Source organism: Anastrepha obliqua, chromosome 1 (genome assembly GCF_027943255.1).
Source record: "Anastrepha obliqua isolate idAnaObli1 chromosome 1, idAnaObli1_1.0, whole genome shotgun sequence".
Taxonomy (NCBI): Eukaryota; Metazoa; Arthropoda; class Insecta; order Diptera; family Tephritidae; genus Anastrepha; species Anastrepha obliqua.
The window spans coordinates 76882139-77003967 of NC_072892.1; the positions used below are offsets into that span (position 1 = coordinate 76882139).

At 36.2% G+C, this 121829-nt stretch overlaps 6 protein-coding genes and 1 long non-coding RNA gene across 12 annotated transcripts in view; 5 read left to right on the top strand and 2 right to left on the bottom strand.

Annotated features, from left to right (window-relative positions):
* The window catches only part of LOC129242047 (uncharacterized), a 23865-nt gene extending 17053 nt beyond the window's left edge, over positions 1-6812 (top strand). The window contains exon 3 of the long non-coding RNA XR_008582167.1: positions 6755-6812. This is a non-coding gene — a long non-coding RNA (uncharacterized LOC129242047). The remainder of the gene's footprint in view (positions 1-6754) is intronic.
* Positions 6813-17397: 10585 nt separating this feature from the next.
* On the top strand, positions 17398-18654 carry LOC129242024 (probable histone-lysine N-methyltransferase set-23). Its single transcript, XM_054878587.1, has 3 exons — positions 17398-17590; positions 17677-18405; positions 18466-18654. The coding sequence occupies exons 2-3, from the start codon at positions 17712-17714 to the stop codon at positions 18630-18632; spliced, it is 861 nt and encodes a 286-aa protein (XP_054734562.1). The 5' UTR covers positions 17398-17590; positions 17677-17711; the 3' UTR covers positions 18633-18654.
* A 6232-nt stretch (positions 18655-24886) lies between these two features.
* LOC129242033 (lysophospholipase-like protein 1) lies at positions 24887-36331 on the bottom strand. 2 transcript variants are annotated; one of them, XM_054878601.1, is made up of 4 exons: positions 36299-36331; positions 35985-36240; positions 25731-25820; positions 24887-25677 (listed from the first exon to the last, which is right to left on the bottom strand). In XM_054878601.1, exons 3-4 carry the CDS (start codon positions 25804-25806, stop codon positions 25040-25042), a joined length of 714 nt encoding a protein of 237 aa, XP_054734576.1. In that variant the 5' UTR covers positions 25807-25820; positions 35985-36240; positions 36299-36331; the 3' UTR covers positions 24887-25039. The 2 variants fall into 2 exon arrangements, with proteins under 2 accessions (XP_054734576.1, XP_054734569.1); XM_054878594.1 differs by lacking the exons at positions 35985-36240; positions 36299-36331 and adding an exon at positions 25909-25982.
* LOC129242011 (kelch-like ECH-associated protein 1B) lies at positions 32640-52367 on the top strand. 2 transcript variants are annotated; one of them, XR_008582166.1, is made up of 7 exons: positions 32640-32818; positions 39314-39651; positions 39720-39977; positions 43723-44405; positions 44477-44682; positions 49627-52245; positions 52315-52367. XR_008582166.1 is itself a non-coding variant. In XM_054878575.1 (6 exons), the coding sequence occupies exons 2-6, from the start codon at positions 39322-39324 to the stop codon at positions 50421-50423; spliced, it is 2274 nt and encodes a 757-aa protein (XP_054734550.1). In that variant the 5' UTR covers positions 32640-32818; positions 39314-39321; the 3' UTR covers positions 50424-52338. The 2 variants fall into 2 exon arrangements, 1 of the variants encoding a protein (XP_054734550.1); XM_054878575.1 differs by having other exon boundaries at positions 49627-52338.
* A 3995-nt stretch (positions 52368-56362) lies between these two features.
* On the bottom strand, positions 56363-59093 carry LOC129242055 (30S ribosomal protein S11). Its single transcript, XM_054878618.1, has 4 exons — positions 58819-59093; positions 56754-56985; positions 56628-56693; positions 56363-56571 (listed from the first exon to the last, which is right to left on the bottom strand). The coding sequence occupies exons 1-4, from the start codon at positions 59010-59012 to the stop codon at positions 56464-56466; spliced, it is 600 nt and encodes a 199-aa protein (XP_054734593.1). The 5' UTR covers positions 59013-59093; the 3' UTR covers positions 56363-56463.
* Positions 59094-65288: 6195 nt separating this feature from the next.
* LOC129245748 (guanine nucleotide-binding protein-like 3 homolog) lies at positions 65289-76947 on the top strand. The gene is made up of 6 exons (XM_054884114.1): positions 65289-65389; positions 65448-65791; positions 69333-69868; positions 69928-70184; positions 72260-72661; positions 75448-76947. The coding sequence occupies exons 1-6, from the start codon at positions 65368-65370 to the stop codon at positions 75615-75617; spliced, it is 1731 nt and encodes a 576-aa protein (XP_054740089.1). The 5' UTR covers positions 65289-65367; the 3' UTR covers positions 75618-76947.
* A 3-nt stretch (positions 76948-76950) lies between these two features.
* Positions 76951-106441, top strand: LOC129245730 (protein sneaky). Of its 4 annotated transcripts, none has more exons than XM_054884075.1 (10): positions 76951-77188; positions 77260-77379; positions 77441-78065; positions 94535-94656; positions 94722-94852; positions 94913-95131; positions 103064-103191; positions 103260-103503; positions 103563-103653; positions 106210-106441. In XM_054884075.1, the coding sequence occupies exons 1-10, from the start codon at positions 76957-76959 to the stop codon at positions 106371-106373; spliced, it is 2076 nt and encodes a 691-aa protein (XP_054740050.1). In that variant the 5' UTR covers positions 76951-76956; the 3' UTR covers positions 106374-106441. The 4 variants fall into 4 exon arrangements, with proteins under 4 accessions (XP_054740050.1, XP_054740076.1, XP_054740059.1 ...); XM_054884101.1 differs by having other exon boundaries at positions 94913-94975; XM_054884084.1 differs by having other exon boundaries at positions 94538-94656.
* The last annotated feature ends 15388 nt before the right edge of the window (positions 106442-121829 follow it).

Sequence of the window (121829 nt, forward strand, 5' to 3'; positions counted from 1 at the left end):
AGTTTAATGTCGCATATAATGCTTTCGATGGTGTGGTTGACATCGTGCCAGTTATGAGAACAGATGCTAGTCTCTGAACCTTGTCAAGTTTTTTGATGCTCACCCCCTTCTCAAGGGCATTCCACCATATTACAATACCATAGTAGAGAATAGACCTAACCACTGCTGTGTATAGCCAGTGTATCATTCTGAGTTCCAATCCCCATTTCTTTCCAATTAGCCCTCATCGTCATCATAGATTTGCGTACTCTATCTGCGGCCGTGAGCCCCCAATTTAGCTTCCTATCCAGTACAAGTCCCAGATATTTCGCCTTTTCTGTTACTCTTAGTGGTTTCCCTCTTAGGAATATGTGTTTAAGCAAGTGTTTTATGTTTTCTGCTAAATAGTATCAGATCCATTTTTTCCGGATTTACTTCAAGTCCCCGACTTTTACACCAAAGTGATAGTCTGTTAAGGGATCTTTGTTGAAGATCGCATAATGTCGGAAGGTGTTTCCCCGAGATTGCTTTAACAATATCATCGGCATATGAAATTATCTTATCCATTGGCTAAACCATGTGGTCCGCTGCTGCCAACGTTGCTGTGGGTGTTTCTCCTCCCGGAGTTCCCGTGTCACCTGAAGTGACAGGGACAGCAAGATCCGCTTGTCTTTTGACAGTGCAGATCTTGCTTCCCGAGTTAAGCCCAAACAAACATTAAAATTTTGAGGTGTGAAAATACGTTTGCCTCGAAGAAATTTAAATAAATAATGGACTGTTGCGTGTTTGGCGGAGCTCCTCCTCCTGTTTGTGGTGTTCGTCTTCATGTTGTTCTACAATTGGAGGGGCATACAGTTTTAAGGCGACTACGAACGGCAAATGGTGTTTTATGAGGGCAGAAATACACTCGGAAGTTTGCCATTGCCTGCCGAGGGGCGACCGTATTAGAAAAAACTTTTCTTCTATGTAATTTTGATGTCTCATGCACGAAGAACCGAACGTACGCAACAACCCATTCGGCTACAGCGGCCGCAGAAGTTAGAAAAGTAAAACAAATGTCAATCCTTATGCCAGGATTTTAACTCTAATTCCAGCATAAATAAATAAATCATTGGCTATGGTATATCTCTAACTTTGACCTGTCTTTCTTCGCGCAGTTTGTTAAGCGTAGGGGGAATGTGCCCCTTATATTGGGTGAGGTCGTGTTTAATAATAAAGTGGCGAGACTTAACGTGGCCCTGTAAATGGTAGAATCTATAGCTTTATGCCCTCTACGAATGATAGATGAAATTTTATGAAAAGCTTTTTCATGGCAGAAATCCACCCGTTTCTAACATTTTATTTACACGTTCGGCTTCGGCTAATCGGGCTAATGGAGTATAAGTTGCATGTTTTTCAATCATAGATTTTTAAACTCATGAAATTACTTCGTATGAACGGTTTTTTGATTGCAATTTACACATCATCGTTTGCTTAAAAACCCTAATTATCGGGAGCAATGGCTTTAAAGACATGTTTAGGCAGTCATCTCAGCATGCTTGTCTCGATTTATCTGTTCAAATTATCACATTTTTCCAGCAAACGTGCAACTTGTACTTATGTATGTATATAGATGAAAAATTGTAATGAAATATTTAAATCTCCCTTGAAAAGCCATGGAAATACAGTCGAACTTCGATAAGTCGAACTATGACATGCCACAAAAAAAAATCGAGCTATCAAGATTTCGAGTTATCAAATATAATATACATATGTACATACACACATAAAAATCCATAAACAAAATAAAACCTGATGGAAAAATAAAACAATCCATAAAACTCAAGAGTTAGCAAACAATTTTATTGATAAAACAGTACATGCTTAAAATTATGTATAGTTGCTATATAATATTGCAGGTGTATATTTTAAAATTACATATACATAATTAAGAACATTGTATGAATAGATGTATAGCTTTCATTCGTTTAAAGTAAAAAAGTCAGTTATTTGGGATTGACGAGAGGATTTTTTATTATGATCCTCAAAAAAAGCTTGAATATTATTTAAACCATTGTACAGAGAATCGGTTGTATGCTCATTGGTTTTTAAATATGACCGCAAAATCTTGAACGAATTTGCAACTAGCTCGTTTGAAACTGGTTGCAGCATATCATCTTGCAAATCATCTTCTATATCACTTTCGCTATCATGCTCAGATTCGGATTTAGATCCCAATAGCTCCACAATATCTTAATCTGTGGGAAACTCTGAAGTAACAATATCGTCATCCATAAAATCTGTACCTTTAATATTATGCCAAGCTTCATATTCATTCTGCAGTTGAATTTCTTCCTTACTCCTTTCTTTTATGCGTTCGCTTATGAAAACCAAAGGAATGTCATCTTCTTCCTCCCATTCAGAATATTAACCGAAGCCGGCTTTTCTAAAACAATTAGAGATGATTTCAGACTTAACATCGATTATTTATTAGTTATTAGTTAGTTATTTCATCAACACAGTCCATTAATGTAATGTTAAGATTTTTGTTTACTTCAAAGCATTTTATAGTATTTTTTAAAATTCTGCGACGATAATGACATTTTAAATTTTGTATGACACCTTGATCGAGTGGTTGTAATTTTGATGTCATATTCAGGGGGAAAAATGCAAGTTTTATAAACTTTAATCTCTGTTGGATGTCTTTAGGATGGGCTGGGCAGTTGTCAATAAAAAGTAGAATATTTCTTCCGGCTTTTCCAAATTGTTTGTCTAAGTTAAGAAGCCATTCTTCAAAAAAGGCTCCTGTCATCCACGCCTTTGAATTTGCGTAGAGAGGTAACCATTTAACACCTCTAAAACAGCGGGGTTGATTACTTTTACCTATCAAGAGTAATTTCAATTTTTCTGACCCATCCATGTTTGCGGCAATCATCAACGTAACTCTCTGTTTACTGTGCTTTCCTCCATGGCATTTCTGGTTTTTAAAAGTCAAGGTGTCATCTGAAAGACATTTAAAGAATAAGCCCGTCTCGTCTGCATTGAATACGTCCCGTGCTTGATAACCTTCTAATAAATGAGGTAAAACATCACGTTGCCATTTCATACAGTCTTCTTTGCTTACATCATTACTCTCACCATACGCCTTTTTATGACATGTAATATACCAGATCTTAGAAAAAAAATAACTTTATGCGCCAGCTTGCACATTTATTTTATGAATGTACATACCTTCGTTTCCAATTATCGAGCCAACCAGTGCTTGCCTTGAAATTCGGTTGTTCTAATTTTTGACTAAGTTCCAATGCTTTTTCTTTAAGTAATCCTCCGGATATAGGCAAATTCCGTGTTCTTGCCGATTTAAACCATTCTAAAACTGCTTTGTCCACATTTACGTATGTTGGCTTTTTTAGGCTCTTTGAACTCCCACTTGCACCACCACTTTCGATTGCAGTAATAACCGTTTGTTTATTTTTTAAAATAGTTGACACTGTATTTGCCGGAATAGCATACTTTACAGCTACATCTTTTTTTCGCGCACCCATTTCTACTTCCTTTATTAGTTTAAATTTGTCATCAATAGATAAAGTTTTTAAACAACGTTTTGATGACATGTCAACAGAGTTTATTTTCGCGTAAGAACTACAAATAAAATACCTGTGGACTTAAACAGTGCAGCGATCAAACTGCTGACATCTGTTTGCTATAAAATAAGCAACACGTGATAAGGGGTTTCCCCCGGAAATTCGACTTATCAAATCTGGCGCCAAATATTCTGTTCGAGTTATCAAGATATTCGAGTAATAGAAGTTCGAGTTATCAATTAAAAATTACACACAATTCTCACTCTAAACGCCATTGCCAAGCAATTTGATTCGAGATATCAAATATTCGAGATATCGAAGTTCGACTTATTGAGGTTCGACTGTATTTACCTTTTTACCATCAACTCGCTTTCTTGTTTATCTGAGATTTCAGTAGAAATTTTCGGTTGCTTTTAAGCAACTTACCGATGAGATAGAAAATTTCGAATAATGCTCAAACCCCAGCTAACGAATTACGAGGAAAGCAACTGCACAAAATATACTTGAGTTGAGCTGCTGGAAAGAAAAGACGGTAACTTTTTTTATGTCATGCAAACAGATGCACAATATTACACCATAGAACACCGCGTTATTGAGACTTATTATGGACAATCTTTAAGACCAACACATCTCGAAATTCGTGGCTTTTTGTTTTTCAGTGGGTTTTACTTGTAGACGTGCTCATGGAGAGCATTTCAATTGTGTAGTATTTTACATATAATAGTCATTTTAAATATTTTTAATAAAAATTGTGAAACCTGAAAATATCTAAATGTTTAAATGTTTTATTTTAAAACAAAATCTAGGCGCGTCATTTGAAATACTCTTTACTTCAGAAACTCCACTTAAATATCAAACGGGGTTCGCATGCAGTAGTATTTAAGTAGCATATAATTCATTAAAAACTCCATTAGATGTAACTGACAACAATTTCACCAACTATGATTTGAATTCTTTTATTCAAGATTCAAGCCATATAACGCGGCATACAACTGTGGAAGAACATAAGACGCACACCACAATTATAAGGAGGAGCTCGGCCAAACATCTATCAAAGGGTGTAAGCGCCAATTACATATGTATATAATATATCTATGGACATATTTGTATAAGTACAGTGGCTCACAGCTTATTTCGTGTGCCCGTTTATCAAAATAAAAAAGTTTAATATTTTTGTATAAACTTTATTTAGAAAAAAAACTTAAACGTACATTCAAAGATAAATTATTTCTTGTTACAAACATACATAAATAAACTTAAATTCTTTCTTCTTAAGTAATATATTTACAGCGTAATCAAAATTATAAGTAAATCCACGTCACACCTTATTTCGTGTGCTTAACCAAACTAGAAAAAACATGATTTTTTTTTTTTAATTTATTAAGTTTTTACTAATCTAATATTTTGTAGGGTAGCCTTTTTGTTAATACAGCTTTTAAGCGGGATTGCATGGAGCTAACAAGTTTTCCAGTGTATTCAGGAGATATTTTCTCCCACTCCACTTGCAATGCCGTTTTTAGATCTTGTTTGTTGCTTATGTTATGTTTTCTAATTTTTTGATCCAGAATATTCCATAAATTCTCAATTACATTGAGATCAGGTGATTGTGCTGGCGTTTTTACCACATGAGGGCAATTCCATATAATCCACCGTTGCACTAATTCCGACTTATGCTTCGGATCATTGTCCTGATAGAACCTGAACCTGTCCCGAATGCCTAATTTTTCAGCACTTTGGAGTAAATTATTTTTTAATAAATTCAAATAAACTGTTTTATCCATAATTTCGTCGATAAAAACCAAGTTTTCGACACCAGCTGTTGACATGCAGCCCCAAACCATTACATGGCCCTCACGCAGATTCTTCGGGTCCAGCTCCGTGTTGTGCTTACGCCAAACGAAAGACTTTCCATCGGAACCAAAGAGGTTGAATTTGCTTTCGTCGGCGAAAATAACGTCATTCCAAAATGTTTGATCTTTATTAACATGGTTTTCGGCAAACTCCACCCTTAATCTTCTGTTACGCTCATTAACAAACGGTTTGTTTCGAGGTGTATGACCATGGAAATCAGCTTTGCTCAGAATTCTTCTTATTGTTTCAGGATTACATGACTTACCAAGTACTTTCTCAACCTCTTTTGTCAAAGCTGGCGCACTAATCCGTGGGTCTTTTTTAATTTTTCTATTCCCGCCTTGCCCACATATGTTCATTTATACCAGTTGATTCATCGATTCGCCGCTTGCTAACGCTTGGTGAAAAGAAGACGCCTTATTTATCACATGTGCCACACGTTTTTCATTTTAAATGTTTGTTTATAATGAATATTGTAAAAAATTTTAAATCAAAACTTCTTAAGGGGGTCTTCTGGTCTCGAGGCCCTGAAATGAAAGGTTTTTTTGGGGATTGATTGTGACAAATCCTGTGAATATTTAAAAAAAAATTTTTTTTATTTTAAAGGTACATGTCTTGGCTTTTAAAAAATGGTTTTGACTTTGAAAAAAATTAACACCCGCGACCTGGAAATGGCGCTGAAGACGTCCACCTCCAAACGAAACACGTCTCCATTTTGGTCACGGTTTTTCCACCTGGGTAATCAGAAAGCAAAAATTAGATATGCGTTGTCTTCAGAGTTGCCCTGGTTAAGTTTTCCCGTGACAGATTTTTTTTTTTTTTAATTTTTTTCAAAAGTTATGCAACAATTTGCAAAAAAAATTTTTTTTGCTCATTTTTTGAACTTTAAAAGGTTATAAAAATGGAATGAAAAAAAATTTCAAAAATCGTACACGGGGAAACTTAGCGGTAAGTTTTCCGAACCTTTTAAGACCAAAACCATTGAAATCGGAGTATAACTACTATGAAAAGTGTGACCAAAATGCTTAAAAAACACGATTTTCGGGGAAAAGCGTTTAAAGATAAAGTTTATGATAAAACGGCCGGAGGAGGGTACACTTCGGTGCCCAGAAAAATGTGAAAAAATGCGATTTTCAAAAAATCCTTTCTGTGGCGTATTCTCGCATACACATACAACAAAATTATGCAAAAAAAAAAATCGATTTTTTTTTCGCTGGAGACCAGAAGACCCCCTTAAGTCTAATCCTATAAGTCTAGGAAAAATTAGACTTTTTTAGTCCGTTTATAAAGACGTGTTATTTTGCCTATACATAATATTAATATAATATGTTTTATAAAACTTTTTTTCTTTCTAATTTTAGGACTACTGTGCCATGCCAGGCATAAAAATGCCCAACACTATTTTAAAATGAATCTTGTAAGCAACGCTCATAAATCAAAAAGATTAAATTGATGGCCTAATTATAATTAAATATTCTAAACAAATACAAATCTATATGTAGGTACAAATATACTCTGAATTAGTATACATAGACCAGGTCTCATATGTAACATTTAATATGTCATATTCTAAAAAAAGAAAAGAAGCTGTCCTTGCTCGACTTCGTTAATTTTCAGGAATGCACTTTTTTACAGTATTATTTATTATGTATTGAAATTGATATCAAATACGAATGTATGTTTCTATAAGCCTTTTGTTTTAATTTAAAACTCTCAATGCAACTGCAATAAAAACAGTTCATTTAATTGATTGTATGCATTGTACCATAGCGTAAAAGAAATTAAAATAATTATGTTTCCCCAGCAAGTATGCAAATATTAACAACGGAACAATACGAACATATGCCAATGTAAAGTCCAAAATTATTCCGCATTTGTACACTTGTGATCAACACTTCTGGATTTTACTATAACTCACTTTTATTTCTGCACCAGGACATGAATTCGTAAGAGTAAAATTTGTACAACAACAATAATACATTTTCTATAAACAGTGATTTTTATGAAGATTATGCTTCCTATAATAAATAATTTTTATTCATATACAACACAATTTCAGGCATACTAATATATATTAAATATTTGTTGTAAGGGAATAATCAATTACACGGACATCATTTTTACATCAAACGCATTCGAATGTTTTTATGCAAACAAATATGAGTAATAAACGATGAGCTTTGTAAATGAAAGTTATGTGAAACAATAAATGTGCATTTATATATGTACTATCTATATTCAGTTTTAAGCAAAATTTTGTTATTTAATAGTGTACAATTTCGAGATAATATTCCTTTTTACAATAAACTTTATACTTACTGGTAAAATAAAATGTAATGTATTATATTTCATATGCTTGGAGCAGATCGATACAAATTTCTTTAGATGTTTTCCTCGTATTTTTGCTGAAATCATAGTGTGATAAAATATGATGTACAGTGGAATTCGGATGATACGTAAACGTACGGGGTCAACAAGATTTCAATTTAGCGAAGCCAAAACAAAAACATTACAAAATAAAAGGAATTTTTCTATAATGTTTTTTTAAATATTTATTTTTTAATAACACGAATTCATAATAAAATGATAAGTTCATATTTATGAGCACGGAAAAAAACGAATAAACTTAGCTGAAGGCATTACCAAAAGTTTAATTTCAAGAAAGGCTGTATTTTGCTTTGCTTCAAGCTCGTTTCGCATATTTTACCCAGAGTTTTCAAAAATAATCAAGAGCTTGATAAGTTTTCATTAACAACATTATTTTTAGTGGTGGAAATGAAAATAAATGTAGAATGCGTAACTCTAAATCTCCACAAACAAAAACAATATTGACTATATACATGATTTAATAATAAAAGGTTCTGTATTCAGTGGCAACTAAAAACTGGCACTCCTTAATTTATTGCTGGATTTGAGTTGAGAGAAAGGGGAAGAACGAAGCGTTTCGAGGCGGTATTTTTATGCACGCATTCGAAAGAGCCGAAATTATCTTAATATACGCCGCGGCTGAAAAAATGATTAAAAAATGAAAAAAGTTTTTTGTAATGTGGAGTCAACGGTATAAAGTGTACAAAAGTGTTGATGACTTTTCCGAGTGCGGTTTGAAGCGAGTGACGACAAAAAAGCAGGATAAAGTGATCGTCCAACTTTTTAAGCGGGACTCTTCTTTGCGACTACGCCAAGTACGCACAATTCTTGCTAAAAAGGGAGTATCAACACCATCGAACGACGATTGAGGAGCGTACATATCCTACCGTCCTACATCATCAAAGCCACTGGACTAAAAAAACAAAACACATTGAGAAACAACAAAACAAGAGTATGGCTTCACAGTAATGGATTGGCCTTCCCAGTCCCCAGACGCCAACCCCATTCAAAATGTGTGGGGAATTATGAAAACGCATCTTGCCGGAAAGCCAGTCCACGATTTAAAGCAACTCGTGTGTGAAATTCGCAAAATTTGGTCCCCTTTGTCGACGAGCTACGCAGAAAAGTTCAAAGCATGCCGAGAAAATGCCAGGCTATACTCGACAACGATGGAGACTACACGGCTTATTGAGTAATTGCGACTTGTGGTTTTCTACATACCTTCATGTAAAAAAATTTAAATGTATGAATAATCGCGGCCCTGACTTTTCTGACTTAAACTATATGGTATATGTAGTTATAATAATAATAATTAAAATTTTGTTTGTATTTTATTAGAATAAATTTTTTTGGTCAGACCTGTACTGAGTAGACAAATACAAATACACTGAGGTGGTGGGTGGACCGCTTAGTAACTTGAACCTTTTCGAAATGTTGAATACGGTTACGGTGGGGTTGCACCCGGAAGTTGCGCCTAAGTTCTACAGGAGCTTTCTTAGATGTAAACTACAATATTGCAGAACAACCACTACTCAGGCCAATGAAACCACTGTTAAAAAAAGGACAACATTTCAGAACACCTTCCTGCGCACGTGTCGTTGGGTTCCTCCCTCGACCCCAGAGTCTCTCCTTTATGCGGTGGCACATGAGCTTCCGCCTGATAAGAGATCTTGGTGGTTCACAGCGAAAGAAATTCTAAAGCTTAAACACACTATCGAGGAGTTGTTCAGTTCAATTGAGTGCAACACTAGCCTTAAAACAAGCTATAACTTTGTTTTTAAAAAAATTTCAGATGGGTGCAAGGAAGAAAGTATTGCAATCTTTCTTGCCGCTTGCAAAATTTTAGCAGAAGATAACTCTAATAACTATGTCGCCGGACTACTCTGGTATAAAAATAAATTAAACAGCTGATTTTGGTCTCTTCTTTTCGCCAAGCGTTAGCAAGTGGCGAATAGATGAACCAACTGCTATAAATGAACATATCTTGGTAACGCAGGAATAAAGCTGCCTAAAATTACATGTGTTTGTGAAATAATGTTATATCAGTTTTATTAAATATAACCATACTTGCTAGTAATAAATCTTGCTCGGTAACTTTGTTGTCGCTTCCATATGCAAATTTTCGTTTCTGTATAAGTAGATGTGACGTCATTACCATGGCAGCCAGTTCTACGTTACCGAAATGCCTCGGGTTTTTTCCGACCAAGGGCTGCCGCCCCAGTAAACTAGCCCTGCCTAGTATACCGTACCTCACCCCCAATCTATCGTCACAGGAGCAATGCTATGCAGCAAGTCTGCTCCAAATATTTCTCTTCAGGGCTGGTATCGAACCCAACCCTGGGCCCGAACTCCACCTTGATTAGGTGTAACAAGTGCAACGGGTGGTGCCTTAAGGCACGTAGGAGGGACTCACACGGTATGTGGCGTGTTGTTCCCGCCATCAGGCGGCATCTACCTCAATGGCTTTAGCGTCAAATGTGCCGGCACTGCAAACTGCCGTCCCAAATCAAACCTTAACGATTAGGAGCCCGTTGGCGCAACCCAACTCCCTCAACTCAGACCCACAACCCTCTTGCCTCAACCCTAGTGTGGGGATAAACCAGCAGCTCTTGAACCCCGCACAGTCTGCTCCGTGTGTCAGACCAGGGTTCCTCGGTCAAGGGCAATTATTGCAATGGCTGGTTTCACTTTAGGAGATACCCTGGCCTGCACAACGCCCGTGAGTGGACAATTGACTACGTTGCCCCCTGCTGCAGTGCCCTGCACCGCAACCGCATAACAACATCACCGCTCTCCTTATCCCCACAGATGTGCGCGTAGGCGAAAGGGCACTCCGCAAGGTGCTCACAGCTGCTGCGGCTCGCTTCATTCCTAGTGGAAGGATTCGGGACATACGCCAGGCTGATACCGGGGATCCCCGCCTCAAGGATATCAATTTGGAGATTCGGCAACTGGTCGCCCAAACTAAACGGACTAAATGGGAAGATCATTTGAAGACTTGCAACTTCACCTCTGGTGCGAGTAAAGTCCTGTTAGGGCAGGCACCTTGACGCGGTGCCGGGGCTTAATCGAATTTCAAAACGGATCCAAACACCAGGAGGAATTCTCGTGCAAAGGATAACTCACCCTAATGTCGGGCTCCGCTTATGAATGATGACCAAGAACTGCCACCTCCTAATCCAGGGTGTTATGCGTCACCGTTCCCATTGGATGATTTGCAGTCAGGAGGAAATTTCGGCTGTACAACACCGGGCGGAATTAAGGAGTAACTGTGGTCTTACCGCGGTAAGGGGCGCTGACACGGCGGACCTTTGAGATCGCCATATACTTTGAAGACTGCTGAGCTTGCCTTGTTAAGCAGGCGGTCGTATAAACAAGGTGAACATAAATAAAAATAAAAGCAATACCAGTAACAAAAACAAAAACGGCAGGAAGAAGCTGGTCAAATATCTCCTCGCGAGGCTGTCACAGGCGGAACTGCTGCTCTTTGAGGAATACGCCCGTGAGGGTGATGAATCATCCACCAGCTGTGGTGTGCTCCACGAACCAGTTCTAGATGCTGAGAAAACGAGTGCGTTAGTCACCACAGTCTATAACAGCAAAGCGAGGAGACCCTCGAAGAGAAACAACTGTTTATGCTAATCAACCAAGACCGTCGCCGTTGCTGCCTACTACAAGGCCGGATATCGGCCAAGCTAGTAACCGACCGGATGTGTCCCAGCAGCGAGATCGGGAGCCATCTCCAGCAATCAGAAGCCAAAAAGCTCTTCTCCACTCGGAGTACGGGGAGTCGTCTGACTCAAGCAGGAGAAAGGGTAAGCGAAGGAGGGGCATACACCCGACTCTCCCGCCACCTGACAAGCCCGGCGTGTTGTCCGACCCCTACAGGACAGGGTTGAGTGGTGCGGGGATGAAATGTTACCTGCGCTACCTGGAGGAGGGCAAAACCCCAGATGCAGCTCGCGAACTTGTGGAGCGACGGCCCAAGAGTGTGCCCGACCTGCCCCATGGGGCACCGATAGCCAAGCGGGACCAATACTGCTTCAGGGCAGGCAGGAAAAGAACGACACCTGCACCCGCCCCAGAACCGGGAGCGGGAAACAAATAGCCGACCCCGTACTCGCTGAAAAGCGGGGCGCAGGCACCTGGTGCTAAAAGGCTCTCAGATGAGGACGAGCCAGAGGAAACCCGAAAAGAATGACCGCGAAAATCTTGACAGTAGCCCAGATCAATCTCCATCGTGCGGTAGCGGCATCAGCCGTCATGGCACGATGGTCTGCCTCGGAAGATCTGGGCATAATACTGGCTCAAAAGCCGTGGGCCTACAGATGCCAGGTTAATCTGGTATGCTACTGCAACAAGAGAAAGCTACCACTCCTGTTGGGATGCGATGCCAATGCACACAACGAGGCATGGCGCGGCACCGACTGCAACAGAACAGGTGAGTCCCTACTTGAATTTATAGTAAGCAATTCGGCGGCCGCCGTAGCCGAATGGGTTGGTGCGTGACTACCATTCGGAAATCACAGATAGAACGCAGGTTCGAATCTCGGTGAAACACCAAAATTAAGAAAAACATTTTTCTAATAGCGGTCGCCCCTCGGCAAGCAATGGCAAACCTCCGAGTGTATTTCTGCCATGAAAAAGCTCCTCATAAAATTATCTGCAGTTCAGAGTCGGCTTAAAACTGTAGGTCACCCCATTTGTGAAACAACATCAAGACGCACACCACAAATAGGAGGAGGAGCTCGGTCAAACACCCAAAAAGGGTGTACGCGCCAATTATATATATATATATAATGATTTGTATATACAAAATGTTGGGTGTATATCAACTTTTGTAACAAGAAACAGACAAGAGGTCCTTGATGGGGCCCTATATAACGGACTGGCTAAAAAACTTAGTGTAGGGTGGGAAAGTTTCCTCCGAGCCTTCCTTATCTGACCACAGGATTCTTCAGTTTAACTGGAAATAGAAGTCAGAAACCCCAGGAACACAGACTGGGACAAGTTTAGAAATGTGTTAGGTACAAACTTACCCAGCATGAGTAAGCGGTCAGGTACTAACTATATAATGCTAGAAGCAAAGGTAGAGAGTCTTACCGACTCCATTACTACTGCTTTTGAATGTAGCTGTCATGGGACCAAATCAAAAGATAAAACAGCACGTCATGGTGGTCGAATGAACTCTCAGCCCTTTGGAAGGCGGTGCGAAAGCAATTTAATAAAGCTAAACGTACTGGGTACTGGGATGAATACGCTACCCTTCTAACCGCATATAAGGAAAATAGAAAGGCAAAGAGGGATAGTTTCAGAAAATTCTGCAAGGAAATAACCTCAATCCCCGTTGGAGCTAGGCCCATAAAGCTATGGCTGAGGAGAGTGTGGATATCAAACTAGGTAGAAAGAGCAACCGTCTATCTCAGATTTCGCAGTTCTATCCGACGTTGTCGAGGCGGACCCAATCGGACTGGAAACTGGCTAAACAAATGTTTACCCAGCAGTAGATGGAATGCACCCCGTAGTATTACAGGAAGTACCACACCTTGTTGGGATAATGCGAAACAGTTTTGCACTGGCATATATCCAACAGTGTGGAGAAGAGCACAAGCGGTTTTCATACCGAAAGTAGGAAAAAAGGACTATTCACTGGTTAAGTCCTTCAGAACAATCAGTCTCACCTCATTTGTATTAAAAGCAATGGTGCCGATCATCGATATTGAAATCAGATCAAACACTCTGCGCATACCACCTCTCTATCAAAACCAACACAGGTACAGGACAAGAAGGTCTACGGACATCGCGCTGTATGTATCAGCTATGTACGGAGATCCAAAGTGCTTTTGACTGTAAGAAAACAGTTCTCTGTGCCTTCCTCGATATCGAAGGAGCTTTTGACAATTCCTGTCACTTATGTCAGGGTATGTCAGGCACTAGAAAACAGAAAGGTGCAGGGACCCATCTGCAGATGGATAAAGTCCCTACTACAGACAAGGGTAGACGAAACTGCAAGAGCGGACAATACTATCCAGTCACAAACAAGTAAGGGGTGTCCACAGGGGGAGCCTTAGACGACCTGCATCACTTGCTGACAAACAACGGAATCCGCTGCCAGGGATACACGGATGACGTTGTAATTATACCGAGAGGCAAGTTCGAAAACACTCTTTGCGATAGACTGCAAAGAACTTTAAAAGATGGTGTGCCGGGATTAGTCTAGACATAAACCCGTCCAAAACAGTCATCATCCCTTTTACCAGGAATGAAAGAGATCGGGTGAACGGGGTAGCTATTGAATTGGTCAGCGAAGTTAAGTATCTTGGCCTTATCCTGGATGCCAAGCTTAACTAGAAAAACCATGGTGACGCAACCCTGTCCAAGCCACAAAGGCTCTCATGATCTGCAAATGTCTAGCAAGAAAATCTTGGGGCTGTAACCCAAGAATCCTGAGATTGATGTACATCATGATAATAAAACCAATAGTGACATATGGAGCGGTTGCTTTAGCATCGACAGTCACTCCCTCGACAGTGCGGGCAGCGCTAACTAAGCTTCAGCGCTTAGCGTGCGTGTGCATCACGGGAGCGATGTGGACCTGTCCTACAGCTGCGATAGAGTTGATGCTCGAGCTCACACTGCTCCATATAGTCATTCAGTAATCCGTCAAGCGCACCCTGCAGAAAATTACCAGGGAAGGCTTCTGCAAAGAAAAAGTGATGTCATCTAAAACATGGAAGTGCTCAAGCTGCAGCTCCCACTCACACAGCTACCCAGAGATGATATCACTAAAGTGATCAAATTCGAAAAGAAGTTCAGAATTGAACTGAACAATAAGTTGAATTCGAGTAGACCTGCATTTTAAAAGAAATTCCAGGAGTGTACCCTGCACTGGTACACAGATGGATCGAAGGCACTGGAATTTACGGCCCCGGAACCAAACAATCTGTGCCGATGGGTTGCTTTCCAAGCATCTTCCAAGCGGAGATGTATGCCATCTGTCTATGTGCAGGGATAAACTTAGACAGGAATATCCGGAATGAGCGAATTGCCATTCTGAATGACAGTCAGGTGGCACTCATGGCTCTATCGTCACTGATACTTGAGTGTATCGAGAAACTAACCTACTAGGAATGCACAACTGCATCCGGCTAATTTGAGTCCCAAGACACAGGGGTATAACTGGGAACGAAGTAGCGGACGCATTGGCAAGAGAGGCTGCCACTGGACAACACACCATCAAGGAGAAGCTCAGGAGTGAAGAGCTAGGGCTAAGGAAGGTTTGCCGGCACCAAACTCAGGGGCTACGCTAGGGGAAATCCTTACTGGGAGGGTACAACCAAAAGAGGTTTAAGCAACTCATAACCCTCCTCAAGGAAAATCTGGGAATGCTCACGAGCATCCTAACAGGGATTCGGTCTACAGACTCTTGCCGTTTCTGCGACCAATCCCAGAAGACTCCAATGTACCTTATCCTGGAATGCAGCGCTATAGCACGGAGAAGGTTGAGACATCTTGACCAACTGCAGCCAGAGGAAAGGCACATACGCTCAATCCAACCCAGCTGTATCCTGAGCTTAATAAGGGAACTGGGGTTGGATGAGGTACTATGATGAGTAGAGGGCACAAAAGGCCATTATTTCGAAGTGCATGCCTTATTCATTCAAACCCTGGTCCACCGTAAAGTTCCTGTCGGGTCCGACGAAATGCAACCAGTGAAGGTGATCTCCATCTTCTCGAAGAGATGTGCGAGCTACTTTAGCCGTCAATTCATATTGCTTCCTCCGACCGACAGATCCAAGCGCCGTGCCATCAGACGGCTGCGCAAACATCCGAACAGCAGTGCGCCACTTGCTTTCTCCAGTGAGGATTTGCAGTGGGCCATCAAAAAAATGAAATCATTAAAAGCCATTTGATGCTGAAAAATCAGGATCCATTGGGAGTAGAGTACCTCACAAGGGTTTTCAATGTGTCCATAGCCACTCTCGCAATTTCTGACAAGTGGAAATCAGGAAGAGTGGTCCCACAACTGAAACCTGGGAAGCCCGCCAACTAAGGGGCCGATAACTCTCCTTTCCCCAGTAGTAAAGACTCTTGAAGCCCTCCTACTCCTGCTCTACAGGAAACTTCTGACCCCAGCCCCACATCAGCATGACTTCCGAAGAGTGCACTGTACCACTACAGCGCTCCCCGTCATAAACACCTGGGTAAACCACGGGCTTAACTAAAAACGCCCTTGCGAAAGGACTGTCCTAGTAGCGTTGGAACTGAAGAACGCTTTCGACACCGTCAGCTACTAGATGACATTTTACACTCGATACTCCCGCCAAGGATGAAGAGGTAGTCCACGAATTATCTGAGTGGTCGACACCCGTCGGTAATATTTCGAGACCAAATCTCTAAACAGAGGAAAATAAAGCAAGGAGTTCCACAGGGTGGTGTCCTTTCACTCTAGCTTTTCAACATATACATCTCGAAGCTCCCCCAGCAACCAGAGGCAGTCTCTCTGGTTTCCTACGCCGACGACTGTACGATAATGGCATCGGGCAATGAGATTGATGGGCTGCGCCAAAGTAAATGACTAGCTTTGACAGTTTGCTCTCCTTCTCTGCGCACACAACTGCTATGCTACTAAAGTTCAAAATCGCAACAAGGTCCTTAAATCGCTTGCCGGCAGAACGACGAAGAATTGTTGCTATCGACATTTAAGGCAATTGGTCGGCTGGTTCTGAACTATGCCGCGCCAGTCTGGTCGCCTGGAACCAGTGACACGCAGTGGATAAAGTTTCAGACATGCTAAAATACTGTCATTCGGACAGTGAACGGTTGCCTCCTGATGCCCCCCATTTAACACCTTCACATTGAGGCACAGATGCTCCCTGTAATGGAGCACAACAAACTGCTCAGCAAGCAATTACTGTAAGGGTGCTACCGGAGGTTTCACCCTTGCAGACACCTGCTTGAGCCAGAGCAGCCTCCTAGGCACGTCAGGAGAAACCTTTTAAACTACGCCGACTGGACGAGACAGTGTTAAGACAGTCATTAAACGACAAGCTCCCGTCCACTGAATGCCGTAATCGGAATCCAACCACCACCTATAGCAGATGAAAAGGTCCAGCTTCCCCGTGAGACACGTGTAACACTGGCTCATTTACGTTCTGGATACTGTAGCAGGTTAAACTCCTACTTATCCAGAATCGACCCCGACATACTAAACATATGCCCAGCATGTGAAGGCACCCCGCACGACACTAACCACCTTTTCACATGCCCCCTAAAACCGACTCATCTAACACCCCTCTCCCTGTGGACACAACCCGTCGAAACAGCATGTTTCCTGGGCCTACCTTTAGATGAGCTAGACGAAGACGACCGGTGATACGCCCTACACTGACGGGGCTTCTATTACTGTTAAACAAACAGAACAGTTAAAGCGGAACAACAATTATAATTATGTGTCAAAAGTAGTCAATATAGGACCATTTGACATTGAAATAATTGCAAAATATTTGCTGAATTGCAGTAATAGGGAATTTGTAGAATTAGTATTTAGTGATACAAAAAATCGCCTGAAATGAATAATTTTGTTAATAACTTTAATTTGTTAAAAACTATTGACTATTTCCGATAAGTTTTGGCTGTAGAAGAGATATATAATAACCAATAACTATCTAAATTGTTCCTATGTACTGCATTACCAGCACTTTCCAGTGATTTTGGTTATTTCTCTATTCTTTCACCTGATTACCTGCATTAGGAGCTCAAGTAAACAAACTACTCAGTACTTTAACAAAGTATCGAGTATATGTATACTCATATCGGAACGGCACTATGTATGCATGAATATGTATGTAAATTCATCTTGGTGCTTCAAATTATTTATTTGTGAATTATTAACTAAGCATTGTTTTATTTCAAGTTAGTTCGCAGGAATTTCTACGTATTCCTAAATGAATGGAGATCGAGCTAAATGCTTTTGATATTTGTGATGATTACGAACACATTGATCCGAGTTTGTGTTATGTTCTAGAAAATGTTCTTAGTACGCAGGTTGATGCCGATCATTGTGAGGAATACCAGAAGCTCAAGCAAAGCTTTAATTCAATTCTCTTAAATGGATGTGAATGCATTCAGGAACCACATAATTGTAGTGTCTGTTCCCATGGGGGGAACTACAAATGGAATGCACAATTTAGAGAGCTTGTCTTGGATTCTGAAAGGTCTAAAGAATTAATTTACGAATGTAGTTCCGTTTGCAGATGTGATCCTTACAAGTGTCTAAACAGACTTGTACAAAAAGGACCAAGAAGAGGTCTAAATATTATTAACTCTAAGTTATATGGCTCCAAAGGTCTCATAACAACCGAAGACATTCCTGGTGGTGGATATATTTGTGAATACGCCGGAGAGATACTAACGCGCACCGAAGCTATTCGACGCCAGAAGACAAACGAACAAAGTTCTCTTATGAATTATATTCTGTTTTTAAATGAACACAATATAGCAAAGCACACCACGGCATCTAACGTGCTAACGACAATAATTGACCCTAGTAAGAGAGGCAATATTGGGCGGTACTTAAATCATAGCTGTGACCCGAATTGTGAAATGCGTAGTGTCCGTGTTGACTGTCCCATTCCGAAAATTTGTAAGTTAAAAAGCAATAAATAAATATGCATTCACTAATATTTTTGTACGGCCTTTACAGGCATATTCTCAAAACGATTCGTAAATGCTGGAGAAGAACTTTGTTTCCATTATAATGAAGGCTGCACAGAAATTGTAAAGGCAAAATACCCTGTGAAATTTAAAGGGACGGTTTGCTTATGTGGATCTCCAAATTGTTCTAGATATTTGCCAACAGCTAATATTTGAATATACGCAATTTTGAATTCTATTCCTCAATGTCTTTTTAAGCGCTTGACCGGGGCATTGCAGATGGCTAAGAAATATTTCTCAGTGTCAGATTAGCGAACGTCTAACAGTTAACTTCGGATAAAATTTATCGGAAGTGAACTTCCTTCCAGTTACTAACAAAAACTGACAGCTAGTAACAAAATTCACCGGTAGCTAAAAGATAATAAATACAATACACAAGATTACAGGAAATTTGAAAGATTTGATTATAATAACGCGTTGTTATTGTAGCATATTCCCTATACATGTACGGGGAGTGCTGCTGGAATGACAGTCCTTGGCCGAGTATGTAGTGAATTCGGGTGGTTCCGGTAACGTAGAACCGACTGTCGGAGAAAAGTATAATAGCGCGTATGCGTGCATGATTCAATAATAAAGGCAAAGCGAATCTATTTCAGGTGATAGAATTCAAGCAGCAACATTTTTTAAATGGTAATGTCAAGGGAAAGAAAATATAATGGAATGAATGACAAATATGTAGATAAAATTAGTTTGCCACGCATTCACAACAAAATACAGTGAATCAGAAAAGTATTGGCACACACAAAAAATCAAGGTTCTCAGTACTATAACTTTTATTCTAATGAAGGTATAAAAAAATAGAAAATAGTATTTTCTAAATGTATTTATTTCTTAGGTTCTGAACAAAAAAAATACCAGTCTAACGGTTAGACGCGATAGAAGTGAAACCTTCCGTAAAACAAACTGAGAGAGAATGCGACGAAAGCAGCATTAGGAGCGGGATAATTATAGGTTCATTATAATATTGCTATAAAGTTCATATTTTATTTTCTTCATTTTATTATTATTCATCCTCAATGTTTTCAATTTCAACAAATGATACGAGTGGCTTATCATAGCTAAAATATGATACAAATGCTTTGGTTTCGATGTTGTCAGCATATATTTAAAATACCGCGTCAATTGTTGTTTTTGATCGTGTTGTCGATTCAGTGCGATTGTTACACATTTTTAAATTGAATGTTGTATTGAGAAAGTCAATTGAAGGAACCGCTGTGTCCAATGCAAAATTTACGTTAAAATCGCCATTTCAAATCATTGGAACTTTATCGTAATCTTTTCTAAGTATCCGCGATACTTCTGGTGTATACTTTACTAAATGTTCGTGAATGAATTCCGTGATGCTATTTATTGATTGATTCGGTGAAATATAAATTGCCACAATTAAAACTGTTTTTCCATTGCTCAATCTGGTTTCGCATGCACATATTTCTCCCACTTTAGAGAGCTGAACAGACAGTGATTCTAGTTGCTGTGCATTCAGATCTACATATCTGTGGAGTTACAATACGAGCACCGTCATTTTGATTGTGGTATATTGCAACACCGCCTGCAATTGCGGTAAATATTTAAAAATGAAAATATTTACGAATATAAAAATACGGACGCAATACAGCACACGCGGTTGCTATTATGAACGTCGTAAAGCGTATATTACACTGACGTACTAACATACACACAAACATTCGTAGGACGCTTGGTCTAAGCAAGTATTAAGTAGTGTAGTATAGGTATACATAATGCCTTCTCGCTCACCGTGGCTCACCGTGCGCAGGCGCGCACACATACGTACTAGCATACATACAAACATACATACGTATGACGCTTGAACTAAACACCAAAGCAAGTAATAGGCAGTGTAGTATACATACTACAATACTCACTATACTAGCGTGGCTCAGTAGTACGCAGCCACAAACATATACGTATATCAACATATAACACTTCGTAGTGTCGCTTTTTCGTTTCATCGAGTCTCAAATCACTCCCAACGATTCTAAAGAAGTTTTCACGTCAAAAAGCATAAAAGACAAACCACGAAGCAGACGTCACTTAAATCGTACTGGTTAAGCGATGCTAATAGGTATGCACCACTCGCTGATATCGAACATATAGAACGAACTGTATCAGTTTGTGACAGTGGGACAAATCAAAAGGCAGCACAATCAAAAATAAACGCAACGAATATATCGAAACCACCACCAATATATGTTCAAAACATCGAAAATATTACTGCACTAAACTAATACTACTGCACTTACTGCACTCCCAAATAACAAATATGTGCTTAAAGTTTTGTGCAATAACGAAATAAAAATACAAGCAAAAGAACCGACTAACTATTCCTCAATCATAAAGTTACTAAAGAACAAAAATACGCAATACTATACCTTCAAACCAAAGGAACAAAGAAGTTTCAAAGTTATTTTATGAAACATGCATCATTCAACAAACACCGACGAAATCATACAAGAACTTAAGGAACTCGGGCACGAAGTGACACACATACTCAACATTTTACAGTCAGGTACCAAAAACCACTACCATTGTTTTCAATTGAGCTAAACCTAAACCAAAATAATAGAGATATATTATATATTCCGTAACATCTTTGCTTCATTGTAAAATAAATTTTGAACCCTCTCATCAAAACAGGACGATACCACAGTGCACAAATTGCCAAAAATATGGCCATACACAACATTTTTGCACTAAGATACCAGTCTGCGCTGGATAACCCAAAACAAGTGACTGCAAACTAAGTATGGACAACAACAACATTAAATGTGCCCTATGTGGAGGAAATCACACTGCAACTACAAAGGATATATGGTGTACAAAACACTATTCAACAGAATGCAATGCTTTCCAGCGCTACGACCAAAAACTTTGACCACAAACTATATAGAGGACAACATTCAACCATCCACACAATCCACAAAAGACAAGCCATCGCAACCATCAACCGTGACACCTAACTTAACATTGGCCCAAGCAGCAGCTTTAAACGCCACACCATACCTGAACTCACAACAAAAAATAACGAAATCCACGTAATTAAAGATATGATGAAACAACTAATAGCACAAATGTCGAACATTATGTCCATAATCACACTCCTTGTTACAAAACCAAATGAACAGACAAACTAAATTAAAAATCGCAATATGGAAGGCGCATGGTGGCACAGCCGTAATTATCCGAGAAACCATCAAATGCATCGAAATGGACGCCTACAAAAGAGACAACATTCAAGCAACGACGAATCAAATTGGATTGTTGACAATATCCAGCACCCACTGCCCGCCGAAGTACAACAACACGTCTACCCAATATCTCGACTACCTGAAAACTCTTGGTAGCCGGTTTATTGCCAGAGGCGACTACAATGCAAAAAACACACCATGGAGATCAAGGCTGACAAATAAAAAAGGCAACGAATTTCTCGACGCGATTAAGACAAACAAAAGCGATCATATAAGCACTGGTGTGCCACCTACTGGCCCACTGACATGAAAAAGAAGTCAGACCTGATTGACTTCTATATCTATAAAAACGTAAACCGATACTACTAAACAATAGAATCAAACTATGATCTATCATCCGACCACTCACCAATATTCCTGACATCTCACCACACCTGACATAGAAATAAACTACAGAAAACCATATATAATAATAAAAACACCGACTGGAATGCTTTCCGCGAAATACCACGACATGCTCTTAACCATAGACGATTATGGACGATCTCATGCTTGGTTCAAGACCTGGTCTGGCATACAGCGTAGGATTTCTATCCAGATTCCTGGAGAACCCCTCCTCTGAAGATAGCATCCGTGTCAAGAGAATTTTTCGATACATAGCAGGGACTTTAGATTTATCAACGAAACAAGAAAAAAGGTATTCTGGAGGTTTACAGCGATGCAGATTTTGGAGGATGTTTGAGAACAGGTCGCTCAACTTCTGGAGTCATCGTCAAATACGCAGGAAGAGCAATTTCCAGGCTAAGTCAACGGCAGACAGGGGCAGCAAGCTCCACGACGGAAGCAGAAATTATAGCAGCAAACAAGGCAGCCAAAGAAGCCATTTGATTAAGTAGACTTTTTCGTGCAATCGTAAAACTAAAACATGTCCCTATTGTTCAAGTTGACAACAATGCAGCGATGAGACTTGCATAGAATCCAGAGTTCCACCGCAGAACGAAGCATATAGCAATGAAACACTTTTTCATCCGGGATAAAATTTCCAAAGGACGATTGGGAATTGAACAAGTTTCCACGGATCAAAACACAGCGTATATTATGCCGAAGCCGCTCCCAAGAACACGTTTGAAGATTCTTTGTATAAAAATGGGACTATCATAGATATACATACATATGTGCAGTAGGGTGGTCCAAAAATGCATGGGAAAAAATTTATATTAAAATTTTTATGCTGCCGCCCCCCATAATGGTAAAGAATGAAAAATAAAAAGACCCGTATTTTTTTTTTTTAATCAGACCATATTTAATGGTGCCGCCGGGGCTTTGAAATATCCCATGTATTTTGCATGGGAAAAAAATACTTTTTCGTAGATTTCATGTAAAAACCTGGAAAATGAATATATTTTAACCGGATAACTCAGTTTCTCTTCATAATTGGTCAGGGAATAACAACCAATTATGAAATAATTAATTTTTTTGTATTAACTATTTTTTATAGAACCCCAAAAAGCCCCCATAAAACGAAAATCTAAGAAAAAATCGAAAAACAATATATCTATAAAAAATAGTTAATACAAAAAAAATTAATTATTTCATAATTGGTTGTTATTCCCTGACCAATTATGAAGAGAAACTGAGTTATCCGGTTAAAATATATTCATTTTCCAGGTTTTTACATGAAATCTACGAAAAAGTATTTTTTTCCCATGCAAAATACATGGGATATTTCAAAGCCCCGGCGGCACCATTAAATATGGTCTGATTAAAAAAAAAAAAATACGGGTCTTTTTATTTTTCATTCTTTACTATTTTGGGGGGCGGCAGCATACAAATTTTTTTTTTGGACCACCCTAATGTGCAGCACTATTTTAAGTGCTTTTTTTTGCTGCTTTCATTATTGATATTATTTTATGACTTGAGGTTCAACTTTAATTAACAAGGGCAAGTGTTAAAGTGATAAGTTGCAATAATGTTAGAATTCAAGTTGATTCAGAGATAATCGCATAGATGGCACGTCGATGTCGATTCAAGCAATTCAAGACCGCTGGTCACTCTGCCTCATGCGATATATATACATATATAGTTACACTCGAAGCGAACAGAGAAACAGGAAGTATTGCCATTTTATTTTTACAGAAGAATTTTGTAACGCTATTAAATAAACAAGACGTTTGTAAACCTAAAAACTTTTATTAATTACTCAAAAACACAATAATCGGCATCCCCATGACAGATGTTGAAGAGATGATGCACAAATTATTTCTCAGGAAAGCGCAGAAAGGTTTAAGCTCAATTTCTTCATGTGCTATTTCGAAAACCCTTTGGCCCAATACGATATGCGAGGGACTCAGAAAGTCCTTTGGATTCCTCGACATTCAATTTCCAAACTCGTAGCTGTGTTTACCGGTCAGTGGATTATCGGCACACATGCGGAAAAGCTAGGGTTACCATTTAACCTCCATTGTAGAAGGTGGGAATTTTTCAGAAAAGAAGACTGTTGAGCACTTTCTTTATAAATGTCCGTGTTTGACAGCTAGGCGATTAAGGTCACTAGGCCCTTTCTTCGACAGCCTTGGACAGTGCGCTAAACTAAATCCCATCAATATGTTCCATTGCATCAACAGTTCTGGCTGGCTGTAGATATCTGCCTGTTGAAGGTCTCATAATGGTACCAAAACGACGCTTTAGTGCTACTTGAGGAGTGCCAGACCGGCACTTCAACCATTTCCCCTACCTACCTGTTGTTTGGCTTTTTACAAATATATGTACATACAGTACAAACTTATAGTTCGCGATTGCTTTCAAAGTGATGTTCGAAACAATATTACGGCAGCTAATGTTTGAAACAATGTTCAGTGCTGAGTGCAAAGTTTATGTGTATGTGTGTATGTATAAAGATGTATATATTTATGTATATGCGTTCGCCTCTTTGCACGCGTACGACGTATGGAAATTATTCGATAGACAGAAATGCAGAACACACCCTATTTTGATGGCCTTCTTTACGCAGATAAACTAAAATCAACTATCTTCACTTTTTGTAGTAGGTACAAAACACTACATTTTGACTTGGTCAGACTGCAACAATTTGATAAAATATGCAGTCCTTATTAATATGATAAGAAAAGCAGACGAAAAAATACGTATCCCTGGGGCTGAACAGAATGAATCCGACATTACTACGTGAAAAGAAAATACCGTAGATAAGCATCATCTTTTTACCATTTTATTTATCGGCATCTCATAATAGTTGATTATATACAAAATAACAGTAATTAATTCCAGACAATAATTTATCAATTCCCATTTTTGGAAACATACATATGTATGTACATCATTCAAATAATATTAATCTTTTCATAGTTTATTTCTTGACTCACTTTCGAGAGGTAATTTTTTTAATATCCACTCTTGAATATCTAAGAGTTGTCGTTTCTTGAGCTCATGTAAAGTATTATCGAGAGGTATAAAATTTCCTTTCGCACCAAGCTGTATTAGCTTTTCATATGTTCCCTTACCCCACTCTAAAGGTACGAGTGTATCTCTATCGCCATGGTACATTCGCATCTCCGGTAGTAGGAACTCGGTTCCCAACTTCTGACTCAATGACTCGTATACAATTGAATCTGAATTTAAGAATGATGAACAAGCAAATACTCCAGCTAAATCCGTGTTTAAATGAAAGCCCGTATGTAAAGCAAGTGCTCCGCCCATAGAAAACCCTCCAACAATAATTCTGTTTGGTGATATGCCAAGTTCCTGTTCGTTCTTAATAAGATCACAGACTTTTTCATAAATCCGGGATATACTTTTTCGATCTTCTAAAGCATCTATAGAAATAGAACGACGATCAAACCAAACGTTTGAAGATTCCCCGCCTAATGGAGTATATGCTTGGAAAGGTGCCGTGGGGTATATCACTTTGATGTGTGCAAACTCCATATCTCGCCCTAGTAAGAAGCGTATCCATTCTAGTAAATTTGAGCCGGTGTCACCTATTGTAAACAAAATTTAATGAATAGCTGTTTAACTAATAATTAAAATATACCCGAGCCATGAAAAAAAATCACTGTTGCGCTATGTGACCGAGTTGTTGGATGTGTGTTCCTCAAAACAAGATTCATTTCTCTAGCTGAAACTAAATAGAAAAAAAGTTCAAAGCAAAGAACACCTCAAAATATAATATATGAACACAGAATAGAATGCTAAATACGTGAATTAATTACATTGTTCTACACAAATCCATCTCATTAGTACGTGTAGTATATAAGTAAAACTCTGTTTACATGGTTCAACCAAAGCTAATTTATTACAGGTGACAGCAACCACATATAAGTAAAAACATACATACATATATTTGTTTTTGCCTTTGGTGTAGGCATCACGTCAAATTCGCGTTTAAATTGCTTAGTACTTCCGATTAATTCATTGATCTGTGGCCCTGAGCAAATTGCTTTGAAGATGCCAGCATATGCGATGCGGTGATGTGTATGCAGGTAAGCAAAGAGAATACCTACCGATACTTGCATTTAAATAATATTTCTTCCTAGGCGCAGCGTCGGCTAGGAGGATTCGATAGAATTACAATGGGCGCAAGGCGAACTTATTATAGGTGACAGCAACCACATATAAGTAAAACCCTACATGTATTTGTTGTTGCCTTTGGTACAAGCATCAAGCCAAAATACAATACAATACGAATGTAAACATACCAAACATACAAAAAAGACATATCTATGGCGAAAAATTCAGCTGGGTGAATTCTGTCACCTATAATAAATCCACCTTGAATGGGCGTTAGAAACGCAGAGAACGTTAATGAATAGAGAAGTCTTAATGACTGGAAAGTGTTCATTTTCGAGGGGTACTCGTCTCGCGAAGACAATTCACCATAGACAGATTTTTCAACAAAAATTAACAGTGAGGGGCTGAATTATGTAAATTTAGCAGCAGTCGATAAGAATTTGTTGGTGATTAGAAGCAAAGAATGTTAGGTAGCTTTTTAATATGACCTATATATTTGAATTTCTCCAAATCATCCAAATTATGTACATATGTTATGTCTGTCTGTCTGGTGTCTGTAAAACTTTGTTGATTGAATCCCTTCAACTGAATTAAAATCCTCTATAGAAAACGCTTCATTACCAGGCGCACAGGAAGATGGCATATGCAAATGTAAATTTGTGAATTTATATACATTTGCGCATATGTATATGCTGTGTGTATGTATGCTCACCAGCCACAGCTCAAGATAAAACGGTAAAAGTTCTCAACAAATCCAGCGCGCATTCATAGGCGCAGCGCACATTCATTGGCACAGCATTGTACATATACACATATTTACATACATATATTGATGCATACATATGTACGATGCCGCGGGCACTCGACTTGACAAAAATTGAAGATTTATCAAATATTGGCAAATAATTCTACGCGAAATATTCCAATATTGACTATTTTCGAATTGTCGAGAAAATTGGCATATGGGCGGCTCGTTTTATGAATGAAAGTTCTTGCTCTTATAATATAACTATGAGCTCGAATTTATCAATGAATTTTTTGATGATGAGTTTTTGTTGCAGAGTTGAAACTGTTCGGCGCCGCCGCTGCTGTTCAGCGCTATGGCAACTAGAATGATGGCCGCTACGCCTGCGTCTAGGACTGCATTTTGTTCTTGTAGTCGCTAGGCATAGAATTTTAGCTTTGAACGACATACGCATTTTGAGCAATAAAGCGAGTGCCCTGTGTGTGCGGTTGTATGTACATGCATATGTGTATATTAATAAGCATTGTTTTGCTTGAATTCAATTCACATATTTATATTTGCATATGCCATCTTCCTGTGTGCCTGGTAATGAAGCGTTTTGTATACAGAATTTATTGATTTGATAGATAGATATACATAGATAGTTAGGGCATCAAGTGTGCATATACGCACATGCACATACGTCGATGCATATGCAGAAGAAGTTGTTTTAGCATTTGCAGGAATTCGATCATTCGAATATTTACTCCCTAATTATTGCATGAAATATGATAAGGCGATGCTCGTGAGGTAGGTCATGTTGCTTCAGTGCACACATATGCGTGCAACATATACATATTTAATAAAGATGCAATTGAACTTAGTTGTCCCATATATGCAAATACGTTTCTTTGAAGTTTTCCTTTATTTATTTTAAAGTTTTATACTATCTAGAAAATGCATACATACAAATGTATGTATATTATTATTCCCTGTAATAAAATGTAAATTGAAAAGAAATTGGTTTGCCAAAGGAACAAATAAATGCATATTCAAATGTAAATACATATGTATGTCGATATACCAACACGCTTGTATGCTATGAATTAATTTCGACTCAAAAAATTAGTAAAAATTCAAATTTCATCAAATTTGTTTAGTTTTAAATTTACTAAAACGCACATACCAAAATGTGAGAGGTCGTTTTATAATGTATTTTTTAAATTAAATCAAAATATTAAAGTTACTTTGGTTTGAAATGTTGGCGCATATAATAATTTCAATCATTTTTTCTTCATCACCTTTGTTTGAAAATACAAATTGAATAAATTTTCGTTTACCAAGGGAACATAAAAATGCACAAGCAAATGCCTTGCAAAATGCCGTCGGCATTCGTCAATTTGATTTCATACAGAAACCAAAAACTGAGCAGAGCCAATGTACTTGTACATAATTCACTGTAATCAGCTCTGTTAAGAACTTCCCCGCTGTCGAGTTAAGCGAGGTGAAATAGTGTTCGCGGTTTCACTTCATTTTTGACAATTCACACTATTCGTAGCTCGTGAGAATTCTCTATATTTAACGTTCTCTGAGAAACGTTCGCCAAAACTAAAACAAAAAGCAACGATTGTTTTCCATACTTATAGCGATTAGCAGAGGAAAGGCGTTGAGCTAATTTGCTGCCTGAAGAAAGGTTATCTGAAAAACTAGGCTGAAAATAGTCACAAAATAAAAAGTCGCCACATTTCCCACAGTTCATTGAAAATTTAGTACGTAGCTAATGTCTGAATTGTAAGTTCTTGTAGATATGAAAAAAATCATCTACTTTTGCGGTATTTTAATTATAAATACATATTTCAGAATCTGCCACGGGCATTAATAGGTTGAAGATGAATGTAAAGAATGAAGTTTGCACACGGAAAAGTTTAAATTAGAGAAACACAACACAGAAAAAACTTCGAAACAAGACCAAAATTAAAGTCTCACAGCGTAGAGAAAGAAATGTATGTAATATTGAGCTCAATTGTATTTCTATCACATTTTTAATATGCAATTTTTACATGTGTAATTCTATATCCTCATAGGATATTGATGGCTGTCAGAAATCCACCTTGGCTACTAATGACTATGATGACTTCATGTAAATACTATTGAGATGCGCATACCATATTGCATAAAAAATGTTTGCTTCATGTTTTTAGTGGATCGATCGCTATGATTCATGATTCAATTACAGATTGTAGAATCTATAATTGAATCATGTTAGCCTTGATGCCGATTGCAGAAAGGGAAACAGAGCACGCTTTCTGGGTTTAGCGTTATATGAATTAGACAAAGACGACAGGTGACTACATCGCACAGACGGGGTAAGTAAGTTACTAGAACAGCAGAACTTGTAGGCGAATAAATGAAAAGTAATAGTGATTCAGTCTTGAGGTGAACGTAAAGTAAAGTGTTTGAAATAAAGTAAAGCAAGTGTGTAGCCATTAATTTGTGACTTTTATTTGAGAGTCTAGTGATCGAACTCGTATCTGGTTATTGTAAAAGATTTATTTGAATTTTAACGTAAGAAAATTCGTAAGCACATATTCAAACATAAGAATGCAAACAAGTTAAAGTTTGAAAACTAATGTAGGTTGTCTAATGAATTCGCCGAGTTTAGCTGATGTTTTTTCTAATATAATCGGCTGGGACCTCACTAAACATTGAACTCTCGAAAAACCTTATTTGCTTCTATACCTTTTCATGAAATGTGATTTCAAAAATAATTCAATCAGGCTGAGGGTAGTGGTTGGGCAGTACTAAGCTGGAAAAATGATTCGGCCAAGTAGTACCATAATACCATTACTGTAGCTACAAATCTTGGCTGTAAGATCAAACATACTTACTTCTGGCACCCCGTTGCCATTTCAAAAGAAGTCCGAAAAATTTGAGATTATTGTGTTCCCGCAACAGTCGGTCGTCACAAATAGCATCAGAAATGTCTTTGCAGATATCACAAATCTCAGCACAGATGTCACAAATGCAGCGGAGTTGTGGTCACAGATAAATTCGCAGCTGGAAAAGCAGGATACTGGTATATCCAAATTACAAGCAGAGAAAACACATATAACTTCGCAATTGGAAACCATTGAGGTTGAAGTAGATGCAGTGAAGAGCGAACTGAGATTTAATCGTCCGAATATGTTGATCAGTAGCATTCCCTATATTTTAGTTCCAGTTTGAAATAATAGCAACAACAAATCCAGGAGTACTGCAGACAAAATTGCTGCATTGGTTGTCTCGCTTAAGGGTTCCGCTGCCGAAGTTCTGCAGGGAGTTCCAGAAGCCGTTAGAGGTAACTATAAGAGTTTGATGGCAGCAATAGAGATACGTTACGGGAGTGGAAACAGGCAGCAAATAATTCAGATGGAACTGACGAATTGCAACCAAAGGACAAATGAAATCTCGCAGGAATTTGCAGAGGTAAAGCGTTTAGCGCATTTGGCGTATGCAGAGGAAATAGAAGATTTCAGGTAAGCATTCAAAAGAGGTATACGAGAACCGGACACCAAACGTGCAGAATACTTAACACAGAAGGGGACGTTTGCTGAGACAATGTATTTTGCAGTGACCCAAGAAACAGCAGTTCTTTTGAGCAAGCCAATGAACGAAGTCCATCCGGCTGAGGTTGAAGAGCCAACCTCTCTGGAAGAAACAATTAGGAAAATGATTCGCGAGTCATCTTCTCAAATGTCACGACCCAGCAGTTCGAGTATAAAGTGTTACAATTGCGATAAGACTGGGTATATTGCATGCAGATTCTACAACTAGCGTAGCGAACCGTATATGAGCTCAGGCGGAAGAAAACAAAGACGCTGAACAGAGACCCTCTCGAGCATCGTAAAAGGAAACAACATGGTAAGGCTGATTCATTATCTCGGCGAGCTGGTGATGTAGAGTATAAGGATTGTCCCGAGGCAGAGATCTGAGAGGATAGTTAACATTAGATCAATGCACTTGCAACCTGATGATGAGTGGCAACCATGCGCGAAAGCAAGTTGTCAATTGAATAATGCTGACCTGAAAATCCATCTGAAACTGAAATGGCATTGAGTGAGCATTGCATTCAGAGCAAGGAAAGAACTTCGAATCCGCAGTATTCAAAAAGATGCGCATCTTAATGGTTATAAAGAAAACACGTGCAACACTTTAACCCCCTATTGGAATGAATGGTGGAAAGATTCAACCGCACTCTGGAGGAGCACCTACAGAAGATAGTTGGAAAGTGCCAACGAAATTGGGGCAAACACATCCAAACCTTCCTCTTGGCCTATCGCTCAGCTGCACATTAAACGACATACAGGCTGCGCTCAGATCCTTATCGCCGTTTGAGTCTACCATTAAATCTCCTATAGTCCTTGAGTATACAGAAAGATTAAATCTACAAGGTGTACACAGTCGCATTTGGCTCATATGGTCCACGGGACTTACAGGCATCCCTGGGAACGAAGTAACGGATGCATTGGCTAAAGGATGCGATAAACTATTAGGAACTGTCCCCTTCCTTGCCATAGTAGCATACCATTAAAGAATAGCTTAGAAGCGAAGAGCTAAAACTAGGAGATGTAAACTGTCAGCAAACTGTGAGGCTACGCAAGGCTAAGTATTTATGGGAAGGATATAATCAAAGCATGTCATAAATTTCCTTAAGAATTATCTGGGAATGCTTATTGCCATTCTCACTGGTCACTGCAGGCTGCGCATCAATCTTTACAAACTTGAGATATGATTAAACGACTCTTGGCGTTTCCTCGCTCTATTGCTTCTCAAATGCGATACCATGAAGAAAAGTAGTAAAAAACATCCCACTCTGTTGTGGCTAAAAGAAAGGCATACTTGCTCAGCCGAAACCAATTCCATTCCAGGATTATTAAGGAAAATAGATTTGGTAGAGGTATAACGCTAAATAAATTGTTCAAAATATCTTTAGATCAAAGAGTAAACGTCTTTTTGTTCTATTCTATATTCAATTGCAAAATGTTTAACTTTTTGTAAGTCATTTTTATGTGTTAGATGTATTTTCTTATAATACGTTCACATATGCATTAATGACCTATAAATCCACAAAATTAGTCTGGCGTATGGCAGATTACCTGCTAAATTGACAATCAGCTGCCAATACTGCTTTCAGAGGTTTTTCTTCATAGAAATTATTTTGGTGAAATATTCGGTGTTTTTGGTTTGTTTACTTATAATTAACGATATGAAGAAAATACCGTTTATAATAAGTATTAAGAGGACAAAACGTTTATGGACACACGCCTTTTTCTGTAAAATGAATCTATAATTAATAATATTTAAAAAACATTTTATTAGAATTATGTTTACAGACCTATTTTCTTTGCCGGCATCCATTTCATTTAGTTTTTATTTTGATGTTTCTCCTCACATTCGTAATAATAATTATCGATAACACAGAAACACAAAACGTATCGTTATTATCTAGGATTATTTTATAATCTCAGATTTTGGGAGAGACATTTTGAATGGGGAATCAAGCTTTTTAATTACGGATTTTGAGTTAAATGCGAAAAAGTAGATCATCTACTTATATGTGAACGTATTATTAGATGTATTTTCTTAGGCGGTCCGATACATATGCACATTAAGGAAATGATAATTTATCGAATCGGTCTCGAGTACCGAAATGAACATATTGAGTACCGACATTTTTCTGAAGTAATAGGCATTGACTAATCAACACATAACTAATAGTTTTAAATGTTTAAGAACTAGGTTTTTAAGTTTTTGTTTTCCATTAAAAACTGTTGAGAAAAAGTTTTTCGATGGTTCCAGAGGATTAGGTTTGATATTTTAACTTTTGTGATAATAAAGAATATATTCCGGTATGTATTATAGAGGAGTGGATTTATATCTGATTCAAGTGTTGTTGCTACTGTTTTGATACAAAGTTGACAAGTTCTTATTCATCATTGAGTTTGATTTCTATGAAAGATAAACTTTCTGAGTATGATAATTTTCTTATTGCAGTATAAATGTAAACATATAAATATATGGTGGGATGCTGGTGCTTAAGAGAGTGCTTTTTACATTAGGACTTTGTTCTCTTATTTTATATCATAAGCAAACATGCATATACATATAAATATGTGTGACAAAACCTGGGGAAACTTTTGAACAAAATTGAACAGCACAGGATGGAATGGGGAAGTTGCACTTCATAAAACTACTATTGCCCACATTAAGAATTTTTCAATAATGGCCTGCTGAATTTTTAAAAGTAATGTATAATTTAAACGGCCGGAGCAACGGTGCTCCAAAAACGCCAGGCTATTGCCTTCTGCATGGTAGTTAGATTTATCTTTCCTGTGCCTTCCTAAGCCCGCTTGTGGATCCGAATTCAGCATTTTTAAGTGGACAGAGGAAAAAGCTTATTGTTTAGTTGGAAATCGCTTGTTTTCAATGACAGGATCAAATAACCATAGCAAACTCTTAAGAGCCGCACATAAGAGTATTGTGTTCCAAATATTTTCTATTTATGTCCACAAGTCCTTCAAGTTGCTGGATTTTACTGCTTTGATGTGCTGCTCAATAACACTCCAAAGGTTCTAAATGGAAATGGGAACCGGTGATTGAGAAGTACCTTTAAAACTACAATATTATATTCTAAGAAACAATTCAGCGAACGTGGAGTGTGTTTTGGATAATTTTCATGCATGAAAGATCATCGAATCAATTGTGCCAGTGTTACACGTGTCTACGAGGAAGCTGGAGCTCTTCATCTGCTGTAGGTGGTGGTTGGACTCCGAACCTCATTGCTGGAGAAAGCAAGCGGTGCACTGTTGTGTGTCAGTGTGTGCAACCGTCTGGTAGCACTACGCTTGGATTTGTAGGCCGGAGGATGCAGTATAAATTGCCGGCTTTAGTAGCTCGCGCATCCGACGAAGTACGACCGTTGAAGGTTATATCCACCTTGTCGTTGTGCTTCGTCGGGTTCGACAGGGACCTTACGTGGGACCATAGCTTGCTCACACCAGAGGTGAAGTTGCAGGACTTCAGATGCTCTTCCCATTTGGTCCGCTTATGTCGGGTTATCAATTGCCGGATTTCCGAATTGAGATCTTTTATTCGAGGATCCCCGGGATCGGCCTGGCGTAGAAGATCACGCTCGTTAGCCAGAACAGCTGCTCCAGCTGGGAAGTTGGGGCGTATGTCGCGGATCCGTCCAGCGAGTATGAAGCGAGCCTGTGATCGCCTTGCGGAATGCGCGTTCGCCTGGGCGCACATCGGTAGGAATGGGTAGAGCGGCAAAGATGTCCTCAGTAAATTCCGCAAATCTCGTCCAATCAGTGTTGAAGTTGATGTATGACCAGTGATCCGCGGAAACAAAGTCGGGAGGTTTCTCGATCGAGATGATAATGGGCAAGTGGTCTGATGCAAGCGATAGCATAGGTCGCCAGGTTATGCTCGTGATGCGCATTAAAGTCACCTACTACCAATCGGTTTTCACCCCTGATGAGCGCACCTATATCAGGGAGATATCCTGCCGGGCAGCAGGTGACAGTGAGTATATAATAAATAAATAAATAATTGGCGCGTATACTTCTGTTAGGTGTTTGGCCGAGCTCTTCCTCCTATTTGTGGTGTGCGTCTTGATGTTGTTCCACAAATGGAGGGACCTACAGTTTCAAGCCGACTCCGAACGGCAGATATTTTTATTAGGAGCTTTTTCATGGCAGAATCACACTCGGAAGGGCGACCGCTATTAGAAAAATGTTTTTTTTTTTTTTTTTTTTATTAATTTAGCTTTCATCGAGATTCGAACCAACGACCTCTCTGTGAATTCCGAATGGTAATCACGCACCAACCCATTCGGCTACGGCGGCCGCCGACAGTGAGTATATAGATATTATAAATTTCGAGCTCGGCATCGCCTGACCGGACAGCTATACCTTGACATTCTAAGGTGCTGTCCCTGCGGTCAATGCCTTCATCGATGAGACGATACTGCACTGTATGGTGGACTATGAACGCTAGGCCACCACCGTTGTCCCGCTCGCGGTCCTCTCTATGCACGTTGTCGCCGTCCTTGGTAATCAGGGGGGAGCTAGCGTACCGTTTTGTCTCTAGGACCACAGCTATCTTGATACCATACCGGCTCATGAAGTCGACTATTTCGTCAATCTTGCTCGTGAGTCCGTTGCAGTTCAGTTGTAATAGCTTGCAACTTTGCGGGAGTGTAATCGTAACTCGGGGGTTGAGGGATGCGTGGTGTTGTTTACGTTGGTCCTGCTGTGCGTTCCGCCGAATTTGTTGTGCCCTGACGTTGACGGGCGGCCACGCCACTGGGGGCGGTTGAGTGTGCAGAGTTCTGCAGCAGGGGGCAACGAAGTCGCGTGTCTACTCACGGAAGGTGTGCAGGTCGGAGCACCTCCGAAAATGGCACCAGCCACTGCAAGAATTGCATTGGACTGTTGTCAAGTTCCAAGGAACTACGGTCTGACACACGGAGCAGACTATGCGGGGGACCAAGAGCTGCTGGTTTGTCCCCGCACTGGGATAGGAACAAGAGGGTTGTGGGTCAGTGAGGGAGTAGTGTTGCGCGTAGGTGGATTTGTGTTCTATGCTGCAGATTTATATGTGTAAATATTACTTCAGTCATGACACTGAGATATCTAGACAAAGTTATATCTAGACGGACTTTTTAGGTTATTGACAGTCGGGATTGGTGTGTTGTTTAGCGTGTTTTCTTGGGTTATCCACTTCAGTATCACGATTAATTATTCCCAATAGAAAGATCCGGTGATAATATACATTTCAAAATCGGCGCAATATAGTTTTCCTGGAGCTAACTAATTAAAACCAATAAGAATGTTAACTAAACTTTCATATTAGAATAATGATAGTAATTAGAATATAAATAAAAAAATGTATATGAATGCCCATAAACAAGTGAAAAGGATAACAAGATAATATGATTGTATACTACTTTAGACCAGGATATACTCGTATGTAAGTAGATAACAAAACTCATAATGAAAAATTATGTACCTGTTAACGAAAGTATGAATACAAAACATTATTGATGTTGCTCTTAAGTTGTTGCGCATTGAAGCTGGAACTCTGTTCTGTTCTCATAGACGAAAGAGGTTGGATAATAGTTTGTAGGTACACATCATTCCGATGAGCCGGTTTTGTGAAATATATTATAATTTCTCCCAAAGATAGTTATGCGTCCTATTCAACATAATTCGGAATATACAAATACAGGTACTGGTGATATGCCCATAAATGCAATGGTGGTGAGCTGATTAATGATAAACAATTTGTCTGGTTATTGGCCTAAGGTTCAAAAGCGTACTCACGAAGCTTGATGAAATTGTAAACCTTACTGAATATTTTGACCGCTGGTAGCTTTGGTAACTTGACAGCTGCTGAAACAGCAATTCCAAAAATGAAAGAATACAAGATTTGACAATCCGAAGCAAAATTAAGACTTTGACTGTTACGTCATAGGCGGCCCGCTCATTTGACACGTATTCTAACTCTCTTCCGGTTAGTCGCTCAAAAGGCAATGAACTGGATGATCTGTAATAATTAAAATCTTACATTATTTAACGTGGAAAAGCTATATCAGGTCTTAATATTAAAGGCACTAGTCAATTTTCGAATCTACCAATTATAATAGTTAATACTATAAACAAAATTATTACAAATGCATGTGCTGTTGAAATTAAATTATAAATTTGATCATTCTGATCTCATGATCCAATTTGATTTTTTTTTTTCATAAAGCCGACACAATCTCAATTTTTTCCGACTCCTGTTGTATACAAATCTCTGTTATAATACTTATTACGTTAGCAAATCAGTTGATTCATTAAATTCGCTGAGAGCCGAATAACGGTTTAACGTTGGACACAACTTTGAATGATGTACATTGTGTAACAATTCGAACTATCATAGATATCTGGAAAAGTACAAACATAGCTCACAATCTTTTACAGACGGAAACGTAGCCCAAACGCTTATATTGACATTTTCTGCAGGCATTGAAAACGGCTGTCTCGACGGGGTGAGACCAAATGGAAGAGGGTGATAGATGAATAGGTTTAAATGGTAATGTACGTTTATGCGGGACATTTTTTGAGATCGCTGTAATATCCAAAATCTGTCACAAGCCGCTGAATGCTTTTTTCTTTTAAGCAGTGTTTTGTTATACAATTGCCACAATTCGATGTCGTCTCTTTTGAGAGATGTTACCATATATAGAAAATCTGTATATTATTGTACTAAAATGAGTTTGATTTCGTTTACAAAAATAACTAAAATCCGAACGGTATAAAAATAACAAAAATGGTAGATCTCTAAAAATATATTAAAAATGGACACGAAAAATATTGGTTGGGCGAAATTTATAAAGCTATCAAAACAATTTTGATGCTATTTTTTTTCTTTTTTAGGTGTACTAATTAAAAAAAAAACTTATATGTGTTCTCTTTGTTATAAAAAAATGGCACAATTAAGATTTGACTCCTGTAATTAGGTGATGGACATCAGTTTTTGTTACGGTATCTGCTGCTCTTTGCCAATTCAGTTTAGACTGCTGCTCATTTAATTATTTTCTTTTTCAGTTTTAGCAATTGCCCAATATTTTCCTATTGGTCGCAATTGTCGGCAATTTGATGGGTTGTGGTCCTTTTGAACAATATTTACCTCGTGATTTTCATAAAAGCTCATAGCAAGACGGTTATAATGATACGATGCTAGATCGGATCAGAACAGAACTGAGCCTTTATGTTCTTTTATGAATGGCAGCAAACGTATTTGTAAACACTCCATAGTGATGAACGTTTGAATTTAATGACACCATTATATGGTTTTTGTTCCACCGACAAGGTTTCATTATACGTTTTTAACACATAAGGTACCGTACTTTTCGAACAATTTAAAGTTTTTGCTTTGGCATTGAGCGGCAAATGACCAAAATACATTTTCAAGAATACGTAGAAGTTAGAAAAAGTGAATCGGCCAAATTAATAATGGCAACAAACACTACGAATATGTATACTTATTTTTTAATTACAGTTAGTTTTACGCAAATGCTAAGTAGTCACAATAGACTGTTTTTTTTTTGTGTCCATTCTTTATTCAAATTAATTGTTAAAAGATATGTATGTACATTTTTTATTGTTCCATTAAAATTGTGACAAGGGCTCAACGCCACGTCAATCCAGACCTTCCGATGGATAGCATAGATTCTCGGATTTGTGCTTACTATACTACAGTACTATCTCGATAATCCGGACACCCTTAATGTTAGGGGTCGTCCGGATTATGGGGGTGCCCGGATTATAGATGGTTTTTTTTTTCAACTAAACGTTGTTTTTTTGAAATGAACATAACGCAATTCAGATATATGTACGTACATAAATAGTTTTATTAAATACAGTACAATCATACTTACATAATAATATGTACATCTGTACATAATCAAACATTTTTTTTATTTAGTATGTACTATTTCAAAAAAATTATTAATATTGGTCTGCTGCGAGTTCGCCAGCAACATTTTATCTGCAGTCTTAAAACTAAAATATCTATAGCCGAAGCGTCAATTTGTTCTGCCCATTGTATAGACTTGGAAAAAATATTTTTTGCTTCACCGCTACTTATAGTATTTACCGCTTCAACTATGGTTCAATCAGAATCAGCTTCTTCTATATTATTATTTTCCTAATAATAATGTCCACTCAATTCAGTTTGTCACTAAAGAATAAACACAACGCGTGATTTATGCTGTTGCATTTCGTATACATATACCATATTGTTCTTAAAGTACCGCTATTTTACGAAAAACTCGCAAAGCAAACTAAAAATTAAAATACATATGTATGTACATATTGCGAAGCAAATTTGAAAAATGTCCGGATTATAGAGTAAAAAATGTTAAACTGTCCGAATTTAGCAGTTGTCCGGATTATAGATGTGACCGGACTACCGCGTGTCCGGATTATCGAGATAGTACTGTACTACTATCGCTGTAGGCAATATTCGCCAAGTTATGTACACTCTTGGCCCTAGTTACATATATAAATATATTTATAATCAATTTAATTTTCACACATCTCTATTTACATTTATTATAATTTTACGTTCTTATATAGTATACTAGTGGTTTTAATTGTGAATATATATAATTTCACAACATGTATTAACAAAATCAATTTATTGAAAGAAACGATCAATATTTTAATTTATTAATATCATACCTTTCGCCTCATAACTGTGGCACATAGATGCTCAGACACTAAAGATTGTCTCACGGATTAAAAGTTCTTGTTATTTCATATTAAAATACTTTCTTACTTACTTTTCAGAAACGGAGATGAGCAACACTACTAATTCTGCAAATAATTGCCAAAATGATTTTATATTTCGTAACCCGTGTTCATATAATACACCTATAGCTGAACAGGAAGATGTAGACGACCGGGACGATGATATGACCTTTTGCATGTCAAATTATGCCAAAGAAGTTTTAAAGATGATGTTTATGATGCGATCACACAATATGCTTACAGATGTCATACTAGAAGTAAAACATGAACTATTTCCCGCCCACAAAGTAGTTTTGTCAGCAGCATCTCCTTATTTTAAAGCTATGTTTACGGGAGGTTTAAAAGAATCTGAAATGTCACGAGTTCAGCTGCAAGGAGTATGTATCGAAAATATGTTGTATTCAAAAGCCTATTTTATTGATTAAAATTCTTCTCTAAATGCTAGGTTTGCCCCACAGCAATGGGTCGAATAATATATTTCATGTATACAGGCCATATACGTGTTACAGAAGTGACGGTCTGCCAATTACTACCTGCTGCAACTATGTTCCAAGTGCCAAACGTCATTAATGCATGCTGCGCGTTTTTAGAGAGGCAATTGGATCCAACGAATGCTATCGGAATAGCGAACTTTGCTGAACAGCATGGCTGCTCAGAACTGCAAAGAAAAGCCAACCATTTCATTGAAAGACATTTTACACAGGTAATTAATGACGAAAAATGTAACCTTGGGTTCGAGCCAATATCAAAAGGCTTACGGGAAATTATTTAGTGGCACCCTTTGGCAAACATTGTGCAAGGTGAAGTCCAAAATACACAAGACTGGCGTCATAGAAATGTTTTTGATGGCGCCATATTTTAATGAGTTAGTGCGTTGGAAGTTACGTCCCTAGCTGACTTCCAGCGAAAGCTTGGTGACATTCGGTTCAGTGGAAGCGAAGTTATTGCGTCTAAAATGTCAGTATGTTTGTGTCGTCGGTACAAAAATGAGTTTCGAACCAAGAGTTAATATCAAATTTTGTTCTAAAATCGGCAAAACGTTTACCGAAACATTCGAATTGATGAAAAAAGTATATGGCGATGATTGTCTATCTCGTGCCAGAGTTCATGAGTGGCTTACACGTTTCAGAGATGGTTGTGAGGACATAAATGTCAATGAACATACGGGCCGCCCAAAATCAGTAATTACAGAAAACTCCATCGAAATTGTTCGTAAATTTGTCAAAAACTGAAATCATCGCTGAAATTCATGGAATCGGAGTTGAATATCTCTAAAACATCGATTTATCGCATTTTAACTGATTATTTGGTCCTACGAAAGGTCTGTGCACGTTTCATTCCGCACAAGTTAACTGAGGACCAAAAATTACCCAGAATTCAACATTCAAAAGACCTCATTAAAGAGGGGATGGAACGTGGTGTTTCTAACATGTACCTTAAACTAAGCGTCAAAGTGCTGAATGGAAGGCTCTAGACGAGCCACCACCCAAAAATTGCGTTTGGAGAAGTTAAAAATCAAGTGGATGCTCATTTGTTTCTACGGTTCCAAGGGAATTGTCTAGCAATTGTCCAAGGGAATTGTAGTGCCGACAGGCCAAACCGTCAATGCAGTTTTCTATCTTGGCGTTTTGAAGCGTTTGTTGCATCGTATTCGTCGAATTCGCCCTGAATACCGTGAAGGAGGTACCTGATGCTTAATGCATGATAATACACTATCCCATCGATCTACTCTTGTGACTGATTTTTTGACTAGAAATCGCATTTTAACCATCAATCACTCACCGTATTCGCGAATTGACGCTTACACCCTTTATTCGGTGTTTGCCTGAACTCCTTCTCTTATTTGTGGCGTGCGTCTTGATGTTAATCCACAAATCGAGGGGATCTATAGTTTTAAACTGACTCCAAACGGCAAATGTTTTTTATAAGGGGCTTTTTCAAAATACAAAAAATGCGAAGCCCGAATGATAGAAGAAGTTTTTCTAATAGCGGTAGCTCCTCGGCCGGAAAGGGCAAAAATACACTCGGAGGTTTGCAATTTCCGGCCGAGGAGCTACCGCTATTAGAAAAACTTCTTCTATCATTCGGGCTTCGCACCCATGCACTTCCGAATGATACTCACGGATGGTACCTACTTTTTCAAATTGGAACTGAATTGAAATTCACAATTACCTACTGGCATATTTTGTATGAAAAGTGCTAGAATTTTGCATTTTTCTGCCTTAATCACCACCAACAACTTAAGTTTTTGCGTCATCAATAAATAGCACCAACTACGAGAGCTTTTGCCAGTTGGTACATAATTTGAATTCGCATTAATTAATGAATTGTTTGATTCTTAAGTACACAGAAACTAACAACTACATAATAAAACTAAAAAAAATCGTTTGCTGTATTTGTTTGTTTCATTGGAAGTCAACAAAGAGAAAATTCGGTACATTTTACAGTTTTTCTTTGATAAAGGTGAAAATGCAAGCCAGACCGCTGAAATTGTGCCGGTACTGTAACAGCTAGTTAAGTGGAATTTTGGGGTCGTCAATTCCGGTGATGCATTTTTGATGTTAAAGAAAATGTCGATATAACTACAGAAATAATCGAAGTTGACCGGCATATTAGTAGTCGTAGCATCGCCCAGGAGCTAAAGATCGACCATAAAACAGTTTTTCCGCAAATGGTAAAAATTTTAAAAGTAAATATGTTTCAAATTACCATAATTGAAACACATAATTGGTCAGGGTACAATTGGAGCAACTACAGCAGAAAACATCTGGGTTTAATATATTAGCAATTAGAATATCACCCCCACGAGTAGTATTTACAGATACACTGTCTCAATCTTTGGAAATACGGTGAATAGATTTCTGTAAACAAAATTCCTCACTACAAGAAAATAACATAATCGCAATGGCAGCATAAGTAGAGCTAGTTTTTTGTTCCTTTTCTGTCATATTTTCATACTAAATTTTAAAATTTGAAGAAAAACGAAAAGGACGGATAATAACATTCGTCGACAGTGAGAAGCTTACGTTATCAACTGATGTGACTCGTATTTTGAAATTTGCTTTAGATAGAGAATTTACATTAACACCTCTCTTTACTAACTTAAACAAAAAGAGATGCGTGCGATCACAATATTTGTGTGGTGAGAGATGTAATTGACAAGCGTTGAGTTAACCAAGGGTTTAAAAGAGGACACTTGGAGACATCCATATATTAGTATAAATCGCAGTGTTAATAATGTAGAGAAGTAACTCAAATTGTAAATTTTTGAGATTTTATCGTCTTGTTGAATGCTCAATAAGATAATTCCGAACTAAGTTGTTAATCCCGATTAACTATGCGTTATACTAGTTTTATGATACTCTCTAGCAGCGAATCTTGCTCTATAACTTTGTTGCTGCTTTCACATGCAAATTTTTCGTCAACTGAGTAGAGTCCAGAAACGGCGAAAGAGAAGTAGCGAATCGAAGCCGCCTTTTGATTGGCTGTCGTCAAAAATTTAGATATACAAACAAATGTACATATATATGTAAAGAAACGAATTACAGTGCAAACACTGTAATGTGTTGTGGAAACAGTTCAAAAGTCTCTCAAACCCAAAATCTTTAAACCAAGGGAAAACGTATTATAAGATGCCTTAAATAAACACAAGACGTGAGCCTAGTTTAAATAAATATGGAGTTATTGGAGTCATGGCTGTGGAGTTAAAATTTTCAGAGAAATTGATAGGGCCACAAATTATTTTATCATTTAACACTTGAAATATTATTTTCAATAAATGGAAAAAATCAAAAATGAAGTTTGCATACTCTAGAAGATTGGGTATCATCATCATTATATACATGCCTCCAAAGAAGCAATACGTGAAACATCCGACGAATATAGGCAATCTTGTAAAATATAGGGCAGCCGAGTGTCAGAAAATGAACAGATAAAGCTGCGTATTTGCATCACCTTTAATCCCTGCTTGATTTAACTTAATACTTTAAATTAGTTACAAACTTTTTATTTTAATAAATAAGCTACTTTAATTCATACTTTCCATTGCTTTGTTTAGTATGATCGGATAATATTAATGTCTATTTCAGGGCAGGAGAATTAAAAAAATTATTTTCCAGCATTGAATACTTTTTATGCATATACTGCAGTCAAGCAGTATGCTTCATAAAAATGCTAATTATTTTTTTAGCAAAACTAATATTTAGGAATACTCCGTATGAAAGTATTACAAGCTAAATTTTTAATAATAAAGTGAATTAATTCTAAATAAAAAATATTAGGTTAAAATATAAACTCCTCTCCTAATTAATACACAATAAATATTTTTGTAATAGTCTACTAGCTTTTTCCCAAAAAATAAAAGTTTTGAAATGTTATTAAAATTGCAATACGAGTATGTGCATACAAATTTACAATCTGTATGACCAATGAAATAACTGTGTTTGCAGGTGTGCCAGGAAGAGGAGTTTCTCCAACTGAATGCTTATCAATTAATTGCTTTAATACGTCGCGATGAGTTAAATGTTCAAGAAGAGCGCGAAGTATATAATGCCGTACTTAAATGGGTTAAGTATGATGAAGATAATCGTTATCCAAAAATGGAACACATACTTTATGCTGTTCGTTGTCAATTCCTGACACCCAATTTTCTCAAAGAACAAATGAGAAACTGTGATGTGCTACGAAAGGTGCCGGCCTGTCGAGAATATTTAGCAAAGATATTCAAAGACCTGACTTTACACAAACGGCCGGTAGTGAAAGAACGTACACCAAATACGACTCGAATGATTTTTGTAGCAGGAGGATTTTTTCGGCAATCATTAGACATACTTGAAGCTTATAATGTGGATGACAAGGCGTGGACAACATTACCGAATTTGCGAATTCCCCGATCTGGTCTTGGTGCAGCATTCTTGAAAGGAACTTTCTATGCTGTGGGAGGACGAAATAATTCAATTGGTTCTTCATATGATTCAGATTGGGTGGATCGTTATAATGCCGCAACAGAACAATGGCGCGCATGCGCTCCAATGACAGTACCACGCCACAGAGTGGGTGTTGCCGTAATGGATGAGTTGATGTACGCAGTTGGAGGATCCGCTGGATCGGAATATCACAATTCAGTTGAATAGTATGTAAATAAGAAAGAAAAACTCGGGTGTATCATTTATTGAACAAAATACTTATTTTTTTTATTCTCAGTTATGATCCAGATCAAGATCGATGGACACTAGTGCAGCCAATGCATGAAAAACGTTTAGGTGTAGGTGTGGTTGTTGTGAATCGTTTATTATATGCTATTGGAGGATTTAATGGAACTGATCGCCTCACAACTGTAGAATGCTACCACCCTGAAAATAATGAATGGACCTTTGTGCAGCCAATGCAATATGAGCGGAGCGGTGCTGGTAAAATAAAAATAGTTTATTTGGCTTATGAATGTGTTTAAAAGTTATTGGTTTTGGCTACCCAGTTTTAGGCAAAACTCCATTTATTTCTGATGTGTTAGTTATCATTTATCTAAACTCATCTCATACAAAACAATGGCCAAATGATGTTTAAATCGTTTCTTCGGGAAACGATTAGGAACGATTTTTTCCACTCCATGTTGAATTGAATGTTCATACCTGATGATATGATTAGTTGAACGCAAACTTTTTCGTTCTTTCTGAATTCATGTTGACCTTTAAATTGACCCCCTCTTACATTTTGCTCTCCATATTGGGAAGCTAGATTTTCGTTACGGATTTTACATATTTCTTTAAGTTAAGGTTGATGCCTTGACTCACATTCGAAAGTGCAAAGGGTTCGAAACCCCGGGCACGAAACACCAATTGATGGAACACGTTTTTCTAATGACGGTTGCTCCTCGGCAGACCGAGTGTATTTCTGTCATGAAAAACCATCTGCGGTTCGGAGGTGGCATAAAGCTGTAGATTAATCCATTTGTAGAAAACATCAAGAAGCTTACCAAACACCTGAAAAGGGTGTAAACATCAATTATTTATATAAAGATATCGGAAAATGGCGTCGTACGTCAATCCTAACGGGTGTTATTTTTAGATTCTTGACAACTATCCATGTCGATAACTATGGTTTGATATTATTCAGATTTATTGAAAAATGTAGTCAAAATTTAGACTCATCGAATGTACCATGTAATTCGTAGTCGCGGCAGACCTATCATATCATTTTCAAAAAATAGATAGGTAGATAGATAGCTGGATCTATTATCTACAAGATTATAAGGAAACAAATTCACTCCATCAATATTCCCGCTTTGTATTGTCATTCTAAGTTCTAAAGCTCTTAAAAAACACAGTCGATATTTTTCACTTGTGAATTAGACAGTTGCAGTATACAAACAGACAAACAATGGAGCGCGTAAAGAGGTCAAAATAAATATTTCCATTACTCAAAAAATTTATTTTATTTAATAAAAAAAGTTATCCAAATCAAAATCGGATGATTAATGTATAAGTATATGGTTGGGAGTACCAATATGAGTACTTGTACTAATTCAGGTCTAAATAAATTGAAAGGTTTTTCTGTTAAACATTTCTGTAAGTGTCTCATTTTCTATTAAAAAAAACTGCAACCTCAGTTAATGCACACTTTTTTAAATTCATAAAGGTATTGTTTGTTTTGGTTAAACAGATAGCTATTAACTATAAAATATATTTCTATGTAAGCCAACACGAGTTCGAACATTACCAAATAATCCGTTTTTCAGAAAACCAAAACTAAATTTACTTGTATTTAGGGTAATTTTCATATTTACTTTCACTCGGATTCCAGCACCCCGTCTGTATATTTGTTTAAGGATTTTTTTTTTCATTCCATTTTTCTAGATATGTATGTTAAATTTAAAACATCGATGAACGAAATTTCGGGAATAGTTTTCTTATATAAAGGGTGGTTAAGTTTCAAGGGCCGGTGTTGATTTTGAATAAAATACAATTGTTTTAGGAAATTATTGTCATTTTTCTTTATTATGATAATATTGGTATGGCTCAATTACGTATGGAACAAAATATCAGCCAAATGGCCGCCGCGGCCTCGGCGGCACACCTCCATCCCATGGTCCAAATTTTCGATGACGCTGAGACATAATTGAGGTTCTATGCCGTTAATGTGCCGAATTATCTCATCCTTTAGCTCTTGAATTGTTACTGGCTTATCGACGTACACCTTTTCTTTCAAATAACCCCAAAGAAAGAAGTCCAGCGGTGTCAAATCCCAGGATCTTGACGGCCAATTGACATCGCCGCGACGTGAGATTATTCGGCCATCAAATTTTTCGCGCAAAAGAGCCATTGTTTCGTTAGCTGTGTGACAAGTGGCACCGTCCTGTTGAAACCACATATCTTCCACATCCATATCTTCCAATTCGAGCCATAAAAGGTTCGTTATCATCTCACGATAGCGAACACTATTCACAGTAACTGCCTGAACGGCCCCATTTTGGATAAAAAACCGGCCCATAATGCCGCCGGCCCATAAACCGCACCAAACAGTCACTCTTTGTGGGTGCATTGGTTTTTCCGCAATCACTCTTGGATTATCATTCGCCCAAATGCGGCAATTCTGCTTATTGACGAATCCACTGAGGTGAAAATGTGCCTCATCACTGAAGATGAAGTGCGCGCCCGTTTTCATAATAAGCCTGGATAACTTTCACGTGTTGCTCGATTGTATATTTTTCCATGGTTCAAATTGAGTTAGTCTGAAATTGAAAAATGTCAAATGAAATGCAGAAAAAAACTTGACGTTTAGGTGTGGTTTACATTCAACATCGGCCTTTGAAATTTAACCACCCTTTATTTATCTCATACATAAATCGCAAATTTTCATATTTTCGCAAAAACTGTGGAAATATCTTGAAAATGTTTAATTTTAATGAAATCAAGCATGAACGATCGATTACCAGATTCTCAAGATATTAGAAGTTTTTATGATCTACATTTTCCTTTAATCCATAACCGTTATTTGAGGATATCTTGAAAAAAGTGAATTTTCGGTGGATGGTTTGATTCCTAGTTAAAAATATTAGTAAACATTTGTAAACCAACTTAATTTAGTGAAGACAAGACCCCACTACGGGGAACACGTTTTAACAGCAAGACAGCTCGGATGGCTATACCGAAAATAGAATTCCAGAAATGTTTCGAGAGCTGGATCAAGTCCTGGCATAAGTACGTTTCAGATGTTTTCGTATAAGTTAAGGATTGTGAGCGATTGCCATTGTATTGGCATTTTTTTTGTCTTTTCATTCTTTTTGTTCCCATTTTAGGTTGTGGTTATTTTGTGTTGGTTATTTTGTGTAATGTTTTTTTTTTTTTTTTTGAACAAGCAGAGTTTATAGTTCACAGCATTTGTATGCAATGGAATATCGGTCTTTAAAATTAGCCGTAGTCGAATGGGTTGATGACTACCATTCAGAATTCGGAGAACGTAGGTTCGAATCTCCGAAACACCAAAATATAGAAAAAGTTTTCTCTAATAGCGGTCGCCCCTCGGCCGGCAATGGCAAACCTCCGAGTGTATTTCTGCCATGAAAAAGCTCCTCATAAAAAATATCTGCCTTTGGAGTCGGCTTAAAACTGTAGGTGAAACAACATTAAGACGCGCACTACAAATAGAAGGAGAAGCCCGGCTAAACACCCAAAAAGGGTGTAAGCGCCAATCATATATTATATATATATGAACGGGTGTATATAGTCCCGTGGATTTGTAACAGATTGGCAATGTCGAATTATTTATATGCACCAATCTCTCTTTGCGCGGCTTTTTTACACGATTTTGAAAAAACACGGTTCATTAATTAATTTTTTTAAAAAAAATTTATTCTAAACAAAATACAATTCCTAAATTCCTGATTTAAAATTTTTCGTGTAAGATTAAGTAAAAATACATATGTTCCTTCATATGATACAATGAGTACGATTTAGAACTAACGAAGTCCGACTGTGCATTAAAATTTCAACGAAATCATTAGTAGCTGGTTAATAATTATTGTTCAAGGTGGCGCAACATTAGTCATCAAATTTTGTTTTTGAAATATTTGTTTTGATGGAAATCTTTTTTTTATTCCTTTACACGATCCCATTGCTTATCTGCTTTTATACTGCAGCTATCATAAGATATATACCTCATCTTAACACGCGTATTTCCCATCCAACTTATATTATCAACAATCTGTTATCCCGAACTAGTCTACATCATGTCGCTGGATAAACGCTGAGAAATTATCTTTCACAAAATCGGCTCGACGGAATGATCTGATTGTACATAATACAATTATCTAACATATGCAATACTGTTTTCCGTATATTTCGCCATTATTTGGAACTCTGTTCCAACTTCGATTCGTAGATAATATTGCATCCTGAGTATTGCTATCTACATATGTATATCCTATATATATATATACATATATACATAATTGGCGCGTACACCCGTTTTGGGTGTTTGGCCGAGCTCCTCCTCCAGGGCATTCCAGAGATCAGCGACCGCATAAATAATGCGAGAAGTGCTTTTTTACACTCAATAAAGTTTGGAGATGCAGCAACATCTCACAGAGCACAAAAATCAAAATCTTCAACTGCAGTGTCAAAGCGGAACTGTCATGCGGTTGCAGAGCTTGGAGCTTGCTGCTGGCAACAACTTCTAATAACAAATACTGCGAATTTTCTGGCCAAACCGTATTTGAACTGAAAAGCTTTTGTTACGCACAAGCACCAGCCCAGTTAAAATAGAAATACATAGTTCCGCTGTACCAAAAGAGAATTAAAAGTAACCCAGGTATTCTGGAACCAGGCTAAAACCTTAGCACAAATAGGGTGAGATGGGGAGAACTTGGGGAGTTCATTTTGAACATTTTACATTTTATTCATATATATTGTAAATAAGGGACATATATATGTATGTATATATATATGTATGTAGAATTGATTTATCAACTGATTTACCTCAGATAGTTCTCACCGCACCCAATGAATCGGCGCCACATGGATATTGTTAAGCATCTATTCAAAATCGCTTATGTAAATGATGATTCAACAAATTATCTGGCAAAGAAATCACTTTCTCAACTTTTTCCGGGCGGTTTTCCAACTGATTATCGCCTCATGTACATATATGCGGCTTTAGATATATATCATATTTTGCTATCTATACCCTAGCCAAAATCTGAGCCGGAATGTAAATCTTAAAGCTTAGCCTTAACCTCATCGTTTCAAAACACATTTCTTTCCAAATTTGGGCTCCATACATTATTATTATTTTATATGTACATTACATTGTAGATGTAAAGATTGTCAAATGCAATAAATTTCCCATAAAATTTACAGGTGTCGCTGCCATAAACCAATATATTTATGTAGTTGGTGGATTTGATGGAACACGCCAACTTGCCACGGTAGAACGATATGATACTGAAAATCAAATTTGGGAATCTGTGGCATCCGTGCGAATTGCGCGCAGCGCTTTATCACTTACCTCTTTAGACGGAAAGCTTTATGCAATTGGAGGATTTGATGGTACGAATTTTCTGTCGATCGTTGAGGTATATGATCCTAAAACTAACACATGGGAACAAGGTACTCCTCTAAACTCTGGGCGTTCCGGTCATGCATCAGCAGTGATATATCAACCATCTTGCGCTACAAACTTTATGGATTGTATGGACAGTGAAACAACTAAACGTGGTGGGAGTGGTCCATGTCCTGACGAATCATCAAGCAGTAGAAATATTAGTCAAATAGGGCATAATGTTGAAGGTTCTACAAGTGGAAACTCTTACATGCATTTCCACACCACTTTTGGCGGCAGTAGCTGTAGAAATTGTGATCGTGATTTACAAGCAAACAAAGATATTAAAAAGAAAGTTTCAAATTTATACAAACCAACATTGCTAGATACCTTAGAGAACGTAAACCTCTTTAGTGAAATTATGCAATATCAGGTGAAAACGCCTGCTGCTGATCTAGTTGGAACTCCAGAAATTAAGCAGGAGAATTTTAAATATTCTAAATGTAGTAAAAATGTTCTAATACGATATTTAAAAAATATAGCTACCGGACAATTATTTTATCAATATTTTCACGAGCTACGAGAAAGGCATTGCAAGATACAGGTTTTAGTATAATAATCTTTTGTTTTAAAATAATATATAATATTTTAGAAACTTAAATATATGCTCCTATATATTTATACGAGTATATGTATGTATGTGACTTAGGCAAGAGTGAAAAGTCGTTCATAGGTCTGCAGCAGCAGATAAGTGAGAGAATTGAAACTATTTGGCATTGCACTGGTTCGTTATATTTTTCTTAAAGCCATTTTGTTTTTATGTAAAATACTAGCTGTACCCGGCGCGCGTTGCTACGCCAACAACTAAAATAAATTTAAGAAAAATAACTTTAAAGAAAAATCAGTACACAAATATTCAATTCATTCTAAACCATTTTATTGATTTTGATTATTTCGAAAAAATCGGTTGAAAGGGGCAGAAGTTGCTACTCGGCAGCGCCACCTGGTGGTGAGTGGCAGCAATGAGCATATTCTACAAACCTTCTCCGTGGAAAAATACATATATACACCAAATTTATAAAATAACACAGGTCGACAATGTTTTGTCCTATAAAAGTGTAGGGTCATTTCCGAAGTAATTTTTTGCGTAGAATCCGAATCCGGGGTTTAAATTGCTCTATCACGTCAGGATTTTGAGATATCCTAACCTAAAAGTGAAAAAAACGCTGTTTTTGCCCATTTTTGAGGTTATGTAGCTACGCAGATTTTGCTCTTCATAAAAAAGTAAACATAGTACATATTTTAAAGTATAAGTCTTCCTCTTTTAAATGCCGTTGAGTTTGCTCAAATATCTTTATTTTTCACTGAGATATCGCATTTTGAAGTTTTTTTGTTTTTTTTGTGCGACTATGTAATCGACCGTATCACGTCTCATGTTATCTCAAAGGATTTTCGAATATCGAAAAATTCACAAACATGGAAACTTCAAAATGCGATATCTCAGTGAAAAATAAAGATATTTAAGCAAACTCAACGGCATTTAAAAGAGGAAGACTTATACTTTAAAATACTATGTTTACTTTTTTATGAAGAGCAAAATCTGCGTAGCTACATAACCTCAAAAATGGGCAAAAACAGCGTTTTTTGCACTTTTAGGTTAGGATGTCTCAAAATCCTGACGTGATAGAGCAATTTAAACCCCGCATTCGGATTCTACGCAAAAAATTACTTCGGAAATGATACTACACTTTTATAGGACATTCCGAACTCATTTTTTTGCAGACCTGTGTAATCGGTCCAGTAGTTTTTGAGCTCACCGAGGACATACAGACAAACATTCATTTTTATATATAAAGATTATGTATATGCAGAAATAGGAATCAATTTGGATTATATTTTCTTTAGTGAGAGTTTGGTATCTGGTTTGAAATTGTACTCTATTAATAACAACAGTCATGATGTTTTTTTTCTCGGAATAATGTCACAAAGGCTGTTTACATACAACTTCAGCATTGCTTTTGCTTTCAGTTCGCTTTGGCGCAGCGCGTTAAACTCTAGTGCTTGCTACAATGAACGCTTTTGGTAAATTAATTGTAGTAAAATTTATTATTTACAATAATAACTGCATTTGCTAAATGTATACTTATTTAAATTTAACTCGGGTTAAACATTTTTGGAATAATTTTATTTGTTTACGTCTACTGATTGTCAATGCGTGCGAAAAAATGAGTTGCCCATATTTACGCTTTACTTTGGTGTTGGCGTTGCTCACTTTTGGCTTCATATAAATGTATGTGTAACACAACGCTGATTCCTAATTTGTTTAACATTAATCCATGTAAGCTCATCGCTATTTGCGAGCTCCTTTTTGTACATTCCCTGCACTCCCAAATGACAAGTAGTGTCGTGAACGTATAAGAGGAAGGTCGCAAACTGCGGTAGGCATTGTATTGTTTGCAATTCAATTTGATTTGTCATGCTATACATTTGTATTTTAAAATTTTTAGAAATAAATAGTTTTCGCCAGGTTATCCGGCACTACTTTATTTCACCACCTTAATCTTCAAGGCACTACAGCTTTATTTCGCAGGTCTACACGCAAGCTATTTAACACATTTTAGTTGCTGCCAATGACATGACAGTAGTCCACTGTAATCTTCAGTTGAGGCCCGTTATCCATTATTTTTAACTTGGTTTGAACTTTTCAACAAGGTGATAGCCGTCGACGAGTAGAACTGTATACCATAGAAAAGAGATCTAGATAAGCCCAACACTCTGTCCAGTATCCAATTTTTCGGGGACAGCACAAAGCCTTCACTTGCCTAAGTTTATGGATTCCTGTGTGGCAGAAAGATGGGCTCTGACAAAGCAGAACCGGTTACGTTTTTGTGCATAAGAAGCGATCATTCAACGCGTGATTGCCGTCGTCGCGCACTGTGCATGGTCGACGGTTGTCAATGTAAGCACAACAAACTTTTACATTAGCCTTTCCACGCCACCAGCACAACGGCCATATCACAAGCGGACAACAGTTTGTGGGTGTCGTCAACGTAATGGAGTCAATGAAGATAGGTTCCCCCGATACAACTAAGCGACCTGGGGACTTATTTTGCATCATGCTTGTAACTCTATTTGGACCTTGTTAAGGAGTCGATACATTTGCGATGTTAGAAGGCTCCTCCATTCTCCATGGAGAAAAACATGATTTCAATATACAATAGTTTAAAGAATCTTAATCTGCTAGTGCAAAGCAAACTTACATAGATTAGCTACCGGGGACTTGTGAAATATGAACATGCCATTCTCCCACATCACCCGGATAATACTCGGACTAGATCCTTGCCATCCGTAACAATGCAGGTCTTAAAGGTGTGTATGCAAGTCAACACGGAGTACGACGGGGTAGTCTTCGGGTCGAATGAACAAAGGGTCGCGCCAAACGCAACGTGTCTATACGCAAAGAAGCAGCGATATTTTCATCATTTAGGGCATCTGCACACAGGTCGTATCGTCAGCGGCACTACATTTTTTTTTTTCTTTTTTTGTAGCGACCATTACGATACGCTTGCTTGTCCGCATACAATGCAACTAGCTATACAAACACAAGACGAGTCAATATGTCGAGCAATGAAGAGGAATTTATTTTATTGTATTATGTTCTCCATCGGAGGAGGAATAAAATAAAAAGAATGCACTGGGTGTATCCGTACATTAGGAATAACTTCAACAGTTGATTATTCATTGCCACAAGGAAGTTACAAGAGGATGATTACAAATTGCAGACTTTTGCTTACACAAATGATTGCAATGATTATAAATTTCAAACATTTAACAGAATATCTAAAAATGCTTTTAAGGAGCTTGTGGAAATTTTGAAGCCGACTATTCAAAAACAAAATACACTGAAAATACAAAACAAACTACAGGACAAACAACAGAATTTTAGACGGGACTTCTTTGCAAGTGACTGCGTCATACTGCCTTAAAGTTACCGGAATGTTGCGCGAAAGTTGGCAAACAAAGAATACCAGGTTATTGGGAAGATTGTGCCTTATGCTGCCACTTCCGTCGGGAATATTTCACTCAATTCGTGCATAAGCTTACTAAGTTCGAGTTTCACGGGAAATGGCTGTGCAAATCTACACAAATTGCTTTGCTGTGAAATATGCATGAAATTTCAAAATAATCTCACGGCCAACCAGCACACACTTCACGCCATGAAAACACGGCGCAACATGCCAGCAATATTTTTTCACAACTATTTAAAGTGCACAAGTCATTTAAAATTGAGCGAAAACTGGCAGTTCGTTGAAATTAACAAGCCGTACTATGCAAACAAGACAAAGAAATCGGGGGCACGGCGAATATGTTAGGGGGCGAAATTCACACCAATGGCTTAAGAGAAGGTTGAAAAGCCCCAAAAAAGTATTCATGAAATGTAATTTTATTTTGTTCTATTTTATTTAATTTTATTTCATTTTATTTTGCTTTATTTCATTTTATTTTTTTTTTTCGTTTCTCTGTTGTGTATGTTATATCTATATCAAGCATAACATATCGCTTATGAACGATAAGATATTAACTAAAACTACCGTAACTATCCAGATATTGGTAGATATAAAAAGCTTGATAAAAATAATATACAATCTTAATTTTGACATGGGAAGCCAAATGCATGTTGCTGGAGAAATTTCACGGCTCTGAAATTAAGGGGTAACACCACTGTAAAATTTCAAAAAATTGATTTTTTTTTATAAGCTTAAAAAATTCTTTGAACCTTTTAAAATACAGAACAAAAAGTTGTATACGTTACCGAAGTTTATTTTATAAATATTTAAAGCTTTTAACCAAGCGTTAGTGACTGCTACCTAACGACTTCTCCAAATTTCCAAACTTTAAACGCGTTTTTCTCAAAACACGTTTTCTGAAATTGGCACGCAGCATAACTCAAACAATTTTAAATATTTTTAATCAGGTTTTTCACTACGTCTGTATAATAACCTTCTTAAGAGAAGAGCGTAGGGGATTTTCGATAGATTAATTTAAACGATTGTTATAATTATTTAAGTGCCGTTTTTTTAGTCCAAAATAGAGTTTTTTCCTTCAAATGCTTGCTAATTCCACAAAAATAAATATTTTTTAAATCCCCTACGTGTTTCTTTAGCTATTCTTATCTAGATTAAGAAAAAAAATGTTTCTTTGTTCCAGATTAAAATTTGCACCCTCTGTGCTGCGTGCCGCGGAGCTCCTTCAAGAGAAACCACATTACAAAAATGTCTCCAATGCCGCCATTTTGTAAAATTTTTCGATCAAACTTTGTAGTTTTGTATTTTAGTATATAAGTAATAACTTTCCAAATCAGAATGATTGTTTTCCCTTTCCTTCTATACAAAAAAATTCTTTAAAAATCGTGTTTATTTTACGCGTGTACAGTGGTGTTACCCCTTAATGCTAGCGTTTACTAGCAGGAGTATCAGCCTACGCCTTGCGTGCTATTTTAATTTCGTATTGCGTATGTTGCCGTATGCCGAGATATAGTCGAGATGTTTCATCAGATCTACGATCTACCCGAAGATAGATGCTTTCCGAGGTTCCGATATTTACGAGATGCAGGTTATGACCTTCGGCACGGCCTGCTCCACATGTGCAGCACAATTTGTAAATACGCTAAATGCGCTGGAATCTGCAGATTATTTTCGTCGTGCGATGACGTTCAGTGAAACATGGCGAAATAACTTGTGCAATATTGCGGCAGCTAATTACAATATTAATAATAATTATTGCATGCGGCGAATCGTATATTTCGATAGATGGATATGATATTAGTCGGTAGGTGAACAGAGTGATCAATCTCATACAAGATTCTGCAACAGAGTTCCAAAAGGGTTGCAGCGCAATTATTGAGTAGCGCGATGCAAACTGCTCCTGTATGGGTTATGATATTCGTACCCTTGTCCCGAAATTTCAGACTATACAGATTTTGAATCCGCATCCAAAAGAAACAAGTTTAGAGTTGGTAAACTGATATGTATATATGTATATTTCTGCCATGAAAAAGCTCCTCATAGAAAAGAAAATATCTGCCGTTCGGAGTCGGCTTCAAATTGTAGGTCCCTCCATTTGTGGAACAGCATCAAGACGCACACCATAAATAGGAAGAAGAGCTCGGCCAAACACCCAAAAAGGGTGTACGCGCCAATTATATACATATGTATATATATATGTATGTATATGTTCTCAAGCTAAACTTATAGTAAAGATATACACCAGAGGTTTGCAAAGAAACTAGAACAGACTTGATATTAGTATTTAGGGTATGCACAAGGGCGCGCCAGTCTCCTCAGTACTTGGGGGCAAAGTAGTACAATATGCATAATAGATTTTAGGAATTAAAAAATGCGTTTAAAAAATGTATAAAGCGTTAAGTATTATTGTTTTTTGTATCCTTTTTGTAACACTTCTGCTTTTAAAGCATTTTGAAACATTGGCACTTTGTTGAAAGTCAGCACCATCAACTATTTTCGGTCCAGGTTAGTTCAGATAAAGAAACAAAAATTAAGCTTGGTTTCACGTTTCTTTCAGAAATATTTTTCTTTCTTACAAATCAAGTATCATATTTTTTGTGCTGAAGATGGAATATTTTAAAACTGTCCTTTTTATAAGCTTCTCTGCTTTCTTGCACGCGGAGGGTTCCAAGATACAGGTGTTGCATCAGTAATTGAAACAATGTTAAGGCCACCCATTTGAAGCCCTTTAATGGCTGACTGTAATTATAGAAAAATTAATATACAAACAAATTATACTGTTTATAAAGTGTTACCATTCGACCAGGCCCCAATCCCCGCACTTTCACTCGGACGGTCTTCCAACCGAGTTCTACGGCTTTCTATAAGTAAATAAAAAACCTTATTGCCTGAAAATCGTTTGAAATTTACCGCCTACTCACTTCGCTTATAGTTATTGCAGTAGCTTGGGCAGCAATATTTGTGCCTTTTCGAGTATTTTTAAAGCCCTCAATGCCACAGGACCGTATAAGTCTAGGAACACCCTTGCTATCCGTAACACTTATTATAGTGTTGTTAGGAGATACACGAATGTTGCAAACAGGCAACTCAGCAAACGGAATTCCATTAAATAATTGTTGCGAGGTTTGATCATCTGGGAAGAATTTTTCTTTTCTGCCGAATATAGAGCATTAAAAATATCAAATCATGTATATTAATTTGAATAATCTTTCATTTAATAATATTACTTCTATTATATGTTAGAAATCATTCCTTGCCGTTTATTAGTTTTTTTCGTACGCTATTTTGAAGTCATAAGACTTTGTGCTTTACTATAATGTATAGAATGAATTTTTAGTCACTTGTTGGACTTAAGGTGATTGAACTCCTCTTTGGTTAGTATTATGTACATAGTAAAAAGAAGAGTATCTACGAGTTGTTAACAATTATTTCATTTATTAGATATTTTCGCAGGAACATCATAAGAGGAAATTCAATTGGAAAACATATAACTTTAAGCCACAATAGTAGTAACCAGAAAAAATATATTAATAAATACATACAAAAAAGTACATATTAACAAGAAAATGTAAATAGTAATACTAAGTAGTGTATTGCAATATTATAATATTTTTATATATTACAATAAGATACCTAAATTTTTTTAAATAAAACATTTCGTTTGTAAAAATAAAATTGTTAATTTTCTATTTGTGTGCTTTATGCGGTAATGAAGACAAACATGAGTAGTTTGATCATTACTGCTGAGAACTTTATGACGATAAAAATGAGTAGTTTACTCATTAGTACTGAGCAGTTTGTGATGACAGCAATGAGTAGTTTAATTATTAGTACTAAGGAGTTTGTGATGACTGTAATAAGCAGCTTAGTTATCAGCAGTAATTGCATTATAAGCATACAAGTTATTAGTTGCCTTGCGTTATATTTTTCACTTATATGAAATTGCTATTGATAAAAGTGAGATAGAATATCACGACAAGGGGATGGTGTTTAATTGTTGGCAAAACTTTCCTTTACTACCACGATATATTTGAACGGGCGGGCGGAGGGGGAGGAGCGTGGCACCACCCACCACGCCCATTAGAAAGAGCAAGGTCATACCATTATAAATTTTCAGTATTTGTAAAAATATTTTTTTTGTAATATATACATATGTATATTTGAAATCAAAAAAGCGCCCCTCTTAATAATAAAAATAGTAAAAAAAGAATTGTTCCCTTCTGGTTGACTGCGTTTTTCTTATTTCGCTTTGTTCTTCTCTCTCTCATCGTTCGTTTGACAGTTCGCTCCTCAAATTTATTCTGCACGGTATTACAAACGGTTAGAAGACCATTTGTAATAACAGAATTTTAATAGAATTTGGAGTATTATTTAGTAAAAATAGCTTTAAATCGAATCTTAATGTAATAAAGAATGTTTATAAGTGATTTTGTTACTTTTCTGTGTTTGTATTTAAGTGAAATAAGCGGTTGTAATAGAGCATTTTTTCAAGCTTAGGCAAAAAAGATGCATTTTTAACGTTAATATTGCTATTAATTCTTAATTTTAATTTATAAAAAGTAATATAAATCAAAAGGCTGATATAGTGACTACATTTGCGTGTTATAATTTTTAAATTCGGTCCACCACTTAGACATAGAAATGGAAATCACAGCCGTATATTTTAACGCACATTCACATATTACAGTTTCCACACACTTTATTTTGATTTGATATTTTTTTTATATACCTATGTCTGACACTGAAAATATTATTCCATACAATGAGCGCATTCGTGAAAAATCCTACGGTTTTATAGGAACTCTATGTTAAGACTTTAATAACTGGAAAAGTTTGTCTCAATCCCCTGCGCTCGCCAACCAAATACAACGTGAGTGTAAAGGAAAGTCTTGCTGTATTTTTAACAAGTGGGGTCTCCTACTTCTCTGCATAACTACTTTTACTTTACACATAAATACAGATAGAAATATAACTAAGTATAATTACTTGTGAATGAGGGTATCTATATCTATTGATTTTTCACCAGCAGTGCCTTCATCCTTATCCGGTAATGAAGCCATCATACCCTTCCGGTCTTCTACTTTTAGCAAAGCTATTGTTGTATGTATTTCACATAGTTGTTTTCTATTGAGAAGGCCAACTGTCCTATCGAACAACGAAGTTATTGATCTTCGCAACATATTTTGCTCGAATTAGAATATGTAATATTTATCAAAGGAAAGTTACGTCAAGTCTTAACAATTAGAAAAGTCGATAAATAATTGACGATTTTCTTCGATTATCACAATATTAGGTTCACACAAAGGCACAATGAGCAGTACGCTGCGAATCTTTACAACATGTAGGTGTTGGCTGGTTGTCAAAGAAAGAGCATTTGTATATTTGTAAGTTCTTCCTTCAGCTGTAATTTGACAATAATTAGAAAAAATTTAGTATACTGAAACATGCTTTGAAAAAATAGGTTGTAAGGGGGGATAGAGGGTTGTATCACCATTTTAAGACAGAAAACCATGCCCTCCGAAGGCTTGTAGTTTTTAAGTAATTTATTGTTAAAGTTGTGTAATTTAGCGAAAATTTGGTGTTGCCTGACATCTGAAATAAGAACTAACTTCGGATGCAGACACGTTCAGCTTGTAAATCTAGAATATTTTTTGCTTTCCTGTAGAATTGAGAAACATTTTTTAAATATAATCATATAAAATTGAATTTTAGAGGAGCGTCATCTAGAAGGGTTTTTGTAAATATGTAAAATTTTTGCTTAGAACTTTTTTCGGTGGGCAGAACTCAGCCGCGCTTCAAAAAAATAACGCTCCGATTACGTCATCGACATCATCATCATATTTTTGTTTTTATTTGCAGGCATACGGCAACACTAACAGTTGTCAATTCCACTTAATTCTTATTCGTGTTTACAATTGGAAAGTGATTATATGGGTAATGCATTTGCATTTATTCGAGTACAAGTATAAAAATACCTAAAAACACGCGTGTGAGTATATATTTTGTGAATTTAAGTGAAGTTTAGAAAAATATATATTAATAATGTGCCAAAGTATAGTGAAGTTCCCGAGGGCAATTTGAAGGCAAATAATTACCAAACTATTATTTCCGGAATAATTGGGATTTATAAAGGTTGTTTCTGAACCACTCCCTGACTTGTCCAGAGTCCAGCAGTCCCGGCCCGTTCCTCATTTTCGGCTCTAACGAAACACGGGTAAGAAATTCAACTCAGAAATTACTTCACCACCAGCTAACAGTAGGAAATCAATTAATATGGCTGCCGGAGAGAAATGAGAGGGAGAGAGTGACACGCAAGTGTGAAAAATGTAGTTTACATTTGCTTGTGTACAGAATAGATTTGTTCATTTGATATGAAATGATTTTTATGCATGTTTACAGATTTGTTCTCTTTGGTTTTTTTATGCAAATTGCGCGAAATTGTATGTATGCATGTTTATATATGATGCATTAGGAAGAATGTTAGCGCAGTAGGCTAGCTACAGGCACTTTATCATAAAAAAATATGCTAAGATCGAAAGCGACTTAAAAAGAGGAAATCATCCAAATATATATGTCATACATATATTATGTCTGTCTAAGGCATCTTCTGCAAACTTTGTTGAATTCCTTTCAACCAAATCAAATCCTTCATAGAGAATTGATTCATTACCAGCCACTCAGGAAGATAGCATATGGAAATTTAAATATGTGAATTTATACTCATATGCGCATATATATATGGTGGTATGTGCTCTTACCACAGCAAAAAATATTACGATTCTCTAAAACTTCTCAAGAAATTCAGCGCACATTCATAGGCACAGCATTGTAAATATGTACAGTAACCTTAAAATACTCTGATTTGAGAGTAAGTTTCCAACCTCGCAGATAGTTACATGCATATGTACATATGTTTTTGTACAATTTTTGTCAATTGAAGAACTACATCCGTAAAGTATTATACTAATTAACTATTTAACTACTATCAGAGAGAATAAAGCAATTGTTTCGAAATTTTCTCCTAGTCTTGAAATGTCCGACTCAGAACTTTTTATAAGTTACTGCTGTTTTCTGTAACTTACTGTACGCTAATGCGCGTACTCAACGCACAGCAGCTAGAAGACATATTTACATACATATATTGATGCATACATATGTTCGGAGCCGCGACCATTCGACATGACAAAAATTCAAGATTTATCAAATATTGGCAAATAATTCTACGGGAAATATTCCAATATTGACTATTTTTGAACGGTCGAGAAAATTGGCATATGGGCCGATGTGTAGGTCAATCAGGATCTAAATGGTTTTGAGCGAGAAGGATGAAAGAACAATTGGATAAGTATGATCGTCTTGATTAGGCACCGAATTATTCGACAAGGATGGAGGCAATCTCTCTAGGTGAACTATTTTGACTATAAAGTTTTGTATTTTTGTATTCGACACACCACATTATTCAATCTTTTAATCGTTTTGTATGAACCTTTTCAGGGCGCTTGCAGTTTTGGAGAAGCCCCTTACTTTCTTTGTGGGTTGTAAACAAGTACCAAATCGCCGATTTCTTGGTCTGAATGCAACTCATTAGGTACTCCAAACCGAGTCACCCAGTTCTGCACGAAAAACTCAGCAATGATTTTGGCTTCTTGGTTTGGTAGAGCGTAAACTTCTGGCTTCTTACCAAAACAATGAGCACATATTTGTTGCTAGAATCACATGTGGGAAACGGAAACGTCTATGGCCCTTTGCTCAAACGGCGAATTCGCGTTGTATTGCTGTAATCTTCTACGACTTCCCCCACGACTAGGCAACTGATCCTCTGGAATTTACCCAGTAAAACCGCTGCTTATTCTTCTTCAGCGTTTAAGTGATACCAAGATGACCTTCACTTCATCCATTGTGGAGCTCCTTTAGCACGGACGTAACTCTCTCTTTCACTCGACTTTCGAAAAGGCCTTCGATCGTATTGGTATACAGGTCATCCTAAGGCAACTCATCAAATGGAAGGTTGGGCCTCGCATCTACAACTTTATTAAATCCTTTATTTCCAAACGCAAAATCAAAGTTCTTATATCCAATATTTCCTCCCTCACTCTACCTCTTGATAACGTCACTCCTCAAGGCTCACCACTATCTGTCATTCTCTTCACCATTGCATTTGACGAAATAAGTTCTATTCTGTCTAACTTCCCCAATATCCGGCATCAAACATATGCCGATGACATTATTCTATTTTCAAAATTTTCTTACCTTAACTCGACAGTTTCTACTTTCGAGGAAATTCTCTCCAGTTTATCCTCATGGTCCTCTTCCTCCGGCGCTTCCATTTCCTATACTAAATCCAAGTTACTACATATTTGCAAAAAACATAATTGTAGTTTTCCAACACTTACTTTCAACAATACAAATATTCCATGCTCACATACTCTCAAGTTTTTTGGAATTGTATTAGACAGCAAATACTCATTTAAATACCATTGTCAGTACCTCAAAAATAGACTGATAACGAACTCTAACATTGTAAAATACTTGTCATCCAAGCGTTCGTTCATTGGTCCAGCTTTACTGGTCAACGTTGTAAGAGCTCTTATCTGTGATCAACTACGCTCTGTAAATCTACGGTCATCACGCAAAAAATAATTTAAAAATGCTTGCCGCGCCATATCACACTGCTATTCGCAGAGCGCTTCGGGCATTTCCCACGTCACCCATAAAAGCATTTTGGCGGAATCGAGGCTACCGTTCTTGAAAGACAACATGGAGGACAGTATCTGTAAACTTTACCCTAAGCTCAACCTCGGCGCCAACTTTACGCTTCGTAATGTTTCTACTCATCTACCTCTCGTAACGGCGTTCCAAAATTGCAATCGTCTATCTACATATACGCTTTATTCGCCAAAGAAAATAACTTACCCCTAAAAAGCCCTCTCTTAGGTAAAATCGTAACCCTCTGTGGCTGGTTTCAAAATCGACATTTATAGATCAGTTAGCGCTCTTGCCCAAATCCAGCACTCCCAACGCAGTCTACAACGCTATGTTTGGCGAAACCTTGGTTCGAATCAAACAAGATAACTGGCGGTTTATTTTCACTGTCGGCTCCAAAGCAGTACACACTACTTTCGCTGTCGTAAGCGAGAAAAATGAACCAATTTCATACGGCCTACTTTTCCTCTACTGCTCCATCTTTACAGCGGAAGCTACTGCAATATTGCGACTAAAAATACAGGAAAATACATAATTTGTACCGATAGCCAATCCTATTTTCACGGCACCAATCAAGGCAATAATACCAATAACATCATCAGCTGTATTAGAGACAATCTCATCTCCTACCCAAATAAGATAAAGATAATGTGGGTACCAAGCCACACCGGCATCGACGGTAAAACCTACGCAGACAAAATGGCAAAAGACAAGACTTTCATATCGACAGTCACATCCAGCATCTTCATCAAGAGCGACATATATCGCCTAGTCAACTAAAAAAGACGCACCAAGATGGCTCTCGACTGGATAGATTACAACCATAATTACTCCAGAATCAACCCAACCCGGACCAAACCTCACTACCCTTCATCCATACCGTCAAACATGCTCGCACTTTTTATACGGCTCCGAATCGCACACATCATACTCACACATGCTCATCTCTTAGAAAAGGGGCGGACCAACCAAGGCGAATTTATTACAGGTGACAGCAAACACATATAAGTAAAACCCTATATGTATTTGTTGTTGCGTTTGGTCCAACCATCACGTCAAAATCAGCAAGCAAATGTAAACATACGAATGTAAACATACCAATACATACAAACAAAGCATATCATTTTGACGTAAGCCATACCTACGGTGAAAAATTCAGCTGGGTGAATGCTGTCACCTTAATAAATCCACCTTGGGACCAACCAATGTCCCTTCTGTAATGCCCCAACAAGCGTTCTCCACCTAATTTCTTTCTGCCCAGGACTCGATGCCAAAAGACAACAGAACTTCGCTGGAACTGACCCCACCGCACTTCTTATAAGCCCATCTGAAAAAAACATAAGAACAATGTATGGATTCCTAAAAGTCGCCGACTTACACCGAAGGATTTAAAACCGTTCATACTTCCCGAACAGCTGATAGCGTCTGATGCTAGTGCTGCCTGACAACCCAGTTTATAGTTATTAACATTGTATAAGCTTAATTAAAATTAAAAAAAAAAATCCTATTGAATACCCCATACGTATGCACCCCGTCTTATATACAGGTCTGGCAAGTTCTGTTATTGCAGCACCTTACTATTCACCTGTCGTCTTCCTTCGGTAGACCAGAAAGCGTGCCCTGTCTCCCTATTTGCTGTTGCCATCAAGGCTAATTCATGTTTTTGGCTTGCATCTCTTTCGCTATAGTTGCCGGTCGGTACGCAAAGCTTTGCTATAGTAACAATGCATATAAATGCATTATATAAAGTTTTACATTTAGTATATTTATTCATATATTATCTTCTATGCATGGTGTTTTATACTGTTAATTTTTAGGGTATCTGACAGCACTTCTTTTTGTTGGAATAACCAAAATAGGCTGCCGCAGCCGCAAAGGAATTCAGAGAGAACGAAAGTTGGAATCTCTGTGAAACACCATAATAAAGAAAAAGTTTTTTCCTAATAATGGTTGCCCCTCGACAGGCAATGGCAATCCCTACAAAATAGGCTGCCGCAGCCGCAAAGGAATTCAGAGAGAACGAAAGTTGGAATCTCTGTGAAACACCATAATAAAGAAAAAGTTTTTTCCTAATAGTGGTTGCCCCTCGACAGGCAATGGCAATCCTTCGACTGTATTTCTGCTTCATAAAAAATATCTGCCGTTCGGAACTGGCTTGAAACTGTAGATCCAAGAAAGGGTGTACGCGCCAATTATATATAAATGACCAAATTAGAAGAATTGTTGGTAAATTTTACAGATCTTGAAATCAAATAACTTGAACTATAACTTTTCGAAGGGTGGGATTTTCTTTACAAAATATAGGAATTTTGCAGGTATCTGTCAAATCGCACTTGTTACGTTAAAGCGTAACAACTCAAAATCTGAACATTTTCAGTAGAGACGAAAAACTGTTTCCGTAAATATTCATAATATAGGTATTACAAGGGATAAAATATGTAATTGCACGAAAATATCATTAAAAACAATATAACGGTTGTTTCATTCTTATTTGTTTAGTAGTTGCGCTAAAATAACAAATTTTTGAGTGGTTACTCTTTTCCTTTTCTTTTTGAGTTGTTACGCTTTAACGTTACAAGTGCGATATGTTAACAGGTAGATTAATTTTGTGGATTTCTGCTAATTATTGATCGTACTTTTAAGTATGCAATTTTATAGTATCTTTTATTTATAAAACTACAAGAATGTGATATATAGAAGGCAATTGTAAATATGGTATTATACACCTGATTTTGTTGCAACTCTGTCGATTATCACGTGGAAAGGTGTTTTTGTAATAAGGCTTTCTGTAATAATACATTTAGTAAGAGAAATCTATTTGCCCGTGTAAACATGGCTCTGAAGAGATTGAAAAGTGTGTAGATAGAATAAGACAATATAAAATGTATTATTAATATTTTTCCACATTACAGCCAAAAAGTCCAAACGACAAACTGGGCGTCTGAAACATAAGATTGAGAAAAAGGTTCGTGAGCACAATCGGAAAGTACGTCGGGAAGCCAAGAAGAATCCCAAGAAGGGAAGCAAGAAACAAAAACTTATACAGATACCAAATATTTGCCCATTTAAAGAGGAAATATTAAAGGAAGTTGAAGAAGCCAAAAAAAGACAAGAAGAGGAACGAAATCGTCGCCGTGAAGCGTACAAACGTGAACGAAACGATAACAAATTCAAAAGTCTTCAGAACTTGGTGGAAGATGCAAATGCTCGTGTTGAATTGCATGCAGCAACGCATGGTGAAGATAACGTTGTTGAGGTACATCTATTTAAAAGCTATCTAATCAAACCAAATGGTTGATACTCAAATAGAGTTTATAATAACTACATATATATATTTATATATATTCACTTGTGCTAGAGAAATATGTTTCTAAAAGCTGTCGCCTTTCGGCAGGGAATGACAAACGTCCTAGTGTAATGTGTCCTAATGTGCTCCACCACTTTAGAGGTTGTTATAGCCGCGTCCAGTGCCTGGATTGCATCTTGGCTATCCGAAAGGATAGCGATGTTGCCCTTAAAAGAGAAATCGGTGATTAGTAGCCTACAAGCTTCCCCAATTGCCAGTACTTCCACCTGGAAGACACTGCTGGTATTAGGGAGACGCACCGATTTTTTAATTCCTGGTCTATGGGAAAATATACCAGCTCCAACACCACAATCCATTTTACTGCCATCTGTATAAACTGTGGTATCGAAGTTGTTTAGAGAGAATCCCTTATTCCATTCTTCTTTAGATGGAAAGAGTGTGGCAAAATTCATATTGAAAGTTACCATCGGGACGATGTAGTCAGTCCTCACAGTGATTAACTCAGCTTGTCTCAATAATAGACTAGCGTGACCATAAGTTATTTCTTTCCAGTGACCCGCTTCATATAACCTAAATGCACTCATGCTTGCCGTCTTCTTTATATGTAGGTCTATTGGATTAACTTGTGTCAGTGCTTTGAGAGCCTCTCTAGGACATGATCTGATTGCACCGACCGTTATTGCACAGGCTGATCTTTGTATTCTGTCGAGTTATTTGGTATTGTAATCTCTCCCTAAAGCTTTCCACAAAACTACCGAACGAATACGATAAAATTTGTCGTATAACCGCCTTATACAGGCATAATGTATGCTTAGGTTGAAGACCCGATCTTCTTCCAAGCATACGTTTGCAGGCATATAAAGCAATTTCTGCTTTCCTTACCCGTTCTTCGACGTTTAACTTCCTGCTAAATTTGGAGTCCAGAATTACCCCTCAGTACTTTGCACTGGGTGATAGTGAAAGAGTTTGTCCGTTGATATTTTGTAGGGTGAAAGTTGGTACCTTGTATCTAGTGGTAAAAAGCATGCGTTCTGTTTACGCGGGCTTAAACTTAGGCCACATCCTGTGGCCCAAGTGTTAAGCTCGCCTAACGCCCTTTGGATGATCCCACTGATCGTATTGGGACACAGTCCTGACACCATTAGCACCACATCATAAGCGTACGCCACCACTTTTACCCCACCTCTATTCAGTTTTATTAAGATTTTGCTGATCACACATAGCCAAAGAAGTGGAGATAATATGGAGTGCCCCCGTGAACCTTCTTGGTTATGTTGATATTACCCATATTGGCTTTGATGATCCTGGTTTCTAGCATAGGGATGACCCAGTTACTAATGCAACTGTCCACCTCTAGGTCTATCAACGTACGTTGGATGGCACCTGTACTAACATTGTTAAATGCGCCTTCTATATCTGTGCCGCCATGGTATAATATTTGCTCTCTGGAGAGCCCTCTATTGTTCGGATTACATCGTGAAGCGCTGTCTCCGTAGATTTGCCTTTTAGGTATGCGTGTTGTGCAGTTGATATACCAGAGCCCTCCAAAGAGCTTCTGAGGTGTATATATAAATGTCTTTCAAAAGTTTTTAACAGGAAAGACGAAAGACTTATTGGCCTGAAGTTCTTCGCTGATTCATGTCCTCTCCTACCTACTTTTGGTATGAAGACGACATTGACTAATTTCCAACTATCTGGAATATGGCCTAAGTTTAAACACGCTTTAAAAATTTCCTCTAGCCATGGTAGGATACATTCCAAGGTTTCCTGTAACATCTTTGGAATGATCCCATCTGGCCGCGGAGATTTAAAAGGTGAGAAAGATTTGAATGCCCATGCAACTTTCTCCTTGGTAATTATTTCATTTGCAAGATGCTGTGGATTATATTGGCTCTGCCTAATATTTCTCCACTCACTTTCGTGAGCGCTGCATCCCGGAAAATGCGGGCTTAGCAGAAGTTCTAGCAATTCAATCCATCAGGTTTCTTAGCCCAAGAAGCCATTGAATGGTCTTTGGAAAGAACACGGCTGAGCCTAGCAGAATCCCTGGTGGATTCGATTGACGAACAAAATTCCCTCCAGCTCTCTTTTTTGGCGGCCCTGATTACCTTCTTTTACTCCTTTCTCTGTACAATTCCCAATTTCCCGTCGAGTAGCTGAGGTTAAACGTTGATCTAGATTTTTCCCTTAGTTTTAAAAGCTCACTGCTCCACCAAGGAGGGTGCGTTTTTTTATTAAATTTTATGGGGCAGGACGTTTTGTAGGCCCTACTAAATGTCTTTTCCAGTGTTATGACCCTACTCTCAAGGTTTATCCGTGAGAGTGATTTGAGGGATAGGAATCTTTCCTATCCTCTTTTTTACTGCATTTTTGTACCTCTTCCAGTTGGTTCTTAAAGGATTTCGATACGGTAAGGGTGGATCTACCTTAAGATCCAAATCGTAGACGATCCAACTATGATCCGAAAATGACCTCTTATGGGATACCCTCCAATTATCTACTCTTACTGAGCTATTTTCAGACAGTAAAGTAATATCAATCACTTCCTCCCATCCTCTGAAGTACTCCGTAGTAGGGAAGGTGAAAGTGGGAGTGTTACCCTGTTACATACAGATAAATAAAAAAAAAATATTGATAATAAAATTATATAAAGACTCACCTTGGTCGTTTGTCTCAGAGCTTCCCCACAACGCTTAATTATATGGACTGTACTATCGATTTAAATCAAAATTTTATGCATTTTTCTGAATTTTACGTGTGTTTTTTTGAAAAACTTTCCAATAGCTCTTAAAAAATCACCCTTTACTTCCGGAATCTGCCACATATATAATTCTTATTGTGAAAATTTCTCCAACCTTTAACTTTTCTACTTAATGCACATAATATTTAAAACCTATTTTTAGTTTACATTGTTGATAACATTTGCTGAAATTTAGCTATATAGCTGAAATTTCTCCGGCACGAAATGAACGGTCCTCTCGTGTCGAACTGTCACTTTACTCTTTAAATTTTATGTAATGAATAATCTTTTGCTTTCGAAAAATTATTAGTAGTAAAAGCTAAATAGATTGTACCAAATGTATGCAAAATGAAGTTCTTAACAGTTATAGCTATGCAAATAGGGCAATTGGGCATTCCAGCCACTTAACTATCTTCAAATGGCGAGTAAGCACATGATACTACTCATTATCATTCTGAATTAACTTTTTCTTATTTTGAATTTACATATTCCAAATATTAATTTATATTTCTCAATACTAACTGTTATGTTCCCAATACAATTTAATACTTTCTCATTTTGATTTATATTTTCTCATTTTTATCTTAAATTTATCAATTTCAATTTACGCATTCTCTCTATAATTTTACATTTTCTCATTATTATCTAACATTTTCTCTCTTGAACTTGAAATGTGTAGTTTTGCAAAATTTTATCTCAAATCAAATTTCTTACAAATAATAGTTTACATATTTTTATTCATATTTATAGAAGACATATTGTTCTGCCAATAGTAAGGAGCAGTCATTGAAACAGTACTTTAAAGAATTTAAAAAAGTGGTTCAGAATGCTGATGTTATTTTGGAAGTGGTTGATGCTCGTGATCCCCTTGGAACTCGATGTTTAGAGGTTGAACGAGCTGTACGATCTGCACCAGGCAACAAGAGGCTGGTGTTAATATTAAACAAAGCCGATTTAGTCCCACGTGAAAATCTTAATAGTTGGATCCGATATTTCCGACGTTTTGGTCCAGTAACTGCCTTTAAAGCATCAACTCAAGATCAATCTTCAAAATTAGGACGCCGAAAACTTAATCAAACAAATACCGAAAAGGCAATGCAAGGTTCCGTATGTGTAGGAGCCGAATTGTTAATGTCGATGCTAGGTAACTATTGTCGTAATAAAGGAATTAAGACGTCAATTCGAGTTGGTGTTGTCGGCATACCGAATGTTGGAAAAAGTTCTATAATAAACTCTTTGACTCGGGGGAAAACTTGCTGCGTTGGCTGCACTCCAGGTGTTACAAAGTAAGCATAAATAATAAGGTTAGATTTGAATTTTTTTTAGATTTCTTTTTAAATTTAAGGGTAATGCAGGAGGTGGAACTTGATTCGAAGATAAAACTAATTGATTGTCCAGGAATTGTATTTGCAAAATCTGGAAAAGATAATACGGAGGCTGTTGTTCTAAAAAACGCCCAACGAGTAGGAGATCTTAAGGATCCTTTTACGGTTGCTGAAAGTGTACTTAAGCGAGCAAGTAAAGATTATTTCTGCAAGCTCTATGACATTACCGAATATGACAGTTTTGAAGAATTTTTTGCGAAAAAAGCAGCTCGTATGGGTGAGTAAATGTATCTGCAGATCTTAATTTTTCATTTTCAATTGCTTGTATATTTGCATACTGCAGTTGTCTAGCTTACAAGTACCAAATATGATTATTGTATGACACAATTTGCAAAAAATTAAAAATCTTCCGATAGGATGATTAATTTTGCTCCACCTGGTACTAATATGTTTTGCTCTGCCTTTCACGCAAAATACAGAGTGGTCCATGTGGTGGTTTTTTGTTATAAGTTCGCAAAATTAACAAAAATCAATTTTATATAATATAAATATTGGGTATGGGAATAAGTTTCCGCCCTCGTAAAAGAGGTTCGCTGCTGATACTATTTTTGTGCTCGCTCTAGTAATATACTGGTGATTTGCAGGTGTATATTATATTTGGGAGCTCCTTTTTTATCTGACGTCAAAAATGTCTACGTTCGTCCCGAAAAAACAGCATTACCTTTTGAAGAAAAGTGCAGCTGAAACGTGTCGTATATTGATCAATATTTACGGTAATCACGCTCTTTCAAATACAACTTGTAAAGAGTGGAGAGGGATATCGAGAGACGTTAGGTAACGTGTGAGATGCTTCTTGAACGGCAGAAAAGAAAAGGTTATCTGAACTGTATCGTCACTGGCGATAAAAAAAGAATTTATTATGAAAGCGTCGAAAAAGTTGGAGCCTGCCAGGTGACGGGGCTTGCATTACTGCTACAACAACAGCGAAAAAAATATTCATCTTTCAAAGGTTATGTTGTGCATCTGGTGGGATCAGAAGGTTGTCGTCTATTATGAACGCCTTAAACCATCTGAAACCATCACTGTCGATAATGCGTTTGAATCGAGCTCTCAAAGAAAAGCGGGCGGAATGGGACGGTAGACATAACAAACTGATTTTGCTGCATGACAACGCCAGGCCACACGTTGCTAAATCGTTCCAGAAATATTTAGAGGGAATGGGAATTCTTAACCCACCCGCCGTATTCCCCAGACATTGCATCTTCGGATTACCATTTGTTCCGATCAATGCCTTCAGTCCTTATTGGAGAGCGGGTCACTTCTTAAGAGAGCATCGCAAACTGGCTCAATAACGGATCAAGTCAAGTCGTTAGAAGAGTCCGTATGCTGCCCGAAAGATGGAGTAAAGTTGTAGCTTCCAATGGTACATGCTTCACGTAATATCATGTATCATTTAATTACTTAAATAATTCGTAACTTTGCCTAAAAAAGGACGGAAATTTAGTCCCATACCCAATATATTATTGGTTTATTCGACGGAGCAAACATTCACAATATTTGTGGGATACGATTTGAAGTGGCTGTCTCGGGTGTCTTCGCGCACCCCGTTAACCTAGGCTTTCAAGGCCTCGGTGACGGTTTTTAGCTCTATCTCTAAATCGTTATTGGTTTGTTTGTATAACATCGGATATGAAAAAGCTCCTCATAAAACCCCACTGCCGTTCGGAGGAGATATAAAATTGTATTGTAGGTCTCTCTATGGTGTAACATCAAGACGCACACTACAAATTGGGGGAGGAGCTCGGCCAAACAACCAAAAAAGGATGTAAGAGCCAATTAGATTACAATGGTACCCACTTTTTATATACGAAGGAGTAGTGAGTAACACAATAACAAGAATAAAAGTCAGAGAGTATACAGTTTTCAGTTTTGCTTTGGCTGCTTAACCCCGCATAGTGGAGTTTGACAAATAATTGGTGTAAATACCTGTCAAATTGCAGAATTGTGCTGCATTTTTGCAGTTTGAAAATTGTATGATTTATTAACGCATTTCGGCTATAGACACGCTTCTTTTGTAAGTTTATTCAATTTATGTTGAAAAATCCTTCCAGGAGAGACTAGCATAGTTATTGCGTACACACATATTTTACGACTTTATGTACTTTACATATAAGTAAGGCGGCGTAGAACTGTAGGTTCCTCCATTTGTGGAATGACATCAAGACGTCTACCACAAATTAGAGAAGGAGCTCGGCCAAACTCCTTGCAAAGGGTGCTCGCGCCAAGTATATACACATATAATATGTAGAATGATATGTATTAATATATTTCATATTTACTTAACAATTACAGGAAAGTTTTTGAAAAAAGGAGTGCCAAATGTCGTTGCAGCAGCTCGCAGTGTGCTTAACGACTGGAATAGTGGTAAAATTAAATATTGTACACAACCGCCTGAAGCTGAGCAAGGTGATGAGGTCCACGTTAGTTCCTCAATAGTACATTCTGATGCTCGTGAATTTGATGTGAATAACTTCCATGCAATGGAGACAGACATTTTAAATAGTTTTAATGTCAATAATGAGGAAGTTATGAGAATTGATTCAAGTGGACCTGTGGAGTTGCAAATGCCGTTGGATGATGATGAACTGAAGCAGTCTTTGAACGTCGTAATTAATGAAAGTGTAATTACAAGCAAAAAACGTAAAATGAAAGACTCTGATGATTCTAAAAAGGATCTTGCAATGAATTTAGAAGGTAATATGTGATTAAGACTTTACATTCTGTCAAAAAAATATCGGGAATTGTTCATTTAAAAAGTGTGCGTTACACATACTTATGTCTAAATTTCTTTTGCTGGAATGTTGGTACAACTGTCCTCTATAGTGTCGCAGAGTTTGAGCGTGATCTGTCAATTAGCTTGTTTTTGGCATTGAATTATATAAGTCAACCGCTGGTGTGCTCTGCGATTTTCACTATGGATAAAAATATCCAACAAAGAATTTGTCTTAAATATTGTGTTTTGAACGGGATTTCGTGTGCTAAATCGCTGAAAGTGTTGCAGAAAACCTATGGCGAGTTATGCTAGCGCTTCATCAAAAACACGGGTCTACGAGTGGTATAAGGCTTTTGCAGAAGGCCGAGAAGTCGTGGAAGATTTGCCCCGATCTTGTCGCCTATCAACGTCTTCAACGGATGAAAACGTCGACAAAGTCAAGGAAATGGTGCTGGAAAACCATTATTTAAGTTTGAGGGAGGTAGCTCCTGACCTTAGAATATCTCACGAATCAATTCGCAACATTTTATACCATCAATTGGGCAGAAGAAGATGACTGGACTAATCGTTGGCATTTGTGTATTGCTTCGAATGGAGCCTATTTTGAAGGCGACAAAATAAATTTCGATGATTAAACAATTATTTTGAGTTTTATTGAACAATTTTCGGTACTTTTTTGACAGAATGTATGTTAACTTTTAACGTCTCTGATTGTAACTATAAAATGCTTTTAGTCAGATAATGTCGCTGACAAGGAGTTGCCACAAGGCTCAATAAATATATGAAAAGGTGTTAAGCCGCATCGTGAAGCCATAAATGAGCTCACACAGAATTTCAAGTAACACTCTCTAAATTCTCGTTTCTTCCGCTCTTCCAAAGATTTCTAATTTATATAAATTTAAAAATTCCAATAATAATATATAGGGTTTTTCAGTAAGAGCGCTTCAACTTTTGAACTTTTTTGAATAAAACACAAACGGTTTGACTTTTTTAACTAATTTTTTTTTATTATCGAGTTTGAACATATACATTTAAGTATGAAATTCGATTTCTTTTGCATGACCACCGCGTGCACGTTTTACGAAGTCCAATCGTTGAACCCAATTTTCGACCACTCTTTTGCATAAATCGGCCGAAATTCCGGCTTGTTACTGTAGACCAATGACTTCACATAACCCCAAAACGGGTCGGCTTGTTAAATGGACCGTAAAATGGCCGTAATGCTCTTAAAGTAGCAGCAACAGAACGATTATTTTCATAAAAAATTTGCACGATTTGCAATCGTTGCTCAAGTGTGTAGCGTTCCATGATGAAATGTATACTTATGAAGTTTACAAATGACAAGCGAAAAATAAAAAAATATTGCGTCGTTCGCCCTCCCTATTGGAAAAAAGTTGAAGCGCACCTATTGAATAACCCTATATTAATAAAATGGAGCTCTCATATCGAAATGAACAAAGCTATTTTTTAACAGTTAATGAACATGAATGATTTTCGTTCTATCGTTCATGTAGTACGTGACTAGGGCGGTGGGGTCATCAGTTGTTCTCCCTGCCCAATGTAGGGAATCTATCGGTCATCGTTGTTGTTCTATCCCATCCAATGGCAGGCCATAAAAACGGCTGTGGACTAGTGAAGAGGTGGTTAGTGTCATGCGGTGCCCCGCACATCCCACATACTGAACATGTGTTAAGTATGTCGGTAAATTCTGTATAAGTAAGAGAAAGTTTTAAGCAAAATGAAGATGTATTTTGTTATGTATTAGTGGGCAAATGATTATTCAAGAATATAAAAACTTATTAATTGTCCTATTACATTAAAATTTTTTACATTACAAAAAAGTATAGTACTTCAAATATATATAATTGCGTAGATTTATCATATTTCTTAATACATTTTTGTTTCGATAGTTTGATAAATGCTGTGAACAATAAAACATGGCAACAATAAAGAAGCTGGGTACTTTGGCATTTAAACCACCAAATCGCAAGAAAAAAAATTAGCTGCTAAAACGTGCATGAAGCACCAAAATGAAATAAAAAGTTTTTTCTAATAGCGGTCGCCCCTCCGCAGGCAATGACAAACCTCCGAGTGTATTTCTGCTATGAAAAAGCGACTCAAAAAATATTTGCCGTTCGAAGTCAGCTTAACCCTTTAGCCTATAGCCACGAGTCTGACTCGTGGTAAAGAATTTGTGCCATAAGCGAAAACAACGAGTCTGACTCGTGGTAAAGACTTTGTGATCAATTGATTATGATTACTTCCTAGACATCTTAAAATTACTATTTGTACCTAAACATTGTTTATTATTTCACAATTCCTTTCGTTGCATTGAAATATATATGTTACGAAAAGTATACACTTTGCGCCAGTTCGGGTACACGGCTGAACAGTTGAATGGCACGGCGCGCGAACGAATTTCTTGCGTATTATAGCTCGCGCAATTGGTAGATATCGTGTAGGCTAAGGGGTTAAACCTGTGGGTCCCTCCATTTGTCGAACAACATACAACATCAAGACGCACACCACAAATAACTAGTAGGATCAACTCGGCCAAACACCAAGAAAGGGTGTAAGCGCATTTATATATGTATATATAGTATATATGTATATATAGTATAATAAAGAATAGTAATAGATTAGAATTATATATACGCATAATGATTTTTCAATGGAAATCCAGAAAATTTTGGTTAAACAATTATAATATGAAAATACAGTATTAATGTATTGTACTAACAGGAATTACTCTTTTTTATTTCTTTAGGTAATCAGACTCTGAATAAAAACATGAAAGATGCAATTAAAAAACGAAAGAAGCAGAATACACGCAGCGAAAAGAAAATTTCTCAAATAACTGATGTCCTTGATGGGTTCAGCCTGGAAACAAATACTGATAATAAATATGTCTTTAACGAAGACTATGTAATGGAGTAAAAGGATGAATAAACATGTGTATATAGTTCAAATTAAGGATTTTTAAAATGCTTGTACGTTAGGACACAAGTTGTATCATATTTGCAGAAGAGTTTATTTTTGTCACCCCCGTGCATTTTCGGATAGCTTGGGATTAAAAAAAAAAACAGACATCCGCATTGGTCTTTGGACTTATTCCCGAAAATTGGCCAAAAATGATATAAAACTTGGTTGAGTAATACATCTTAAAATGATGGTTTGTCAAAGAATAATACTGTAAACAATTGTATGTATAATGAAAGCAGGAATATTTCTTTTGCATAGACTTTCGATCTACGAGTGCCTGTTCTTGGTCCTTAAGAAGTCAAGGTAAAATGAAAAAAAAACTTTTTACAGAGAAAATACATAAAAAAATTATGCATCCGAAGGGGACGCCTAAGCGCCAAGTAATGAAGCGGCGCGATGGTAAGCTTGGCCAGTCACAAAATTTTAGTTGTCAGTGTAGTCAAAATTCTATGGTCGTTCACAGCAAAGCACATTCGTCAAATTGTCAATTAATAAATCGCCAAAGTAACGAACTAGCGGGAGTACCTCTAGTGAGTTCTATAAGTTTTATTTTGTTAAATAAAATATTTTATGTACTTTGATTCATGTACATATATACTTATTTATCGCTAAACCATTATTTAAAAAAGTATTAGTCTATAAAGCCATAAATTATTTTTGGTAAATTTTTGGACTTTAATTTTAAACTGACTGGGTTTTCCCACTACAGATAGTCAGTTTTGTGCACATCTTACTCTGCATCCCCTAGCTATCAGAAAATTCGCGTGTAGTGACAAAAATTAACACTTCCATTATTTGTATGTCTCAAAACATAAATATATGGAAACAAATACTGATTATAAGAATAATACAAATATTACATATGTAGTATGTACTTACATGAGCATAATCAGTAATCTAAAGAATAAGCGTACATACACATATAGAAAATAGTTTAAAGTAAAGGTTTTTACAATATTTGTACATACACACATGCTTATTTTTTATGTATTAATACATATGACTTGATGCCAAGGCACATTAAATAGGTTGCAGGAGCAATGTACAATACATTTTGCAATTTTGATTTTTTTTGTATTTATTTGGTCGGTAAATTGTTAAATTTTGTTAAGGTTACTCTGATCTGTCAATCCTTGTGTATAGATTTTGACATTCTAGGCACCAAAAGCAAAAACAAAATACATTGCTCTTCTTTTTACTCTACTTCTGCTACCTGTTTAATGTGTCCTGCTTGGTATGCGCATTTGAAATAAAAACATCCGTAATAATATGCCACAGAAATTAACGTCTGAAAATGTTTTATTGTTTAAGAAAAAAAATTTGTTTATTGCTTGTTGAGAAATGTCGTCCGTTCTACTGTATATTGTTGAGTCCAAATCTCGAAAATTGGACAAAGACACGATACGTTTGCAGTTTTTTTGTTGGAGTTTGCGTAGCTACGGTCCTGTGGTGGTTACTTCTACTTAACTTGAATTTTTCTCTGAAAGCATCTATCGTAATATTAGCAGCAATGGACGCTTTAATTGGTAAGCACGATATTCGAAGAGTTTATATTATGTTTATTTGCACTGCGGCATGGCATACATTTTCAAAACAGGAATAGGCTTTTTATTCACTTCGAGTATAAAATGTATCAGCTTTTTAATACTGGCTGGAATGGCAGGCAAATCTGGAAGAAGTTATTTAAGAGCTTTGAGCTTCGCATTCATCATATCAGGTATTTAAAACAAAACATGTTTTTATATTTCACAATTTTGTTTCCATTCATACATTTTCAGGGCCTATAGCTAATTTGGCAGCAAATGGTGGAGAAGTTGTTCACGTATTTGCTTGTGCCACAACACTCACATATAACTTGACAAAGACCCGGTTGGATCTCATGACGAAACCATTTCAAAACACTTTAGCTGCTATGAAGGGTGATGTGGCTGATGTAGGAACGTCTTTTGAAAAAATAAGTGAAATCTTGGAACCAATGCGTGCAGAAGTAGAGGGAGCATACCTTGATCCAAATTATGTATTACCTCGTCGTAAAGTCGAAAATATGGAAGAGTATATACAAAGGACATATTCCAAAAAATTTGAAGACCGATGTAAAATGCAGCTAACAAGAGGCGAACAACGTTGTCGTGGAGCATTTGCTAAGGCCTATGTCGAATGTGAGATTAAATTACCCCGAATTGTTCGGACCTTGTTATGCTGGCCGTTCCAAGCCGATTTTATATGTGGTATGAATTTGTTGGGAAATCCGGACAATCTTTGTAATCCTAGTGAGGTACTGCCCAACAACTTCGGAGAAAGCTACGCTCAGTTGGATGACGCTGAAAAACTATTAAAGCAGAATGCCTCCGAAGTAGAAGTGAAATACAAAATTAAATCACCTGTACCACAAGCTGCTCAAAGGTAGTTGATTTTGATTTATTTGATTGGTAGCTATCTAGTTGCAGTGTACGCTCAGCATCAGGGACCGGAATCCTTATGGGCTTGATCTAAAATGAATATTTAATCATTATTTTGCAACTTTCAAATTTGCGATCTTTAATAATAAGTTTCTGAGTTCACCTCATCTTAACCCTTGTGTTTGCTCCGGGTAGTACCCGGGTGCCCATTGGCCCCCAAATGGTATTCCAAGCATTTAGATCACCGCACAGAATGAATTGGGAGGAGAAATTACAAAAGATGCGCGTGATTTCCACTGAGGAAAATTCTTGGGTGAGAGGAATGTACATGGTCATGGCTAAACTGCTAATGTTGAAATACTGGACTGAATTTGAACTAATTTGTTTGGAATATTTTTCCTAACAAGTATCGCTACTCCCTGTTTATTTGCAGTTATATGGTATAAGTTATGGATATAGCCTACATACATCTGGGGAGTATAAGGGTGTTGGCTATGAGAGAGGTGAGTTTCATTAACTCACGTCATTTCATCTCATGAAACGTATGCCACTGTGCTGCGGAACCTAAAACCGTGGAAATATTGACGATAGCCTGCTCAACCTAGTGTTATGTAATGCTATCTTTTATTTGTATGTTAAGATTGAAGCATACAACTATCAGCATTATGGAACGATTAAAATGAATCAAAAGAAGTTTCACTTTCGTAGCGCGGCCCCGGCGAAGTCTTTTTTATATATTTTTTTCAGTAACCACATATACGGGAGGCGTATTGTGTCAACCTGTTTTGGTGCATAACCTTCAATTTCATTAATATCCTTCTGCAAATCGCTTCTTCAGTCTCATTCTCGGAGTCTTCATTTAATCTAAACACTTCAATTTATTTGAGAAAGTTTCAAATTGCATCCGAAGCAGACGCAGGGGTAGAGCATTAAATTTTTAGCATCACTAATTATTAACTAGTGAAATTTTCCAGTAAACGATTATACTCATTAATAGTGGGCTTAAATTCTATTCCTTTATGAATTCAAATATGAATAGGTAATATTGGGAAATTGCTGTCAATAGAATAATGTGTGAATGGAATTTATGCTGTGTTAACAAATCCCTCCGAAATTCCGATCGTCCCCGATTGTTTTTTTGCTTATTTTTTTGTGGCATATGAACATACCATAATCTGTGCTTTGAATAATAATTGGCTGATTTGCGTGTCCTGCATGTTAAAAGGTTAAAAGCCCAAAATGAGTTAGCATGTTGAATTTAATTAGCAAATTTAAAGAATTTTATTTTTTAACGTTTTTAATATTTAGCTCTCTCATGAATTTTAATAATAGCACTTCCTCGTATTCTGAATAAGAAGAAGAACGGTCTCAGGCAGCGAACTTCTAAACTTAAATTGTTTATTGTTATTGTTTCATTTAACGATTTTATAAAATACGATCCCTTCACATTCCTTGGGATATTGTTAGTATTTGTAAATTTTCCGTTAAAATTATTTAGCAAAATCAATCCATTTTTTATTTCTGCATGAATTTCTAATACATTTTTATGCATTTTTCATTTTCTCAGTTTTCAGTTTCATCTTGTTTACATATTTTTAGTTATTTATTTCTCTACAGATGTTTTTAGGCCATAGTATTTGCTATTAAATTTTAATAAGTTTTCAAATATAACTTTCAAAATAGTGCAATTTTTACTTAAATGTTTAATTGTAATAGATTTACAAATGTCTTTTCCGGTTGAATATCTGCAAAATTTAGTGATTCTTGCAGAGAAGGAAACAGCATATTTTCTTCTCAAAACTTTACATATGTATTTATTTTGTGAGTTCTTTGAGATTATGTAACTATTTATTACAATATGTAAAATGTAATTTGGTAATATGTATTGCTCTATTAAAGCTCCATATTTCTTCTTTTATTGTCTCTACTTAAACTTATGTTTCTTCACTATTTTTTAATGTTTTTATTATTGTGTTACTTACTTGAGTAAGGTTTTTAATTATTTAAAAAATGTTCGTATTGATTGCAAATTGTTGAATTATTTTCTATTATTTCCTCAAATTTTTTATTGATAGCGACAAGGCCATCATGGTCAGTGTTCCCAGCAACCCATTTCGATGCTGATTCTATGAAATGTAATGATCGATTTCTTCTATTTGTACGTTTTATGTTGTTAATGGTGGCAGTTATTATTTTACCTTTTCTGCAATGTATGGATGTAAAGTGTGGGATGGTGGGGTATTTTTTATTGTGGTGAGTATTTATGTCTCCTGGGATGATCGAGTATTCGGTAAGGTTAATATCGTGTGGGATTCCTTATCAGACTATGAGTAGTCGAGTACTTCAAACGAACCGTAGCAAATTAAGTAGAGGGTTAAGGAATTTAGTCTTCTAAGAAGAAAAGAAAATATGAATGCGTTAGTTTTGTATACGGACTTTATGTACTATTTTCCTGATTCCATGGTTACTGTGGAGTGCCTGTTGTCTTTAACTATTTCTTCTTTGTACCTTTTTACGAGTTTGGTTCTTATTATTGGTTTATTCTGCCCAACAAAATTTTGTCTCTGGCTTTATAATCTGTAGTTTCTTGTCTATGGAAAATTATTTCAAATTTGTAATATACTAGCGTACCCTCGCCCGCTTCGCTAGACGATAAATTCAATGATTTGCTGAAAGAGAATAAAATTAATACGAAACAAAGCAAATTCTTTGATACAATTTCATTCGAACTTTATTGTAACACTTTTTGGTAGACAACGTTTTTGGTTTTTTCATCTTTCGCGTGAATAATAACGATGGTTTGCCAACTCGGGAGCAAGCTACATACAATTGTCCATGAGAAAAAATTGGGTATTCTAAATTAATACCGCACATTTGTAGAGACTGTCCTTGCGCCTTATTAATTCTCATAGCGAAGGCAAGGCGAATAGGGAACTGCAAACGTTTGAAATCGAATGGTAAATCCGCCGGAGTCAGTGGAATTCAGGGTATCAAAATGTCTTCTCCTTTGTACTTCCCTTTCAAAATTGTTGCTTCGATAACGTTACCCATTAGCTTCTTCACAGCGAGTCTGGTACCGTTGCAAAGTCGTGGCACACTAATGTTGCGCAGCATAATAATCGGTGCTCCAATTTTTAATCGTAAATTATGAGGTGGTAAGAATGGCAAATCGAGTGAGTTTAAGAATTCAGTTGGATAATTTACGACCTCATCTTGATCAGTAATAGTGTCCATTGACTTATACGCAACTATGTCACCAGGTATTTGATCTAAAATAGCTGAATTTATATCATTGACGTCCTTATTTTTCCCAGCTAAAATTGCTTTTTCGCTGAGTCAATCATGGTTTTTGTAATGTTGAACTATGTTTGGAAATACACTCTGTATCAATGCCTCTTTAGACTGTGCAAAAGTGCAGAAATTGTTAGGCAATGTTATCATTCCTGTTGTTTTTGAAAAAAGGTTTATTTTTTTTGGTTAAAAAGTTTTTTTTGAAGTTTTGAAAAACACTTCGCTCTAACAAATTTCTTCTCAGTTAATTGCTGAAAATTAAATAAAATTATTTTTTTTAATTTAACGTTTTCGAGAAAATTTTGTTCTTGAAAAAATTTCATACTTTTGTAAAAGTTTAAATTGATTTGTTAAAAAAGATTTTTTTCCGCTTTGAAAAACAACCCCTCGAAAAAATGTATTCTCTATTAATAGTGGAATATGAAATGCTTTGAAAACACATTTTTTTTTTTTTAAATTTGTTGCGTTTTCAGAAAATTTTGTTTTGAAAAAATTTCATACCCTTGAAAAAGTTTTATTTTATTTTATTTGTTTAAAATTTTTGAATTTTTTTTTTTATAATTTTAGAAAATACACCTCTTCGAAGAAATTTCTCTTATCTTTTTGAGGAAAATTTGGTTTTCAAAAAATTTCATGCTTTCGAAATTTTTTTATTTTACTTTATTTCTTCAAAATTTTTGAAAACAAACACCCCTTTGAAAAAATGTTTTCTATGTGTCATAGTGGTATTCCATTAACTTTTAGGATTATAGTCAAATACTTACAAATATCTACGCTTTCACAAATAGCAACAATAAACAAATTTCCTCAAAACCAAAAAATTTACTTTTTTTCTAAAAAAATTCTAAACAAACAACGTAATAAATTTAGAATTTTGTGTTCACGAAAAAACAATATTGTTCTTATTGTATTAACTGAAAACCAAAATGTTGCAAAAAATCAAAACAAAACTAAATTATTTTTTTGTGTTCATTTGGTCCATATGTTCCATAAAAAGTTGATATGGTAAATAATATGCAGGGTCTGATACACGCAAATTTCCATTGACCATTATAGTGACAAAATTATCGATCACCAATTCCAACAGGATTTCAAAATCAGAGTTGGAATGAGTTGTTGTGTGGTGTGCTTCTGAAAAAAATGAGAAATAAACAAAATAAATCTAAAAATTCGAATTCTAACTTTATCTTGTGTATGTTCTTATTACCTTTGAATTTTTCCAATGAAGCACCATTCATTTTAAATTTTCCAAGAATTTTTTTTATCATTTCGCGTTTCTTTCCTTTTTCATTCGATTCCAACATTTGTTCATATCCGAAAACATCGTTTGCAAACGCATTCATTTCCATATAGAATTGGTCAAAGAAAGCATTGCTCAATTGAATTGAAACATTATTTTCATAAATACTTAGGACCTTAACTAATGCACCTTGGTACATACCTAACGCAGATATTCATCGCGACCTTGACATCGATACTATTGATGAAACAATACAAAGCGCTAGCAGAAGACACATAAATAGACTATAAACGCATACAAATCCTATGATGAGAAGACTACCAAATAAAGAAAAATCTACCCAAAGTCGGCTTAACCGTCAAACACCAACAGATCTTGCAAAATCCTTGTAATCAATTGTCAACTAATCGTATATATCATTGTTTGTTAACCACTTGTTTTTAAATAATATGTATATATTTCTTCTAAATGAGCTTGGGGGCATTGGCCCTTCAATATCACTCTCATTCCATCTTTTTGTAAATCAAATTACTTATTGTCTAACGACAGGTGTAATATTTTATGGAAGAAATAAAAAAAAAAAAAAAATTTTCATTCGAATCATTTGAAATTTCTGTATACAATACATTTCTGTATCACAATACAAATACAAAAAATTCAAAAAAAGTTGTACACATAAAATGAATGTCGATTCGAAACTTACTTTAATCTAACAATCGAGCAAGTTTTGTTTTGGACAATATTTTGATTTTTTCTTTTTTTTATATGAAGAAAATATTTAAAAGAAATTTTTTTTTGCTAAAAACCTTCCCCTAGTGGATCCCTATAATATGAAAAAAGAACGAATAAAATTGGCCTCGTATCGGCCCAAAAAAATGCGGACAAACGAACATCATTTCATTTTTATATATATAGATGTACTGGTTGACATTTCTAATGAAGAATTAAGTTTTCTGAAGAGCTTTCGCTACTGTGTACAGTAATTGAATTTAAATTAGAAGTCGGTAGCCTTGAAAGGGAGCCAGCAACGATGCTCAATTGCCTGATTTGTAAAATTGTTCATGATTATGTTTTTCTAATTCTAAGAAAATACGTCTGCTGCCTTGGAGAGTACAGCTCCTAAAGCGTAATTGGAAGCGTTCGTGGTCAACTCAAAGCCTTTGGCAAAGTCTGGTTAGGGAAGTAAATTATCATCAGATGGCAAGCAATTTTTAATTTCTTTAAAGGTTGCTACTTGTACTGTTAAATTTACATAGCCTTGGCTAAAAGTATTAGACACCTCATTAATTACTGAATTTTTCGTTTTAAATGAAGTTTTAAGTGAAGTAGTGATATTTTATTAATAAATCAGTATAAATAAAAGGAATTAATGATAAAACCATTAAATTTTAGAAGGTCTACCCTTTGCTTTAATAACAGCGGCAATGCTCTGGGGCATTACGTTCTAAAATAACCCACATGTGGTCTATGCGGTTTAGATCTGGAGACTCTGCTGGCCGATCTAACAAAACAATGTTTCTCCAAAATAACGCATCGTGGTCGCTGATTTGTCAAAAAGAGCATTGTCTTGTTGGAATTGAACTGTATCTAAATTAGCGTCGCCGAAAATGCGCGTTAACCAGAGTAAAAGTGCAGTTTATAATACAAGGTGAAGTCCAAAATAAACAAGACTGGCGTCATAGAAATGTTATTTAATGAGTTAGTGCGTTGGAAGTTACATCCCTAGCTAACTTCCAGTGAAAGCTTGGTGACATTCGGTTCAGTGGAAGCGAAGTTATTGCGTCTAAAGTGTCAGTATGTTTGTATCATCGGTACAAAAATGGGTTTCGAACAAAGAGTTAATGGCCCCTATTATGAGCAACATTCGATCTTCGACTGTAGTCGAAAGTGCTGATCGAACGAATTTTCATTTGGTATTATGGTGCTCATTCGTTGAAGAATAGGACTATTGTGAATTTCGATCGCTCGACGCATTTACAATAGATAATTTTTTCTCAGCTGATACAGCAAATCAACATAAAAGACAACCCGATTGTGTTGAAATTCTTTGCTAACATTATTTTTAAAAGTTAAAAAAAGTAATTTATGTGAAAATGAGTACAACGGAGTTGTGGTTCGACGATTCATCGGACGATGAAAGATTAGTGGAACTAGCTAGAAGTAGAAAACAGTTGAGGGGTGCATCCAACCCCCTAGAAATGGCTTCCACTGAGTACGTTTAGAATTTTCAAAATGTGTTGACGTACTTAATATTACAGAAATTTCCTTATAGATTTTTAAAGAACTTTAGATTATCTAAAGAGGCGTTTACGAACCTACTGTCCAGTACAGAAAACCAGTTGCAGCAGTGCACCCGAGCCAAATCCATTCAAAATATTTTAAAGCTAGCCACAGTTCTGCGATTTTATGATCAGGGATCGTACCAAGTGAGTATTGGTAATGAAGGTATGCTAGGACTTGCTCAAGCCACTGTGTATGTTGTGCTATCGGAAATAATAGATGTCCTGGAAAATTATATTTGCCAAAGATGGATACAATTTAGTAGTACAGAGGCTGATCTACAACAAAGAAAAGCACATTTTTATAGCAAATACAGCATAAGAGATGAAATCTCTTGAACATTATAGAAAAATCTAAAAAGTATTAAGAAGAAACCTTTACGCCACAGTTTCTGTTTTATTTTTGTTATAAATTTTCTTTATTCAATTATTCGTCATTCGAAAAAAATATGTATTTCAGTTCCTCTACGTATTTCAGCCCATACCTGCCTAGGGAAAATAAAAATGTATTTCTATAAACATCACAAAAAAAAAAACCATTATTAACCTTAATCCATTTTGCTGCCGTTCTAACTGGTGGTCCCAAGCAATTCAACTCCGTTGTAAATTCCTCCCATTTTTTTGCTGCATGAACTTTGGTGCAAATCCCTTTTGCGAATTGTGGATTCTCTTCCATTAATGAAACTAGCCTTTCTAATTGCTGTTTGGAACTCACGACTTTCGACCTGCATAAAATTAGCAAAATTAGTATATATTTATTATTTTGTTACTATAAAACCATAAATAATCGAAAACAACTTACATTTTAACAAGTTTACCCACAATACGCAACACAGTCGAAAGCAAAATTGCATTCGACTCTAAATTCGGTATTCAACGAAAATTTCGACAGGGCTGCACCGCTCATAATACCAAATTGATATTCGATTTTCGATCTTCGACAACCAACGAATATCGAAGATCGAATGCAACTCATAATAGGGGCCAATATCAAATTTTGTTTTAAAATTGGTAAAACGTTTACCGAAACATTCGAATTGATGAAAAAAGTTTATGTCGATTGTCTATCTCGTGCCAGAGTTCATGAGTGGTTTACACGTTTCAGAGATGGTTGTGAGGACATAAATGACAATGAACATACGGGCCGCCCAAAATCAGTAATTACCGAAAACTCCATCGAAATTGTTCGTAAATTTGTCAAAAACTGAAATCATCGTTGAAATTCATGGAATCGGAGTTCAATATCTCCAAAACATCGAATTATCGCATTTTAAATGATCATTTGGGCTTCCGAAAGGTCTGTGCACATTTCATTCCGCACAAGTTAACTGAGGACCAAAAATTGCTCAGAATTCTACATTCGAAAAAACCGCATTAAAGAGGCGAGACAAGACGAGAACTTTCTTTACAACATTTTAACTGGTGATGAAACGTGGAGTTTCCAACATGAACCTTAAACTAAGCGTCAAAGTGACAAATGGAAGGATGCAGACGAGGCATCACCCAAAAAATCGCGCTTGAAGAAGTCAAAAATCAAGTTGATGCTCATTTGTTTTTACGATTCCAAGGGAATTGTCCACAAGTAGTTCGTGCCAACAGGCCAAACCGTGAATGCAATTTTCTATCCTAGCGTTTTGAAGCGATTTTTGCATCGAATTAACCCTGAATACCGTGAAGGAGGAACCTGATGATTAATGCATGATAATGCACCATCCCATCGATCCACTCTTGTGACTGATTTTTTGACTAGAAACCGCATTTTAACCATCAGTCACTCACCGTATTCGCATGATATGGCTCCTTGTGACTTCTACCTATTCGGAAAATTGCATTTGGCCATGGAAAGAAAAGTTTTGCGTCCGTAGAGGCCATCCCAAAGGTTTGTACCGATATCCTGAAGGACATTCTGATCAATAACCTGAAACACTCTTTCGAAAAGCTTTTAGATCGAGGCCAGAGGAGCCTATTTTGAATAAATAAACTCGAAGTTATCAGAACAAAGCTCCTGTCGTTTCTATTTTAGCTCAGTCTTATTTATTTTGGACTTCACCTTGTATATTTATGTACTTTTGACCCATCAGCAGTCATACATCCCCACATCATATTGCTTCCTCCCCTTGCTAATCAGCGGGTACCTCGCAATCTGGATGTTATTCCTCGGCAATCCGCCGCATCACGAATGTCACTCCTGGTGTTACAAATACCTGTAGGAAAAGAAAAAAGCCGTTTTATAAGATTTGGGTTATTTCCTCGGACTAGGGTAGGATGCTATGGTTGTTGATATTTTAAAATGATGTAAACTAACTCGAAGACCAAATCATCAAACCACAGAACATTTGATCAATCTTCCTCTATAAAATGTTGGTATCGGGGAGCCTATTTTAAAAGCTTTTTCTGAAAACCATGGTTTCTCTCCGATTCTTTTCAATTTCTTCCGACAGATCAGCTGCAAGGGCAGAGAGTATTTTTTACGATCCTTGGCAGACTCGCGTACACTAGTGAGGTGTTTTTCCTCAGTTTTTGATTTATTTGATACATTCGACTGCGCAGCGCGAACATCCCACCAAATTGGCAATCTCAACCTGATACTTTCCTTCCTCACTTAAAACTTGGATTCTCACTATTTCGTCGTAACAAAGTTGATTTTTTTTAGTTATTTCGATAAAAAGAAATTATTGACTATCAAATTTAAAATGCCAAAATATTTTAAGTATACTTTTAAAAATGACACTTTTTAGACTTTACACATCAAGTATGCCATGGCTTTTCCCATAATACAGTTTATTGTTGTAATCAAAGGTTAAACACACTAGTGACACATCTGCAGAAAGCAACGGTCACTTTGGTGGCCTCATTTGAAATTACTTTTATTTTAGTGGGTTTCCTAATACTTTTGGCTAAGGTCTTACTTTAGATTGATTTTTGTATATTCTTTCCAGTTTACCTATTAGTATTTCCGTGAGAGGTTTTGGAATTTGACCGTGTGCTTTTATAAATTTTGCGATAATGTTCAGTCATTCCCAAAAAGAAGGTTTCTGGTCCTTGGAAATTTATTATGGCGTGAGATACCGTAGTGTAGATACCATTTCAACTAATTATTATACCAATAAATTCCATTCCTTCTTTGATACATTCACATTTATCGAACTGTGCTTTTAAATGTAGTCTTTTGAGAGTGTCATGTGTGATCATCTTAAGATCATTAAAATGCTGTTCTTAACTTTCACTGAAAATAATTGTCATCGATATAGACGTAACATCGAACACCGATATGTTCTCTTTTCACATCGTTCCAGGTGCGTTGGACAATAGCATGCTCATTTCTTAAGCCGAACCTAGATTGGTTAGGATAGTGGTGATATCTGATTTAATTGCAGTAGTCGATTACTATAGGGAATTTTTTCAACTCTGAAGAATCTTCTTTTTCGACGTCGGAGGATTATTAGGACATTTGCATATAAGAATATTTGCATTTTTTGAGTAATGTAAAATAATAAAAAAAAAATAAATAATTGGCGCGTACACTTCTGTTAGGTGTTTGGCCGAGCTCCTCCTCCTATTTGTGGTGTGCGTCTTGGTGTTGTTCCACAAATGGAGGGACCTACAGTTTCAAGCCGACTCCGAACGGCAGATATTTTTATGAGGAGCTTTTTCATGGCAGAAATACACTCGGAGGTTTGCCATTGCCTGCCGAGGGGCGACCGCTATTAGAAAAATGTTTTTATTAATTTTGCTTTCACCGAGATTCGAACCAACGACCTCTCAGTGAATTCCGAATGGTGATCACGCACCAACCCATTCGGCTACGGCGGCCGAATAATAATAGTATTATATTTTTAACAAACCTTTTGGATGGCCTCTACCGACGCAAAATGTTTTCCTTTCATGGCCAAATGCAATTTTCCGAATGGATAGAAGTCACAGGGAGCCATATTAAGTGAACGCGGTCAAAATGTCAAAAAATGAGTCACAACAGTGGATCGATGAGATGGTGCATTATACAGCAATAAGCGCCAGCTTCCTCCTTCGCGATATTCAGGGGGAGTTCGACAAATCCGATGCAACAAATGCTTCAAAATGCCAAGATAGAAAAGCATCGACTCGATTTTTTACTTCTCCAAAAGCGATTTTTTGGATAGTGGCTCGTTTGGGGCCTTTCACTTGGCACTTTCACGCTTAGTTTCAGGTTCATGTTGGAAACACCACGTTTCACCACCAGTTACAATGTTGTAAAGGAGGTTTTCGTCTGTTCTCGCCTCTTAAATGAAGTCTTTCGAATGTTGAATTCTGAGCAATTTTTGGTCCTCAGTTAACTTGGCGGAATCAAACGTGCACAGACCTTCCGTAAGCCCAAATGATCAGTTAAAATGCGATAAATCGATGTTTTAGAGATAATCAACGCCGATTCCATGACTTTCAACTATGACTTCGGTTCCTTTTTCATAAATTCACGAATAATTTCGATGGAGTTTTTGGTGATTACTGATTTTGGACGACCCATAGTTCATTGTCATTTATGTCCTCACAACCACTCATGAACTCTGGCACGAGATAGTAAAAATGGCATCAAAAGTTTTTAATTTTTTTAAATTTAATTTAGTTTAGTTTTTAATAAGGTTTGTAATAAATTTTTTAGTTCAATGTAACTTTTTATTTTAAAACGAAAATATGTATGGCAGTGAGGATTTTAGTTTAAAAAATTGATGTTATCGCTAGAGGGCACTCCGTTTTTTTTATCAAATTCGCATTGATGTCTGTGCGAGGTGTCGTAGTATTCTACAAGATATTGCACCTTTTCATTGTTTCAGTACTATAAACCCTTTAAATTTTGTTAGAAAGCGGTATTATTTGAGAAAGTGGTCTTTTGTTAGCTTGGTTATTACTAAACCGCGCTGGTGTATTATTAAATTTGTGTGGTTTATTATTGAAGGTTTGCTGTCTTTAAACGCTTGGTTTTGTTGATATAGTAGCCTGTTCTGATAGAACATCGAAGGTATTGCAAATTAAACTAGAAACATTAGACTGTGTACTAACCAAAAAATCGGCGTGGAGCTTAGATTATAAAGTCCTCAAATATAATACAAGGTGGAGCAAAATTAATGTTCCTATTCGAACATTTATAATTTTTACAAATGGCGTTGTACGTCAATCATATTTTACACTTGTGAACTGCACAGCAGTATGTAAAGAGACAAACAATGGAGCGATAAAAGTCAAAATAAAGAAGTCTATCACTCAAAATAATTATTTTTATTTAGTAAAAAAAATTATTCAAAGACAAAGTTAATTTTGCGCCACCTTTTACTATTATAAGGCCAATGTACGAACATTAACATAATTCAGTCCAAAACGCTAAGAGCATTACGGTAAATATATATAGAGTCTTTCAAATACCTATGGTCAAAGCTGAAACATCGAAATCACAAAAATCCGTTGGTAAATACCTTCTGTAAAGCAGAGCCTAACCAGCCTTTGAAGGGCGACATTTGTCCAACAGGGTTCAATCACAGAACTTGAGCTAATAACGCATCAAACAGGATTTGAAATTTTATTTCTTATTGTTAGGCTTTATATATGTATAAGCAGATTAAATAAATAAATAATAATGTTTGAACGAGTGTTGCCTGCTAACTTTTTGTAGCAAAAGATTTCATTTCTAGGTTATTGAGTACTTTTCCTTAGAATTTGCTTTAAAATAAAAAGTAGCTTTCCCAAGAGAATATCACGGATTTATTAAGTAGCTCAAGATGAGTCGACCCAGGGGGGAAACCAGACATCTTAAAACATGGGCTGAAAAGTCACGGTCCTAACACTTAGATGGCACTAGTTTTATTGCATTCACCTCTTTTTCAGTTAGTAGTAACCTGCAAAAACAGCTGTCAATATATTCTATTCATTAGTTCGAGAGTTACTCTGCTAAGATTGTCGCTACGTTTGTCATTTTCAAAACAAGCGTTCAAGCGAAGCAATAGCTTGAAAAGAGTTATGGGGATGGTTTGCTGACTTCAAACGTTGTCGTAGAGACACCAATGATGCATGAGGCAGTGGACGTCCAAATGAGGCGATAACACCAGAAATCATTAAAAAAAACTACAAAATCGTTTTCAATGACGATTCAAGTGAAGTTGCGTGAGTTAGCTTACATCGTAAAGATATCGAAAGAACATATTGGCTTTAAATTTCATGAGCATTTGACTATAAGAAAGCTATAAAGTGAGTGTCGCGTTTACTCACTGTTGATCAAAGCAAGATCTTCTTGATGATCCTGAGTAGTGTTCGGCCATAATAAACCGGGATCTTTTCCGCCAGATGTGATTCCCAACGACTACTGGCTGTTCGCAGCCGGTAAGAAATTTAGCTCGAATGAAAAGGTTATCGCTGAAACTGAGGCATATTTTGAGGCAAAATATAAATCGTTCTACAAAAGTGGTATTGAAATGTTAGAGCGACGCTGGAATGATTGCGCTGTTCTTGATGGAAATTACGTTAATGAATAAAGCTAATTGTGAACAAAAACAAAACGTATTTTCATTTTTAGGCCCGGGACTTTTCAGCCCAAGTGTTATATATAAAAATATACAAATTGCCAACGACAGTGAGAAGCACGGAAAAAGTTACGAAAAAGATTTACAATTTTCTTCGGCTCTTTTTGGAAGCCGGGATCGTTGAAGTTTGAAAAAATCCATGATTACGTGTATTGTTTCTCCATGGTATGATTTCTTATTTTTATGTTTACTACGATATTTAGATACGTAGGAGTTTAAGTCAAACATGCATCAGTTGGCTTGAGAAGAGCCACAATCTCGGACAAAAAATATTTTGTACGTGGGGTGCTGGTACTGGCACTCCATTAAATAAAAGAACAGTATATCGTACAGCATATCATCTTATCCGTATCAACTTCTGCCGTGCGGCAATCCCAGAAAAAATCAGAAGCAATCTGTATATGGATATATGTATATTAGGGTGGTCCAAAAATGCATGGGAAAAAATTTATATTAAAATTTTTATGCTGCCGCCCCCCATAATGGTAAAGAATGAAAAATAAAAAGACCCGTATTTTTTTTTTTTAATCAGACCATATTTAATGGTGCCGCCGGGGCTTTGAAATATCCCATGTATTTTGCATGGGAAAAAAATACTTTTTCGTAGATTTCATGTAAAAACCTGGAAAATGAATATATTTTAACCGGATAACTCAGTTTCTCTTCATAATTGGTCAGGGAATAACAACCAATTATGAAATAATTAATTTTTTTTGTATTAACTATTTTCATAAAAGTAATATAAAATATTGTTTTTCGATTTTTTCTTAGATTTTCGTTTTATGGGGGCTTTTTGGGGTTCTATAAAAAATAGTTAATACAAAAAAAATAATTATTTCATAATTGGTTGTTATTCCCTGACCAATTATGAAGAGAAACTGAGTTATCCGGTTAAAATATATTCATTTTCCAGGTTTTTACATGAAATATACGAAAAAGTATTTTTTTCCCATGCAAAATACATGGGATATTTCAAAGCCCCGGCGGCACCATTAAATATGGTCTGATTAAAAAAAAAAAAATACGGGTCTTTTTATTTTTCATTCTTTACTATTTTGGGGGGCGGCAGCATACAAATTTTTTTTTGGACCACCCTAATGTATATGTATATACTAACAGATACAAGAATAGGTTATTTAAGAAAATTATGCTCACAACTAACAACTCTCTCTCTCTACGTTTGTATCTTTGTTCTCTCCTGCTAGATTTCATTACAAGAATCGAATTATCTGCTCGATTTTTGATAATTATTTAAACATTTGTAAAAAACCACTGATTACTTTATACATACAGATATGAAATTTTGTTTTGGTATCACTCTATCTTTTAATGTCATGTTTATGCAGGGCTGCTACTGGTAATAATTGTGTGCAGAGTACGTAATGGATATAAAAGTTTCCACCGCTTCATTTCATTTTATTTGTCAGTAATATCATCTTTATACAAGCTTCCAACTATGCCAAAAAATCTGATGGCTTGTAAAATTTGGCCATATCTAAGATTACCTGATTTTCAACACTTCGTTTTTCGTTTTTCGTATATCCTGTATTTCCTTATTTTATTACCACATTTATATCCACTCACTTTCTTATTTATCGCTGATTCAAAGATTTTAGTGGGAACTTTGCAGGCGATTTTTAAGAAACTTACCGATGAACTAGAGACTTAAAACGTTAATACTTACATGAATAATACCGGATTCAATTCAAAATTTAGCAATTTGTTTTAGTTTTCATCGAGCTTTATAAAATATACAGACACTTTTAGTTTCACACTTACTATAGATAAATCTATAGAGTTATGTTTAGACAAGACTAAAAAGTAGAAAAGAGACTCAACTAAAAACAAATTTTGTGTACCACGTTTCCATACATGGAGTAAAAAGTAGAAAATAATTTTTCCTAGACTCATAAAACCAGGTAAGCTTTGAATTTAAAATTTTAACAATAGTCCACCAATAAATACAAGATATCACGCCTGCCGTTGATATACATCCCCCCACATTACAGCCCGACCACCATGATTCACTGTCGAATTGTCGAATTCGGTATTACGTTTTCTCCAGACTCGAATCCTTCCATCCAATTGAAAAAAGTTGAACTCTCGTCGTTAAAAATGACGTTGATTGGGAAATCAAGTGGGTTATTTTTACATTCCTTTGCGCACTTTATTCTTTTATTTTTATTGGCTTTACTGATGAGTGGTTCCTTCGAGCCATTCGCGAGCTATATGCGGCACGTTTCAAGAACCTGCGAACTGTTTTATTAATCTCTTCAAGAACTTCTGCTACCACTTGCGATGATGTAATTTTTGGATTCTTTTTCATTTTTCTTATCACATGGCGTTCATCACTGAAGGCCAATTTGTGAGGTCTTCCAGTATGAGGTCGGCTCTTAAGATTTCTTTCCCCTTTAAAACGTTTTATTATGCTATAAATAGTAAAACTACTTCGATTCACCGTTTGACCGATTTCTGCACATGATTTGCCCTCATTATACATATGCAAAATTATTTTTCTTTCAACTTCAGTTGTGTCTGCTTGATTCGGACCCATGATGTACTAATAACGCGAAAGCAAGACTTGAAATAACCAAATAAGTTGAGTTTCAAATGATCATATTCATAACGGCACTTATTCGCTATATGCTTTGAATATGTGAGGAATCGTATGATTAAGCTTCCTTGATCCAAATGTGACTGCCAAATAAGCGGTAATTTCATTTAATTTCGTTTAATTTTCCTCGAATGTGATTGTGAAACATTCTTATGAAGAATGAGCAAATTCCATACTTGTAGCCGCAAAAGGCCTATACACTGATTTTTACTACCAATCTTGTTAACGTCCTTATGCGTTGATGATGGTTTATGCGTTACTTCTAACTAGACGAGAATATGCATGCGAAAGCAACAACAAAGTTATTGAGCAAGATTCGCCGCTAGCGAGTATAGTTATACATCATAAAACTGATATAACTCACTATTTTACAAACACATGTAATTTTAATCAGTTCTATTGCAGCGTCATTCATACCAGCTGCTTCATCTATTCGCCACTTGCCAACGGTTGGCGAAAAGAAGAGGCCTATAATAAATATCTAATTGTAGTTTTTTCTTCCAGAAGTGCTGACCGTACTGCTGATTTGGTCATGGAAGAATTTTATGCCAAAAAGAAAATATTCAATACCGTAATGCATATTGCTCAAATGTTTTTATCACTCCTTTTCCTCAAATTGATTATTGGTAAATTCGTACTTGTAAAGTATTTGTAACCTCGACGATTTAAAGAAAAACGTATTTCTTTACAGGTGCCATATTGTATCACAAAAAATACTTAGGTAAAATTGATTTTGATAACTTTTATATATCGGAATATTTTTATAAAATAGATGATCGTCGAAAGGGAGTCAAGAAGCCAACTATCTTACCATTGAAAAAGGTAAACTTTTCACATACGCTACGCACACAAAATTTTAATTCAATTTCAGTTTTCATTTAGTTTGAAAAGAAGAATTTAGTGGACTTGAGGCGTACCTGTCAACATACTGATAAAGAATCGAAGGCAATAATTTTTAATTTATTTAAATTTTCGTTGGAAATTTTGACCGCATTTTTTTTCTTAATGCTTGACTATTCGGTTGTGACATTACTACATATAATACGCATTAAGTCTTTAATTTCATATGTCCAAGAGGGGGAGCATACAATTAATTTTCAGGTAAATTATAACCATTAATTTCAAGCAACGATTACAAATAACACAATTAACATATGCTTACGATATGATATATATATATAGATAGTATATATAGGATGCTCCATATGGTGTTTTTTAATCGCACTTCGACAAAGGTAGCTCTTTCCCCCTCGAAATCTTGACTAACAAAATAATTACCCCATAATTAATACCACACTCGACTTACTACGATATCTAAAGTATTTTTGCGTAAATCTCTTCTCTTTTATGATTCTTCTCTCTACTATTGCATGATTCAGATTAAAGATTTCTTTGGTCGATTCTTGTAGTTGAGAACACGGTGCTTAGTGCTTTTTGACGAGTCTCCGAGTGAATTGCACGATATGATCGATGCAATCCACGATTATAGCATTCAATATGGTTTTAAAGTAAATTTGACCAAGTCAAAATGCATGGTGTCTAGAGAGTCTAGCAGAACTCCTTCTTCTTATAATTGGAGGTTTGGCGACGAAAATATGGAGATTGTTAACGAATATAAATATTTGGGCGTAAACTAGCCTAGTCTAGTGCACCGTACCCCATCTGGGCGTGCTGCTTAGCTTGCTGATTCTAAAACCGCTATTAATGCAACTTGGCTTAAATATATTCATAATCATCGAATCTGCTTTTCAAATAAACTAAAAATCTACGATGCGTGCTCAAGATCGATCATGTTTTATGGGGGGCAAGTTTGGGGTGTCGACGAATACGACTCAGTTCAGAGACTTCTACGTTTCTTTATTAAAGAATTATTTTTTTTGACTGCTAAATACTCCGAACTATATGATTCCATCGAAACATATTTGGTTCCACAATAGTGGTGGGACTATTCGAATAAAAATTATTCGAATAATAAAATCTTTTATTCGAGAGGTATTCGTAATTCGAATAATATTTATTCGAATTTTTTATTCGTTTATTCGAATAATGCTATTCGAATACCTCACTATACGAATACCTCACTATTCGAATACCTTACTATTCGAATACCTTACTATTCGAATACCACCTCACTATTCGAATATTTTTTGTAAATATTTACTTAGATTAGCGGACTACTAATCGGTTTCTGTACAAGTGCATGTACCTATGTATGCAAATTCAAAAACCACGCAAAGGCTTATATTAAATGAAAATACTACCTACTTTTTATTGTGTCGGCGCTTTGTTCTTGTTTCATATTTTGGTAAATATTTACTTAGATTAGCGGACTACTCTTGCTTGAGGCGTGAAATTATTTTCTTTTAGGTTTTTTGCTTTTCGCAGTACTATTATATGCACATACATATACTCATATACTCTACCTGCTACTGACTGACCTAAGCCCGATAAACGAGGGCAGACAGTCCTACGACCATGCATACGCTTAGGTAACTGGCGATGAGAAATATATAGATGGACATTTCAGGCAAACTTTTCTTTGGGTTGAGTTTAGTTGGGGAAATTTCGATCGCTTATGATACATATTTCCTTTGTATTTCTTTAAATCCCGCGCTTAGATCACTCATTAACAATCAAGAATCTCAAGCAAGAACGTTCAGCCAAACTAATCATCAATCAAGACAAATAAAAAAAATAATAATAATGCCCAGAAGCAAAGTTTGGCAACATTTTACAATCGTGGAAAATACCGGTGAGGCCTCCTGCAATTATTGTGGTGATATGCTGAAACGTATGGGATCCACCACTTGTTTATGGAACCATTATAACTTTAAGCATAAACTCAGTTATGGAGTTGATAATCAACCGGAACCTTCGAGCAGCCGTGCTACAGATGATTCAGAAGAAGGTATTCGAATAGTGAGGTATTCGAATAGTAAAGTATTCGAATAGTAAGGTATTCGAATAATGAACTATTCGAATTATTTGAAACGAATAGTATTATTCGTTTTATTCGAATAATGTTTATTCGAATATTATTCGAAAATAATCCCACTCCTATTCCGCAATATCTACATACACTCCGAGCTTACATGTATCATACTTTGTCTTGTGGTGTTTTATTATGCCAAGTCACAGGCTTCCCCGCTAATGTTAAATATGAAGCCTCTTACTGCTTTTACTTCTGAGTCTTTGTCTGCGTTCATACCTTCGTTTTTAGACAATCTTAAGAATAAAAAACTTTCGGCTTTTCTGGACTCTGCTATTAAATCAGAATCACACGATTTGTATGCTAACTTAGCACTTAGAGATATTAAATATTTCAGTGATGATTTTTCAGCCTACGCTCTTAGCTTAATTTTTCGTGCAAGAGGAAGTCTTCTTAACCTAAAAGCGAGACCTTTTAAGATTTCTACCGCCTGCACAGTTTGTAACTTGGCTGACCCCGAAAACATCCAACACGTCATAAGCATCTGCCCAATTTATAAAAATGTTCGTTTAGAGCGTTTTGGTGAAAAGACGTTAGATCTATCTTATATTATAAATATCTTAAATGACTGTGATTATAGAGCTTTGTATAAAATATTTATCCTGCTGTCTCAAGTATAAGGAAATGATTTTAAATGAATTTTCATAACTACACTTTTGAGTTTAAATAATAATATTTTTTGCGTACAATCATATACAATACTTATTTTAAATAATTCTTACTGACAACTATATGTACGCATTGTATATACCTATACATTTGTCTTTTGAGAATAAAGAATGTTATGTTCTTCTATTCATACATTTGCAGAAAGGTTAAAGCTCTGCTTATGCAAGCGCGCGTAATTCAAATTTGTCAGGTGTTAGAAATAAAAAACAAAGTCGGATACTTTTCTAACAGACCTCGTACATACATACAGTGGTCACACAATTTATAAACAGATACACCTGATACTTACCACGATTATTCAAAGGAACAAACTTTTCATATATTCGTAAAAAATAACATTTTTATTCAATATTTAAGGAATTTAATTTAGACGTTATTCATATCAGGAATTAGAGAACTCAAGGTAATAACGAAATAAGGCACAAATTAATGCAAAAATATTATTCGTACATAGTCATATAAAGAAAGTTTATTAAAAAAACAATAGAAAGAACGAATATTCAGTATTTTGTTGGTACAGTACTTTAATAACTGCCTCCAAACGTCGATGCATACTTTTTACCAATACATTGGTTTCATTAGCTGCAATTTTCTCCCACTCAACACTTAAAGCTCTCTTTAATGACGCCTTTGATGTTATTTTGTGCTTTCTGATTCTCATTTCTAAGAGCTCCCAGACATGCTCAATTTGGTTCAGATCCGGTGATTGAGGTGAATATTTAAGCTACTTAAAGTGATAAATAAGCCATTCTTACGCGAGATAAGATGAGTGTTGTTTTGGGTCATTGTCTTGTTGGAGCAAGAACCCTCTAGCATTCAGTCCAAGTTTAACGGCACTATCATGCAAATTATTTATTTATATTAATTATGTTTAAATACAGATGTTTGTCCATTTTATCATCAATAAAAACCATTTTTTTCACTCCATATGCAGTGCATCCTCAAACCATTGCTTTTCTTCATCCAACCTTAACGGTAGAATAAGATTATTTTCATGCAGTTCTCTATTTTCTTTTCGCCAAACTTTTGGAGGGCAATCTGATCGGAAAACATTAAGTTTCGACTCATCACTGAATTCGGTTTGCCAATTGTTTTGCCGATTTCGCGCAGAGACTTGTTTTCCAAGTACAATTTAATAACAATTTTACGCATTTCTGATGGTAAATCAGCACTTCGTCACATTTGTCACTAAATCGGCGATAAAAAATAAGAAAAAACAATCTTATTTCGTTTTCAGTAATATTAGCAAAAACACAAACGATTTTTACTGTTATTTTTGCAGCAACAATATCATGAGCTGAAAGTGTACGAATAAATGTTTTGTAGTATTTTGCAGCAGACGTAGCAAGTCTGCCTGCTTTCCTTGGAACCCTTTAGCGTGAGCTGAAATAACAGTAGTCTTGTTTGCGGCAATGCATTACGAATGTAACATTCTTACATTGATCGAAAATAAATATATTGTTACAGCAAATATTTTGCGCAAAGTTAAAATTTTTTACATCCTACGTAGGGTGTACGAATAAATTGTGTGACCACTGTACATACACACACACACTTTGGAAGTAATAGTAGAGCAACAAAAGCGAGGGCAGTAGCGCTATCTAGAGCACACATAAATAATTCACTAGTAGTACTCCGACTAGAGAGAGCACTTAAATCCTTTTTTTGATTATTGCTCTAAGCTACTAGCAATGAAGAAATGTAGCTAGAAGCGGAGCAAAACAATTACGCCCGAGTTTTGCGCTACCTTCTCTACAACTCATCTGTTCAGGTTGGGAGCACTAGCGAGAGCTATGAAATAGCGTGACAATTTCAATCACTGGAAGAAATCGTTAGTGTGCGAATTAACAATGGCTAAGGCAAGTTTGAATTATTTTTATAGAATCGTAAACTTTCTGGAACTTTTAAAATTTCGAAGTGGGTGGGCTTCAGCCCCTTGAACAACTCACCTTGCTAAATACTTAACTGCTTTGCATGATAGGGATAGACCGAAATTTGGAATGCTATTTGATTACGATAGGGTTCTTATTAACGGAACGTGCTTTGCATAATTAGATTTTGTACGGCTGACGTAAACTAATGGTACCCATCGTAGGTGGCGAAGGGCCATTAAAATTCAAATTTAACGAAGTCGTAGAAGGAATCGGTTCATTAAAATTTAGAGATCATAAGGTGGATTTAATGAATATTCTCTAAATTTTTTGGAAGTGTTTGCTAAGTGCAGATCCTTAGCAAAAGGAATACTACGAGTATTGCGTTGGATAAACTTATGCTCATTTATTATAATATATTTTAACGATTTTCCTTGTATTATCAATAAATTTTCTTAAAAACACCATTTGTGATTGCATATTTGCTAGTTTTAGATTAATATTATAGTATGTGTAGGCAAATTTGCAACCTACTCATAACTTTTTTAAAATACATTTTTTTTTTGTTTTTACTACGTTACTCTCAAAAAAAATTGTTGTCAAAAACCTCATAAGTAAGTTATTTATAGAGGAACTTAACGATGAAAGTATTTTTGTAATACAAACCTTTACAAAAACTCGTATCTGCTTGCCAACAACATAATCAACATATCGAGCCTTAACTGCCAAAATATCGTAAGATGCAATATTTTGAGATACAGCAGATGAATAACGAAGCATTTTTCTGTAGATTTAGTTCAGCTTAATTAAATTTCTCATTGGTTTATAAAAATAGCATCGATTTTATTAATTATAATGTTTTATTAATAAGTATAGTTATATTTGTCGGCAACAAAGTTAATAAAGATTATTACACCTACGTCTACTTATATACTCGTATACCAATTGGAAATAAATGGCAAAGGTATTAATTAATATAATATTTTGGTGGGTTTTGGAAATTTAAGTAAACTCCCTTCTGGCTCAACTTCCTAGAGGTTACATTAATAAGAGTATCCGCTTCGAGAGAAAGTTCAAGATAGGACTAGGAAGTAAGACAAATTAGAAAGAGCTTGTTTTATTTTTGAGTAACCTCAGTAACTTGTGTGTTCTTCTTATCTTACGTGATGATAATGATCTGCAATACCAATATATGTATGTCGTTAGGTTGAGATATCGCTCTTTGAGACGTTCAGCGGTCAGCTCTTGTAACCAATATGAACAGTTGTGTATCGCTATGAACTGATTTCTTCCATAACAACGCGACATATGGGAGAAGGTGATACACATGTATACATCCAATATATGCTAACGGTCACTTGAGTGCATTAAGTCATTTCCTCCTCCGAGCTTCGAGATTCCTTTTATAGGAAGCTTAGGGTCGAGATTAACTCTCAGAAAGTTCGACTCTTTTAACTGTTTTAGATTTATGCCATTAAGTGATTCAGTTTCGAAGCAGCGTATTTAGGTAGCGTGGATTAATCATTTGTTCAGTCCGGTTATAGGTATACCTATAAGCCGCCTCAACCGTTTTTTCTGCAACTTTTCCTTCCCACTCCATCTATGGTATTATATAAGGCTAAGGGAGAGACGAACTATTTAGATTGTCGTGAAAGGTTATTGTTCTTTTGAGAACGGTTGATATAATATTGTCCAGGCCCGAAGATTCATTGTGTTGGAAAATTTTAATAGCCAATACTTCTTTATTAATCTGCCCGGACTGCATGCAGTGGTCAGTATTGCTGTGAAGTCAGTGATCCCTCCATTATTATCACACCCAGAAAAGTGTAATACATGGGCTGAAAATTCCCGGTTCTAACACTTAGATGACACTAGTTTTATTGCATTCACCTCTTTTTCAGTTAGTGCTAACCTTAAAAAACAGCGGTTAAAGCTTCATTATGTTCTATTTATCAGTTCGTGAGTTATTGTGCTAAGAGTGACGCTACTCTTTTCACAACAATGGATCAAAAAGAACTTCGTGTTTTAATTTTACACTGCTCCTTGATGGGGAAAAATACCGTTCAAGCGAAGGCTTGAAAAGTTTTATGGGGACTCCGTTGCATCAGAAAAAACAATAAAACGATGGTTTGCTGACTTCAAATGAGGCGGTAACACCTGAAAACATCAAACTCGTTTTGAATGATCGTGAAAAGTCTTTATTATAGGGGAAGAGCTTTAGAGCAAACCTGCCGACTAAAGGTTCCTTTTAAATAAAAGATTTTTTTTTTTTTTGATTTAGTTAGGGCAAATGACTGACTTCCAACTACCAGGCTAAGACTGAATTGCCCGCCTTCTGATGGAATGGCTTTATTTTATACTTTCTTTTTGTCTTCTCATCAATAAAATATATACATAATTACAACTAAACATTGTTACAAGTAAAAATCAATAACAAAATTATAAATTCAAAAAAATACTATACAATAAAATTTTGCTTAGGCTGACTTAAATTTAAATGGGTCTCTGAACTTGACAGTAAGCTATGGTTTTGCTTTTGGAGTGAGGTATCATATGACAGAAAAAATGTATTTGGCGTGTGCCTTTATGTTTTGGGTTTCAAAAAAAAAGAAAAAGAATTTTGTCATTGAAATTAAAGTGTTTATTTGACAACAATGGCATTGACATTGAAATGGTTTAAATAATTTAAGTTTGAGTTCATTTACCTATTAAAAATATATTTAAAGAATTCGAAAGAAGTTTGAAAGTGAAGTGACGGTACTCTACAATCGAAAAGTGAAGTTGTGGGAGTTAGCTGACATCGTGAAGATATCAAGATAAGGTGTTGGCTTTATATTGCAAAACATTCGACTATAAGGAAGCTCTGTTCAAAGTGGGTGCCGCGTTTGCTCACTGTTGATCAAAAACAAGAACGGCACAAGTCAGTCAAAACAATGGCAAAACTACATGAATTGAACTTTGAATTTCTCCCACATCCATCATATTCCCCAGTCTTGGATCCCAGCGACTACTGGCTGTTCGCAGCCCTAAAAAAGTGCTCGCCGGTATGAAATTTCGCTCGAATGAAGAGGTTATCGCTGAAACTGAGGCCTAGTTTGAGACAAAAGATGAATCGTTCTACAAAAGTGGTATTGAAATGTTAGAGCGACGCTGGAATGATTGCGTTGTTCTTGATGGAAATTACGTTCATGAATAAAGCTAATTTTGAACAAACAAATATGTTATTCCCATTTGAAATTCAAAGATTTCGAATCTGTTATCTAAATAATCGGCTTTCCTGAAAATGATTCGAGATCTGCGCAGAACTTCGACCATAAGTCTTATTGAAATCGTGGCGATAGGGGTACTGTCCTGTACATTTTTAATTTTGTTCTGTTAAAAGCTTTCCTAGTCGTTATCTTAAGTAGTTTTGGCTCCTTTGTTTACCAATTCGCGGTTTATTTGGCAGCTTTGTTTTCGTTCAAATAAATTATTGCGAAATAATTCATATGCTCTATGGTACAGGTTCAGGGCAATGGGTTGATGGCAAGGTTATTACGCAAAACCCTTCTCAATTTTAATATGCACGAAAAGGTGTCTACGTATCTCACAAATGAGGCTTGTTTACCCACTCCGTATACTCTACCAAGACGGTGTGTCTTTTGAAGTTCATTTAATTTATAAAAGCTATCTTACTAATAATTTTATAATTTTTCCACAGGTTTTATTTAAAACTCACCGCGACGTATGCAATTATTATTGTACTTATTTACAAAAGCACATTCTTTATGCGCCTAAGGCGATTAATTTGCAGTTACTTCTATCGCAGACGCGAGAAACAACGGGTACTATATTTGTATAATAATTTGCTTCGAAAGAGACGTACTTTATTCGAGGTAATGCGAAAGGCTGTAGAATTTAATCTAGTCAAACAAAAGACGCGAAGACGGGTCAATCTTGCATTGGTAAGTCATTGCACATTGTGTTAATTTTGAGCTTATGGTTTTCTTATCATTAATTTTAGCGTGTACGCTTGCGCTGGCCCAATTGTTGTGACTGGCTGAAATTTTTTACTATCGCCAGACTCAAATGCTTAATTTGTGATTCATTAGAAGGTAGTAAAATATTTAAATTTATTAAAATGGTTCCTCATCATCAACTATGTCGATTAATTTTATTCCAATACCGGCTAAATATGTATGTTTGTAATTTTAATTTCATTTAGATGCACTTATGTTAGTTCCACACTTAATGTTAGTCATGTTAGCCATTTGACTTCTGCTGTTACTAAGACATTTTCATCGAAGCTACCAGATGGAAAATTGTAATTAAGGTTTTTCATCTGTCTTCAATTCAATCCCAATTCTATTTTATAAAATAATAAAAGCTGAAAACCCTGAGCAGCTTCTAAATCAGAAGCAAGTTTTCTATTTAAAAAGAATTATTGGATGGTATCGTTCGGATTAGTTAGGCTGTTATTTTGAAATGGCATGATATCTAGCAAAAGGGGAATGTGGTTAACATTTTGCAATATTTTAGTGAGCATGGTGTTTATCCACTTTTATTTTCTAAATGTACATATTCCAGCAAATCTTTCAAAGAAACATTTATTGTTTCATCAGCTGTGATCAAAAAATACGGTTTCGCAAAATAAGTACATAGATAAAGTTGCTTGACTAGCCAGTAATTCAATTCGTTTTGCTAATTTTATGTATGTACGAATGTAGAAAGCATACTACCATTAGGACCGAGAGGTAATTGATGAGGCAAAACGGAAGGATGCATCGTAAGTGAAACTAATAATCCAATTTCGTTTTGGAATTTCGATTAATGGCAATCTTTATTTTGACCTTTACGTGGTCCATTACTTGGCTGTTTGTATACTGCAGCTTTCTAATTCACAAGTCTTAAATTTGATGCCATCTGTAAATAATATATAAATCTAAAATCAAATATCAGGTCAGTTCATAAGTTCGTGCGTATTTTACCCATAATTTCACTTTTGTACGATTTTTGCATACAAAAAATTATTCGCAGAATATAACGGAACTATTTATATTTTCTTTGATATATTGTGTATTCAACAAGTGATTTTAATCGCGGATAGTAGCACGTCGGCCGTCGTAGCCGAATGGGTTGGTGCCTGACTACCATTTGGAATTCACAGAGAGAACGTAGGTTCGAATCTCGGTGAAACACCAAAATTAAGAAAAACATCTTTCTAATAGCAATCGCCCCTCGGCAGACAATAGCAAATCTCCGAGTGTATTTCTGCCATGAAAAGCTCCTCATAAAAATATCTGCCATTCGGAGTCGGCTTGAAACTGTAGGTCCCTCCATTTGTGGAACAACATCAAGACGCACACCACAAATAGGAGGAGGAGCTCGGTCAAACACTCAAAAAGGGTGTACGCGCCAATTATATATATATATATATATAGTAGCACGTGTTGTTAAAAAATAAAATGGAATCTTCAAACGCGTATAAGAGGCATATTTTGTATTTTTTTATAAAAGTGGTAAAAATGCAACAACTGCTGCTGCAGAAATAAACACTATTCACGGAGAAGATACCGTGAGTGTAAGGACTGCGCAAAAGTGGTTTTCAAAATTCCGAAGTGGTAACTGCGACGTGGAGGATGCCCCGCGCACTGGTCGTCCTGAAGTCTTTAACTCCGACGCTTTGCTCGAACTCGTGGAAGCTGAGCCAAATTTGACAGTCGAGTGTGCAGCAGAGAGTGAATGTGTGTTCTCAGCTGCTGCAACGGTTTGAAAATGGAATTTTTTTTAACCGTATCGTTACTGGTGATGAAAAATGGGTCCTTTACAATAAATAAGATGAAACACCATAACCGACCCCTAGAGATGGCCTTCACCCCAAGAAGGTTCTCCTGTCTATTTGGTGGGATATGGCCGGTATTGTTTATTATGAACTTCTGGAACCAAACCAGACCACCATACTCTCCGGATATTGCACCTTGTGATTATCATCTTTTCCGTAGACTTCAACCACATATGAGAACTACTCCTTAAAAGAAGCTATAAAAAGGGATATCGAAGCGTATTTTGGCTCCAAGGACAAACAATTTTTTGAGTAGGGAATTAAAAACTTGCCTAAACGTTGGGAAGACATTGTAAATAATGAAGGAAAATATATTATTGATTAATAAATACTTTAAACATCTTTTTTATTAATTTTATAACCACCTTTGAAAAACGCACGCTTATGGACTGACCTGATATAAATCTTCAGATAAGATGATTAATTTTGCGCCATCTGGTTGATGTTTCGGACAACCAATAGTGATTACGCTGTAATTCATTCCGCTACTGTTACCGTACAGTAGGCAGGGTGGGGATTGATTCGAGAAATATGTCGGTGCAGACGCATATTTCTTTATTACCAAGGTGCATAGTTTGAGGCTATTGCTTTTTAGTTAGACGTTATCAATTGAAGATAAGAAAGAGACTCAATGCTTACATATGCAAATTTTAAATTTTTTTTAGAGATTTTCAGTAGCTAAAATTATTGAAAATTTCTCTATAAGTAATAAATGCACCATTCATAGATTTTATTGCAAACAAAGTCAAATTCAAATGCCAAAATTCCTTTGGGTTTGATGGATTGATGTCGACATACTTTTATAAATATTATATTTAACTATTTTCAGATAATGATTTTATTATTTGCAAAAACCCCAAATGCCGAATTGGATATTGTTATCAGTGTTGGCGAGAAATGGGCTTGTCATGTATTTCCTGCAAAGATGTCATAAAGACAATTGAAATTCTAGAATTCAATAAATTTTTCGAACTTGTTGAATATATACCGTAAACTGTAAATTTTTAATTGAAATCTATTTTTATATTCATGTTTACATAAATACATATGTATTGTTATTTTATGGTTGTTTGTTTACTACATACATATATATATTACCGTTCGAATTAGCTTTATAGATTTTGTAATATGATTTCATTACTAAAAATTGTATACGAGTATGTACATACATACATCATTTTTCTAACAGCGGTCGACCGCCAATTATATATATATATACATACGAGGTGTGTTCAAAAATAAAGTGAATTTTAATTTTTCTCAAAAAATATTTATTTATTCATCAATTTTTATTTTATTTCCTTCAAAATAGTCTCCCTCAGATATAATATACTTGTGCCAGCGTATTTTCCAATTCTCGAAGCAGTTCTGATATACACTTTTTGGTATGTCCTTGAGCTCTCTCAGCGATTCGGTTTTTATCTCCTCAATCGTCGCAAAACGCCATCCTTTCATGGGTCTCTTCAATCTTGGGAACAGGAAAAAGTCGCAGGGGGTCAAATCTGGTGGATACGGTGACTGAGACATGATAACGGTGCTATTTTTGGCTAAATAATCTCTCACAAGTAAATATTAGAAAACAGGTACAGTGAGCAAAATCTTGACATTTGACCGAACTTGGCGTGCTTTTTTTGGTATTGGCTCTCCTGGATTCTTCCATTGGGACGATTGGGCTTTGATTTCGTTACGACCCTTTGACGTCATTCAACAATTCAGCAATTATGGAACGAACTTCCGTGCAACACGTTTGATGCCCAAAATTTCCGAAAAGATTGAACCATGAACCAACCGATATCCCGACATCCTCTGCAACTTTTCTAATTGTAATTCAACGATTATCCATAACAATTTTCTTCACTTTAACAACATTTTCATCGGTTGTTGATGTGGTGGGGCATCCAGAGCGAGCGTCGTCATTCACATCTTCGCTACCCTTTGTGAAAAGCTTGTATCACTTGTAAACATTTTTTGACTCAGAATACTCTCACCGTATGCCACTGTCAACATTACAAGTTTTTTTGAGTTCTTAATTCCATTTTTTAGACAAAATTTGATGCAACTTCTTTGATCTATTTTTTTCGATGGCAGAAAAACCCGAACACGCAAAACACTTGTCTTATTTATGCCTGTAACAAACAAACTAAACATGCTATATTGCTAAAACCGTGAACATATCTTCGAGACGAGTGGACCAGCATAAAAAAAAATAATGGAAAGTCGAATGTATGTACCCCGCGAAATTTAAAAACTCCCCTTATTTTTTGAACACACCTCGTATATTATCTCGGGACATATTGAAACATGCGTCTGATTTTATAGTGGACAATAAAACATGGTCTGATCACATGCCTATTATTTTAAAAATGCAATTGCCTGCAAGAAAATCAGCTTCAATATGCAAGACGAACTTGTTACCAAAAATTGTTTGGAATGAATTACGAGTAGAATTGTATAACAAGAAACTTATTAGCAACCTACAGAAAAAGAAATATGTAAAAAAAGAGCTAGATCTTGAAGATTTAACTGAAATAATTAGAATATCAACTTCACAGAGGCGAAATAAAGAAAGATTAAGAAAAAAATCGGAATGGTTTACCTGGAAATGTCAGTCAGCTAGAAAGATGTCATTAAAACAACTGAGAATTTATAACAAAACTTTGAGTGGAAGTGATAAAAAGAAATATATTCAGGCAAATAGAAAATACAAGAAACTGTGTGAAGAGAGCAAGAAGAGTTACTATGACAATCTTGAACTCAGAATAAATGAGGTTAATAACAGTAAGGATTGGTGGAAGATGGTCAACGTCCTTCGGTGTTTAGTTACAGAATCTTGTCTAGAGGTATCGCCAGCAATATTCATGCACTATTTTCAAACATTATTAAATCCAACTCGCTGTGCACCATGTATACAATATGTGGCAAATTTAGTAAGGGATGATTGTCTAGACAGACCAATCTCAATAGATGAAATCAGATTGATGTTACAAAAAACGAAATGTGGAAAAGCTCCAGGCTCAGACAAGGTTCCATATGAGTTTTTTAAAAATGCCGATGACCGGTTTCTTGTTGAGTTGGCAAACGTTTTTAATAGGTTATATAATATGGGCCAAGTATCTGAATGTTTCGAAACAAGTCTGATATATCCGCTCTTTAAAAAAGGCGATAGGAAATCTCCCTCCAATTATAGAGGTATCTCATTCATGAACTGTGTTGCAAAGATAATGTATATCGTATATTATCTCGGGACATATTGAAACATGCGTCTGATTTTATAGTGGACAATAAAACATGGTCTGATCACATGCCTATTATTTTAAAAATGCAATTGCCTGCAAGAAAATCAGCTTCAATATGCAAGACGAACTTGTTACCAAAAATTGTTTGGAATGAATTACGAGTAGAATTGTATAACAAGAAACTTATTAGCAACCTACAGAAAAAGAAATATGTAAAAAAAGAGCTAGATCTTGAAGATTTAACTGAAATAATTAGAATATCAACTTCACAGAGGCGAAATAAAGAAAGATTAAGAAAAAAATCGGAATGGTTTACCTGGAAATGTCAGTCAGCTAGAAAGATGTCATTAAAACAACTGAGAATTTATAACAAAACTTTGAGTGGAAGTGATAAAAAGAAATATATTCAGGCAAATAGAAAATACAAGAAACTGTGTGAAGAGAGCAAGAAGAGTTACTATGACAATCTTGAACTCAGAATAAATGAGGTTAATAACAGTAAGGATTGGTGGAAGATGGTCAACGTCCTTCGGTGTTTAGTTACAGAATCTTGTCTAGAGGTATCGCCAGCAATATTCATGCACTATTTTCAAACATTATTAAATCCAACTCGCTGTGCACCATGTATACAATATGTGGCAAATTTAGTAAGGGATGATTGTCTAGACAGACCAATCTCAATAGATGAAATCAGATTGATGTTACAAAAAACGAAATGTGGAAAAGCTCCAGGCTCAGACAAGGTTCCATATGAGTTTTTTAAAAATGCCGATGACCGGTTTCTTGTTGAGTTGGCAAACGTTTTTAATAGGTTATATAATATGGGCCAAGTATCTGAATGTTTCGAAACAAGTCTGATATATCCGCTCTTTAAAAAAGGCGATAGGAAATCTCCCTCCAATTATAGAGGTATCTCATTCATGAACTGTGTTGCAAAGATAATGATGGGCATTTTTAATTAGCGACTCACAAGCTGGGTAGAAAATAAAAATATTATAACAGAATTTCAAGCAGGTTTCAGAAAGCGACATTCAACTGTAGATAACATATATAACCTAGCAGCAATAGTCCATATTAAGTTTAGGGAGAAGAAAAAAGTGTACGCGTTTTTTGTGGACTTTAAAGCCGCTTTTGATACTGTCCCTAGACAACTATTGCTATACAAGCTTCATGAAATAGGAATCTCCACCAAAATGGCAAACTTTATTGAAAGTTATTACAGAAATACATGTTCGATAGTAAAAGTAGGAGATGAAATGAGTGAAAAATTTAAAATATCGTCAGGAGTAAAGCAAGGGTGCCTGCTTTCACCTTTGCTCTTCGCTCTTTACTTGAATGACCTGCACGACTGCTTGGAGGGGGGACTCTTTATAGATGAGTTAAATATCCGTTTGCTATTATATGCTGACGATATTGTCATATTGGCAGATGAGGTTAGTGCCCTTCAAAAAATGATAAGCAACTTAGAAAATAGGCGGTAGAATAGCAGAAAAAGAAAAGTGGTTTTTTCACGGCGAAGTTATTCCAATAACGAAAGAATATAATTACTTGGGTGTAAAGCTAACATCAAAACTCTGTTTCAAGCAACATATAGAAAATAGAAATGTTCTAGCGAAAAACAGCATAAATGCAACTTGGTGCACATTTCTTAGTAAAAATAAAATTAAGTTGTCGGCAAAATGGAAACTGTTTTTAGCGGTGACTAGAGCAATCCAGAGTTATGCTGCTCAGGTATGGGGAAACTCGTTGTTTGAAGAAGTAGACAAAATTCAACTTTATTTTTTAAAAAGGGTACTTCATCTCCCGAGTAATACGCCATCTTATTGCATTCTCTTGGAGACAAATGTTCCAAGTTTTCATTTGTATACACTGCAGCTTCACTTAAAATATATATTCAAAACGTTATTTGAATATGATGATAATAGATTACCCCATGTACTATCAAAAAAGATTTTAGAAAAACAGATATTTTGGGTTGAAGAAATTAGTAATCTAGCGCAAAAGTTAAATATAACATGTAACTGGGGCACTTCAAATAAAAGAGAGTGGAATATAAATATAATTTCAATAATAGAAAATCTTCATGATTCGAATATTCGAACTTTATGGGAAAGGGCACACCAAAGCACCCGATTATATAAGGAATTAGACCATAACAACGCCAGAAGCTATTTAAACGATAATACTGAAATCTATAAAATTATGTGGATTATGAAAGCCAGATGTGATTTAATATACTTGGGAAGCCAAAGGGATTTAAATTGCACTTTATGTAACTTAAATGAATTAGAAGACATCACACATTTCTTAGGAAAATGCCCGATACTTAAAAGAATTCGTCAAAGATTTTTTGGAAAATATAGTTTAAACCGAGATGAAATCATAGACATTTTAAATGGTGTTGGCCCTTCTGGATATAATAACTTATTTAAGTTCATCACTGGTGCTATAGAATATAGAAAATTAATTTTAAGCGAATTCAATACATACTTAGTACCATAGTAACATATGTAAAATGTAAGATTTTGTTTTTTCTTTTTTCTTCCGACAAACGACCTAGTGTCACTGTCGTACGTTCTAATGTTAGTGATTAAAAATGAAATGTAATGTTTATTTTAAGAAAGTCGAACAATAAATAATAATAATAATAATAATAATAAATATTAAGAGGAGTTCGCAGATAAAAATGTTCTGTCGCAAACATTACATGTATGTACACAATTTTATTGTCATCTGAAAAAAATCTCTCAACCGCAACAACAAAATTACAGATGTACACCAACAATGTAAAGAAGTTTAAAAGTAAATGAGGACAAATCTGTACCTACAAGTAATATTTACGACAAGAACTGAGGTTGCTGCTATGCCGATTAAGCTCAGCAATAAAATTTTTTTTCCTTGTTCAGTCCATTTGGAAGCATAGGGCCTCAACAAGACTCAGTTTTACGTTGGTTGCGTTAATCTATTTTGCTTTCTGGCAGGGTAATTGATGAGCCTGCCGCTACCGGATAAAAATATATAATACTAATTGAAACATCTGCAAAATATCTTGAATTCCATCTGAACTCAAAATTAACTTGGAAAGATCACATCAAAAAGAAAATAAAAGAAATAAAGGAAAATAACTGTTCTGTGTAACATATAATTGCTATCCTAAAATGTAATCGCTGTATCCGTGTTGGCACTGGCCATGATTAAAATGAATTAAAATGTTAAAAATGTACTTGTTGTCAGTATGACAGATGTCTGATTAATGTGGTAAATAAAAAAAAAAAATGTCAATAGCCGATTTTGAAAATTAGTGTGGTATTCTATATTGACATGAAAGTGTGTGCGTTAATTTTAATTTTTCTATTATTTGCAAACAAATTTTTATACTTTCCGCAGTATTTCTGCTACAATTGAATCTTATGATTCCTTGACAGCATTTATAAAAAATTTTAAGCAACAAATATAGTTAGTTTGTAATTGCCGAAAAATGTGCAAAAACTAAAAAATTAAAAAAAAAAATTAATTTTTTCCCAACTTTTCATATACGAGTTCTTAGAAAAAAAAAATCAAAAGTCATATGCGCTAAACATCCAATTTTGTATTCATAAATAAAAATTATCGTACCTTTGAGCGTCAAAGCAATTAAAGGATGTCAAGAATTACAGGGAATTATAAAAAACTTCAAATTCTTAGGAAAAACAACTACTAAAGCAACAAAAACACACAACACTCTTTCGACCTTAAACCGTTTTTACGTTTTGCTTTTTCAATTTCTTAACTTCGATTTACCGTTATCTCTGCTTTGCAGTGATCAATTTGATGCTTTCGTTTTATCATTCAGTGAAAAATGTTTGCTTTATTCGGACGTCAACTTTAAATATTATGTTTTTAAAATGCCTGGCAAAAGATTATCCTTTGATATTACGCAATTATTATACCACTTGGGTAAAAGTGTTCAGAAATTGCCTGAAATATTTTCAGCTATACGTTAGATAGCTTATAATGTTATAAATCGAGAAAGAAAGAGTATATTATAGCAAAAGCATGCAGGTAAACATAAAACTAAAATTACTGGACTTGCAGAACGCTTGATGATCCGAAAATTGGATAAAAACCCGAGAAATTCCTTGAGAACACGTGCAAAAGAGCTTAACGAGGAGTGGTAAATATAACTAGAGCTTTGATGTTATCTAAGATAGACTTCGGATTAGCTATTTACGGACATTGCGCATACACCCATCTGAAACGCCTAGAAGCGCCTTATCACGCAGCAGCTAGAAGGAGCATTAGAGCCTTTCCTACTTCTCCCATTTATGCCATATTAGCGGAAGCTGGTCTACCTACCCTTGTGGAAAGGGTATCAAATAACATGCTGATGTGTATCCCTCGAGTTCTATATTGCAGAAACAAGCTTTTGTTTGAATGCGTTTCTTCATGTCAACACAATACAAGAAAAAAATGGCCGAAAATCAACGATCTCAGAAATTTTAAATCAAGCCAAAGAACTGAACATATTCATATCACCAATTCTCGTCGAAAAACCGTCTCATCCAGAATGGATCGTACCAAGCTATTTAGCCATAAATAATTTAATGCATCATCAAAAAAATATTACTGGCCCCGATGAATTCAAACAATTATATCTTGAAACTGTTTCTCCTTTGAAATCAGACTGGGACCTGTTATTTACTGACGGATCTAAAACCGATACCTGTATTTCATTTGCCGTAACAAACGAAATAGGTACCACTATAACCGTTGGAGTTTTACCAAGTTACTGCTCAATTTTCACAGCCGAAGCTGCTGCGTTACTTGAGTCGGTACACTTTGCGTCCCAAAAAAACCATCAATATATAATATGCAGTGACAGCAAATCAACAATCGAGGCTATTCTGAACCCAGCTAATAACTCTCCAGTAATAACAAAAACGCGCAACATGCTCACACAAAAAAAAGGTTCAATCAAACTTATGTGGGTCCCGGGTCACAGTGGCATCAAAGGTAACGAACAGGCCGATAATAGAGCTAAGGAGGCAACCAAAGAGCCATTGTACATGTTCGAATACACTCATCCAGAAGATATAAAAAAGTTGGTAAGGCGTACCAATTATATAAGTTCCCTGAACAAATGGAACCAGTACCAACATCACTACAAATCCTTCAATCTCTCCAGATCGAAAAACCAATACCCGTCAAATTCTTCATGCCGGAATATTAAGACCGTTGTTCGTCTGAGAATTGGCCATACAATTTCAACCCACTCGTATTTGCTAAATGGTTTGCCGAAACCCCCGTGCCCGTTTTGTGGATTTAGCGAATTCACCGTATCGCACTTCATGGATATATGTTCAGGAATCCAAAATATTAGATCATCGGTGTTTAGAAATATCAAACCATCTGAACTTCTGAAGCAGACAACGGACTATAATATTAGTATCATAAACCAATTCGTTTCTTGCTGTAAATTAAAAATTTAACTTCATAGGCTTCTAAGTTATCTGGTGTATATAGTAGTGGTTAACTCCACATACCTTCTATTGTACTATCTTCATCTTCTCCAGTGTAGATATAATATATTATTATCTCGAATCTAGCGTATAATAAACCTAGTATAATATAATTATTTCATTTTCTCGTCTTGATATATAGTATTAACCATTTAAAACAATAGCCGAAGGCCTTAGCAGCCAGTGCTTGTTCCTTTTTTTTCTTACCTTTAAGTGGAATAATTATTTATAATTAATTATTACTCTTTTCAATAAATAAATAAATATTTTATAAATTCCTTATGAAATGATATACATACATAAATAAATATAAATCAGTACAAAAAAGAAGTGAAATGGCATTGCCAAAAATCGGGAATCAGTCGGTCCTTATATTAGGTAAAGGTATTCGTTGCGTTTTAAACGCATTAAGGTTGTCATAATTTTGCTTGGATTTTAGAAAAGTCGATTCTAAGTCCACATTAAGGGGGTGGTAGGGTTTAGCGCTAAAAAAAAAAACACTTTTTTTTTGAATTTTTTACAGAAATATGGCTTAAGATACTTTAATAAAATCAGTTGCATGTTATTGTACATCTTTTCAATAAGTTTTTAAAAAATATTAATAATAAAATATTGACAAATAAGCCCATGACAGAGTTTTTTTGGAGATATGTTTTTCGAGAGGTGCTCTGCGGTGCCAATCGGCATTCGTCGTAGAATCATCTGACACCAAAAAAGTCGAATTTTTCAGTTAAAGTATGACGTAATGCTCCCCCCCCCACATGAATAAATTTTTTTTCTCATTTTTGTAGTTTTGGTGGCAAAACAACGTAAAACAAGCATTTTTGGCGAAAAATTTCGCCATATTTGTAAGCGAAAAACAACCTTAAAAAAAAAAATAAAAAAAAAACAGTGTGGGGGGGAGGTATTTTTGATTTAGAAAACGTGTGCCAAATTTGAAAAGAATCGGTTGAATAGTTTCGGAGTTGTGATTGGCACCGACTTTTAAGAAGTCGTTTCGGGAAAAAATGACTCTGAAAAATTATCTATGCTCCGCATTCGAGGTAGAGTGCCTACAAAGGCTATAACTTTGAGAGTTCTGCTCCGATCCACTTAAAATTTTGACACAACATTCTTGAAATGATTTACTATAAGATGAGTGAAGAAAAAAAATTTCGATTTTGTGAGTGCGACAAAGTTTTGAACTGCGACAATTCTGATTTGCAGAAGCACGCCGAAGCAACAACGTACCAAAAAAATATGAAGACAATAAAAAAGACACCTAAAATAAACAGTTTTTTTAAGAAAAAGCCGAGTAATCCAAATGGTTCCAGAAATTTCGAAATAAGATTTAGCATGTTCTTCGCTGAGAATAATGTCGCCCTGCAAGTGGTGGACCATTTTATCCCAATCTTAAAAGTAATCGTGCCGAATTCTGAAAAAATAGAAACTCTGTCTTGTTTTAAACAGAACCGAATGTAATGAAAAAGTGTAATTTTTAGTCTTTTTGCTGAATTTTTCTTCATATATGTGTTTATAATATAATATATATATATATGTGTATTTATATATATTTTTGAAATAAACTTTCCTTTTAAAGTGTCTTATAAAGTGTCAAAATAGCACCAAGCCCAAAACTTATGCAAATAATTCAATTTTGACGTTGCAAGTGCCTCATTAGAGTGTAAACACAGGAGAAAAATATGTGGGGAATTTTGTAGGGGAAATTTTTTGAAGCGTAGGGAAAAGTAGGGAATTTTTTTGGGCTGTGTAGGGATTTTTCAAAAAATCATTTACCATCACTACTATGGGTACGGATAAGTGTGTATATGGATGTGTGCGTCATATGCATCATATGCAGATAAACACCGACATTTTTACAGCAGGTTATTTTATAAGTACGGAGCGGTTTTAGGGGATATATCTCCCCATAGGAATTGGTCATATATATACATACATATATATATATATATATATATATATATCTATACATATACATATATTTTCAAGGCTAATCTTGAAATAATGAGAGCAAAATTAATGAAAAAATAAAGAATTCGATTAGCCTTTTTACATAATAGGATGTTTCAAGTGTAACAGTTACGGTTTTTTGAAATTAGTGAGTGAGATTACGATTATAATTTGCGAGATTACTCCAAAGCACCCCGCTATGACCAATACATATAATATAATTTTTAAAGCTGAAACAGCCAATAGACAAGATTCCGTAATGAAAATTCTTAGCGGTTTTTTGAATAAATCTTGCTCTCGGAGAGCGAGATTCGCCCGGCCGAAAATGCTAGATTAAACTGTTGGATTATTGGATATATGTACATAAGTATAGGATGGTGTATTTCCCATGTACGACTTTTATTCATTCTTACACATGAATGCTTTTAATGCAACACTCAATTATACTACGAAAGTGATTTTGAATGATAAATTCAGTATCACAGTAATGACACATTCATATTCACATTGGCGAGATACTAAACGTAAATGATATTTGTAAAATTAATGTAAAGGGATGTCATTTTCAATATGCTGTGATTATTACTTACATGAACTTTCTCAGTACACAATATTCCTTTTAATTTCCGTGTACGAATAACAAAAACTGTATTTCTTTACGACTGTAATTTATTCAAATATGTCGGTAAAATCGTAATCGGGAGCATGATATGATAAGTATCGACTAAGCAAAAGCCTATAGTATCAGCTAATAAATGCATTGAAAAAGTCTATTTATTGATTTCTTAACATCTTAAGGGGTTACGCCACTCTAGCTACTGTAAAAAAGCAGTTTTTTAAGGATTTTTTTTACATTGAAAGAAAGGTGCCAGGAAAAAACTTTTTAAGTATATTATTAAGCATGTATTTAAGTGTAATTACAAATATTTTTATTGAAAAATATTGCAAAATGGCGCCTTTGGAGTGAATCTCTGAACGCGCCCTGCGAAAAAGGCACTTCACGGCAAGCAGTACAACTGACGTAAATGTCCACCTAAACCAAATTAAAAACATTCTTCTCAATCGACGTGAGTATAGCTGTAGAAATACGTACGGGATTTTAGAAATATTGAAATTTGTGTATTTTGCAGATGTTTGAAGTCAAAAGTAGAATTTTTCGTCTAAAATGGAACCGTTAATTGTTTATAAAAATTTTTCTAATTAATTAATAAAAAAATCCGTACGTATTTCAGTGCGGAATAATGTTCTAAAGATCCTTGTACAATTACAAGTGAAAATATTAAAAATTGTTTGTGTTATGCCGCTTGCCGTTTTGAAAAATCACGTTTTGAGATAAACACGCTTTAAATTTGAATAGTCGGTTCAGAGACGTCAGAGGCGCTCGCGCAAAAGTGCGAAATATTAGAGATAAACATTTTTTTCACGCATAGGACTTTTTGTTTTATATTCTAAAGAGTTTAAAGCATCTTTTAAGCAAAAAAAAAAAAATTTCGATATTTTGAAAATCCTAGAGTGGCCTAACCCCTTAAGCGAAATCTAGGCAAATCGGGGTTGATTGGGGTACTAGTGAATGCGTAGAGTGAGAAGTACAAAATTGGCCGCGATACCAAAATGCGTCACGCAAGAAGTTGGCATTAGCATGGTCCATTCCCGTGTAAACTGTCAGTTTCTTTCAGTCGTATGTAAACAGACGCCTGGAGACGAGTTACGTTGTATCACGCGTACGCTCAAAATTCTGCACATATTGTATAATAGAAAAATTTCACAGTAGGGTATGTTAAACAATGCATTATAATGCGCAACATACCATTTCAGAGTGAGCAGTGCGTTCAAAAATGCAAATATGGCAGTACTGCAAATGCAACGCGTTCTTAAACGTCATTTTTGTATCAAAAGTCGTGCATTATTTGCAGCAAACATTTTGACACTGCCTAAATACGCTAGTACAATGTCTGATGAAAAGTGGGTATTTAATTATTTAATTTAGCTTTTAATACAAAAATTGATGAAAAATACGATATTTAAACTTTATTTTATTATACTTCTCTTGGTTTTAGTGATTACTTTAGTACATCGGAGATAAAATTACTGCTCAGAGTCCGACTGAGCATGGAGAAGGAGTTCACGTCGGGAAGGAGGAAAAAGAGCTTACACGGTTTTTTTTCTTAAATTTAATAAAAGACTATCGGTTTTTTCCTCACATACATCGTCCATGACCAAACTTAGTAACAACTCCACTTTACTGCACAGCGCGTTCAAAAATGCAACAAATCTATTTGCAATTTTTCAACAAATCTATCAGTTGCATGAATTGTCACATTGACAGTGCTGCCAGCGCTGCAAGTACTGCGCATTATAATGCGTTTCTGAACATAGCCAACCGCTGGTGTGCTCTGCGATTTTCACTATGGATAAAAATATCGAACAAAGAATTTGTCTTAAATTTTGTGTTTTGAATGGGTTGTTTTCGTACGCCGAATCGTTGAAAATGTTGCAGAAAGCCCATGGCGAGTTATGCTAGTGCTTTATCAAAAACACGGGTCTACGAGTGGTATAAGACTTTTGCAGAAGGCCGATAAGTCGTGGAAGATTTGCCCCGATCTGGTCGCGCATCAACGTCTTCAACGGATGAAACCGCCGACAAAGTCAAGGAAATGGTGCTGGAAAACCATCATTTAAGTTTGAGGGAGGTAGCTCGTAACTCGTGTCTCACGAATCAATTCGCAACATTTTACACTATCAATTGCTTGGCTGTTCGACTCATTCCAAGAGAGTTGAATTTCTTTAAAAAATTTCTTCGGAAGAAGGTGGCTGAAGACATGCTTGAGTAAGTGAATTTCGACCCAACGTTTATCCAGCACATCTTAACAGGTGATGAGAAGTGGGTATATGACATGCAAACCAGTCAGCAGGTGGCTGAATGGCGCTATCCTTCTTCTTCCTAATTGGCGCGATAACCGCTTGCGCGATTTAGGCCGAGTTTAACAAAGCGCACCAGTCGTTTCTTTCTCGTGCTAACCGGCGCCAATTGGACACACCAAGTGAAGCCAAGTCCTTCTCCACCTAATCTTTCCAACGCAGAGGAGGCCTTCCTCTCCCTCTGCTTCCACCAGCTGGTACCGCATCGAATACTTTCAAAACGACATGAGCCAGCCAACGTAGCCGCTGGATCTTTATTCGCTGCGCTATGTCTATGTCGTCATAAAACTCATACAGCTCATCGTTCCATTGCCTACGATATTCGCCGTTGCCAACGTGCAAAGGTCCAAAAATCTTACGCAGAATCGTTCTCTCAAACACTCCAAGCGTCGCTTCATCGGATGTTGTCATCGTCCAAGCTTCTGCGCCATACGTTAGGACGGGCATGATGAGAGCCTTGTAAGGTGTTAGTTTTGTTCGTCAAGAGAGGACATTAGTGCTCAGTTGCCTACTTAGTCCAAAGTAGCACTTGTTGGCAAAAGAGAGTTTACGTTGGATTTCAAGGCTGACATTGTTATCGGTGTTAATGCTGGTTCCTAAATAAACGAAGTCCTTTACAACCTCGAAATTATAACTGTCAACAGTGACGTGGGTGCCGATACACAAGTGCCGACTGTTTGTTTGAAGACAGGAGGTACTTCGTTTTGTCCTCGTTCACTACCAGACCCATTCGCTTTGCTTCTTTATCCAGTTTGGAGAAGGGAGAACTAACAGCGAGGTTGTTAATACCATATTAGTTTTGTAGGGATACCAAATTCAGACATCGCGGCACACAGATAACTCCTTTCCGTACTGTCGAATGCAGTTTTGAAATCGTCGAAAAGATGGTGTGTGTCGATTCTCCTTTCGTGGGTATTTTCCAAGATTTGACGTATTGTAAATATTTGGTCGATGGTAAACTAAAGCCTAAAGGTCTAAAGCCTCACTGATAAGGTCCAATCAGTTGGTTGACGGTGGGCTTCGGCCTTTCACACAATACGCTCGCTAGAACCTTATAGGTGATATTTAGAAGACCAATCCCGCGGTAATTGGCACAGATTGTAGGATCGCCCTTCTTATTCTTATGGATTGCGCAGAGCACACTTAAATTCCAATCGGTAGGCATGCTTTCATCCGACCATATTTTGATGCATGCACCTTACCAGCTCCTCGCCGCCATGTTTGAATAGCTCAGCCGGCAGTCCGTCAGCGCCCGCAGCTTTATTGTTCTATAGCCGCGTTATCGATATTCTTACCTGGTCATGGTCGGGTAGCGGAACGTCAATTCCGTAGTCGACGATTGTGGTATCGGGATCTTCACATTCTCTGTGACATGCGCAGCTATCGCTGTTTAACAGGTTCGAGAAGTGTTCCCTCCATAATTTAAGATTGCTCTGGATGTCAGTCACCAGTTCGCCGTCTTTGTTCTGAATGGCGCTATCCACATGAACCAAAAGAGAAAGTCATGCTACTCGTTTTCTTTGATTATCATAGTGTTGTGCACTCGGAATGCATTCCAAATGGTTGTGCGATAAATAAAGAATATTATTTGGAAGTTATGCGAAGTCTGAGAGAGAATATGCGTAGGAAACTGCTCAATTTGTGGAAAGAAAACTCATAGATCTTGCACCATGATAACGTACCGTCTCACAAAGCTCATTTTGTGAACTCTTTTTTGACCAAAAACTCGACAAATTTAATGCACACCCACCGTATTCACCGGATTTAGCAACCAGTGACTTTTTCCTTTTCCCAAAATTTAAATTGCCGCGGACCCCGCTTTGAATCGATAGAGGTCATTAAGGGGAATTCGCTGAAGGAGCAGTAGAAGATGGTAAAAGGTGCGTTAATGACTGAACTAATCGTTGGCATTTGTGTATTGCTTCGAATGGAGCCTGTTTTGAAGGCGACAAAATAAATTTCGATGATTAAACAATTATTTTGCGTTTTATTGAACAATTGCCGGTACTTTTTTGACAAAATGTAATTGCAAAATAACGCTAAAGAAATAATTTTTATGCGAAAATTTGTTTGTTTACTTTGAGCTACACGGTGTCGAGTCATACAAATTTGACATTTTGCGGCACTTTTTTCGAGCTCACAAATTCAAACGCTTAAGCAAAGGTGGTTTTGCATTCCATTATCAAAGAGTGTGCTAACGTAGTTCCAGACATCTGTATTAAGTGCAGTTAGTGACGAACACGTAGAACGCCTTTATCAAGTGGTCGCTGCATTTGAAAAGCGCTACCAAAGAAGATGGGTGGAAACTATGGTCACAGATTATTGTAGAAGAGATGCCATCTGAGTTCCATTAAGAGAAAAACCAGCTGCATATACTGTCGTTTCAATTAAACGTTTGTAAGAAAATCTTGATTTTGGACTTGGCTTTTTATCTGGGAAGTGAGATACCAAAGAATAGTAATCATATTGTGTGATCTCAGCTAAATTTAAATTTGTAAAGTTGTTAAGTAGTGTTAGCGCAAAACCCATTTCGGCTTGGTAGGGTTCGTGCTTTAGTTGAGAATTTGGTAACATGTGGCATGTTAAGTAATGTAGCAATAAATATACTCCTATTCCATATTCTAATATATTCAGTTGACACAAATATGTGGTCCCCTTTCCACATGCTTATAACCATAGGTACTCGTAACAATAAATAGAAGCACAACAATTTTTATTATTGATAGTTCTTCATTGTCAATTTTTATAAAAATTCTGTAATTCTGTAAATTCTAAACTGTGGTAAATAAATTTCATGGTATTGCGGTGTCTTTGGATAACCTAAACAAAAGAAAAAACTTTGGCAT

Coding starts and splice junctions, on each gene's coding strand:
- LOC129242024 (XM_054878587.1), top strand. CDS start 17,712: ATGGAGATCGAGCTAAATGCTTTTGATATTTGTGATGATTACGAACAC. Junction 18,406..18,465: donor CTGTCCCATTCCGAAAATTT/GTAAGTTAAAAA, acceptor CGGCCTTTACAG/GCATATTCTCAAAACGATTC.
- LOC129245748 (XM_054884114.1), top strand. CDS start 65,368: ATGGCTCTGAAGAGATTGAAAA. Junction 65,792..69,332: donor GTGAAGATAACGTTGTTGAG/GTACATCTATTT, acceptor TCATATTTATAG/AAGACATATTGTTCTGCCAA. Junction 70,185..72,259: donor GAAAAAAGCAGCTCGTATGG/GTGAGTAAATGT, acceptor TAACAATTACAG/GAAAGTTTTTGAAAAAAGGA.
- LOC129242011 (XM_054878575.1), top strand. CDS start 39,322: ATGAGCAACACTACTAATTCTGCAAATAATTGCCAAAATGATTTTATA. Junction 39,652..39,719: donor CACGAGTTCAGCTGCAAGGA/GTATGTATCGAA, acceptor TCTAAATGCTAG/GTTTGCCCCACAGCAATGGG. Junction 44,683..49,626: donor ATATGAGCGGAGCGGTGCTG/GTAAAATAAAAA, acceptor TAAAATTTACAG/GTGTCGCTGCCATAAACCAA.
- LOC129245730 (XM_054884075.1), top strand. CDS start 76,957: ATGTTTTATTGTTTAAGAAAAAAAATTTGTTTATTGCTTGTTGAGAAA. Junction 103,192..103,259: donor CCGTATACTCTACCAAGACG/GTGTGTCTTTTG, acceptor ATTTTTCCACAG/GTTTTATTTAAAACTCACCG. Junction 103,654..106,209: donor AATTTGTGATTCATTAGAAG/GTAGTAAAATAT, acceptor AACTATTTTCAG/ATAATGATTTTATTATTTGC.
- LOC129242033 (XM_054878594.1), bottom strand. CDS start 25,933: ATGAGATGGATTTGTGTAGAACAAT. Junction 25,821..25,908: donor ATGGATTTGTGTAGAACAAT/GTAATTAATTCA, acceptor TTTTCTATTTAG/TTTCAGCTAGAGAAATGAAT. Junction 25,678..25,730: donor GATTTTTTTTCATGGCTCGG/GTATATTTTAAT, acceptor TGTTTACAATAG/GTGACACCGGCTCAAATTTA.
- LOC129242055 (XM_054878618.1), bottom strand. CDS start 59,012: ATGTTGCGAAGATCAATAACTTCGTTGTTCGATAGGACAGTTGGCCTT. Junction 56,986..58,818: donor ATAGATACCCTCATTCACAA/GTAATTATACTT, acceptor TATATTCGGCAG/AAAAGAAAAATTCTTCCCAG. Junction 56,694..56,753: donor CTGCAATAACTATAAGCGAA/GTGAGTAGGCGG, acceptor ATTTACTTATAG/AAAGCCGTAGAACTCGGTTG.